The sequence below is a fragment of the Citrus sinensis genome, chromosome 1 (assembly GCF_022201045.2).
Source record: "Citrus sinensis cultivar Valencia sweet orange chromosome 1, DVS_A1.0, whole genome shotgun sequence".
In the NCBI taxonomy this organism is placed as follows: Eukaryota; Viridiplantae; Streptophyta; class Magnoliopsida; order Sapindales; family Rutaceae; genus Citrus; species Citrus sinensis.
The window spans coordinates 8,655,140-8,799,318 of record NC_068556.1 but is presented as its reverse complement, the minus strand read 5'-3'; the positions used below and the strand labels follow the sequence as shown (position 1 = coordinate 8,799,318).

Sequence of the window (144,179 nt, the reverse complement as noted above, 5' to 3'; positions counted from 1 at the left end):
CTTCATATGCTGGAGCATGATATGACTCCAGTATATGGGGAATCTCTCCTTCTGCAGCACATCTTCATATTACTTGGTCTGGGCACAGCTTACATAAATGTGGGTCATCCTATTGGTAGCTTCTAACATTATGAAGAAATTTCTTTTTCTCTTGAAACTTGAGCTCGGGTGGTAACAATCCACTTACTAAATAGTTAGCAAAATATGCATACCATGGAGATTCTGACTGCTGTAGCATCTGTGCTTGCTGTACCACCAATAGCTGTTCATCAGGAAAAGTTTCAGTGATGTCTTTCCTTGTCAATGTGCTTGTGTCTGCTTCCAACCTTAATAGGTGATCTGCTACTTGATTCTCAGTCCCCTTTCTATCTTTAATTTCCAGATCAAATTCTTGTAGCAATAAGATCCATATGATTAATCTTGGCTTGGCATCTTTATTTGAAATTAAGTATTTGATGGCTGTATGATCTGTATATACAGTCACTCTAGTGCCCACCAAGTAGGCTCTAAATTTTTCAAAAGCAAATACTACTGCTAGCAATTCTTGCTCTGTAGTGGTGTAATTGATTTGAGTTTAAGTAAGAGTTTTGCTTGCATAGTATATGGAGTGAAAAACCTTATCCCCTTTTTGCCCTAATACTGCTCCCACAGAATGGTCACTAGCATCACACATCAATTCAAATGGTAAAGTCCAGTATGGAGATATGATTACTGGAGCAGTGATCAAAGCTTTCTTTAATGCTCCAAATGCTTGATGACACTCTTTGTCAAAGTAAAAGGGTTTATCATATTCCAGCAATGAGCATAATGGTTTAGCCACCTTAAAAAAATCCTTAATGAATCTTCTATAAAATCCAGCATGACCCAAAAAACTCCTAATACCCTTTACTGAAGTTGGAGGTGGCAGTTTAATTATTACCTCTATCTTGGCTTTGTCTACCTCAATGCCATCCGTGGATACCTTGTGGCCCAATACTATTCCTTCTTGCATCATGAAATGACATTTTTCCCAATTGAGTACTAAATTGGTCATCTCACATCTTTTAAGAACTTCTTTCAGGTTGTGCAAACCATCATTGTATGTTTCTCCAAAAACTGAGAAGTCATCCATGAAAACTTCTAAAATCTGCTCTACCATGTCAGAAAATATAGACATCATGCATCTCTGAAAAGTTGCTGGAGCATTGCATAACCCAAAGGGCATTCTTCTGAAGGCAAATGTTCCATAAGGACAAGTAAATGTTGTCTTCTCCTGATCTTCTGGAGCTATAGCAATCTGGTTGTAGCCTGAATACCCATCTGGTTGTAGCCTGAATACCCATCTGGTTGTAGCCTGAATACCCATCTGGTTGTAGCCTGAATACCCATCTAAGAAACAATAGTATTGTTTTCCAGCAAGTCTGTCCAACATCTGATCTATGAATGGAAGTGGAAAATGGTCTTTCCTTGTGGCTTTGTTGAGCTTCTTATAATCCATACATACTCTCCATTAGTTATTATCCTTGTAGGAATAAGTTTATTCTTCTCATTAGCTATTACTGTTATCCCTCCCTTCTTTGGAACACATTGCACTGGGCTCACCCATGAACTGTCTGATATTGGGTATATGATTCCAGCATCCAACCATTTGATGATTTCCTTTTTCACCATTTCTTTCATGATTGGGTTCAACTTTCTTTGGTGCTCAACTGAATTGCTGGAGCAATCTTCTAGCAGGATTTTATGCATGCAAATTGATCGGCTTATCCCCTTTATATCTGCCATGGTCCATCCAATTGTTCTTCTGTATTTTCCAAGCAAATCTACTAAACTCTGTTCTTGACCTGCATTCAAAGTAGAAGAGATGATTACAAGGAGTGTGTTATTTTGACCAAGATAAGCATATTCTAAATGTGAAGGTAACAGTTTTAATTCAGGAATAGGAGGTGATTCAATAGATGATAAAGTTGTTTTTATTTTCCTGTCTGAAAGATTTAAATGTTCAATAAACCTGGTATGTCTATCAGATTGCTTTTCTTCCATCCAATCTATCTGAATTGCTGCAAATCTTCCTCTTCTACATCATCAAAGGTATTGACTTTGTCAAATGCCTTACTGCAGCATCTATCCATTCTGTTCGCTACAACAAAATCCACTACACTCAGGAAATTGCAGTCTTCTACTTCATCAGGATTTCTCATAGCCTCTAGTACATTAAATGTGACTTGCTGATCATTCACTCTCATGGTGAGCTCTCCTTTCTGCACATTTATCAGAGTCTTTTCAGTTGCTAGAAAAGGTCTTCCAAGTATAATGGGTACTTCTTTATCAGCTTCAAAATCCAGTACAATGAAATCCACTGGAAAGATGAATTTATCAACCTTCACCAGTATATCCTCTATTTTTCCTTCAGGGTATACATGAGATCTGTCAGCCAATTGCAGAGTGACTGTTGTTGGTCTGCATTCCCCTACTTCAAGCTGCTTAAATACAGATAATGCCATCAAATTAATGGTAGCTCCCAAGTCACAGAGTGCTCTGCCAACATACCTAGTTCCTATAGAACATGGTATTATGAAACTCCTTAGATCTTTCACTTTTGCTGGAATCTTATTTTGGAGCATATAACTGTTTTCATGTGTTAAAGCAACAGTTTCAAACTCTCCCAGCCTTCTTTTTCTTGCCAAGATGTCCTTTAGAAATTTCACATAATTTGGCATTCGCTCCAAAGCTTCCACAAAAGGTATGTTTATATGTAATTGCTTCAGCACTTCCAGGAATTTGCTGAACTGCTTGTCCTGTTTTTGCTTCTGGAACCTTTGTGGCAAAGGTGGTGGATGTCTAAACTGCTAGTTAGATTCAGGAGGTACCAAACTTTATTTGTTTAGGTTGGTGCAGGTTGTGGCTACTGGTGTTGCAACTTCTTTTTCAGCATGTTCTGGTTGAATTTCTTCTGCAGTTGCTGTAGCTTGGCCCATGTAATTAGTGTCTTGATGGGGAGTTTGTTGTAACATGCTTCTTTTTTTAGTTGGTTTTTATGCTGAATTGCATTCTATCCCATTTTTGGTCACCTCGACTGGGATATCAACATTCTTTCCAAATCTCAAACTAATTACTTTGCAGTGTTCTTTGCTCTCTCTTCTAGGGTCTTCTGTGTTGCTAGGTAGGCTTCCTTGAGTTCTACTGCTCATTGTTGTGGCTAGTTGTCCCATTTGATTCTCCAGGTTTCTCAAGGATACAGCTTAACTCTGCACAATTGCTTCATTCTTTGCAATATATTCCTTAATCAGTGTTTCCAATGAAGTGATTGGATCCTGACTGATATGTTTTTGCCCTTGACTCTGCTGATGAAAACTAGGTGGCTGTGTGTTTCTATTCTGTCCATTTAATACTGGAGCATTTCGATTCTGACTGCTCCATGAGAAATTTGGGTGTTGTTTCCAGTCAGGGTTGTAAGTATTTGAATATGGGTTATTCTGAGGTTGTCGATTGAAATTTCTCATATAGTTTACTGAAGCTGGATTCCTAGGACAACTATCAAAGTCATGCTCTTCACCACAGTATACACAAGAAAGTTCAACAACTTACTTTACTGTTGCTGGAGCAGATGTCAAGGCATTTACCATGTTAGTCAATGAGGTTACTTGTGCTGATAAAGCTGTAATTGCATCAATGTTATGTACCCCTGCTGATCCTCTTGCTGCTGGTTGCCTGGCTGAAGGCCACTGGTAATTATTATTGGCAATTCTTTCCAGAATTTAATAAGCTTCAGTGTAAGATTTGGATAACAGAGCTCCATTTGCTGAAGCATCCACCATTAACCTAGTACTTGGATTCAACCTATTGTAGAAAGTTTCCAATTGTATGCAACAAGGAATACCATGATGAGGACACCTTCTAAGCAATTCCTTGAATCTTTCCTAAGTCTCGTACAAACTTTCATCTTCCAGTTGATAGAATGAAGTAATCTCATTCCGTAACTTTACATTTTTTGTAGGTGGGAAATATTTCATTAGGAATTTATCAGCCAATTCATTCCATGTAGTGATAGAATTAGATGGTAACGAATTTAACTATGCTCTTGCTCGATCTCTTAAGGAATAAGGAAAGAGCCTCAACCTTAAGGCATCTTGTGTTGCTCCAGCAATCTTGAAAGCATCACTTACTTCTAAGAACAATTTAAGATAGAGATAAGGATCTTCATTTGGCAATCCGTTGAATTGCCCAACTGTTTGCAACATTTGAAACATCACTGGCTTTAACTCAAAATTTGTAGCGTCTACTTCAGGTCTGATGATGCCAGGATGTACAACTTGAGGAGTTAGCACATCATAATCTCTTATGGCTCTGTCTTTGTCATCAGCCATATAAATAATATTGTTGTTATCTGGCTGTCTCCCGTTAGCATGTTTATTCTATTCTTCTTGAATGTTGACTGGTTGTAAGGGCCCGTGAGGGTTCAAATTTCCCTCATCCTGCAAATTATTCATGCCTGAAACAGTCTTTAAATTTCTTTGTTCTCTTCGCAATCTCCTGACAGTCCTTTCAATCTCAGGATCGAGTTGGAATACCACAGATCTGTCCTTGCACATTCACGTATCGATCTGCCAATCAATAGAATGAATCAAGTCAAATTTGGGGCTATCATGATTTATTTCACACTTCAAAAATAAACAATCAATCCCCGGCAACGGCGCCAAAAACTTGTTGGTAAATTTTATAAGCAATAACTATCAATGCCAATGTGCAAGTATACACAACAAGTAATAAAGTTATAAGTATTCAAGATCGTCTCCACATGGATTGATGTTATTCAGAATGCTATAACACTCACAATAACGCAACTCAACTTGAAACCAAAACAAACAATTGTCAAATAATTTCTATCGTAATCAATAATTGAAATAAGAATTAAATAAGACAATACTGTAATAAAATAAAATAGATTAACTGTGTTTAAGATTTAATGGAGAATATAGTAGTTGAATGATCAAACTCTCCTAATAGGGTGACTGTTGTTTACCAAATTAGCACCATTTGTTAGAATAAGTGTTGCAGCACCGGGCAGAATAAATCGGTATCCTCAACTATCGCATGTTGGAAGTCTCATACCTTTAAATCTACTAACAATGACCAGTTGCTCATATATTTATGGTACGACATTATAACATTTAATCCTTTTACCCTACAAAGTGAACACTTATATCTAGAGTGTAACAAATCTTAACTTCAAGTATTGCCTTTAAGGGATTCAGGATAACCTAATCTAGGAAACTCGACTTAAGAACAAGTAATACTCTAATAATGTCCGCTAAGACATGTCTTTTTGCTGCTCTATCTTAACTGAAACTATTAAATGGGTGGTCAATCGAAATAACAGTTATATTCATAAAAGCTATTAGAGTAAAATGCTACAACAATACCATAACAACATATAAGAACAGTTAAGAACCCATTGGATTATTTGTCACTCAATTACAAGTAAATTTAGTTCATAATCTAGGTGAGAAAAACAAACATAAACATATTGGTCTCGGAATACATCAAATCAATTAAAGGAAGAAGATAAATATAAGTTGAGCACTGTGAAAATCAAAGCCAAGTAATTCTGCATGATTCTCCAATGTTGCCGAAACAACACTCTTCAATTCTCATCTTCTTCTTCTTCGTTCCTTCTAATTATTCTAATGATAATTCCATTCGCCACCTTTCTTTGTGGTATTGCCTCCTTTTTATATTGCAAATTAGGGTAAACACAAGCCCATGAGCATGCATGCGATAAATTAGGAAACATGTGCTGACCCGCGCCTAAGTTTTCTCCCGCATTTATTTCCAGATTGCTAAAGCACGGGTTGCTTTAACATCCGTAACAGCATTGCTTTGCTCCCGATTGTGCTTTTCTTCTTTTATGGTCGTCTTCTTTCCTTCTCTTGCTCATCTAATGTCTCAACATCCCCTCATGAATTAAGACTTTCCAAGAACCTAGAATTATGCATCTGTTTTTAGCACAAATTACTATGATTCAAACAAAACTTATTAATACTCAACTAAAATGAATGTTTAAGTAAAATGTACTCAAAATGTAATAAAAACATCTTATTTGTTTTCTAAATGATCTTGATTCAAGTCTAGAATTGATATAATAACTCTCATTTCCTAGAGTTATTAGCGACTGATTTACTACATAACAAGCAGTTTTGGCTACTTCTACCCATAATGAATTAGGTAGACCTGCAATCCTCAACATAGCTCTTATTCTTTCTGTAAGAGTTCTGTTCATCCGCTCTGCCACTTCATTTTGTTGAGTATATGTCACCTTGAACTGTTTCTATATACCTTCTTACTTACAGAAAGTAAGAAACTTGTCGTTTGTATATTTTCCACTGTTATCTGTCTTTAAGCACTTGATTATTTTTTTGGATTCATGTTCAACCCGTACTTTGTATTGTTTGAATACTGGAAACACATCTGGCTTTTTCTTGATTGGATACGCCTAGCATCTCGTGGAATGATCATCAATGAAAGTCACTAAGTACTTTGCACCTCCCATGGACATATTCAGCGATTCCTAAATATCAGAATGAACCAAATCTAAAATACATTTACTTCTGGCATTAGATCTGCTGAACTTCAATCCACGCTGCTTATTTGTAACACAATGTTTGGAAAATGGTAAGTTTACCAGTTTGAGCCCCGGAAATAATTTTCGCTTAAAGAGAATCTTCAAACCTTGTTCTGACATGTGACTGAGTTTGATGTGCCACATCATCGTTGATTCTTCTCCATTTGACGCGACACACGCATTAACTTCCTGTAGTATTTCCCCCTTAAACATGAACAGATTAGCACCAATCTTTTCTGCCTTCATCAATACAAGCGCATCTCTAGTAATCTTCATGATCTTATTTTCAACATGAATTTTGCACCAATGACTATCTATTTGTCCCAAAGATAATAAATTTTTCTTTAGGCCATTGACATGTCATATCTCCCCAATTATGCGAATTGTACCATCAAACATTTTTATTTTGATATATACAGATCCTCTTGTGATAGGTTCATATGTGTGAAACCATTTTCTCTTAGAGGTTATGTGTCGAGTAGCTCCTGAGTCTATGAGCCAGATGTCAGATAGCCGTTTTTGGCCTTTTGAAATAGTTATTGCCTCGCTGTAGAGAATTTCGTCATCATCCGAGGTACTTGCTACACACCCTTGAGCATTTGATGACTCAGGTTATTTGCCCTCTATTCTCTTCTGGTTGTTCCAACAGTCTTTCTTGACGTGTCTTTTCTTGCCACAATTGTAGTATTTAACATTTTTCTTATTTCTGGATTTTGATCTATCACGATTGTGACTTCTACTGGGGCCACGTTCCGTTGATCTCCCTTTTGTCACCGATAGTGCTTCTGCCTGCTGCAAACTCGTTAGTCTATCTTTCTTATTTTTCTGTCTACTCTCCTCATTTAATACGGATGCAATAACATCGTCGAAAATTAGACTGTCCGCTGGATTGTTGTTTATCAGATTGATGATAAGTTGATCATACGAATTTGGTAGACTTTGAAGTAAAAACTATGCACGTTCATTTTCCTCTATTTTATTACCCAACGTTATGAGTTGTGAAAATAGAATCTTCAAGGTGTTGATATGGTCAGTCACCGATGTAGATTCCGCCATTCAAAGAGTATAGAGTTTCATTTTTAAGAAAATCTTGTTGTGTAGAAACTTGGTCTCGTACAATTTTGTGAGAGTATCTCATATTTCCTTTACTGTCGTTTTCTTCGCCACACTAAATAACACACCATCTGCAAGTGTCAAGTGTAGATCAGTAATGGCATTACTCGTCCATCTCATTCCACTTGTCATCATCAGTTATCTCTATAGGCCTTTCTCTAATTACTGCTAAGCAATTATTTTTTCTCAAAATTGCCAACATCTTCATTTTCCATAACGAGAAATTATTTCCGTTGAACTTCTAAATTTCATACTTTGCCGCCATTTTGTTGATAAATATCACACACAAACTAGTGTACCACCTTCAATAGTTGTGAGTATGTGTGAGAATGCACACCAGGAAAGTTCTCAGGAAAGATTGGATGGGTCACAACGGTCCTATTTAAAACCTAGACTCCTTAGACTCTTAGGACAGAACTTTCCTAGACATGTACAAAATTACACAGTTACTCCACTCACACCACTATTCCCTACTTTGCACCACAAAATTCTTGGATCGCTCCCACAGTTTCTTGTGAACAGTACCGTATATGTGAATAATTTTATATACGAGAACAATACTGTATATATGAACAGTACCCTTTACGTGAGCAGTACCCCGACTCCAAAAATACAACCAATAGCTCTAATACCACTGTTGGAAAATTGATGAGTGAAGCAGACACGCAATTAAAGTGAAATTGAGAAATAATGAGACACAAAATCACACAGGGACACAAAAAATTACATGGTTCGGTTTTTAGCCTATATCTACGGACGAAGACAGAAGGAAAATATTTTACTAGTAAAAAGGAATTAAAGGTATTGTAGTATTTTAACTCACTATCCAAAATCCCAATACACCCAAACTCTCAAATCACTAATCACTCAAGAGTTTTTTAAAACTCTTATCTCTCCATAAGGAAGAAGAAAATGAGCTGAAGAAATTGAATGCCGAAGGGGGAATGAAGCCTTCTATTTATGGGCTTCATTCCCCTTTCCTTTTTAATTAAAATAATAATTATTTTATAATTTTTATTTTTATAGTCAACACGGCACCATCAAAAGATGGCAAGCCGTGTTAAAAATGTTGATGGTTTGGCACCGCCCATCTAGAAGGGTTGTGCCAACTATGACTTTGACAACATCAAGTTAACTACTTGCGATACTAGTGGTGATTGTGGGTTAGTGTCGCTATGATATCCGAAGGCTGAGAGAATTCTTCTCTCTCTTCATCTCAGCTTAATAATAATTTTTTATTATTAAAAAATTAAAAAAATATAGCATTGTGGGGATAAACAAAAATTTAATCATTCAAGCATTTTAAGGACAAACAAAAGCAAGCAGTCCACATGCTTTCTATTTGTCTCACTCTTCTTTTTGTTTTTTTAATTAAAAATATAAAAAGGGAAGAATTATTATAACTTGCATCTCTTTCACCTTCCTCCATAACTCTCCACATTAAGGACCTCAGTCACTCGACTTTATCTGACTTTCTCTCCTCCGGTAACCAATAATTTTTACAACAATTTTCATACAATTAATATCCCAAACCAAAAATTCATTTTTATCATCAAATAATTACCACCAAAATTTAAAAAATTAATCCAAGAATGCACAAAAAAAAAAATTCATTTTCTTTCACTGATCATCTTTTGTATTTGGTAGTCGGAGAGTTTTGTATTTGGTAACCAGAGAGAGTGAAGAAGCGGTAAGGGGTAGCGATGATTCGAAGATGAGGATAAAGTCGAGGACGAGTAAAGAAGTGAGTGAGGTAGGATGAATTTGAGCTGTGCAATAGTCATAAGTGAGGGAGGATCGATATCTCTCTAGATCCACTCACACTGAGAGAGCACTAGCAGATGCAGTAGCGAGAGATAGGGATGGCAAAATAACTCGGACCCGGATGAACTCATATTATCCAGTGCGGGTTGAACCCAGTCCGAAGATAAAAATAATGCAAATCCGAAATTCATTTTATAAACCCAGACATATCCAGATCCGGATCCGGATTTACGTAAACCCGAATATTCAAAATCCGAACCCGGATATCTTTATTTTAAAATTTATTAAGTAATTAAATTTAAGTTATTAAATCTAAGTATAAAAGCAAAAAAGAAAAGAAAAGAAAAGAAACGCTAAAACAAAATGCAGCCGCAGCAGCCCCGTTTCTCCTCTTCTCTCTAATTAGCATATTTGTCACTTGTAAATGAATTGAAATGAATATGGAGCCTTCTAGATGTTGAGCACTCGTCCCTCCTAAGTAGGCTTGGGACCCAAGGCAACGCTTGGGTTCCATGACTTCATTGACTCATAATTTTGTGATATTGATTTTATAGGCAACTAACTCCATATTGTCCCCACAGACAGCGCCTGGTCTATTGATGCAAATTTTTTATCATAGTTCTTCACTCTATATTTGTTATAAATAATTTCCAAACTTGAGTATAAAATCAAAGTCCATTTAATTACAAGAAGCAAGCAATAGATCAAGTTTCACACACGAGGGTGCTAATTAGCCCTCTAATTAGCATATTTGTCACTTGTAAACTGAATTGACCACACCTATGCATTTCACTTTAAAGATTTGTTTTAATTTTACTCAAAGATAAGGACTTGATATTTGGAAAAAAAAAATTTAACAAAGTAACGATATTATTAAAATTTAAAAAATAAATTTTAATACATTAAAATTATATTTTTTTAATCTATTAATATATTAAAATTTATATATTTTGTTTATTAGAAGCATTCTCATTAATAAATAAGGATATCCTCGCTAGAGATGCATGCATACTCGTGTTCCATAGAGTGATGAACGTAATAATATATAAATCGTATTTATAAAAATAAATTTATTGTTTTCAACATCGGAAGGGAAATTTACTGCCCGTTAGTGGAAAAACAAAAAAAGGTCTCCTAATTCCCCTTTTATGATTGCAGGCCATCAGTAAAAAGAGAAGCAAAAACCTCCATTTGATGTTTCTCCAAAACAACACCAACTTCAATACCACCACTCCCATCTCCACTCTCCGCCAAAGAGATAGCTCCCGTTTTATCAATTGACACAATCTCCACCTTCTTCGGCTTTCCCCACCCGAAATCCGACCCGTAAACATCAAAACGGTTTGACCCGGCAACCGAAAGAATTCGTTGTTGCAGTCCTTCCCCTTTCATCATGCCCAAGAAGTTTACAAACTTATCCTCTGATCCTTCAATAACATCACCCTTTAGCTCTTTGATACAATCACTTAGCTTCTCTGCAACGAAAGCAACCCCATTTTCCCCCATCAAATAACTTGCTTTTTGAACTGTACCTTGTCCACCAACACAGTTACCAAAATAATTAACGGGAAGTGGAGGATCCAAACGGCTCCTACAATCCGCTGCAACCCCAAACATAACATTAGTATCAGTTTCTTCTCCATAAGCTTTTACTAAGCAAACGAATGAATGAGCACATGCAAGCACATGAGTCGATAAATGAAGTTGTTCAGCCGACTTTCCTGCTTGAAGAATATTTTCCTTAATCTTGTCCCTCAGTTTCGTTATATCTTCAGGTCTCATCTCAAATGTCATTCGAACCAAATCAGAGTTAACCTGTTTCATAGGGATGATCTTCAAGCTCCGTGTGTTGGCAAATTCCAACCAGTGGTTCGCGTACACAACGTCGAGCCCTTTCGGATCTTTGATGACACTCCGGTCAAAGCAGGGTGTTAGTTGAAGGGGTAACGACGAAAGGACGACGTCGTTTTTATCTTCTTGTAGTTGTAATTGTTTGCACAAGTAAGCCCAAGATTTCACAAACATTGTTGAACTTTTCCCGTCAAGTACAGCATGGTGAGATGAAATGCCAATTGAAAAACCTTGATTGGGAAACAGTGTTATCTGGATAGCTATGACCTCAGCTTTATCGTCGGATATCGACGGCTCGGGCACCAAAGGACGAAACTCAACAGCCCTGCGGATTCCGTTGCTAGAGAGATGATTGAAGTCGGCGTTGTTGGACTCGGCAACTGTGAAAGAAACGCCGTCGTTTGGGAAGAAATAAACAGCTGGCTTTGGGGCTTCTAGCGGCCACATGATGTGACCAGCGAGAGGGAGATAGTGATGGAGAGTGAGTGAAAGAGAGTGCTTCAGCTTTGGGAGGATCACCGAGCTGAATGAATCCCAAGTTAAGTCACAGATTTGGTAGAAGAAGAGGCGTTCAACTGGAGGAAACTTGAGCCAGAAGAAGTCGAAATAGGTTAGAGGAAGAGTGAACGACGTCGTTGAGTCGGAGGAGAACGGGGTGACTTTGATAGCCTCGTGTATTTTGACCGATGCAGCAGCCATGATAGAGAGAGAATTATAACCGGAGAGATTATTGAGATACAAAACTAATCGTTTAGACTCACTTTTTGTGGAACTCAATTGTATAGGATTTCCATTTCCCTTATCTGTGGTTTCCTAAAATGACCAAATAGCCCCTCATCATCGAGAGATGAATTGGTCCAACAAATATATTAGTGGGATATAATTTTTTTTTAAATCATCGTCACTTTAATCAAATAAAGATATTAATAAAAAATAAAAATAAAAATTTTAATATATATTTAAAATTATATTTTTTATTTATTATTGTATTAAAATTATATTATTTTATTTTTTATTAATATGAATGCAGTAAAGATATTTTCATTAAATAATGAATATATATATATATATATATATATTGAAAAAGGACAATAAGAAAGATCTCACGTACAAAAGAAAACAAAAAATTTTGTCTTGTTACATTTACCATTATCGAAACTCTTTGGACTGCAGCACATAAAGGAAAAAATTCGACAGTTTTCTCGAGGGTCATGTTGCGTATACCAGCTGGATTGCAATATAAAATGCACTTCTCATACAACAATATAATACCATAATGTAGCACCCAGAAGTTGAAGAGCCGTGTAATACAAAATAATTTGTTTACAACGACAAGAATTTGGCCCCAGCTTCGGAGGGCGGCACATATCAACAAGTGAGGTCATGAATGATAAGGGAAAATTGAACTGGGCCAGGCGCACGATTTTAGCTCATACATCCACTAAGAAATTGTTACTATTTGACAAATTTTGATAGGAATCCACAGTTTTTTAGTTTGAAACGATGTATGAATCCCAATATTTTATTTATCACCTAGATATTTTGAGGTGTGGGGCTGCGTGCCGCCCGCTCCCACACAAGTTCTTGTCATAAAAGTTCAATTTTTACTCCTAGGGCAATTTATTCTAGGGCCTTCATTGCACCTCTTCTCTGTATAGCCGACAAATTTAAGCTCCCCAATTCTACCAATAATAACTGTCGGCCATCATCAAAGTGAAAAGTGAAAATAAACCTCTGTTTCCTGCACGAGGTCGCTAGTAAAGGGACAACCGGACGAGTTTTGTCTAATCTATTGACAAACCACCACCCTCTTCACGCAGAGTAGATTAATTGGAAGGAGGATCGATCTTTACATGATTCACGGTCTTCTACTTTTATTAACTATTTATGGTAAATTTATAAAATGTTTTCATCAACATCTACTTTAATCAATATTCTTCCAAGAAGGAGGAGCTTGATTGTACATCTTAGATTGGTTTTTTTTTTTTTTTTAATGTAGTTATTGATGATGATGATGATAGTTTTCAGGACGGACGTCAATGGAAAAATAAATAAATGAATTCATATTTATATTATCCTCAAATGGAAATGTCGTTTTAATTTGGGTGTTTCAATCGTTTTTTATTTTTTATTTTGATCACCAAACCATTCACTGTCTAGCAATTAGAGATGGGCACTATTAAGTTTGGTTCAGTTCAGGCCTATAACTGAATCAAACTGAAACCAAATAGTTCATGAATTTATGAACCAAATTATAGAACCGAACTGAACCGAACCAAATTAATTCATTTCGGTTCGGTTCGGTTCAGTAATTTGACTTGGTTTGGTTTCATTTCAACCTATTCATTCATTATTTAATAAAAATGATATAATAGTAATACACTATTAATACAACAATAAATCAATAATCCTTAGTCTATAAATCCACAAATAATAAACAACATAAAAAATCTAACAATAGTAGATTAACATAATAAAATCCAACAATAATATAAATAATAAAATCTAACAATAGTAAATTAACATCATAAAATCCAATAATAATTTAAAAATCCACTACATATTACAAAAGAAACTTCAAACTTTCGTGGCCAACGAGCACTCTTCCTATCACCACTTCTTCATCCTTCCACATCCACAATGCCTATATTATCTCTCCAAGTCAAAATAAGTCATTAATCAAGCACCAATAATTAAATAGAATATGTTTAAAAAAAATTAAATAGAATAAATTAAAATATATGTTATGACATATATAAATATAATCATATGTATTAACTAGCAAATAAAAGTAATAACTTCATTACCTAATATTCTTCATTTTCCTACTAAACATATTCACTTTCGTTTTTTCTAATTTTAATTTTAATTACTTCACTGAACCGTTTGGTTCGGTAATTTGGTTTGGTTTAAAACCAAACCAATTAAAAACCAAATGGTTCAGAAATTTTGAACCATTTAGTTTTATAATGTGAACCAAACCGAATCAAATTACTATAATACAGTTCGGTTCGGTTTGGTTCGGACTGAACCAAACTAAATGCCCACCCATACTAGCAAAAATGAATTATTAAATTTGGATGGTTTATCAACAATTCTTTAGTTGGCTTAATTAACACTTCCTATATTTATAATTAAGTGGCTCTCAAAATTATGGGAGTACTATATAACCCTTGTCTCTTAAAATTGGTTTATGAATTTAGAAGAATATGCACGAGGGTTTATGATGAGCATAATTTATATACATATTTTACCCTTTATTATATAATTGCTAGTTAATTTTATTTATTATTTTTAATTAATTGAATTATTTTATTGAATAGAGAATTAATTGGAGATTATGGATGAAAAGTACATAAAGAATAGTAAATGGATAGCATTAAAGATCAAGTCAATTTGTGGGGGCAATTAAATAGATGTGTATGAAATTCAATCCGAAGAAGCTGAAGCCAATAAAGTGAATTCTCCATGCTAGTGCAAACAAAGAAGAAATTTAAAGCTAAAGTGGCCAGCACGTGGGAAGCAAATGCATGACATTCTAATATTTGGAAGCAATTTAAAGGGACCCACACTTGGCTTTCATAATTACAAAAGGAATCCTAAAGCAATTCTAAGAGTGATCACGTGTGAGAGCAAATCAAGTAAAAGGCCAAGCCTTTTGGCTTTAGGATTTAAGAGGTGGGGTCCATTTTAAATATTATAAAAGAGAGTTTTTGCTTTTGGAGGGAGTGGCTGGACGGAAAGAAGAAGAGAGAGCCGCCAGAAGGGAGAACTGCAGACGCAAGGATTCAAGACAGAGAAGAAAATCTGCAGCAATTCGGCTTTCCCATGGCTGAATTTATTTATTTTGTTGCTCCCAATTCAAGTATGTCTAGCTAATTTTCTTATACTGAGGTTAAGGATGAAACCCTATTCAATGAAATAATTATATCTTTTTATTTAATTAATTCCCTATATATGTTCTTTGATGATTATGGTTTTTATTTCACATGATTAATTGGATGTTAATAAAATCTTTTCATCAATTCTGTCATGCATTATTGATTGTTAGGATTAATATTCGATTAATTCTATGCTTGGATCTATAAAGTTTATACATGATTATCTTTGATTTTATGTCTTTCATTAAATTGTTTACATGGAGTGCTTAGAAAACTTTGACTCTTTATTATTCAATATGTTTACATGAGATTCTTAGATGTCATATTATTAAGCAGAAAAAGAACCTACATTAGATTTAATTACTTGGGCTTAATTGTTATATCCATGAGATGACATAGATTGATTTCGAGTTGTCACTCTAAAATTGGGGGTTAATTAATAATTAGATAATTACTAGTTGAATAGTAGTGGATTCTGAAACCTTGGTAATTCTTATCTTATTGAATTCTCCTTTATTTTAATTGCTTCTTTAGTTTAATTGGTTTAATTTTCTTAAAAACTCAATTTGCTCAACTAGGTTAGAATTAATATTAATTTTAGATTTAAATTAGACTTTTTAATTTATAACAATCCCTGTGGGATCGACCTCGTTACCACCATTCTATTTCTAGATTCGTGCGCTTGCGAGTATATTAAAATTTTCACAACAGTTTACGTCTGGATTAATTGCAATTTAAAATTGGGTCCATGTTTAGTTGCCAAATAAGAAGGATTAATTTATGTATAATATCTTTTTATTTCTTTTACATTATAATCATTGATTCAATACTCACAAAAAATTTATCTCTACACTTAATCTTTATGCATGGTGTATACCAGTCGACTGAGTGAATTTTCTTTTTTTTTTCTCCTTATTTCATGTAGCCATTGCTTCTCTCACTTTCAAAGAGGATAATTTCTTTCTCTGCTTTCAACGAGCTCAATTAAATCCAAATTTCTCTTCAATTCCGGTAAGCTTTTCTTTTTCTTTTTTTGATAAAAAGAGGGCTCTAAAAGAGAAGAGCTAGAGGGCACAAAATGGGGTTGTGCCACCCCATACATATCCGAATACAAAATAGGACTCAAACCTAAAGGGACAGAATTAAAAAAATGCACTCCAACAGGCAATCTCAAAGCATGCGTAGCAAGGAAATCAGCCGCCGAATTTGGTTCGCGGTAAATGTGATCAATTTGAATACTCCAATCCCTCCTCATGAGCTCCTTAATCATCTCGATTATAGTCGAAAGTTCATTGACATTAGCATTATTCTCCTTTAGAAGCTGCACCACACTACAGTTATCTATTCCAACTTGGATACGTCTATAGCCAAGGTCCCATACCATTCTTAACCCATGCAAAATGCCCCAAACTTCAGCCTTTATAACCGAACACACTCCCAGATTTACGCTGAATCCATGCATGAATCTACCATGATAGTCTCGTAACAGACCGCCTGCACCCGCATCTCCATTTCCTTTTCTTGCACCATTCGTATTTAAACACAAAAAAGGCCATGGTGGAGGAGCCCAACTAATCCATTTCTGAATCTTTGAATTTCTTTTATAGACTATGCTTGAGAGGGTAGAACAAATATTCTCAGCCCTTGCCTTAATATCTCGAACGATCAAATCACCATTCCATCTCTTATTGTTAAACATCACCTGATTCCTCCAAAACCAAATTCTCCAAGTAGCAACACCAAACATAACCTGCCAATATAAACTCCCCATATCACAGGACCTTCTCCTAAGATTCGTCATGAGCTATTGCTGAAGAGGATAACTAAAAACGTCATGTTGTCTAGGCACGAGAACAAGCTTCCTCTACACACTTTTCGAGTATGCACAGTCCCGGATTGCATGCAAAGAACTCTCAACTTCTGCATGGCACCTCTCACATAATGGATCAATGTCCAGATGCCTTCTAGCAAGCTCATATCCCGTCGTCAATCGATCATGGCATAATAACCATAAAAAAATTCTTACGCTTTGAGGCCCTTTCCATTGCCATAAATTCTGCCAGTCTTGACTGTCTTCAACGGGAGAAGGATTTGTAAGCACATGATAAGCTGATTGGACTGTAAAAATTCCCGTATTTGAAGCACCCCAATACACCCTATCATCACCTCTCATTGCCGACGGAGAAGCCATGGAAGCAATCCTTAAAACAACATGGTTATTCAACAAAGAACTGAATTTGTTCCACAACCAATTCCCATTTTGATCAACACATTCCGCCACCGACATATTTCGCATGCTATCAGGAATTGAAGCCACTGTATAGTTTATTAAGGTATCACCATTAGTAACCCAAATATCATCCCAAAACTTCACCCTTTGGCCATTTCCAATACTCCAACGCAAACCCTTTTGGAAATCTTTCCAAATCTTACCCATAGAACACCATAAATAGGAACCATTTTTAGTTGGAACATCAGTAATAAGCATATCATTAGTCGCAACATATTTAGATATTAAAACATGGGAGCATAGCTTGTTAGGATTTATGAATAAATCCCAAGCCACTTTCATTAATAAGGCTTTTTTCATAATTTCCATGTCCTTGAAGCCAAGCCCTCCATTACTTTTGGGTCTACAAATGTTGTTCTAGCTAACCAGGCTTAGCTTACGTTGAGGTCCAGCCCCACTCCATATGAATCTTCTACAAAGTTGATCAATTTTAACTCTGACACTAGACGGGAGATACGTGGTCTGCATAGCATAAATCGGAATCGCCTGAAGCACCGATTGAGCAAGAGTAATTCGCCCTGCCAAAGACAAGTGCTTGGTTGCCCATCCTGATAGCCTCTGATCAATTTTGTCAATGGTACTCTGATACGTTTTCTTAGAAACCCGATCACGTAAAAGAGGCATGCCAAGATATCTTTCCAAATTATTTGTAATCGAGAAGCCTAAAGCCTTGCCAATTCTACTAGCTAAAGTGACCGCGACATTTTTGGAGAAGAAAATTTGGGTTTTCTGTTTACTCACTTTAGTGCCAAGCTCCTGCAGAAATTCTCCAACACGCCATTCAACACTTCAACTTGGGCGTAATTTGCTTACAAGAAGAGAAGCAGGTCATCCGTAAAAAACAAATGACTTAGCGGGGTGCCAATTCTAGTCAGCCGAATGGGCTTCCATCTACCTTGATTAATCGCCTGAATAATACCATGGCTTAATCTTTCAATACAAAGCACAACAATATAAGGTGAAATAGGGTCTCCTTGTCTAATTCCTCTCCTTGTCCGAAAATCTTCAGTCATTGCTCTGTTCCACAAAACATTCATTTGGGCTGTGGACAAGCACTTCATTATGAGATGAATAAATCACTCCGGTAGCCCAACTTCCTTTAAAGTTTCCTGAATAAAGCACCAACTCAGCCTGTCATATGCCTTTTCCAAATCAACTTTAACCGCCATTATTCTTTTAACCCCCACTTTTTTTTTCATTGTATGAATCACTTCTTGAGCAATAACAATATTCTCTGTAATATGTCGACCCGATACAAAACTGGTTTGTTGGGGTCCAATGAGATATGGAAGAAGAGCCTGTAGCTTGTTTGCAATAATTTTCATCACCATCTTATACGAAATTGTGCAAAGGCTGATCGGCCGAAACATCTTAAGGCTTGTTGGATGATCAACTTTAGGGATAAGGACCAGTAAGGTTCTGTTGATCTCTGCAGTGATATGATTAGAATTAAAAATATTCTTAATGAAAGAGCACAACGATATACCAATTGTACTCCATTGCGCTAAGTAAAAACCAGCATGAAATCCATCAACTTCGGGGGCATTGAAGGGACTCATCCTGAAAATAGTTCGTCTAACTTCCTTATTTGTTACAGTAGACATCAAACTTAAGCAAATATCATCAGAGATCATAGGGAAACACCCCCTGACAGTATACGGGCTATTCACCCCTTGTTCAGGAGTGTATAATTTCGAAAAGAATCTTCCTGCAAGCTGCTTAATGATCTCGACGTCGTATATCCATTGACATGTCTCATTTTGAATCGCAATAATCTGATTCTGACGACGCCTGGTTAGAGTTTTTTTTATGGAAATAGGTAATGTTGCGGTCACCATACAAAGTCCAATCTCTCCTGGATTTCTGAAGCCACAGTAACTCTTTTTGAGTGAGAACCTCTTCGAGCTCCTTCTAAAGTTTAACTTCAAGTCTAATAAGGCTATGATTAGGCTTAGTTTCCAAAATTCATTGGATCCCACTTATTCTAGCCAACAAATTTTGCTTTCGATAGATAATATTTCCAAAAATTTCCTTGTTTCATCTCATTGTTTGTTTAGTAAAGTCAGCCACTGCATCGAGAAAATTAGCTCCCTTCTTCCAGCTGCCATTCAAAAAACTCCCAAACCTCTCATCCATCAGCCATGCAGCCAAAAACCGGAACAGCCTCGGGCCCCCATTCCTTGAATCCACGTTCTGGAATTTGACTAGAATAGGCCGATGATCGGAATTAATTTTTGGAAGATGCATGACACTACTATTTGCATGTTTGATTAGCCATTCATCATTACAAATCACTCTGTCTAGGCGTTTAGAAAGGTTTCCCCTAGACCAAGTGAAACGAGGGCCTGAAAATTTTAGATTAATCATCTTATAAGAATGAAACTAATGATTAAATAAATTACAAATGCCACTTGTTCGGTTAGAGCCCCATTTCTTCTCATGTGCGTATAAGATAACATTGAAATCTCAGCCCACCAACCACGGGTCCGTCATTTGAGAAGCAATGTTTGCAAGGTGATGCCATAATTCTCACCGGACTGTTGGAATATGGCTAGCATACACTGCAGTCACCCAACTCTCCAAACCATTGCTAGATATAATCTTAAAGTGAACAAACTGCTTATGATTTAAAACTATTTCTACTGTAATAAAGTCCCTCCATAGAATCCAAATTCCTCCAGAAAAACCCACCGCCTCGATCCTGTGGGATCTCTCAAAACCACAGCCCCGAATGAAATTGTCAGCTTTTTGGCCACTAATTCTTGGCTCAAGCATCACCACAATAGACGGGTTATAGCATTGAATAATTGCATCAAAAGAAAGTCTTAAATCTGAGGCCCCCGCCCCTTGAACATTCCAAAACATGACTGAAATCGACATAATCATAAGAAAATACAAAAGGGGTAGATCTTTCCTTACTGGCTGGATCCATGGATCGTATCCTCCTTATTCATTGGCGTATCCTCCACAAAATAGTCCTCACCATCCGTTGTATCTTCATCCTCTACATAAGTCGGATCAGCCTCCTTTTTAAGATCCGTATCACCACCGTGTAAATCTGGAGGATCTCCCGAATGAGGTAATGGTTGACCCTTGGTCCCCAGACTCGAATGATGTAGATTGGCACCATCCATCTCCTGGGTACCTATAGGCTTATTCCTTGGGTTATGGAAGACAATAGTCATATGCTTTAGGGGGTCAAGGGTTGTAGGTACATGATAAGGATTTATCATGGTGTTGGGTTGGGTTTCGAGTGGCATGGTTGACGTTGTAGCCACATTGGGATTCGCCACATGGTTTTGTGTGTCGAATTTAGGGTGCATGGTTATCTTATTGTTTCTGGTTTCTTTGGCTGCAGTAGAAGACTTGCCCTTGTTGGCAATCTTTGATAAGATTCTTGCGGAGTGTTTACGTTTGAATTTGGGTGCATGGGGTTGCAAGGCATAGTGTTTACGTGACTATTTTGGGTCTGCATGGCTGGTCTCTTTTTCTTGAGTTTCAGTAGCCACATGCTGGTGTTCATTGTCCCCTGAATCTTGCAATGCAAGCACGTCAAAGCGAGATTTACTTTGATGCACAATCGGCTGCTCCTCGACTGTGCCATGAGAAAAATTCTTGCCAGCATAATTTCTTGGTTTGCTTTTGCGTGATACAACCATCCAACGACCAAACTTCTTCGCTCCCATTTCAACTACTCTATTATTCTTCTCGTTGGCCACCACTGGTGCATTATTCTCCACTAGATTAACTGTACCAGTCTCCACCATATTCTTTTCCCCACAATCCTCTATAACATGTCTATATTTTCCACAGGAGAAACATATCATTGGAAGCCCCTCATACTCCACCAATTGGATTTACCCATTCACCTTAATTTACGAGACTAAAGGTTTCACAAGAGAAACCCTTACTGCTAGCCTTGCAAATTTCCCTCTTTTAGAGTCCTCTGTATTATAGTCAATTTTAATAACTTCTCCAATTTTGTTGCCAAGTCGTCGCAAGCTACGTTTTTCATAATATTGGATCGTCATGCCTAGCAATCGTACCCATACCACAGTCGAAGTAAGTTCATTAGAGAAGCAATCAAAATTCGGCGTCCAAGGTTGAACAAAAAGGTTTCTACCCATAACAGTCCATGGTCCTTCGGTTAGGGCACGTTCAGCATCAACTGTAGTTTGGAACTTGACCAAAAAGTAATTATTTTCTAGATCAATGATGGAGAAACCAGCTACCATCGACCGCCATAGGACCTCTGACCTATTGCATAAAACCCGATAGCCAATCTGTCGTCCCAACAATTTAACTATTACAGAGTAACGCCATGGCTGTTGCAGTTTCTCTTGCACCCTTTTGGAGAAGTATATTGCAGGGATACCCTCCTCTATTCTCTCAACCACATCTTCATCTTCAATATCCCAATCTTCCTCTACACTCTCCGTCTGACTTGCCATCACCATGACTGCCTTAATCTCCTTATCTCTCCAAGAGGGTTTATAAGGATTATCAGCATCGGTTCCTTCAGCCCTAAAACCGGGCCTTCTTAGTTGTCTTGTCCTCTTGCAACGTTGGCAGATTAGAATTCTCAAACCCTAGACCTAGGTTTTCGTCACTTCCAAAGTTTTTGGAGCTCATGTTTTAATCCAAGAGTCAACACTCTACAGCTCTTGCACTATCGGTAAGGTAAGCTTTTCTTTCAAAACATGCAACTCATATAAAATAGAGAGATTGCTAGATTTTCTCCTCATCACTTATTTCCCCACTGTTATCATAATATTTAATAACCTCCTAACACTAAAAATTTAAAAGAAAAGAGGGGTAAATGAATTATCTACTTGATATTTGATATGGAAATACAAAATATATATTAGTTATAAAAAGATTTAAAAATAACATAAGTACAAGAAAAATAATATTATTAATATTTTATTCATACAAAAACCTATATTTCTTATTTTTATTATTTAAAATTTTTTATTTTAACTAGGATTTATAATATTTATTTAATTTATAATAAATCTAAATAAAAATATAATAAAAAAGGTAATACTATAAAATTATGGTGCGAAAAAGGTTTTGCATATTTTGAAAACAGTAAGGGATCAGTAGTATATATCAATTTTAGTGGGAGAAAATAACAATCTTCTTATTAAATATCATCATATTCATGTAATTTTTTTAACTAATTAAACAAATAATTTCGAGGGTTTTACTCTTAATGGAAAAGAAAATTCATATATCTCCTTCTATCTCTCACTATACGGTGAGTTATACGGTGAGTACTTAGTTTAATTCTCATACAACTTTCATTCAATTTTTATTTTGTATTATTTTTAGTATAGAGATATGGAGGTTTAAAATTACTTTATGCCAGTTTTGTAATGATATAACTTTTAAAAATAATTGATGTTAGCTATGGAATAAAAAATAATCTGCTACGAAGAGAATCATTTAACCATTTAGTAAATTTTATTTTTAAAAGTGTTGTAAGTTTTAAAAGCAATCATATAAGTTTAGTAAATTTTATTGTTAAGCTACTGTAAGAACTAACAAACTAAATTAGACATAATGTTAAATAAAGTTTATTCTCATATCTATAAACATATATATATATATAATAAATATTTTATGTTATTAATTTTATTTTTTATTTTGTTATCTTATATAATTGATAGTAATAATTTCTTTAAAGTTAAAGATTTTATTTCCAAATTAATAAGAATAATTTTAGATTTTTATAATCTATATAGGTATATTTATGGAATAGTATTAAGAATAAAACTGATTTCAAAATCAGATTTTGAAAAGTTACCCTACTTTTTAAAATCTATTTTAGGATGGAGTAATTTTTTCTAAAGTGATTTCTAAGAAAATTTACCAAGTACTAAAATTAATTTTTAACTTTTTAAAATCACTTTTGAGCTTGTTAAAAACAATCCCAAATAGGCCCTTAGGGTTGCAAGTGTTGTTCGAATTTCTCTTAATTTACTTTTTAATGCGATCACTTGTTAGACAAATTAGTTACTTTACTAATAAGCTGAATTTTATTATTTGTAACTTCTTGATATTTTGCTTCTTCGTATGACTGAGAACATAAATTAACACAGGAAGTAATTCAAGCAAACTATAAGAGATGACGATTAACAACGAAAATGGATATGAATTTTGGAGAGTGGCTTGACCTCGAAGTTTTCATATTTTTCACAAAGAAAAAAAGGTACCATATCAAGATTACATTGCCAATTATTGGCCATTTATATAGGCGTAGCTTCACCGTTAACGTGCATTTTGACTCATATGTGCATGCTACATGTCTTGTAAAGGGGCATGGAGATCAAAATTTTCAGGAAATTTTTTAAGTTATTGTTAAAATAAGTTTTTTTATTAGTATTACTCTTTCTTTGTATTTTAAAATTTATAGGGAAAAGAATACCTACACTCCCAAGATTCGAAAAAATAATTAAAAAGATTCCCAAGTTTTTAATAAGGGACACCATGACCTTCTTTTGACCATAATATCATTTAACTCTATAAATCCAAAATAATTAATCTCAAAATTTTATAATAAGTAGAAATATGACATTAAAATAAATGTAATAATATCTACATTTTAAAATAATTTTAATATTTAAAAAATATTTTTATATTTTACAATCTATTAGACCTATTTTATTATAATTAAAGTAATTTCTAATAATAAATAGAAACATAATATTACAATAAATAAATTAAAATTAAAATTATTTTGAATATTATGTAAAAATAATAATTTTAATATTATTAATAGGGATATATTTTGTTAATTGTAAAATCTATTTAACCTAAAAAAATTTTAAAAAATCTTTATAATAGAAACAAATATATTATTAAAAAATGCAATAATTTATATTTTAGTATTATTTTAAATGCTAAAATGATTTAATATTATTAGTCTACTACATAGATTATATTATTTATATTAAACTTGTAAGATTATATTATTTATATTAAACTTGTAAGATTATATTATTTATATTAAACTTGTATTAATTAAAAAATTTTAAAGTCAAATTTCTAATTACTAAATCAAAGGATATTATAGTTAAAATGGGATCTTAGTGTTCCTTTTTGAAAACTAATGCGTCTTTGTGACCATTTTCCCAAATGTTGGAAGTGTAGGACTCTGTAGGCATCCTTTTGCCAAATTATCATCGAGAACATTTTGGTATATCTCTTATGCTTATTCTAATCTATTCAATATATGAAATTGAAATATTGTTTCTATATTATATTTTGTGTGAGAGTGTCAATTTAATGTCTTATAAATTAAAAATATGATCTAATGAGTACCAATGTCTACCATATGGGAGTATGTACTTGGACATAAGGTAGAATTTTGTGGCTTCCTTTAAATAATGTCAAAAGTGTAGATTAATTAGACATCATCACGTGATATTGTCGCTGACCATAAGGTGAGCACTATTGCCTATGAGATCATTACTCTATAAATTATTATCTTTACACAATTGTGTTGTATTGTTTAATGGGTACTAATGTACAAATAATCTAATAATCTTAAAAGTAGTAATGCTCACCGGATGATATGCTTTTATTAAATTTTTCTATTTCTACGGGATGAAATGCTTCATCGGAAAAAATGAAAATGACCATTTTGGTTGTTGTACTTGGAACATAACTCTTTAGTATTCATATGTTATCTATTTGTTTTAAAATATGGGAAGGAGGAGAAAAATTTTCTTATACATGTAACAAAAGTAAATAATTAATGTGTTTAATTATTCATGACGTTATATGTCACATATGTGAAAAAAAAAGGGCAGTTACAGAAAAAAAATAAATAAATAAAAGGTTTGGAGCACAAAGAGAGAGAAGAAGTTGTCAAATCGACCCAAAAACTCAACCCGAACCCGCCAAATTGACCCGGCCATATCTCCGATTTCCGGCCACCTCATCGGCCATGCAAGGTAACAAATGAAAGCTCTTAAGCCGGCCATCACTCCCTGCCGTCACTGTCACAAAAAATTGACCGGAACGCTGCCGTTTCCAGCACTAAAAGTCGCGGCCAAAACACATCATCATTGCTGCTGATTTCATTGGAATTAGGCCACTCCACCAGCCGGGTTTTACTCCTCACATCACCACCTTTCATTTCCAACCATCCACAATCACCGGTTTGCCACCGTTCAGCTGTTGAAGTTTCACGGCTATCGAGATTGATGCTGGCACCGTCGCCGCATGTGGGAGCTCACATTGTTACCATTAAACTTAGCTCGGTCAAAAGTGTCTAACCCGAGCTTCCCGGTCATTGTTGGTTGAATTCGAGTCACCGTTGATCGGTAAGGCAATTCGATAATTTCACATTTTGAGGGCAATTTTGTAATTTACAATTCTGTCGAGATTTTAGTAATTTCTGAAATTGAGGATTGGTTGTAATTACGATTCCGACGGTAATTTAGTGATTTAGATTTCGAAGTATTTTAATGATTTATGGATGCAAGTGTATTTTGATAATTTTATCGATGTGGGAGTTATAAATTGTGGATAGATGTTCATTTCAAGTTTATTGCATAAATTTAGTCCTAAATCATATTTACGGAAAATAATTATGTCATTTTCTTGATTTAGGAGGATCCACGAGCGAAAACCAGTCGCGAGCGTGGATGATTGCCGAGTCTAAAGTATCGTCACTGTCAGTGGAATCTACAAAATCTATTTTCATAATATATTATGATTTTACGATATAGTACATCATGTTTGATAAAGAAGTATTTAATGCTCCGATTTAATGATTTTCTAGAAAATAGATTTTTATCTACGTGTTGATACTTATATTAAAAGTGTGTATGATTAATGATTTTATTATCGGTTTTGAGTAAATGCATGACAATAGTTTTTTTTTTTTAATGAAGTGGATTTAAAGTATGTAAATGGAAAAGGAAATGAGATTTAAAGTGTGAATATACGTTTATGTATATGTGTATAAAATGTTATTTGCATAATCATTGGACAATACCCTTCCCTGGTTACAGTGATACAGATATGATGAGGTATTTGGGGCCCGTCTAAACACAAATAAAGGCTTTGGGCCAGTGTTTGGGCGCTTCTACCTTTTGGGGGCATATGTATATGATATGATGATAATAGTGATATAGATATAGATGATATAGATGAGATACAAGCCTTTGGGGCCCGTCTGAGTACACACCAGACATGTAGTGACAGATATGATGAGATATATGACGAGATATGAGAGGGCACTTCCCTGTCTATCTGTGTAGCTCCGGGACATGATGGTACCTAGATAGTACGTCATTGCTCGTCCGTTGAGATCCGGATACAACGAGATTATTCCCATGCGTACTTATTTAGTAATGATTTCAGATTTGTGTATTTTATATGACATTGTGATATGATTTCCATGGTTATTACGTACAATATTATTCATGCTCTTCAAGGTTAGTAATCTTATTCGAATGTTAATGATTTATTAATATTTTCTCATTTATGGTTTGATGAAATCATGTTTAGTGACATGACTCAAAAGTGTTATTACTCTCAAGTATAAGAGTGTCTAGTTTTAATATAACCCGGTGAGTCCGGGGTCGAACCATAGAGAATTTAAAATCTAATATTCAATTTGTTAAATAAAGAAAATTAATTGTGGGAAAAGAAATTACTAAGAATCAATTTAAAATTATGTTAAGGTTATGGGATCCACTCTCAGTATTTAAACTATAATTTTAATACTCTCTCACTTTTTATATTTTGCCTAAATTTTACCAGTTAATTATTATATCATTTAATTATTGACTAACTATGTGTGTGGATAAATATATAATAAAGTACCTAATGTGCCACGACTGTATTAATGTGTCGACATTATGTCAAAATACCATACAGATCTAAGAAAATTTATAAATTAACATGATATAAAAATAACCAGAAAAAAATAAAGCAAACTTAAAACTCACTTGAGAAAATAATAAATTTAATAATTTGAAACCGTGAGCTTCACCCTTAACCTCAGCTTAGTAAAATTAGCCACTCATATTGAAAGAAAATAAAACACTCTTTTTATTTGATAAACTTTTAAAATATATTATAAGGAAATTGATTACACAACAAAACAAAAAAAAAGAAGAAAAAGAAACAATTCATCAACTTCTCGCTCTCATTTTCCCTCTTGGCTCTTTCTCTCTTTTCGCTTGCATCCCCTTGACTTTTATAGGCAAGGGATGCATAGTCTCTTTTACTTTATTATTATTATTTTATTTTATATTATTTTTATAATAAATATATACATTGAGAGGTGTGATGGTCAGGAGGCAAGGTGTTTGACCATCCCGAGCATGGTTGCTCACCCTTTTTTTTTCATTTTTATTTTATTAATTACATCTCCTCAATTGTGCTCCAGCAGTTCTTCTTTGTTCCCGCTTTTAATTCCAATTCCATCTTTATTCTTGAAAAAATATTTACAAGATAAAAAATTAACATATTGCCAATTAATTTAACATAAAACTATATTTAGGGAGTGTTAAGATAATTTAAGAATAATGAGCGCATTAATCAATACTTTAAGTGAAAAACTAATAATTTTATCCTTATTACATGTACACTTTTAAGTGTTAATCACCCCCCCCCCCAACCGGTTTATTGCTAGATCCTAGCAATTTAAGCAATAAAAATTTAGTGAAATTTCAAATCCAAATTGAAAAAATCTTCTTCTTTTTTTGTTTGAAGATTGTGTTTACTTCTTTCATCGGATCAATGACAACAATCAAATAAAAGTATAAGCATCATTTTCATCCTAAAAAAGTACACTCACACAAATCAATTAAGTAAAATCATGTGAAATGATCAATTATCAGAGCTACATTAATCAATCAACTTTCAAGAATGATACGTCAAACCCTAAATCCTCACGGTTAAGAGTGACTCTCTCAAAAGAAAATATAACATAGAAAAACTGTCAATCTAAGAAGTGGTAAATTGAGAGAATAGTAAAATAATATCACACACTCTCACCAAGATGAAAGAACAATACCCACAGCTTAGAAATAAAATGATCTCAACTCATGGGAATTATTAGCCAAACTAATTTATTTCTGTTTTTATACATCACCACATCTTTTAGTCAATATTACCAACTTTTATTTCATACTATAATTTCCTGAAATTAAGAAGGACTTTCATTAAGACGTAACGTATGCTAGGGTCATGGCTAACAAAGAAAGCGTGATAGGAAAATAAAAATATATATATTTGAAAAATAAACTTTTTGGAAATAACAAGGTGCTTTTCGCTTGGAATTTTTTTTCCTTTTTTGTTATTTTATTTTATTTATTTATTTATATATATACTTGTCGTTTTTTCCATAGCACTATTATTAGGATACATAATCATCCATATTTTCAAACATAATTAGGTGGTGGAAAACATAAAACATAAGGTGATACTCCACATTGGAGTGGGACAAGATGATAGGTTACCAAAGAAATGCAGTTTATATATGTGTGTGTGTGTGTGTGTGTGTGTGTAGGCTCAAGGGGGTTAACTATGAACATTTTATAATAAGGTTGGTTAGAAAGTCTCAAACGGATCAAATATGGCCTTCTGTCATCTTTTAGGGCTCTAAATAATCTTTCATATCCACTAGTTCAACGGAATTTCAAATGAGGCTGCAAATCTTTTTTTTTTTTTACTTTGAGGAAAATATAGAGATCTTGTACAATAAATTGTGAAGCTGTACATGCAAACAAGGTTACTCTTCAGGGATAATAGGTTCAAAAACTCACTTGGGCTTATTATGAAATGTACATTCCTCCAAATGCCTTAATCAGTTTCACTCATCAAATTTCTCAATTTACATTTTAACATACAAAAGGAAAAACATGGTGTAACATAACTTAAGGTCAAAGATAATACAAATACAAAAATTTAGAAATCGTCATGTTATCTAATGTTAAAAGATCACATAGAAAAAAACTCTTTTTTGTATTTTTGCTTTTTTCTATGTTAAAGAAAACAATAAAAAAAATTGAGACTGGTTGCAGAAGCTTAAAGGAGATAATTTAGAGAAAAAGAGAAAAAGAAAGGAAAAAAATTAGAAAGCAAAATATATTTTTTTAAGAAATAAAACTCTAAAATTAAGAAGATGCGTTTCTAGAGACACTATATTCTATATTCTATCATCTTCAACTCAAATATTTATCCAAAGTTAGTCTTTACAACAAAAATTAGTCAAAACATCATTAGAACTGAGACATTCCACAATTGTCAACTATTCCCTCCCCCAACCTAAATGAGCATTTGTTGAGTGTTAGAAAATATATATTTATAAAGGAGAAAATCGTCATTTTACCTTTCAACTCTTACTAACTTTCTTACTTTTATGTATTTAAGTCTCTTGTGATTTAATTATGTGTATTTTATTTTAATTAAGTATTTTATGTATTTTAGGGGCATCATGGTCATTTCACAATGAACGAGAGACCAGACAGAAAAACGGACATTACTTTTGAACTCAGGACAGTTGAAAACCTTAGGAGGAGCATAAAATGAAAAATGGTATTGTTCACATGTATGGTACTATTCACATTACGGTATTGTCTACGTTACTGTTTACGACACTATTCACATAGACGGATTGATGACGTGACATTGACCGATGATGTGGCATTGACTGATGAAGTATCACGATTCTATTGGACTAAAATTCTTATGTACTGTTGATCGGTGACGTGGCAGCATATTAATAGACCAAAAATTGTGCGTATGGTACATGCATATACACAGGATAACCGACAACCAAACCGTATCACTGTTCAAACCGCATCACTGTTCAAATCGTGTGGTCAAACTGCGTACTGTTGACTGATGACGTGGCATAATCCTGAGCGTCCAAAATATTTTTAATCCGATGGCTATGATTTACTCAATGTATCTATAAAAATGAGGCTCTATTCCCCTAATTTGGCATCGTTGAATCCATTTTTGGGCTCTATTTTTTGTAATTCTTTTTCCATCTTGTATTTTCTATGTATTTTAATAAATTCTCATTTTACCTTTAGTTCAAAATGAGTAGCTAATTTTCTTTGAAACTCGGGTTGGAGGTAAAGTCTTAACATGTGCCATGGGCTTTATTTGGTAAATTTAATTTCTCTTCTCTTTAATTTTTGTTGATGTTTTGACTTTTCGTTGACAAATAGTAATAATCTAGTCTAGATACCACCCTAGTTTCACCGGCTCCCTAATACAAGAATATTATTATTTAGCACGATAAGCCCTTAGCACCATATTGATTAGAGTGTGGTTCATAAAGAGTGGAAATCTCCCTCATGATTTAATTGGTATTAATAAGGAATATTTAGCCCATGGTGCATGTTGATACAAATCCAGATATCCAAGCGATTCAATTATAATAGTTTCCTCTTTAATTTAATTCTGTCATTCCAATTTAAATTCTAGGATAGTCTAAGTCATTTTCACCACAAATTCAACCATTCACTTAAAAAAATGAATTCTACACACAATTAAAATCCACATTCTCGTAGGATCGACACTCGTTACCATTGATCTATACTGCAATAGATTCGTGCACTTGCGAGTTCAATAAAATTTGCACAACAAGTTTTTGGCGCCGTTGCCGAGGAGGTAAGTTATTTTAATTTGTAGAATTAATTTTTGTAAATAATTTCTTTTAGTTATTTTTCTTGTATTTGTTTTAATTTAAAAAAAAAAGTGAATCTACATTTAGAGGTAAGAATTTCTTTTCTTTTTATGTTCTTTAAAATTCTGTAATTTAATTTTTAAATTATTTTTCTTTGTAATTTTTTTTGTTTATCTTATTAATTTATTTTTAGTTAATTTATTTCACGTATTTGTTTTAGTGTGTTTTTATAGAAATGTTGTAACAACGTGATAAGGTTAATACCGTAATTTCTCCTTATTGTTTATTTTTATTAATTTTGTTCTTATTTATTTTTGTGTTCTTTGCATGCATGGTCGAAGGTCATTATTACTTAATCTTAAACCTATAGACCTTGAACTTGAAAAAACATTTCGCACACACAAACACGTTGTAATTAAAGATAAAAGTGAAATAGATTTGCAACAACAACAAGCACCACATGAGAGGCCATTTAAGGACTACTTCAGTCCTTTAGCTAATTTAAGTACATTTTGCATAAGATACCCAAATGTAGCTGCTAAGAGTTTTGAACTAAAATCTAGTGTGTTAAATTGTCTCCTAACATTCTATGGCCTAGAAAATGATGACCCATATAATCATTTGAATGATTTTCATGCTGTTTGTCAAACATTTAAATATGAGAATTTTTCAGATGATGATGTTTAACTTAGACTATTCCCATTTTCTTTGAAGGAAAGAGCTCGTTCATGGCTCAATACATTGCCTGCTAATAACATTACATCATGGGAACAAATGGTAATAAAATTTTTGAATAAATATTCCCAATGCATAAAACTAATGCTATTCGCAAGAAAATCTCAGAGTTTACACAGAGAGATGACGAGCAGTTTTTCGAAACATGGGAGCGATTCAATAGGCTACTCTTGAATTGTCCACATCATGGGTACAAGAAATGGCACCAATGCCAATACTTTTTGGAGGGATTATTGTCTCATGTGCAAGAATGGTTAGTGGCAATAAGTGAAGGAGAGCTAATGTCAAAAAGTGCATCTGATATTTGGGAATTCTTTCAGCTACAAGCGGATAATGCCCAACAACGGAGTCGATCACTCAGGAATACTAGAAGAATTAAGGGAGTAAATGAGATTCACATTGGCGAGTCAAGTTCAGAAATTAAAGAAGTCAAAGCGATAATTGAAGGTCTCTCTCGACAAATAGCATCGTTATCGACTGCTAAATCAACAGAGCCACATGACCATGACTCATACTCAGATCAAGCCAATGTCATAGGTGTAATGAGAAAACCATCTAATTACAACCCATACTCCAACACATATAACCCTGGATGGAGAGACCACCCCAATTTTTCATGGTCTTAAGGATTCCAACAGAATAGACCAGTAGCTTCAGCTCCACCAATGCAACCAATTTCCCAAGTTCCTCAAGCCTCTCAGCCACCATTTAGACCATACAATCAACACCCGAATTACTCTCAAGCCAAACCATGGGAGGATTCATTCCAGAATCTCAAGAATCTTACTCACTCCACGATTGAGCAATAGAACCGCACCATTGATGAACTACGAAATGAGATGAGAGCAGGTTTCAACTCACAAGCCCAATCAATTTCAAGCCTCGAGAAGATGGTGGGACAGCTTGCTTCTTCAGTTCAGACCTTGGTAATGATTGTTGAGAAAGGTAAGTTTCCAAGTCAACCAGTGCCTAATCCTAAAGGAGTGCATGAAGTAAGTACCAGTTCACCTCAGCAGCACGGAGAGGTCAAATCTGTCATGACCTTGCGAAAATGAAAAGAAGTCGACAACAAAGTGGAGATGCCAGTGACAAAAATAAATCAAATTGTACCTATAAATACTGAGGATTCACCATCATAAGAAAACGAAGAAACCAACCCACGAGAATACATTCCCAAAGCTCCATTTCCTCAGAAGTTAGCTAAAGGAAAGAAGAGAAAATCCACAGGTGAGATTTTTGAAATCTTCAAATAGGTAAGTGTTAACATCCCTTTACTTGATACTATAAAATAAGTGTCATCTTATGCAAAGTTTCTTAAAGACCTTTGTACTAAAAAGAGAAACATCCACATTCAAAAGAATGCATTTTTAATAGAAAACGTTAGTTCTATACTCCAACACAAAATTCCTCTAAAATGCAAATACCCAGGTTCCCCCACTATCTTATGTAGTATAGGGAACCACACAATTGAGAATGTTTTGTTAGATTTAGGAGCTAATGTAAATCTGTTGCCTTATTCAGTATTTATAAAACTTGGACTGGGAGAATTACACCCAACTCTAGTGGTGTTACAGCTTACAGATCGATCCACAAAAATACCTCGTGGTATTGTGGAGGACGTGCTTATCCAGGTAGACAAGTTTTATTTTCCTGTTGATTTCATTGTAATTAACACTCAACCAATCCAGGATTCAAGAAAGCACATCCCCATTATCCTTGGCCGACCTTTCTTGGCAACTGCGGATGCTCACATTCAATGCAGGACTGGAAATATACAGTTGCCCTTAACAACATGACTATGGAGCTAAACATTTTCAACATTGCCAAACAACTTCATAATGCAGATGATGGAATTGTTGATGTGGATTTAATAGAAACAATAGTTGATAATACTTTTCTTTCAAACCTTAGTGATGATCATTTACAAACATGTTTAACTCACTTTAGTTTGGATTTTGATATTGACAAATCGATCGATGAGGTCAACACCCTGCTTAATTCAGCACCATCCATGGACACTAATAAATGGAAGTCAAGAGTTGAACAACTAGCACCATTAGAGAAAAAACTCATCACATCATCAGAATCACCACCGAACCTCGAGCTCAAAGAATTACCCAACACTCTGGAATATGCATTTTTGGGAAAAGAAAGTACTCTGCCGGTAATCATCTCATCATCCCTAAATAACAAACAAAAAGGTAGGTTGTTGGATGTTTTAAAAGAGCACAAATGAGCATTAGGATGGACCATAACAGACATAAAAGGTATAAACCCAGTAGACTGCATGCATTACATTCACCTTGATGAAAATGCTAAACCTACTAGGGAAATGCAACGTTGGTTAAATCCTAACATGAAAGAAGTTATTAGAACTGAAGTCCTTAACCTATTAGACGCATGTATCATTTATCTAATTTCTGATAGTTCATGGGTTAGTCATGTGCAAGTTGTCCCCAAAAAGTCAGGAGTCACAGTAGTTACCAATGCTAATAATGAATTGATACCCACTAGAGTGACTATAAGATGGCGTGTATACATTGGTTATAAAAAATTGAATTCTGTCACACGTAAAGACCATTTTCTTTTACCATTTATCGATCAAATGCTTGATAGATTGGCAGACCATGAATTTTACTACTTTCTAGATGGTTACTCAAGATATAATCAGATTCCCATAGCACCAAAAGATCAAGAGAAAACCACTTTCACTTGCCCTTTTGACACTTTTGCATATAGGAGAATGCCATTTGGATTATGTAATGCACCTGCTACATTTCAACGATGCATGTTGAGCATTTTTTCTAATATGGTTGAACGATTCATTGAAGTCTTTATGGATGACTTTTCTGTCTTTGGTGATTTATTTGATCAACGTTTACATCATCTAACACTAGTTCTGCAGAGATGTATCGAGAAGAACTTAGTCTTAAATTGGGAGAAGTGTCATTTTATGGTAAAATAAGGTATTGTTCTCTGTCACATTATTTCGAGCAAAGGTATTGAGGTTGACAAAGCAAATGTGGATCTCATTTCCAATCTTCCTCCACCTAAAACAGTTAGAGAAGTAAGATCTTTCCTTGGGCATGCTGGTTTTTATCGATGTTTCATTAAATATTTTAGCAAAGTTTCTAGATCCTTATGCAATCTACTTGCTAAAGATGTACCTTTTATCTTTGATGATTCATGTCTTGTGGCATTTGAAAAATTAAAGCAGTTGTTGACATCATCACTCATCATTCAGCCCCCAAACTGGACCTTAGCATTTGAGCTTATGTGTTGTGCATCTGATTATGCAGTAGAAGCAGTATTAGGACAAAAGGTTGATCGAATTCCCCATGTTATTTACTATGCTAGTATGACATTGAATGATGCACGGTTGAACTATTCAACTACTGAAAAAGAAATGCTAGCAGTAGTGTTTGCATTAGAACAATTTCGATCTTATCTCATTGGTTGTAAAATAATTGTATTCACATATCATGTTGCTCTTAAATATCTCCTCACAAAAAAAGATGCAAAAGCTAGACTAATTCATTGGGTGTTACTTTTGCAAGAATTCGACTTGGAATTTAAAGATAAGAAAGGTACAGAAAATGTTGTGGCTGACCATCTCTCTCGTCTCTATTTTGACACAATTACAGAACCATTAACATTGAATGAGTCATTTCCCGATGAACAATTAATTAGTGTGGAAGTATTACCGTGGTATGCTGATATCGTTAACTATCTTGTTACAGTTCAACTTCCAGAGCATTGGACCAAACAAGACAAGGTCAAATTTTTTACAGAAATAAAGAATTTCTTTTAGGATGACCCTTATTTGTTCAAGTATTGTGCAGATCAAATTGTTAGACGATGTCTCCCAGAAAGTGAAATTCAGAATATCCCTTCATTCTGCCATGAACAAGCTTGTGGAGACCATTTCAGTTCTAAGAATACAGCTACTAAAGTTTTACAATGTGGTTTCTATTAGCCAACTATATTTCGAGATGCTTACACTTTCTATTATTCATGTGATAGGTGTCAACGAATGGGGAGCATTACGCGAAGAAATATAATGCCACTAAATCCAATTTTAGTGGTTGAGATTTTTTAGGTATGGGGTATCGACTTCATGGGACCATTTCCCCCTTCTTTTGGCCATCAATACATATTGGTTGCTATTGACTACGTATCGAAATAGGTAGAAGCAATTTCATGTAAAACCAATTATCACAAGGTGGTGATAGGATTTTTGAAAAGCAATATTGTTTCACGCTTTGGATTCCTGCGAGCAATAATCAGTGATGGTGGTGCCCACATTTGTAACAAAGCATTCAAAACTCTTTTGACAAAGTATTTTATCACTCACAAAGTGGCGACCCCATATTGAAATATAAGTATGCAACCCAAGAGGGGGGGTGAATTGGGATTCTAAAAATTATTCAATTTATAAAGAAAAACTTAATGCAAATATAATCCAAATTCAAAGCAATAACAATTAAGTTGATCACAATATACAAAGATAAGGGAAGAGGGATTCAAACACAGAGATTTTTACGTGGTTCGGCCAACCTCGCCTACATCCATGCCTCCAAGCTTTCCGAGCTTGAGAATTCCACTAAGCAAGCCTCCAAGGCTTCAAATGCTTACACTTGACTTCCAAGGTGTCAATAAACCTTTACAACAAGAGATTATCCACAATCTCTTAACCCAAGTGTATCCCAAAACTTACAATCACTCAAAGTAAAAGATTACAAATTGTTTTGACTCTCACAATATATAAGATTACACAATGATGCTTAATATGTGAATAAATGAAGCAAGAATGTGTTCTAAGCTCTATGAAGATTGTATTCTCGAATATTAGCTCAATGGTCATGTTGTGATCAATCTTCTTTGAATTTGAATGAGCTTATTTATATTTGGAGCTGAAAAACTAGCCGTTACAAACTGTCGGCCCGCAAACGGTTCACCGTTAACTATTAACGATTAACCGTTTAGGCTGGTCAAAAGTTACTGTTAGGCCAAATTTGAAATAAACGGTTTGCCGTTTAGGATTAACCTTTCGCCGTTAAATTTCAGTGACCTGCAAGATGAACATCAGTTATCCATTTACATTAAACGGTTAAGGATTTGCATGAAGTGACTTCTCTGGATATTATCGGTTAACCGTTTGTAATAACGGTTCGCCGTTTGTCTCCAGTAACCTGCAAAACAATTCAGCCTTATCCGGTTTCGTTAAATAGTGCCAAAGGAAAAAACAACCTTCAATTCTAGATGATATCGGTTAACCGTTTAAATAAACGGTTCACCGTTAAGTTCCAGTAGCCTTCCCATCTTTTGTGTTTTCCGTTTTTCATAAACGGTTAGAGCTTTAGGCAATAAGTTGCTCTCTGGTATGAATCGGTTAACCGTTTAAAGGAAAACGGTTTACCGTTTAGTTCCAGAATTACATTTTAAACCAGATTTTGCAGAGAATCTTTTTCTAATTTGAAAGTCCATCTTTTATGAAAAATGAATGGAATGTTTATTAAGACTTTCGTTTATTAAGGAATAGTCCAACATTTTTATCAAAAATCATTTAAAGTTTGTTATCATCAACATCAATATTATTAACATATTCATGTTAACAATCTCCCCCTTTTTTATGATGACAAACTTCATTCAATATTTAGATCCCCCTTAATATGTGCTCCCCCTAAATGTATGGCCAGATTAAAAAATGTCTAATAAAAAAAATTGTTGCTCAAGAAAACATTTTTAAATTCATTCTAAATCTCCCCAATTATCTCCCCCTTCATCATCAAAAAGAAAAGAGAAAAGGAAAAAAAACGCAAATCCTTTAAAGAAGATATCCGGTTTTGGCGAGCGAAAATTTTGGCAGAGTTTCCCCTTAAAAATAAGCAAAACCACTAATACAAAATGAGATTAAAACACTTCCAAAATAGATTAACACCAACTTCATCTTTCAACAACCCAACAACTTCATGAACAAACAAACCAACACTTCAATATCCAATAAACCACAAATTTCATCAACCAATAACCAAGTCATCTAATCAGCAAGAACATCACAAACATATGTCATCAAAATCCAGAAAGAGCATATAGAGGAAACAATGTATATAAAAATATAAATGGCAACATGTAAACAACCAAAATATGAGATATATGTGCAAAAACAGAACCCAGAAACTATGGAGGCGGAAACGATGTGCTCCCCGGATCATAGCCGAAATTACGGAGAAGAGTACGTTGTCCAGCGACAAGCTCAAGCTGCTGGAAGGTCTGAAAGTCAAAACGTAGCTGCTGGTGGTCACGGGAAACAGAGTCCAACCAATCAAGAATCAGCTGCTGGCGCTCCGAAATCCGCTGAACATCAGTAATCAACTGTTGCACAACGTCTTAAGCAGGGGGCTGAACTGGAGCTGGAGGCGGCATAGAGGCAGATGGCTATTCGAGAACAGCAGATGGCTCAAGAGCAGGAGGCAGCTCGGAAGAGGAGAGAATGTCAGCATCCATCGCACGCTCCTCAGAGTCTGAGTCAGCTGGAGGCCAAGGGACAAAACGGTGACGCAGAGATGAGGAAGAGCTCCTAATCTAAAGTCAGGAAGCTGATCGGGAGGATAGATATCATTGAGCATCCGGTCGTCCTCTGGAGCAATCAAGGTATCCCAGTTTTTGGAGTTGCTTGTCTTTATCCACTGTCCATTCTTTCTAGAGAAACCGATACTAGTCATGGCCTCGAGACCAATCCATCTAGTCTCCATATGTCCAGTATCAAGAAGAGGCACCTCAAAGCGTCGCAGTATCTTAGTGATGATACTGCCATAAGGAAGCAAGCGGTGATTGACCGTGGGAGTACTCAACATGTGCCGCACAATAATATACCCGAGGTTAATGGGACGGTCTGTAAGTAGGCTATCTAGTAGGCCAACGTCCAACCTCGTAACCTCATCCGAGTGACCCTTCCTAGGTGTCACTATGTGCTGTAAAATAGTGTGAATAATACAAACTTGGAGAGGTAAAAGTTGAGACCGAAAAGGAAGCAAACAAATCTCATCCGATAAGTCTCAACGACGACATATATTACGGACGCCATCAGTATGAGAAAAACTGTCAAAGGAAAGGGTGTTCCTAGAGGTGTAAATATCAAGCCCCTCACAAGAGATACCAAGAAAGTCAGTTAGATCCGCATCATCAAACTCTATTGGCACACGGCCAACTTGAGTAACTATCCTATTTGGGTGAGTATTGGAAATTTCCATGTTCGAATAAAAGACTTGCATTAAATTTGGATAAACACGGTCATTAAAGTCAATGGCAGCCTCCCAAGGCTGAAGCATATCCCTAATACGTCTACCACATACAACTAAGTTGCTGAAATCATCAATATCAACAAAGAATGAGTCAAGTACCTTTCGACCGTTGAAGCGATCTTCGAACCGCTTGGCCAAGGAAGGTGTGGGGAAGTGAATGCGTGCAAATTCAGAGACTTCCCGTTGTGGTATAGGATTCCTTGGAGGCACAGATTTACGCCTGGGATTTCTCCGAGAGGGTTCAGCCATGGAGAAACATAATGAAGTGAGGAAAATGCAAGAGAGATGTGATGAGAAGAAAATGAATCGATGAATGGCTTATGAATGAATAGAGGATGTGAGTTGGATGTTCAATTTGATTGAAGAAGGGTAAGAATCAGATTAAAAAAGAAGAAACCCAACCCGCGGCAGTTAGGGTTTCAATTTGGGATTTTTGAATTTTGGACTTGATTTGAAGTTTTGAATCGGTGAAATTGTTCTAAAGGTGATAAGAAATGATGTTGAGGGTTTGATTTGACAAGAAAAGTAAAAAAAATGAGGGTTTGAGGGCAGAGAAACCTTCGGCTACGCAACAATGGCAAAAACTGTGAAAGGGTAACTGGAGAAGGAGAAGAAAAACCTTTGAACAGTTTTTATAATCGCGAAAACGATTAACCGTTTATTTTATCTGTAATTTTGCACATTTGATTTAATTTTTGGCCAGCAAATAATATATTCCAAGATCATTTAATTGATCTGAAAATATTTTATGAGGCATTTTAATGCATGATTCATGAACGTGTTTTCAACCAATTTAATTCATATAATCTAGAATTAATAAGGTAAATTCATCATTTGACTATCAAGCTCAAGCATTTCATAAATATTTGATCACAACTAAGTCAATCAATTCAGTACACTCAATAGCATGAATAGAGACATTAATGCGAAAATTTCATCATCCCAAGTTCATGCCGAATTTTTGAAAATTGTTCTTCGCAAAGTGGTTTTGTGAAAATATCGGCAAGTTGTTTTTCCGTAGAAATAAACTCTAATGCAATATCTCCCTTTTGAACATGATCTCTCAAGAAATGATGTCTAATTTCTATATGCTTGGTTCTAGAGTGTTGAATGGGATTCTTTGAGAGATTTATAACACTAGTATTATCACACTTAATAGGAATTTGTTCAAGATTAATGCCATAATCTCTAAGAGTTTGTTTCATCCAAAGAGCTTGTGCACAACAACTTCTGGCAGCTATATATTCAGCCTCAGTAGTTGAAAGTGCGACAGAATTTTGTTTCTTGTTAACCATGAAACAAGAGAGTGTCCTAGAATATAGCAAGTACCACTAGTGCTCTTCCTATCCACTTTATAACCGGCAAAGTCCGCATCCGAATAACATGTTAAATCTATATGAGTTCCCCTAGGATACCAAAGGCCAATATCTATGGTTCCACTCAAATAACGGAAAATTCTTTTAACAGCAAGCAAATAGGATTCCTTGGGACATGACTGAAATCTTGCACACAAACATACACTAAACATGATATCGGGTCTACTTGCAGTCAAATAAAGTAGGGATCCGATCATACCTTGATACATTTTGATATCCACTTCTTTGCCTTTTTCATCTTTGTCCAGCTTGGTTGTTGTGCTCATTGATTTATTTTTGGTCTTTGAGTCATCAATGCCGAATCGTTTGAGTAGATATTTTACATACTTGGCTTGATTTATGAAAATTCCTTCCTCGTTTTATTTGATTTGAAGTCCAAGGAAGTACTTCAACTCACCCATCATACTCATCTCAAATTCTTTGCTCATACACGATGAAAATTCTTTACACAACAATTCATTAGTAGAACCAAAAATAATATCATCAACATAAATTTGAACAATGAGTATATCTTGGTTCTTATGCTTAACAAATAGAGTAGTATCCGCTTTTCCCATTGAAAAATCATTTTCCAACAGTAAATTCTTAAGTCTATCATATCATGCTCTAGGTGCTTGTTTTAATCCATACAAGGCTTTAAGCAACTTATAAACGTGATTTGGAAATTTTTCATTTTCAAAACCAGGGGGTTGTTTTACATACACTTCTTCCATAATATACCCATTTAGAAAAGCACTTTTCACATCCATTTGAAATAAGATGAAATCTTTATGACATGCAAATGCCAACAACATTCTAATTGATTCTAGTCTAGCAACGGGTGCAAAAGTTTCATCAAAATCAATTTCTTCTTCTTGGTTGTAACCTTGAGCCACTAATCTAGCTTTATTCTTTACAACCACACCGGATTCATCCATCTTATTTCTAAAAATCCATTTAGTACCCATGACGGATTGATGTTCCGGTATAGGAACTAATTCCCACACATTGTTTCTTTCAAATTGATTTAATTCCTCTTGCATTGCCATAATCCAAGATTCATCATTTTCCGCATCCTCAAAGGATTTGGGTTCAATTTGAGAAATGAATGCATTATGCTCACAAGTATTCCTAAGTGATGATCTAGTTGTAACACCTCGTGAGGGATCTCCTAAAATTACATCTTTAGGGTGAGAAGAGACATATCTCCACTCCTTAGGGAGTGTTTGAGAGATACCATCTTGTTGCTCCAGCTCAATATTTGTTTGTTCTTCTTGTCTATCCTCTTGATTTTCTTGTGGTACATTCTCTTGATTCTCTTTTGATAATTCTTCTTATAACTCTCCATCTGCATCATCATTAGCAACTCCTTTCTCCACAGAGGAGGGGTTAGATTCATCAAACGTAACATGCATGGACTCCTCCACAACTAAAGTTCTTTTATTATAAACTCTATATGCTTTACTTAAGTTTGAATATCCAAGAAAGATGCCAACATCAGATTTTGGATCAAATTTACCAAGATTATCTTTTGTGTTTAAAATAAAACATTTGCATCCAAAAACTTTGAAATAGCCAATGTTGGGTTTTCTATCTTTCCAAAGCTCATAGGGAGTTTTATTGAGATGGGGTCTAATCAACACCCGATTTAAAACATAGCAAGCGGTGTTGACGGCTTCGGCCTAAAAATATTTAGGTAATGCATTTTCATTTAACATGGTCCTAGCCATTTCTTGAATAGACCTATTCTTTCTCTCAACAACTCCATTTTGTTGTGGAGTCCTAGGTGATAAAAATTGATGCTCAATGCCAAGATTATTGCAAAAGTTCTCAAATGCATGATTTTTAAATTCTCCTCCATGATCACTCCTAATGCATATAATATCATGCCCTTTTTCATTTTGTAATTTCTTATAAAGTACTTTAAAAGCATCAAGAGCATCATCCTTATTGGCTAAGAATAATACCCATGTATATCTAGAATAATCATCCATTATCACAAATGCATAATATTTGCCATTTAGACTAGCATATCTAGATGGTCCAAATAGATCTATGTGAAGAAGTTCAAGTGGTTTTGAAGTAGAGATGTGGTTTTTGTTTTTGAAAGAGGTTTTGATTTGTTTTCCAAATTGACAAGCTTCACAAATCTTATCCTTTTGAAAACCAATTTTCGAAAGACCTTTAACTAAATCATTTTTTGAAATTTTCGAAATCAAATCCATACTTGCATGTCCTAATCTTCCATGCCATAGCCAACTATCATCATGTAATGCGGAAAAACATTTATCAAGAGTAAATATACATTCTATGTCAATGATATAAACATTACCACATCTATTACCAACAAACAAGGTTTTTCCATCACGTGAGTTCTCAATAACACAACTAAATTTATCAAAGATAACTTTATAACCTTTGTCACATAATTGACTAATGCTAATTAAGTTGTGTTTCAAGTTCTCAACCAAACATACATTCTCAATTAGAGTTGAAGAGACTTTACCAACATTTCCAATTTCAAGAATTTTTCCTTTTGAGTTGTCTTCAAAAGATATGTCTCTACCATTTTCAATTTTGGTGAAGCTTGAGAACCATGAATAGTTTCCGGTCATGTGCCTTGAACAACCGCTGTCCAAGTACCATTTATTTTTCTTCTTCTTCAAGCCCTACAAGAAAAAATCTCAAGTTTTAGGTACCCAAAGCTTTTTGGGTCCTTGAGAGTTAGCAACGGTTCTTTTTGGAACCCAAATGCATTTGACACCATAATATGCATTCCTTTTCACGGGACATCTATATTTCATGTGACCATTTTGATTACAATAATGACATACAATCTTATGATCATTTGTGGAGGTAGCTTTAACAAAATAATTCTTATAATACTTTTGCTTCAAGTTAGGCTTATATCCAAGTCCTTCTTTATCAAAAACACATTTTTGTGAGTTAAGCATATTATCCAACATCTTTTGCCGATTTGTAAATTTCAAAACAATTTCATTTAATTCATTACTCTTTTTCTTGAGCATTTCATTCTCATTTTTCAACTCATCTATATGTGATTCTAAATGCTCATGTAAGATGCTAGGTTTCTCATTTGATAATGCAATTTCATCATGCAATGTTTTGTTCCCTACTTCTAGGCATACAATTCTTGCATTTAGAGATTCATTTTCATTTTTAAGCCTTGCCATTTCCTTTTTAAGACATACATTCTTTTTACCAATCTTCATCAACTCATTATGCAAATCTTTCAAAGCATCATACAATTCATCATAGGTGGGATCACTTACCTCATTGAGATCATCATCCCCTCCTATTGCCATGAGTGCTAGGTTTGATACTTCTTGCAATCCTTCTTCATCACTTGATTCTTCCTCACTATCATCCCAAGTTGCAACCATTGCTTTCTTCTTGAGTTTGTTGATAAGTGGGCACTCCGATCTTATATGTTCAGGCTTCTTGCTTTCATAGCATGTGATTGCCTCCTTCTTCTCCCTATGGTTCTTGAAGTTTTTGAAATTTCTTCTCTCTCCGATTTTCTTGAAGAATTTTCTGAACCTCCTTGCTAGCATGGCTAGCTCTTCATCATTTGGTTCACTTTCATATTTTGAAGCTTTGAGAGCAATGCTTTTCTTCTTCTCCTCATGTCCTTTTTCTGCAGCTAAATCCTCTTCATATGAAATGAGAGAACCAATTAAATCATCAAGAGGTAAAGTATTTAAATCTTTGGCCTCTTCAAAGGCAGTTCTTTTAGGTCTCCATTCTTTTGGAAGTGACCTAATGATTTTCTTAACTTTCTCACTATTTGAGAAGGTTTTCCCTAAGGCACCTAGGGTGTTCACTATGTCCGTGAATCTAGTATACATAGAATACACATTTTCATTTTGTTCCATTTGGAACAACTCATATTGACGAATGTATCTACTAATTTTAGACTCTTTTACTTGATTTGTCCCTTCATAGACAACTTCAAGTTTGTTCCATATCTCTTGTGAACTTTCACAACTAGATACTCTATGGAATTCTTTCTTATCAAGGGCACAAAACAAAGCATTCATAGCCTTAGAGTTTAGAGACATTTTTCTCTTTTCTAACTCACTCCATTGACTTGATGGTTTAGGAATATCATCTCCTACTTCATTTTTAAACATAGGCATGAATGGACCGTCACAAACAACTTCCTAAATTTCATAATCTAAGGCTTGCAAGTAGATTCTCATTCTAGTTTTTCTATAAGCATAGTCATTTCCATAAAAGAATAGTGGTCTAGTTGTAGATTGCCCTTCTCTAAAGGTTGAGTCATTTAGGGTTGCCATGGATCTTTTACTCTAGACGATTAAGTCTTAACAAGAGAACAAGGCTCTAATACCAATTGAAATACAAGTATGCAACCCAAGAGTGGGGTTAATTGGGATTCTAAAAATTATTCAATTTATAAAGAAAAACTTAATGCAAATATAATCCAAATTCAAAGCAATAAAAATTAAGTTGATCACAATATAAAAAGATAAGGGAAGAGGGATTCAAACACATAGATTTTTACGTGGTTCGGCCAACCTCGCCTACGTCCACGCCTCCAAGCTTTCCGGGCTTGAGGATTCCACTAGGCAAGCCTCCAAGGCTTCAAATGCTTACACTTGACTTCCAAGGTGTCAATAAACCTTTACAATAAGAGATTATCCCCAATATCTTAACCCAAGTGTATCCCAACACTTACAATCACTCAAAGTAAAAGATTACAAATTGTTTTGCCTCTCACAATATATAAGATTACACAATGATGCTTAATATGTGAATAGATGAAGCAAGAATGTGTTCTAAGCTCCATGAAGATTGTATTCTCGAATATTAACTCAATGGTCGTGTTGTGATCAATCTTCTTTGAATTTGAATGAGCTTATTTATATTTGGAGCTGAAAAACTAGCCGTTACAAACTGTCGGCCCGCAAACGGTTCGCCGTTAACTATTAACGGTTAACCATTTAGGCTGGTCAAAAGTTACCGTTAGGCCAAATTTCAAATAAACGGTTTGCCATTTAGGATTAACCTTTCACCGTTAAATTCCAGTGACCTACAAGATGAACATCAGTTATCTGTTTACATTAAACGGTTAAGGATTTGCATAAAGTGACTTCTATGGATATTATTGGTTAACCATTTGTAATAACGGTTCGCCGTTTGTCTCCAGTAACCTGCAAAATAATTCAGCCTTATCTGGTTTCGTTAAATAGTGCCAGAGGAAAAAACAACATTTAATTCTGGATTATATCGGTTAACCATTTAAATAAACGGTTCACCGTTAAGTTCCAGTAGCCTTCCCATCTTTTGTGTTTTCCGTTTTTCATAAACGGTTAGAGCTTTAGGCAATAAGTTGCTCTCTGGTATGAATCGGTTAACCGTTTAAAGGAAAACGATTTACCATTTATTTCCAGAATTACATTTTAAACCAGATTTTGTAGAGAATCTTTTTCTAATTTGAAAGTCCATCTTTTATGAAAAATGAATGGAATGTTTATTAAGGCTTTCGTTTATTAAGGAATAGTCCAACATTTTTATCAAAAATCATTTAAAGTTTGTTATCATCAAAATCAATATTATTAACATATTCATGTTAACACATATCATCCGCAAACCAATGGCTAAGTTGAGATCTCCAATCGAGAAATAAAACACATATTAGAAAAGACAATGAGGTCAGATAGAAAAAATTAGTCATTAAGACTTGATGATGGATTATGGTCATATAGAACAGCTTTCAAGACCCCGATTGAGATGTCACCCTACAGGTTAGTGTATGGAAAAGCTTGCCACCTACCTGTGGAACTCAAACATCGTGCGTACTGGGCCATCAAGAAATTCAACTTTGACTTGTAGCAAGCTAGCTCAGAAAGAAGATTACAACTGGCAGAACTTGAAGAAATTCACAATGATGCATACGAAAATGCCAAGATTTACAAGCAGCGAATGAAAGTCTTTCATGACAAGAAAATTATGAGAAAGTCTTTCACCCCAGGTCAGAAAGTGTTTTTATTCAATTCTCGCTTGTACCTATTCCTAAGTAAGTTACGTTCTCGATGGTCTAGCCCCTTTATTGTTGACACTGTTTTTCCACATGGGGCAATTAAAATTAAGGACCCAAAGAATGGTGTCACGTTTAAAGTTAATGGTCAAAGATTAAAACTATATCTAGAGTATCAACCACATGGAGAGGATATCGAAGTAAATTTGAGTGACCCACTAAATTTGAATTAAGATTTTTCTTACTTTTCAGTGATTTGATTTTTTTCTTTCTTTTTACTATTCTTTTGCTAATTGAAATTAATTTTGCATAAGTATGTTTGTTTAAACCATTAAGTTTTCTCTTATCATTGTTAATCATGAGTGTTATAGCTAAATAGTTCCTCCTGGACATTCTTAGACCACTTCAATGTGTAAAATCTCATCTCAAAAGACAGATTCGATTTTGTAAAACACATCATATTTGGGCTCTGCAACCACCAGAGTTAGTATCCTATGTTGAGGATTTAGAAAGCCAACTCAGAGACATTGAGAGAGGTGTCTACAACATCCAGTTGGAGCTTGAGGTAAACTCAATAAGAGGACGATTGTAATTTTCTTTGTGTGTTTTAGTTTGTTTTTCTGTTTGTGTGCTTTAGTTTGTTACCCCGGTGAAGTGGCGGATAACGGTACTCCATGACAATCTAGTCGGTTACTTCAGTTGCCCATAATAACTGATATTCTGATGCGAATATATGGACAGAAATGAGATTCTAGCAAAACTTCACAATCGATTCCCTTCAGTTTCTCAGAATACCCTCCTTACAATCTATAAAGCTCGGTCCAAATGCATGCGATTGCTCATGGGGAATAACATACCTGCTGACATCCGCTGGTTAATCAAGGCCAAAGTGCGATTGGCAGGTGAGTTGCCTCCAAAATTTATTACATACATGCCTGGTTGTGGTAAAAGAAACTATGCAAGAAAATAAAGAGTTCGAAGAATTTATGTTGCTTGTCATAAGTGTGCAAGAATGAGATGCGATAAAAAATCATGTTCTTTAGAAATGGTGTCTGATAACCGAGAAGATAAGATTCAATTCATTAGGGATGGCTTGAATAAGGAGTCATTGGATGATATCCTTTTGTCTCTTGAAACGCATCCCAGTAGAAATGTACAAGGAGCGATTCTCCAGTTATGACCATTATTCCAGAAAGAGCATGTACGATATAATCTTGGGAATATAAACGACCATGTTTGCCAGTTTATAAGAAAACTGGATGGGAAGCCTATCCTCGACCTATAGAGGGCATTCAAGCCGTTTCTGGACGTAAAACCAGAGGAAGATGTGAGCCACAGTCGCAACTACCTATAAATATCATTTTACTTCACTGTTATTTTATTTCACTATTGTTTTATCATTCGCATTATTGTCTTTAATAATTTTATTTTATCATTGTTTCTTTTTCTTTTTACTGTTTCCATTTTTACTCACGAGCCATGTGCTTTACGCGTTAATTGACACTGACATGCTACCTCATACATAGTTGTGACCCACTATAACCAAGATTCTTAAATATAACTTTTTGTTAAGCACTCACAAATTTTTTTTGAGAAGTATCCCAATGGCAGCTACTCTCAATAAACAATTCAAGAAAATTTGTATACTTTCTGGATTTAATTATCACAAACATAAAGAGTTCGTTGAGGCAGGCATAGATCTTGGTCAAAGTATAGCACAGAGAAAATGACACTTGGTGTATGGAGGAGGTAACCGAGGGTTATCAAAATTGGTCTCAGAAGCTACTTTTGTCATAGGACGCCAAGTGTTAGGCATCATCCCAAAAGCCCTAAAACCTTTGGGCAGTTTGTCTAACTCACCGACTGGAGAAGAGTTAGTCGTCTCAGATATGCAAGAAAGAATAACTGAAATGCTTAATCATGCTGATATTTTTATTTTCCTACCAGGAGATCTTGCAACTCTAGAGGCACTTATCACATTAGCATCTTGGGCCCATCTGCACATTCACCAGAAACCCATCGGTTTGTTAAATGTCAATAACTTTTATGATGGCTTCATCGCATTTCTTAACCATGCAATAAAAAAGTATTTCATTCCTTCCACAACGCAAAAACTTTTTATTTGTGCTTATACTGCAAATGAGCTACTTGATCTATTACAAGCTTATAGACCGGAGCCAGACCCCTGGACCTTTGTGTTGGAGCGTCCAAATAATGATGGTAACAGTAGCCGCAGTAAGAAGTACAAATTAGATTTAACTCTCCGCTTGTAAATATTTTCTTCTGTGTTACACCACCCAGATGATGCTTTCTAAACTCTACTTATTTCCTCTAAAACATTAAGGACAATGTTTCGTTCCGGTTGGGGGAAGGGAATAGTCGACAATTGTGAAATCTTGGTTAAGTTTTTACTAATTTTTTTTTGTAGAGACTAACCATGGCTAACTTTTTGTGTTGAAGATGGCTGAATATGGAGTGTAGTGACTCTACAAACGCATCTTCTTCGTTTAAAAAAAAACAAAAAAAAAATTCTAGACATTTTCTTTTTCTTTATTAAGTTTTGACAATCATTTTTCTTCTTCCTTTTAATTTCTCCTTTATAAATATACACTTTCAAATTTTTGAGTCGAAGATGGCTGAATATGGAGTGTAGTGCCTCTAAAAACGCATCTTCTTAGTTAAAAAAAAATCATTTTCTTTTTCTATCATTTTAAGTGTAACTTTTCTACATCATTTTTTACTTTTCTGCATGCATATTTTCTTTTCATGTTTAGAATAGGTTGGGGGGTAGACTGTCATTTAAAAAAATTGTGTATTTTTTTTTATATTGGATGACATGATGACTTTCAAATTTTAGTATTTGTATTATCTTTTATCTTAAGTGATGTTACGCTATGTTTGCTACTCTACATGTTGATGTCGGAGACAAATATGAGTTGCTTGAAGAAATGCACATGTCATAATAAGTATCAAGTGAATTTTTGAGCCTATCATTTTTCTTGGAGAGTAACCCATTTTGCCCATTCTTCATACAGCTTAGCAGTTTATTATTTTATATACGATCTCTAGATTTCTTTTGAGTCAACCCCTTAAAAAGAAAAAATTAAGATAAGAAAATAAAAAAAAAAGAAAGAAAAAATATATATTGCTACATCTTGAAGTCCATCTAACTAGTAGATATGGAAGATTATTTAAAGCCCTAAAAGATGATGGAAATGTCATCTTTGACCCGTTTGAGCCTTTCTAGCCATCTTTTTTGTGAAAAATCCATAGTTAACCCTTTTGAGCCTTTAAAAAAAATATATTTCTTTGTCAAACTTATCATCTTGACCCACTCTAATTTGGAGTATTACCTGATATCTTACAAGTTTCATCACCTATTTATGTTTGAGAAAAATGTACATAATTATTTTGTTTAGTGAAGTTGTGACAAACAAAAGAAAAAAAATAAAAAAAATTGTTGTTTTAAAAAAAAGAGAAAAAAACAATAATAGGTGAAATCCACCTTGTAATTTTCAAAAGATTTCTATTTTTTCTCAAACATATATTTATTTTTTCTTATTTTCCTTCATTTGTTAGCCATGTACTTAGCCTACGTTACATCCTAAAAAAAGTCCTTCCTGATTTTAGGGAGCTATAGTCTGAAGTAGAAGCCAGTTATATGGGCTAAAAAGATGTAGTGGTGCATAAAAAAATTAAAAAATAAATAAATAAGTTGGGTTGACTAGCATTTTTGTTTGACTTAAGATCGAATTATTTCTGAACTGTGGGCATATTTCTTTCATCTCGGTGAGAGTGTGTGATATCACTTCTTTATTATTTTCTCTCAAATTTAGTATTTATTAAAGTGACTATTTTTATTGGGTTTAATTTCCTTGTGAGAGTGTCACTACTTGCAGTGAGATTTTGGGGTTTGACATGTCATTCTTGAAAGTAGCTGTGATAAAATCTACTGGGCTGATTTATGTGGATGGTTGATGTGGGTGTGATGTTTCTGTGAACTGGAGATAATGTTTATACTTTTATTTGATTGTTATCATTAGTCTGATTAAATAAACACGAGTGTTTAAAAAAAATCATTTTGGGTTTGAATTTTATTTTTGCTTTATTTGCTAGGGACTAACAATAAGCTGGTTGGGGGGTGTGTTGAGTGTTAGAAAATGTATATTTATAAAGGAGAAAATTGTCATTTTATATTTCAACTCTTACTAACATTCCTACTTTTATGTATTTAAGTCTCTTGTGATTTAATTATGTGTATTTTATTTTAATTAAGTATTTTATGTATTTTAGGGGTATCATGGTCATTTCACAATGAACGAGAGATCAGACAGTAAAACGGACATCACTTTTGAACTCAGGACAGTCAAAAACCTTAGGAGAAGCATAAAAGGAAAAATGGTATGGTTCACATATACGGTACTATTCACTTTACGGTATTGTCTACGTTACTGTTTACGATACTATTCACATAGACGGATCGATGACGTGGCATTGACTGATAATGTGGCATTGACTGATGACATGTCACGATTCTATTGGACTAAAATTTTTATGTACTGTTGATCGGTGATGTGGCAGCATATCAGTGGACCAAAAATTGTGCGTACGGTACATGCATATACACAGGATAACTTACAATCAAATCGCGTACTGTTGACTGATGACGTGGCGCAATCCTAAGCATCCGAAATATTTTTTAATCCAATGGTCATGATTTACTCAATGTATCTATAAAAAGGGGGCTCTCCTCCCCTAATTTGGCATCGCTGAATCCATTTTTGGGCTCTATTTTCTGTAATTCCTTTTCCATCTTGTATTTTCTACGTATTTTAATAAATTCTCATTTTATCCTTAGTTCAAATATGAGTAGCTAATTTTCTTTCAAGCTTGAGTTGAAGGTGAAGTCTCAACATGTGTCATGGGCTTTATTTAGTAAATTTCATTTCTCTTCCCCTTTAATTTTGGTGAATGTTTTGATTTTTCGTTGACAAATAGTAATAATCTTGTCTAGATACCGCCCTAATTTCACCGGCTCCCGAGTACAAGATTATTATTATTTGGCAATAAGCCCTTAGCACCATATTGATTAGAGTGTGGTTCATGAGGAGTGGAAATCCCCCTCATGATTTAATTTGCATTAATAAGGAATATTTAGCTCATGGTGCATGTTGATGCAGATCCAGATACCCAAGCGCTTCAATTTAATTCCGTCATTCCAATTTAAATTCTAGGATAATCTAAGTCACTTTCACCACAAATCCAACCATTCACTTAGAAAAATTAATTCTACAAATAATTAAAATCCACCTTCTCGTGGGATCAACACTCGTCAGCATTGAACTATACTGCAATAGATTCGTGCACTTGCGAGTTCAATAAAATTTGCACAACAACATTGTCCTAAATGTCTTAGAAGAAAAGAGTAGAGTTTAAAAGACATAACCTAGTGACTATTAGAAAATATTTATAAACGGAGAGTTAAATCTAATTTATACTTTTTACGAGGGTAACTGACATCATCATCAGTTGCCCAATTCAACGCCAAAGTCATGTGATCTTACTCTGGTTTGTAAGCTTGCAAAAAATTAAGTAACTCATTAGCAGTAGAAGCATAAATAAAGAGTTTTTTCGCTGACGGTGGAATAAAATAATTTTTAATTGCATGATTAAGAAATGTTATTAAGCCATCATAAAAGTTATTAACATTTAACAAACTGATGAGTTTTTTATGGATATTCAAATGGACCCAAGAAGCAAATGTGATTAGCGCCTCTAATGTTGCAATCTCCTGGTAAGAAAATCAAAGTATCAGCACGATTTAACATTTCAAATATTCTTTCTTACTTACTTGAGACAACTAACTCTTCTTCAGTTGGTGGGTTGGGCAGACATCCTAAAATTTGTAAGGCTTTTGGAATCATGGCTAGCACTTCCCTTCCTCGAACGAAAACAGCTTCTGAGACAAGCTTTGATAACCCTCGGTCACCTCCTCCATATACAAGGTGTAGTTTTCTCTCTGCTATAACACAACCAGGACCTACGGTTGCTTGAATGAACTCATTATACTTTCCATAGCGAAATCCAGAAAACACACAAATGTTCTTAAGTTGTCTGCTTGAAAATGTTGTCATTAGAACAATTCTAAAAAGAAACAATTTGTGAGTGCTTGAAAATAAGCTCTTATTTAATGATCTAGGTAATGGACACAATGATATACATTTATAAATGGGGTGGTGTGTTTGTCAAATGACAGATGAAGCATTTGGCTCAATAATTCAAAAGTAAACAGAAAAATAAAATAGTAAAAAGAAAAAGCAAACAGTGATTAGACATAAAATCACAGAATAATAATAATAATAATAATAATACAAAAGATAAAAGTACAATAAAATAAAAAATATTTATTGGTAGTTGTGATTATGGCTCACATCTTCCTCTGATTTTACGTCCAGTAACGGCTTGAACGCCCTCTATGGGTCGAGGATAGGCTTCCCATCCAATTTTCTTATAAACTAGCAAACATGGTCTTTTAGAGTCAGATTTTCAAGACTAAACTGTGTACTTTCCTTTTGGAACAACTTCCATAAATTATAAATTTCACGTTGCACATATCCACTCGGATGCGTCTCAAGAGATCGTAAGATATCATCTAACAATTCTTTACTCATGTCATCCTTAATAAATTTGATTTTATCTTCACGATTTACACAAACTATTCCTAATGTTTTACAACGTGGTTTGTTGCAAGCAAGTCTTACACAGTGAGGACATTTAGAGCCAAGCCGCTTAGCTTTTTTTTTTTAACAAATGTTCTTTTACCAAAACCAAGCATGTAAGAAAAAAATAGATAAGAAAATCCACCTATCAGTCGGACCTTTACTTCAATTAACCAACGAATGTCAGCATGAATCTCATTAATTATTAACAAACGTAGTCGTTCACAACGAGCTTTGTAAATCTTCTTAAGAGCATTTTGAGGGAAAGAATGAAAACGCTTCTGTAATTTATGTTATATTTCTTCCATGCTTGACTTTAGGATTTCAGTTATTATAGGAAACTGAAAATACCGACTTAAAAAGTCATGGAGTATCGTTATCCGCCATTTATATGGGAAAGTGAATCAAAACAAATTAAAGAAACGAATCAAATCTACAAAATCAAATCAAAAGTGAAGAAGAACAACAAAATAAAAACACACAACGAATATAAACAAACATGTAACTCATCTTCGCCCTTTTATCGAATTTACCTTATGTTCCAATTGGAGTTCATAAATATCATCCTCTATTTCTTTGAGTGTCTTTCTAAATCTTTAACATGGGATACTAGCTTTGGTGGTTGTAGATCTCAAATAGGATGTGATTTACAAACTCGGAGCAAGTTTCTCAGGTGAAATTTTACACGTAAAAGTTCTCTAAGATGTTCGAAGAGGATTCTTCTCTTGGAGGTACACATAACAAACATAAAAAACGGTGAAATAAAACACGATCATCAAATAAACACAATTAAAAACAACATAATGCACTCCATTCAAGAAATAGAAAGGAAAAAGAAAAAAATTAACAAACGATAAAATAACAGTAAACAGAAATGATAAAAAAAATCAAACAAAAGGCTTAATTAAGATTTGGTGGGTCACTTAAATTGATTTCAATGTCTGCTTCACGTGGTTGGTATTCCATATATGGTTTCAATTTCTGACCATTAACTTTAAAAGTAACATTATCCTTTGGATTATCAATTTTTATTACTCTAAATGGATACACAATTTTTACAACAAATGGACCATTCTACTTTGACTTTAACTTCCCTGAAAGCAAATGAAGACGAGAATTATAAAGCAACATTTTTTGACCAATTTCAAATGCTTTCTGAAAAATTCTTTTGTCATGAAAAACTTTAGTTCTTGCCTTAATAATTCTGGAATTTTCATATGCATCATTCCTTAATTCCTCAAGTTTATTCAATTGCAATTTACGCATATTACCAGCATAATCAAGATTTGAATTAAAGTTTATCATAAACAAGCCGATAGGGTGACATTCCTAAAAATATTTTAAAAGCAGCACGATATACTCAAAGTACATTAGTTAGTCGAAGAGACCAATCTTTATAGTTTCGATTACCTGTCTTTATTAAAATTTATTTAATCTCCCTATTTGCTAATTCAACTTGACCACTTGTTTAAGAGTGATAAGGGGCAACAACTTTATGTGTAATTCCACATTTCTTCATTAAGGACTAAATGGTTTGTTAAAAAAATACTTACCTCTATCACTAATAATGGCTCGAGGTATTCCAAATCTGATCAAAAGATTTTTCTTTTAAAAAACGATCCCAGTCTTGTGATCATTGTGCCGACAAAGAATCATCTCAATCCATTTTGAAACATAATCAACAGCAACCAAAATATATACAAATCCAAATGATGATGGAAAATGGCCTATAAAATCAATTCCCTAACAATCAAATATTTCAATGACAAGGATGAGGTTTAAATGCATCAGGTTTTGCTTTGAAATAGATCCTATCATTTGATAATTTTTACACACTTTGCAAAATGCATGTGAATCTTTAAATAATGTAGGCCAATAAAATCCACACTGCAATATTTTTGCAGCTGTCTTTTTTGAAGAAAAATGGCCACTGCATGCTTCAGAATGACAGAATTAAATGACCCTACTTACCTCGTCATCTAGTATGCATCTTCGAAAAATTTGATTAGAACAGTACTTGAACAGGTATGGGTCATCCCAGTAAAAGTTTTTCACTTCTGTTAAGAATTTCTTCCTGTCTTAGGAACTCTAGTCACATGGCATTTCACTTATTGCAAGATAATTAATAATATTATCATGCCAAGGCATTTTGTTTATAGAAAACAAAAATTCATCAGGGAAAGAATTATTGATAGTTGTTGTTTCAATTGAAAACTCATTTGTAAGTCTTAAAATATGATCTGCAACAGCATAATCACTAGCATCACACATTAGCTTAAAAGGCAAAGACCAATCAGGAGGTTGCATTATTGGAGCTGATGTCAAAAGACTAATTATCTTTTGAAAAGCTTGTTGACAATCTTTAGTCCATTCAAATGGTGTGTCTTTTATTAAGAGTTTACAAAGTGGTCTAAATATGGCACTAAAGTCTTTTATAAACCTCTTATAAAATCATGCATGTCCTAAAAATGAACGGACTGCTCTAATTATCTTAGGTGAGGGTAATTTGGAGATGACTTCAACTTTGGTTTTATCAACTTCAATTCCTTTTAAAGACACGACATGACCCAAGACAATTCCAGAGGTGGTCATGAAATGACATTTTTTCCAATTTAAAACTAGCTTTTTTTCTTTGCACATTTCCAAAACTCTTTCCAGATTATCAAGACATGTATCAAAAGAATTACTAAATACAGTTAAATCATCCATAAAAACCTCTAGATAATTTTCAATCATGTCACTAAAAATGCTTAGCATACATCTTTAAAATATTGCATGAGTATTACAAAATCCAAAAGGCATTCTCTTAAATGCAAATGTTCCAAATGGGCATGTGAATGTGATCTTTTCCTGGTTTTCTAACGCTATAGGAATTTTATAATAGCTAAAGTAGTCATCAAGAAAGCAATAGTATGGGTGTCCAACTACTTTCTCAAGAATTTGGTCTAAAAATGGAAGGGAAAATGGTATTTTCTAGTGGCATCATTTAATTTTCTATAATCAATGCACATGAGCCAACTAGATGGAATTCGTGTTGGAACTGGTTCACCTTTTTTATTTTTTACAACGGTTATCTCAGATTTCTTGGGTACTATTTCTGTTGGACTTACCCATTTATTATCAGAGATATAATAGATAATTCCTACATCTATTAGTTTAAAAACTTTATTCTTTACCACTTCTTTCACATGAGGGTTTAGTCTTATTTGTGGTTGACACGTTGTTTTGGCATTTTCCTCTAAATGTATTCTGTACGTGCATATTAAAGGATTAATGTCTTCTATGTTTTTTAAGGTCCAACCAAATGCAATTTTATGTCTTTTTAGTACAGATGACAACTTACCTTTTTAATCATGTCTGAGTTTGGAAGAAATTACCACTGGATAAGTTTGTTGTTCCCTAAGATAGTCATACTTTAATTCTTCCGGTAAGGGCTTTAATTTGAGCTCTGGTGCTCCCTCTTCGTTTGGCTCTTCAGGTTGTGTCGTATCTTCAAAGTTCGATTAGTCATCATCACCTATAGGTACCTGCATAGAATCAAGTGTAAGGCATATGTTAGCAGTATCACAATCTAATTCTTTACTTTATTCAAAAAAATTAGCAAAATAAATTTCCAAAGAGTTTATAAAATTATTATCCTAAATATGTTCTTCAATGATTGGCTCGATGAGATCAATCTCCTCATTCTCATTATTATTATCTTCTTTGTCGTGAGGTTGTTTACACATGTTGAACACATTGAGTTCCAATATCATGTTGCCGAAAGATAAATTCATTACTTCATTCCTGTAATTAATCAAGGCATTAGCAGCAACGAGAAATGGTCGACCCAATATAACAAGAATTTGTTTGCATTCATTAGTAATTTGTTTCGTTTCCAAAACAATAAAATCCACAAGGTATATGAATTGATCGACTCGAACTAATACATCTTCAATTATTCCATTTGTAACCTTAATCAACCTATCAGCAAGTAAAAGAGTGGTAGATGTTGGTTTTAACTCACCGAGATTGAGTTGTTGGTACACTAAGTAAGGAAGCAAATTAACATTGGCACTAAGATCAAGTAGAGCATATCCAATTTTATGATCCCCAATAATGCAAAAAATAGTTGGACAACTAGGATCCTTATATTTCAAAGCGCTATTGGTTGAGAGAATAGAACTTACCTGCTCTGGCCGAAAAGCTTTCTTTTGCACCTTATGTTTCCTTTTCACAGTGCACTGATCTTTCAAAAATTTAATATAAAAAGGTACTTGTTTAATGACGTCCAGCAAATGAATGTTGACTTTCACTTGTTTAAAGATATCATAAATTTATGGACTGTGGTTTGAATTTTTGACTTGATCAATGCTTGAGGAAATGGGGGTACAGAAGAAGAGTTGGTTATTTCATCATGGGTTAAAGGTTCGACAGACTCTTCTCTATTTTCTAAAATTGAATCTTTACTAGTTTCACGAGGGTCCAGAATGTGTTTTCCAACAACTTTACCACCACAAAGGGTTATAACCTATTTGACTTGGCTCATATTTAGTTTCCTGAATTTCCTATTTGACGATATTGTTGACTTTTGGGGTTTGGTTCAGGTTAAGTAGGAAACTTTTCTTTTTCATGCATGGTGAGAGCAGATGTAAGTTTGGAGACAGTTTTTGTCAAATTGGTTAAGCTTTGCATCGTTTGGTTCTTGTTTTTCAATAAACGAATGCAATGTGTCTTCTAGAGTTTTTCTTGGTGGTGGGACATGTGGAGGGTAACTCTGAGATTTTTGAAAATTTTAACGTAGAGAAACTGGTTGTGAAGATTGTGCATGATTGTCATTTCTCCAACTGAAATTTGGGTAATTTCTCCAACCAGAGTTGTAAGTTTGGAAGTATAGATTGGGATTTGGTCTTTTGAAATTTTCAACGACATTTACTTGTTCGTGCAAACTTTTTCTCAGAGCTAGCAAGGTCGAATAGTCCTGCGTAGAATGGTCAGTAGAATCTCAAACATAACATGAAATATTTTGAACAAACTTTACATGATCATTCTTTTTTTTACCCTAATGCTCCGACTTTTCTAGCTAAGCATGCAAATTTGGCTTGAAGGTCATGGTCTTCCTTAAGGTTGTACATGCCACCACTAGATGGAGATGACTGAGTTTTACTCAATTACTCATAAGACCCAACTGTATCCCAGTGTTGTGCATTCTCTGCTATATAGTCAAGATAATCTAATGCTTCCTCAGGACTTTTGTCTCTAAATTTACCATTACATATCATTTCAAAGACTTGTCTACTTTGGGATGTTAGTCACTCACATAAATAAGACACTAACCTCCATGTTTCAAAACCGTGGTGTGGGCAAATGTTAAGTAGCTCTTTATACATATCACAACATTGGTAAAGGGTTTTTCCTAGTTTTTGAGGGAATGTGGTGATTTGTCTTTTGAAAGAATTTGTTCTGTGGGGTGGAAAGAATTTTTTCAAAAATTGTGCTTGCATTTCATCCCAAATTCTGATAAATCCTAATCTAAGATTTTGTAACCAAGTTTTAGTTTTATCCTTTAGTTAGAAAGGGAAAACCTTAAGCTTAATTATGTTCATACTACACTTTTGATCAGTACAGGTGTTACAAACTTCCTCAAATTTCGTTAAATACAAATATGGATTTTCAAACTCGAAACCATGAAAAGTAGGCAGAAGCTGAATGATACCAAGTTTGAAATTAAAACGTGATGCATCAGGAGGAAAAATTATGCATGATGGTGACCCTATTCTAATATTATGCATGAAATCTCTAAGTGTCCTAGGTTGTTCATGAAGACTTTGTAAGGCTTGGTTATCTTCATGCTCTGAAAAATTATCAACTCCAATGTCAGTCATATCTAAGGTTGGTGAAGGTGATCCCCTAATTAATCTACTACTATTTGTACGAGACCAACGTCGCATGCAATGTTAATGGTGTGTTCTAAACAAATTAGTTATGCATTAAACACTAAATGAAAATTGCAGAAATAAAATAAATTAAAAATTAAATAAGCAAAAAAATACGAAATAAAAATAAACAAAATGAAATATTAAAAAAAGCGGTTAAACTAGTCATAAAAATAAAGTAATTAAAAGAAACAATTTAAGCGGTATTTTAGAACCAACCTAAAACATGAAATAAAATTTACACAAATTAATGTACAAGAATAATTAAACTGAAATTAAAATGATAGGCGGTAGAACCAACCATATAAAAATTAAATTAACAAAATTTAAATAACAATTCAGGCGGTAGAACCGATCATTAAAAATAATGCAAAAAAAATTGTAGAAAAAAAATGTGGTTTTATTTTTATTTTTTAAAATTTACCAGCTAATTAAATTTCAATTATTAGGCCTTAATGGCTATTTTAAAAGTTCAAGTCCATGTTTGTTATGTCACCAAGTCCAAAAGTCTAACGAATAAGGCAAAGTCCAAAGATTCAAGTTCCAATTCGGTTTTAGGGATTGATTTGTAAAAGTTTCTAGACTAAAATGAAGTTTCTCACAAATTTTATGAATAATGTTACAATTTCAAGAGAAGAGGGGTGTAACTGAAGGTTTGCAAAAAGAGAATGAAATAAAATGACAAAGAAATAAACTAACTACAAAAAATAAAATAAAATAAAATAAAGATAAACTAACACTAAATTTAGAAAAAAAAATTGGAAGTGGGACCAAAAACTTGACACGAATCAAATGTATTATTACTACCAAGTATAAGAGTCTCTAGTTATAATATAACCCGATGCGTTTAGGGTCGAATCACAGGGAATTTAAAATCTAGTAGTTAATTTGTTAAATAAAAAAATTAATTGCGGAAAAAGAAATTATTAGAAATCAATTTAAAATTATGCTAAGGTTACGGGATCCACTCTCAGAATTCAAACTATAATTTTAATACTCTCTCATTGTTTATATTTTTCCTAACTTTTACTAGTTAATTATTATATCATTTAATCCTTAACTAACTATGTGTGTGGATAAATATGGAATAAAATACCTAATGTGCCACGACTGTATTAATGTGTCGACACTATGTCAAAATACTATACAGATTCAAGAAATTTATAAATTAACATGATATAAAAATAATTCAAAAAGAATAAAATAAACTTAAAACTCACTTGAGAAAGTGATGAGTTAAATATTTTAAAGTCTTGAGCTTCACCATTTACCTCAGCTTAGTAAAATTAGCCACTCATATTGAAAGAAAACAAAAAAAAACTCTTTTTATTTGATAAACTTTTAAAATATATTATAGGGAAATTGATTACACAACAAAACAAGAAAAAAAAAAGAAAAATAAACAATTCCTTAGCTTCGCTCTCTTGTCTCCCCTCTTGACTCTTTCTCTCTTTTCGCTTGCGTCCCTTTACCTTTTATAGGCAAGGGATGCATCGTCTCTTTTATTTTTTTATTATTATTTTTATAATATGTATAATAATAATAAAAACTCTTTTATTTGATAAAATTTTAAAATATATTATAGGGAAATTGATTACACAACAAAACAAGAAAAATAAAGAAAAATAAACAATTTCTCAGCTTCGCTCTCTTGTCTCCCCTCTCGACTCTTTCTCTCTTTTCGCTTGTGTCCATTTACCTTTTATAGGCAAGGGATGCATCGTCTCTTTTATTTTTTTATGATTATTTTTATAATATGTATATACATTGAGAGGGGTGATGGTCAGGTGGCAAGATGGCCACTTGACCATCACGAGCATGGTTGTTCACCATTTTTATTTATTTTTCTATTTTTTATTTTATTAATTGCATCTCCTCAATTGTGCTTTAGCAATTCTTCTTTGTTCCCACTTTCAATTCGAATTTCATCTTTATTCTTGAAAAATATTTATAAGATAAAAATGAACATATTGTGAATTAATTTAACATAAAAATATATTTTGGGAGTGTTAAGATAATTTAAGAATAATAAACGCATTAATCAATACTTTAAGTGAAAAATTAATAATTTTATCCTTATTACATGTACACTTTTAAGTATTAATCATTTAGAAATTATATGATTATTTTTTTAAAGTAAAAATTTAGTTTCAAAAACTACTATCTACTTACTGAGCCACTGAGTTTTATATTCATCCCCTTTTTTTATATTTTTTCCCCACAGGAGGTTGCAGGTACACCAAATCGACCCAGTGACAATAGATATATTTTTAATCTTGGCCACGTGATAGTGTTAGAAGTTATAGATGATTTTTGTTAGGGCGTCCTGAGTATCTCTTTTTTTTTTTAGGATTATATAATTTTGTTGTATTATTCTTTTGAGCTTAAGAGTAAACCATTGCATGTTAATATTAGTTATATATAATCTTTTAATACTCTGGAGATATTTTAGGTAAAACTCAGTATTTTGGCTGAGGATGTTGATGATTGGAGTTTGTTGTATATTGAATTATTTTGGGAGTGCTTGTTTTACATATTTGCATATTGGGAGTGTTATGTTTATAAAGGAGACTTTACCGAATTTTCGACTGAATCTTTACTAATTAGATTATTATCAATTTAGTTTTGATGAGACTAGATAAACTCGTCCTGAAGGTTTGGGACGAGTCGTTTCATTATATTTGTACATATATATGCTGAAGCTGATTTAATCATACGGTTGATCGTGTTACTTGAGTCTTCGTTCAATTGGAAGAGTAAATTGAAGGTATGATGACTATTAACGAGCAAGTTTATATATTTTTGCACATTTTAGCTATGTTACGTTAATCACATGGCAACTGATAAATAATACAATCCAATACGATTTATATGTCAAACACCACACTGTTGATAAAGAATACAATCCAACCTAATATATAAGGTGCGTTTGGAATTAAGGTTGGATAGCTGTAGTTTAAAAGTTACAGCACCAAAGTATTTGATAAACACTAACTGATGTAGCTTTGAAGTTACGTTGATATGATTTTTCACTTGTATGATGAAAATTTTATTATATTTTTAATAATTTTATCAAAATTATTATTTAAAATTTATATTTACTACATATTATTAACTTTTATTTCATAATTACATCTTTTTTTTACAATAACTATAACTTAAAAATTACAACACCTCAACTTCAAATACAATCATATTTCAATGCGATACAATAGTCTAGCGTGGTGCGTCAGAGGCATCCAAGCCATAACGAAAGAGAGAAGCAAAAGCCTCCATTTGTGGCTTCTCCAAAACAACACCAACCTCAACACCGCCGCAACCATCTCTACTCTCCGCCAAAGAGACAGCCCCTGAGACATCTATTGACATAATCTCCACCTTCTTGGGCCTGCCCCACCCGAAATCCGATCCGTAAACATCAAAATGGGTGGATCCGGCAACCGAAAGCAGCAGTGCTCCTTGCTTCAGCTTTGCCATTATTTGAGCAATCTGTTCTTTTGATCCTTCGAAGGCATCCGCATCAATCCCTTTGACCAAATCACTTAATTTCTCCACAGCAAAAGCAAATCCTTTTTCTAGCTGCATGAAGTCACTTGCTTTTGCAAACTCAGCTACTCTGCCAACGCAATTACCAAAATAATTAAGCGGAGCTGATGGATTCAAACGGCTCCTATAATCCACAGGGAACCCAAAAATAACATCTCTATTAGCTGCCGCTGCTGCTTCTTCTTCCCTTTTGGCATTAACGATGCAAACATATGCATAAGCTAATGTAAGCACATAAGTCGATAAATGAAGTTGTTTTTGTTTTGAATCATTTAGATCATTAATACTATCTCTGAGCTTCTTAATATCTTCACGGGTTAATACAAATGAGGCTCGAACCAATTTGTTAAAATCCACCGAGACTGGTGGCAAAACCTTCAAGCTTGGTTTGCTGCTGGGATCCGAAGAAAACCACATATTAAAGTACCTTATGTACAGACCTTTCGGATCTTTGATGAGAGTCCGATCAAAAACTGGAGTTAATAGCTCCGGTAACACATTTACATTGGAGGGTTCTTGTTCTAACTCCGCCAATTGTTTGCATAAATAAGCCCAAGATTTCACAAACATAGTTGTGCTTTTGCCATCAAGAATTGCATGGTGAGATGAAACCCCAATGGAAAAGCCCCGATCCGGAAACAGAGTTATTTGGGCAGCAACTATCTCAGCTTTGTCGTCGGATATCGACAACTGGGGCACCAGCGGATGGAATTCAACATCTCCACGGATCCCGTTGCCGGAGAGGTGACTGAAGTCATTGTTACAAGACACGGCTACCGTGACTGAAACACCATAATCATCGTCGTCAGGAGAGTAGTAGATGACTGGCTGTTGCTGCTGGTCTTGGGCTTGGGGCCGCCAGACGATGCTGCCGGCGAGGGGGAGGTAATGAAGGAGAGTGAGGGACAGAGAGTGCTTCAGCCTGGGGACTATTTCAGAGTTGAAGAAATCAGAGGCTAAGCCTGTGATTTCATAGAAGAAGATGCGCTCCACAGGTGGAAACTTTAACCATAAAATATCAAAATAGGTGAGAGGAAGAGTTAACTCCTGTGCTGAACTTGAGTGAGATCTCAAGGGGGTGACTTTGGTAACCTCTTGCTCCACTACTTTTGCTGCCATGAATATTCTAGCTATAGATAGATTGAAATAACAGGACAAAACACTGAACAAACAATTCAACAATAAATAATGTGAAACCACATGTTCGCCCTCAATGTACATGTACTGCATTTACTTATCGGCAACCTTTCGGATGACGTGGTCCACATTATACATGACATTCAATAATACTATATTACGGATTCTACTTTGATATGTTTAAATTTGTCTTTTCCCTCGCACAACATTGGCCACAAAATCAACAGCAGATTGCTGCCGGTTTCTGTGGCCCTACTAGTGCCCGTTTTGGGCAACTCTCGTTCTTGTAGAAGCTGCATATTTTATCATGTGTTGTTGCTTTCAGTTGATTTTACAGTGCTATATATTTTAAAATTTTATTTTAAATGATGTGATATTACTTGGTGATGTAAAAATATAATTTATTTATTTTAAAATTATAAAAAAAATCTACTAATGACAAATTACATGTGGCATCATTTTAGAATAAAATTTTGTTTTGTATATCATTACTCTATGATTATTCAGAATAATGAACACAGTGAATACGTGGTGCCTTTGATCTTGCAGCAATAATAATCAATTTAATGCATGACATCTGATGTGGTGGGATTTCTACTTTACTACATGTTCTATTTGTATTCGGTGAAGTCTGACCACAGTTTTCTTGGACAAGATTGGCCTGGGCAGGATAGGATTCAACTTGGGTCTGGCTGTACTGTGGCCTTCGTTTTCATCGAAAGATGAGTTCAAAGAGAAACGTCTAAAAGTTTTGGCTCAAAGATTTCTATGTTAAAACTTTGACCTACATTCTCTCGCCCTTCTAGATACCAAGCATTTTCTAAAAGGGCGAGAGATTTTGAGGGTGAAACGGCAGCATGTCTCTCGTGTTTCTCTCGCCCTTCTAGATACCAAGCATTTTTCAAAAGGAAAATGTGATCCGTCGTTCGCAGCGGTGTAAAAGCAGAGTGCACCAATAAATAATGGGGTACCGAAGGGCATGAGTATTACGACATTTTTACTACGGCTTGGGATAATGTTGGGCCATATAAGCAATACCCAATAAATTTAGGTGATGGTAAATCTGTAATAATGGCTTCTGAGAATATTAGGACTCCAGAAAGTGCGACTGGGATGTACAGGTTGCATATGTGACTTGTATGCAGACTTTCGACAGGAGTGTAAAGGACGCTTCTGGATTGAGATTAAAATGCCTGTATCAACCGCTTGTGTACGTAGCAGTAACTCTTCAAAACACTTTATTTCTTTCTCAACCTTTGGTGTTTATCTTTTTAGAAAATGCACTGATAAGTATTAACACCATGCGGTATTAAAGGAAAAAAAAATACAAACTAATCAAGACCTCACCGAAATATAGTTTATTTTATCAGTGTTCTGTCATCCTTTAATATCTTTTAGTATTTTCCTTTGAAGAACTATAGAGCCAATACATTTAATACTTTTAAAGCTGTTATGCTGCTAAATTTTTAAGTTGTTCTAATTCACTTAGATATAATCTATTTGTGTAGCTATTGCAACTGTTTGAAATGTTATTAAAGTTATCTTTTTTTCTTCTATAACTTGAATTTTTTTTTTAATTCTTTGAAATGTTTTGAAACGCTCTTTAGCTACTAATTTCTTTTTTTTTAATAAATTGCTAATATGTATTATAAAATTAGAAGTCTATTGATATTTACAACAAACATTTATTAAAATTTCTTACTTTAAATTACTTTTTAGCCAAAAGATCAAATTCTGTACTAATAAATCTATTAGCTGATTTTCTATACTACCATAAGTCTATTGACTGATTCAATGGCGATGACCTGATAAATCTTGGTTTGAGTTGTTTGGGTCTAACATGATGGGTGATATCAAGAGGGATTATTGTTTAATGCTTTCTGGCTTCTCTATATTGCAACTTAAAAAGGAACTATACTCATCTTTATTTATTTGATAGTGCGTTTACTTCATGGAATGGGAATGGGGTGGAATGGGATATGGGGTGGAATGTGAATAAGTTAAGAATGGGAATGAAGAATAGGAATGAGATTATAATATTTAATTGGCAAAAATAAATAGGAATGGGAATATGCTGGAATGTTATTGATGTGTTTACTTGGTAAAATAAATGAGAATGAGGAATGTGAATGAGAATCAATTTACCGAAATACCCATAGTATTAAATAATGTAATTTTCATTAACTAGATACATGTATAAATATTATTATAAAAATGATATTAATTAAAATAATAAATGTTAATAATGATAATATTAATAAAATAATAAATTTAATAAAAATAAAAATAACAATAATTAATAATAATAATAATAATAAATGTTAATAATGATAATATTAATAAAGTTAATAAAATTTAATAACAATAATTAATAATCATAATAATAATAATAATAAATGTTAATAATGATAATATTAATAATAATAATAACAATAATTAATAATAACTAAAATAATGAAGTTAATAAAAATAATAATAACAATAATTAATAATAACTAAAATATTAATAAAATAAAAATAATTATTAATAATAATAAATGTTAATAATGATAATATTAATATAAATAATAAATAATAACTAAAATAATAAAGTTAATAAAATTTATTAATAATAATAATGACATTTAAAATAATAAAATTAATTATGATTTGAACGAGAATAATTCAAGAAATATAAAAAAATTTGAGGGATGCAAAAGCAAACATTGATTTCATTCTCATTCCCAATCCCCCATGAGAATATGATTCACATTCCTTATTCCCAAAGGAACAAAATCCTCTCCTGATCTGAGCTATACTGATCTTTTAAAAATCTTATGTCATGTGTCTTTTAGTGGTAATGTATGGGTAAGATTAACTTCTTTTATTTTTTTATTTATTAACAATCAATCAAAAATTAATTGGTTTGCTCATACCATGATCAAATCAGAAGAGAATCATGATTCATTTCCAAATTGTGTGGGACCCATCCATTTTATTTCCATTCCCAAATTACATTTTGCCAAATAAACATGAGTTTCATTTCTATTCATTCATTCTCATTTCCTAAAACCTCAAGTAAACACACCATAAATTATTAGACTTGTTTAAAAGTAATTCAAAAAACACGTCGTAATTAAAAATACAAGGGAAGCGGCTCCTTTCCCCACTGCCTAAGATTAATTATTGACTAACTAGTATTTATATTTTTGTTTTTTAGTGATAGTGTATGGTTAAGATTTAACTTTTTTATTTTTTTATTTATTAACCAATCAACAATTAATTGGTTTGCTCATAACATGATCAGATCATGAGAGAATTCTGATCCATTCTCAAATTGTGTGGGACCCACATATTTTATTTTCATTCCTAAATTACATTTTATCAAATAAACATGAATTTTATTTCCATTACTTCATTCTCATTCCTTAAACCCTCCAGTAAACACATCATAAAATGATTAGACTTGTTTAAAAGTAATTCAAAAAACACTTGTAACTAAAAATATAAGGGAAACGGCTCCTTTCCCCACTGCCTAAGATCGATTATTGACTAACTAGTATTTATATTTTTGTCGGGATGCATTACAGAATAGAGGAACCGTGACTTCCTCTTGAGCCGTATGAGAAGCTGAAGGAAGAGGTATAATCTCTTAAAAAGAAATTGTTTGATTTAGTGTGAGATGTACACAAGTTAGTACTACTGGCTATTTTAATCATTTGAACAATTTGTTAAGAGTTTAATCTTGTACAATGCATGAGACAATTAGAATTCTACACATTGAACACTTGTTGCGCTTAAAAGTAGCACTCATCTCATGATACAAAATAACACGCCAATTCAACATAAAAACAAAATCAAGTTAAAATCTAAATTTTGACCCTTTTCCCAGTGGGGTGGAACGGGCGAATATCTCCAGTACATAAAAAATTAAACATAAATGAAAACTGTCTTCTTGATACTTATAAGAACTAAAATAAAACCATTCCAAGAACAAAGCATAACATCACTCGATTCCTCCTAAAGTTCACTTCCTAACGGGAACCTTCGTAGCCTGCCTGTTTCTCTTTTTGACACCAGATTTTGAGACCTTTAGGCTCCTGTTAACAGCACTAAGCCTTGCAAGGGCTGCCTTCTTCAAGTCTGGCCTGTAGTAGTTATCAGCAACCTGAAAAAATGGCAAAGGAAGCAATTAACAAAATGTCAATATCTTTGCAGAGTAGGATGCAGAATACACAAGACAAACTATACCAGAACATGCTCTTAGCGCAAAGAAGTAAAACAGTCAACAATTGAGCATATACTCGAAACAGAAAATAACAAAAGAATAAAACTCCAAAGTCCAGATTAAAAAAGCAAAGAAGCCAAACTTAACAAGAAAATTTCATTGAAGATCCACTACAAGAAAGGTATTTTTACATGTTATCATCTCGTCACGGCTTTAAAAAAAAAAGGTCAAAGGAGTACCAGGAAGGATCCCTAATGAGACAAGAAACCAAAAAACAAAGACAACTACAACATACATAATGCAGCGTCTATAACAATTCCAAACTACAACATAAATGATGCCTCATCTATAACAATTCCAAACAATTATCATCCAAGAACCAATGCATTTAGTTCGTTCATTTTTAGAATAAAGCTATGCAATCCAAGAATGAAAGCTCAGAAGCCAAGCGTAACAAGTAAATTTCATTGAAGACCCAATACAAGAGAGGTCTTCTTACATGTTAGCATCTCATCACAGCTTTAAAAGAAATAATAATAATTTCGCTCAAAGGAGCAGAAATCCTTAATAAGATAAGAACCACAGCATCCACAGCCATTTAGCTTATATGAGTCTAGAATAAAGCTCCACAGTCAAAAAGGAAAGCTCAGAAGCCAAGCGTAACAAATGAATTTCATTGAAGATCCAATACAAGAGAGGTCTTCTTACATGTTAGCATCTCGTCACAGCTAAAAAAACACAATTTTGATAAAAGGAGCATCCACCAAAAACAAAACATTGGCAATTACAGCTGCGACCGCAAATGAAGTGCAACAAGAAACTTTAATTGAAAATTGACTGCAACAGAGGTCTTGTTACATGTTGGCTTCTCATAACAGCTTAAGAAAAAAAAATTCAAATTTGACCAAAGGAGTACTACCAATTCAGCAACTCTTAGTACGAGGGAAAATTTTTTTTTTGCCAAGCTAAAGACCAACATTGCACACAAAATTACACAGAAAACACATCAAGAAAACAAATAATAAAATCAACCAAAGAATGACATGAAAAAAAAGGTACCTGATTGACAACAGCCTTAGCCATTCTTGGGAACTCCTTCCTCATGGTGGATTTGTGAAGCAAGCTGGCAGGCTTGTTCTGCTTCTTGGTCTTTGCAGTGGCCAACACCACAGACAGGTCCTTGCCTCCAGGCTGAATGGTCACAGTCTTCCGATTCGCCAAACCTAAACCACCATTTTATTTAAGAAAAAATAAAATAAAATAAAATAAATAATAACCTTCGAAGTCAGATTTGTTAATACCGGAGTGTTTGAAGGAGTTAAGGTTGTAGAGGTTGTTGGGTTCCTTGCTGAACTCGACGCTGGCGTTGCCTCTGCCGAATTGTTTAACCAAGAAGCAGTTGTTCTTCTTCACGATCTCCCAAATCAACTGTCCTGGAACCGTCGCCATTTCTTTCTGCCTTTTTTTCACTCCGACTCACTGCCAAACACAGCCTAAACAAATCAGTGCTGCTACATAGAAAATTGATGATGTATGAAATCAAACCTTACAGCAGTGGGGGGGAGTGAAGAGAGAGAGACCAGGACCTTCGAATGCTAAGAGCAACAGGGTTTAGGGCTGCCAAGGTCGTGAAATAAGCTGAGGCGGTATTTATATATATATGTACTCGTTCAAAACCCTAATCACTCTGTTTCTGTTTGGCCGATTTAAGGCCTGCAGTTAGTTGTCCCTGCCTCGATAAAAATAAAAATTAGCTCCACCGACGTATCGTGGGCGTTTGGTCTAGTGGTATGATTCTCGCTTTGGGTGCGAGAGGTCCCGAGTTCGATTCTCGGAACGCCCCCATTCAAAATCATTTTTTCCACAAGTGTGCCTGAAATTATTATTTTCATTTTTCTATTAAAAAACTCGGAGCAATATTTGATATGATTAAACACTCAATTCGTACACAAATCAAACTTGTAATTAATCTTTCATAAGAAAATATCATTCTCAGGTCAAAGTATTAGACAAAGATTAAAACACAAAAAAAAAAGCCTAACACGGCAGAGTGAGAAGGGTGTCATAGTGGATACATAATAGATTAGTAATACTTCATCCAATGAAAGAGGAAAATGCTTGAATTATGCCAGAGCGAGAATTAAGTTGATGAGCGTTGAACGATGAAATCAAATAGTTGGTGCTAATGAGTTTAGTTGGTAAAATTTTGTGTGGAAAAAAAAAATCTGAAATTCGAATCCAGCACATATTATTGTGAAAAAAATTGAGTTGCAATTAATTTATTTAAAAAAAAAACATGCAGACAAGTATGAAGATTACTCACACGTCCTGAAAAAGGCAACTTGAGAATGAGTTCATTTAAAATAGGAAAAAGCTATTTGCACCGAATTAAACCCCGAATCAAACCTCGACTTCAACGCACCGTTTTACTTAAGCTAAAAACGCACCGTTTGTAGAGTTATTTCTTTTTCGTTATTGATTTGAGGTCACACCAGCCACAACCGAAGTCGTCCCAAAGTACCCCAGCTGCCGCCACTGTCCTTCTCAACTGGGTTGTTGTCTTTTGTTTTTTTTTTTTCGGGAATTTGCCTTCTTTGATTATTTGGTTAACTTTTTCTTTTTTATTTATTTTTTATTGAATTAAAGCATCAAGTTCCTGTTTTGGCCATTTTCATCTGTTCTTTTATGGGTTTTTCATTTCTTAGTTGGAGTATGAATTTCAAATAAAGATCAAATTTTAAAATTGAGTTATAAGTTATTTCTTCCTATTTCAAGTTGCTTTAGTTTTAGGATTTTGAAAGTGGGGGTAATCTGGAAATGTTTTGTGGGTTTAATCTATAAACAATCATTTGAAGCCGAGTTTGAGATTGAGAATGGCTGCTAGAGTGGAGATTGATGAAGACAGTGAAACTAACAAGGGCAGCTTGCGGGTCTTCGACTAGAAGCTTGATCAGCCCATGGATGAAGAAGCTGGCAGGCTTAGAAATATGTACAAAGAAATATGTAAGCTGGGTTATAGTGGTTTGATGAGTTGGTTCTATTTGAGTTGGTGGTACTCTGTTTCCTAAAATGTTGTTCATGGTTTTTTAGATTTATGCTTGGTAAATAAGAATTTTCAAAATTTAAAAGAAGCTTAATCGTTTGCCCAGAAGGAAGATAATAGTTGAGAGTGTGTTTGAGAAGAAAGAGGGAAGATAACAATTAAGAGAAAGTAGAAGTTATCCTTGGTGCAGCGCAAATAGAGCTTTCTATTGAAAAGAAAAAGAAAAACCTTAAAATGACGTCGTTTTTAGAATCTTCGGGGTTTGACCCGAGTTTTGACCCAGGGCAAATAGCAGCGCTGTTTAAAATAATGCAGAAGAGGAGAATAAAAGAAAATTTCAAATTCAAGTCCCACAAATATTACACCAAGTCATGGCATATTAAGAAGAGAGTCTTTGTTTGTGAGACTGTGGGAAGTAGAGAGGCAAAGCAAAGTGTTAAAGAAACTAAGGTTGTGTTTACTTTTTGAAGTCGGACTGAAAAGTATAGATTCATCTCACTCTAGTGTTTACTTTACCAATTTGAAGAATGATTGAGAATCTTACTCCGTGAGTCCCACTTATTTTTGGAGTGGGGAGTGGGATTCCCATGGGATCCACTCCCACCTCTCCCATTTCTATCCTTTTTTCTTATTTAATTTAATATTTTATATTTAATAAATAAAATAAATAACATTACATTTATTTGAATAATATTATTATATTTAACTAAATAATAATTTACATTGACTCTAAGTTAAAATTACTTTAAAATAATATTATTATATTAATAGGGAATTAATAAATATTACTATATATTATCTTCATTTGAAAATATAATATTATTATATTTATTTTAAAAATAATAGTACTATATTTATTTAATATTAATAATTAATAATAATAAATAGTTTATTCTAAGAAAATATTAATTTTGTACTAAATAATATTATATTATTATTTTATATAATAATAAATTTAATATAATTATATTAAATAAAATAAAATAATGTTTCATTTTATATTTACCCTTCTTTTATTAAATTTACTATAATTATATTTAAATAATATTATTATATTTAACTAAATAATAATTTGGTTTGATTCCAAGTTTAAATTACTTAAAAATAATATTATTATATTAATAGAGAATTAATAATATTACTATATACCATCTTTATTTGAAAATCTAATATTATTATATTATTTAAAAATAATAGTAATATAATTTATTTAATATTAATAATTAATACTAATAAATAGTTTATTCTAAGAAAATATTAATTTCGTACTATATTAATAGTAAAAATGTTTCATTTATATTGCCCTTATCAATCATTTTTAATTTATATAATTAAAATTAAAATTAATAAAAAATTGTGATGTACATAATTAAGAATATTAATAATTATTATAAATTTAAAAATATAATAAAATAAATTTTTATTCATTAAATATATATATTTATTTTCATTAAAAATATATATTTATTAACTTTGTAATTAAAAACTATAGTTCTTTAAATAAGGATAAAATTGTAATTTGAAACTATTTACTCCCAATTCAAGATAAAGTAAACGCATAAATTGGATTCTGATTTCCATTCTATATTTTCATTCCAGTGTAAGTAAACAACATACTCTCACTTTCACTCTACACTCCCAATCTTAGGATTCTCACTCCAATCTAAAAAGTAAACGCTACCTAAGTGCACAATCATAAACGAAGAAGAAGCATAAGCAACTATGATTATGAAGCCAAGTAGTGGGAGGATAACGTGAGTAATAAGAAAGAATACGAGGTTTTCTGAAATTGAAAGCAAATGCAGATGCAAATTTTGTTCCATTTTATGCGACAACTTCGACTAATATTTTTATAAGTAATGCTAGATATCACAACATCTAAGCCTTAATATGAATATCAACTAATATGACATTCATTTATTAGATGACGGATAAGTAATTTTACAAAATCCATCAAACAAATAAGTAACACATAGTATTAAAATTCAAGTTGGGACTCAAATGTTGAAATCCCTAATATTATTATATTTTTATTCGTCTTTGCTAAATCCTTATTATTTTAATAAAATTATCAGAATTAGAAAATTTAATAAACTCATAACGACCTCTAAAAGTATTTTACTTACTTCACAAGTCATTTAACGGCTTCAATTGAGGTCTCAGGCATGACTTCATATAGGTGATGGGAGATTACTTACACAAAAGATGATAGTGGATATTTCTCCTGTAGAATCCATGGAAGTTTCAAAGAAACCAAAAAAGGGAGTTAACGGTTTATAATTTATATGGATGTAAAAGTTTTACTTAATCCGTTATCTGTTTACTAATCTTTTAGGGTAACTTTATTTGAGGCCATTCAAGACACGAAAATACTCACAAGGAAACCCAATCTGCCACCCCATCAAATTTGCAAACATGCACATGAAACAAGTGCAATTTTCTATCGGAGATTTTGAAAGTTTTGAGTGCAAAAATGATACCATTTGGTTTACCATGACCTTCTACCACACAGATTTTTATTTTGGTCCATATAAATAAATGTATTATTTTGATCAACAATCCAAAGAGTATTTCGATTTTACAACATATACAACCAAATTAATATATATACAAAGAAAGACTAGTAAGAAACACCTGTTCATTCAGTTGCTGGTAGAAGATTATATGGTTTTGCAATCAACCCATCCACTTACTTACTTCGAGCATTTGAAGATTATCTTCGTTAACATAGTTTATTTGTATCTCCAGCCACCTGTAGGTCCACTCCTTGTTTAGACATATAGAAACCAATTAAATGGGTTTGCTGAACAATCTCTAATCCAATTATACTGAAACTCCTGAGCTGCAGATCCCCAAGAACCAAGGCAAAAAGATCTCTAAAAGACAAAGCTTCTTTTATTTTCTTCTCAGAAACTAGAGTTTGGCAAATTAAATGCCATCAGTGACCCAAGTGTCTTCTGTTCCTTCCTTCCACATTCCCCATCTCCATCTAACTCTCGGATGATCAACTGTGCAGCTAGAGATGAGGTTGCTAGCAGTGATTGAATCTTCCTCCCGGTGAATGAGCAAGGCCATGTCAGACAAGTTGCTGCATATATTCATGATCGCAAATATGAATGACCTTGTGACGCTGATATCATCTACCACCAAACGTGCAATGATTTCTTTCAGCACCTTCATCTCTGTCCTTATTTCCAGACGTCCTTTATCAAAGTTGGACTGCACTGCTGACCAAGCCCTAGGGCCCAAAGTCAGAGAACTCAAATTTGGAAATACATCAAACAATACCCCCAGGTTAAGGTTTTTCATTCCAATAGGCTCACCTGGTTTTAGCAATTCCACTTTTAGCTTCTTAATTGTTTTACCAAAAGGAAATGTGTTGATGAGGCTACTAAGACTTGAAGATTCAAGCTGTAAGTTCATCAAATTCCGGAACTCTTGAAACCTAATCTCATTTGCTACCTCAAGCGAAAGACAGAAATCATGCAGCAAAGGAGTTTGAAGCACAAGGGATTTTGGTTTAACACATCTCAGTTCGAGTTTTACTAGATTGGGTGCATATATAGCCAGAGAAAGCGGAGCATTTGACACAGTCCACAGACAGCTCTTAAGATGCAAAAGATGAATCTTTGGTTGTCTAAATCCCCCCACGCCTACTAAATTTAGAACTTGGAGACAAGGAAAGCAATCATTAACCTTGTCTAAGTCCTCATCTTCAAGCCTTATAAATTCCAATGTCAATTTGGTGAGCATACCTCTAGTTCAACAAGACTTTTGCCTAAAAGTAAATGCAAAACCGTGATTACATAAGAAATAATTCTACTGAATTAAAACAGAGGATTAATTAGTAGATTAAACTGAATTAAATTGAATTCAAATTTAAAAAAAAAAATTATTGAAACTCACAGCAGGAAGAAATGAAAGCTAAAACTTCGGACTTTCTCCAACAAGATTGAAACCAGCAGTCAGAAATTGACAGAAACTTCAACTCTTCACAAACCCAAGGTAACCAATTCTTAACAAATTCAACGTCGGTCAAGTACAGATCGTCGGACTCGTCCTCAGCGTCGTCGTACGAGATTCCTACCAACGACTTGTCTACGCCTATTGAAACTGACTCGAGGTGCCGCGAATTACGGACGAGGTTTTCGAGAATCGACTTGAACGGCGTGACTTGGGGCGCTGCGGTCACCTGTTGTGGTAAGCGAGACTGCACGTAGCGAGACAAGGTGCAAACGAGGTTGATGGATCGGACTTCTTTACAGAGGGAGTTCAAGGTTTTGGAGACGACTCGGCACCGTGCGAGATCGGCTGAATCGGTGAGTCGACTCAGGATCTCCAGAATCAGAGGTTGGGGTAGATGCTCCTCCATTCTTGGAGACACGAGTGCTATGCTTTTGCGTCAGAATCTCCAGCATCTAAAATGGTTTTTGAAGTCTGTCACAAAAAAGAAGAAAAAGGAGTGTTAGCCCTGCAAATTTTTTTAAAAAAGTATAAAATTCTTTAATGTCTTAAAAAGGACATATAATCTAATCCCCTTTTTATTAATTAAATCTGTTGTTTTAACTGTAAAAAAGATTATATTATATTTTTATAAAAAGTACAATTGTATTTAGGCCACCGTTGCAATACCCGCATTTATTAGGGTGTACACGGATTGGATTTTACGGATCGGATATTATTTCATATTCGATTTATGATTTTACGGATTTCAAATTTTCAATCTAATCTAATTAACGAATTAGTTAACTTCAATCCAAATTCAATTTATAAGTTTACGGATCAAATACGGATTTAACCCAATTCATATTCAATCCATCGTTTTACGAATTGTTTTGTGAATTAAATTTTTTTTATTTTGTCTTATCCACGAACTAATAAAATAGAAAAAAATCTAATATAAAAATAATTTTACTACCAATCAAATTTAAAATTAAATTAGATTTAAATAAATTAGTTATTTAAATAAAGTTAAAATAATACATTAAAAATTTAAAAATACAACACACTTCGAAACTAATTGTTCAAATAAATATAGAATAATACATTTAAAGTTTCAAAATATAGTTAATACATTTAAAGTTGTTCAAATAAAGTTACAATACATCAAAATTAATTGTTCAAATAAAATTATAATAATGCATTTAAAGTTGCAAATTATGATACTCTAAAAAGAAAAATGTCCGCTACCAATTTGTATTCCATACTTTAACCTTAACAAAATACATATAATTCAAATAAATAACAAATAAAAAACTTTTATTTAATAAAAAGTATAATAAATATTTACCCTTAACATCCCATCAAATATTGTCAAGCTCCATCAAATATATTCTTATCATCTCCCAAAATCTATGTACATGTAAGACAAAAGAAAAATGTCAATTAATAACAATATAAAGTCAAACAATAATCAACATACACAATTAAAGTTAAGTTACTTGTCTTTAGGGATGTTCGTGGATCGAATTTTATGGATTGGACATCAATCCATATCTAATCCATGATCTTACATATTATCATTTTTCAATCTAATCTAATCCACGGATTGATTAAATTCAATTCAAATCCAATCTACACATCTGCGGATCGGATACGGATTTAACTCAATCCATATCAAATCCATACGTCTGCGGATTGGATGCGGATTTAACTCAATTTATATTCAAATCCATCATTTTGCGCATTGATTTACGAATTAAAAATTTTAGTTCTCTCCAATCCATAAACTAATGAAATTTAAAAAAAATCTAATATAAAAATAATTTTACTACCAATTAAATTTAAAATTGAATAAAATTTAAACAAATTAATTGTTTGTTTTAATAATACATTCAAAATTTTAAAATATAACACATCGAGATTAATTGTTCAAATAAAGCTACAATAACATGTTCAAAGTTTTAAAATATAACACACCAAGATTAATTGTTCAAATAAAGTTACAATAATACATTAATATAACACCAAAATTAATTGTTCAAAATAAAGCCACAATAATACATTCAAAGTCTCAAAGTAAAACACGCCAAAAGGAAAAACGTCCACCTCCAATTTGTGTTTCGTACTTTAACCTAAACAAAATAAACATAATTAATATAAATAACAAGTAAAAAATTTTATTTAATAAAAAATTAATATATATTTACCCTTATATCCCATCAAATGCCATCAAGCTTCATCATATATGTTCTTATCAGCTCCCAAAATCTTTGCACGTGTAAGACAAGAAAAATGTCAATTTTTAAAATAGAATAACAATATAAGTCAAATAATAATCAATAAATAAAATTAAAGTTAAATTGTTACATTTTACCTGTCTCAATATGTTCAATCTCATCTATTACTTCATCAAGATTTATCGGAGTTGAACGTAACCAATTTTGCGTGCAAATTAATGCCTCCACCGTCCTTGCAAATAGTGAGCACCGATGTGGATCAAGAACACGCCCACCAGTGCTAAATGTTGACTCAGATGCCACAATGGAAACAAGCATGGCCAAAATATCTCGAGCAACATAAGTCAAAATTGGATATTTGGAAGAATTAATCTTCAACCAATCCAATACATCAAAACTCTCATTTTCTGGGTTCTCACATGATCTAATAAGTAAAGATTCACTTCTGTTTTGCACTCTACAAAAGTATTGTCTTTTAAAATCCTCATATAACCCGATCAAACACTTGCCTAGCATCAACCTCAGTATCAACCTCTAACTCTTTTTCATCATTTACAGCATCCATTACTTTCACATCATCACCATAAAGCAAATTGTATTCCTCATATAAACTATGTAATTATTCTGCACTTTAACAACCAACTCATTAGCTTTAAAATCACCAAACAACACTACAAAACAATATCTCAAAAAATCGTTCTTTATGTCGAGGATCAAGCAAAATAGAAACAAATAAATAAGGGTTGATTGTTTCATAATTTCCCCAATACTTATCATACTTCTTTTTCATATTTTCAACCATTATCTTAAAAAATAAATCCTTACTATCCCTCCAAGCTTGCAATTGTGTATGAATCAAACATAATTGGCGCAAAAAAGTATTGGATGTCTCATATAAAGAACCCGAAAATGTCAAAGTGGCATCATGAAAAACCTTCAAGAATTTAATGAAATAACAAGTATATCCCCAATCAATTGAAGAAGGACACGTTTTTTGCTCGCTCAAAGAAAACTCACGAATGTATTGTGCCTCATGAAGCTCTAACTGATCAAATACTTTTTCATACTTTTTAGCAGCCTCTAACATGAAAAAAGTGGAATTCCATCTAGTTACGACATCTAGACACAACAACTTATTTGAAGAAATTTTCTCTCGCTTTGCAGTTGCCTTAAACTTTTTTGTCCTAGAAGGTGAAGATCTAGCAAATCTTACAACGTTGCGAATTTTAGAAATCGACTAATGATACTCTTTTAACCCCTCTGCAACAATGAGATTTAATATATGTGCACTACACCTCAAATGCATATTTTGATCCCCTAAAATTGTACCATTCCAATTGTTTACAACTTTTGACAAATAAAAAACAGCACCATCATTAAAAGAAGCATTATCAATCGTTATTGTAAAAACTCTCTCAATGCCCCAATCTAATAGGGATGTTTCAATTTTCCTACCAATTGTTTCATCTTTATGGTCAACAACTTGACAAAAATTCAATATTTTTTTGTGCAATGTCCAATTATCATTAATAAAGTGAGCTGTAAGACACACATAACAAAGATTTTGAGCTGAAATTCATGTGTCTGTAGTGAGGCAAACTCTTTGATGACTACTCACAAAAAAAAATCATATATTTCTTTGTTTTTTTGTAAAGTTGCAAAATATCACAAGCAATAATAGTGCGAGATGGTACTTTAAATCTATTTTCAAAAACTCCCAACATTTCCCTAAACCCTTCATCCTCTACAACTCTAAATGACATATCATCTTTTATAATAAACTTAGCAATTGCTTCCTTACAAGCCTCAACACTATAGGTCGTTGATACAAGACTACATGGCTCTCCAATTTTCACTCATTGGTAAGACAAGGTTTTTTTTGTTTTTTGTCCACTCGAGCTTGACCATGATATTTTGGACATCTCTCTCTCATATGAGTCAATAGATTATATGTTCCTTTATTAAAACCATATTTATATTCTTTTCCACAATATCGACATTTGGATCTAGGATGCAGTGGATCAAAACTTAATTAGATAAAATGCTCCCAAGCTTCAGAAGTTGTGGATTTATTAGGTGTACCTTCAGCATTACTGGATGATTTAGAACTTGGAGGAGCTGAATCTACAGCTACGTGTTTTCCTGTATCAAGTTGAGAAGTCATGTACACTACCAATATGAAAAATCATTAAAATTAATTACGAAAAATGACAGGAACAAATTAAGTTTGAAAAGAAAGTAATAATTTAAGTTTAATTAACTCAATCAGTGAGGTCTTTGCACAAACACACAATTCTTATTTAATAACAAAAAAATACTAAACTTCATTATGAAAAATAACTGGAACAAATTAAGTGATAAGTATTGGAAGAAAAAAAAGCACAAAAAAGTTTAATTACCTCAATTGGTAAGGTTTTTGCACAAACACACGAAAACCCAAGAGAGCCGCAAGTGTTTGAGGAGCAAGAGTTGAAATGGCAAAGTTTTTGAAACCAACCAAGGTCTAATCCTTCTCCAGGGTTGTTATGCATGCGGGAAAGTGGTAATTACGAAATCGTCAACTATGGGAACTAGGAGAAGCCGTACGGGTAGTAATCTTGAAGGTTGTGATAGTGAAATTATTCTGCTGGAACTAGCGATTGTGAAGTGGCTCGATGGACTCGGGGAAGAAAATGACTTGCTCTCGTTGGAATCGCGTAGTTGACGTCTCACGATGGGAACTAGGAGAAGCCATACGGGTAACGATCTTGAAAGCTATGATAGTGAAATTATTTAGCTGGAAATGGCGATTGTGAAGTGGCTTGATAGACTTGGGGAAGAAGATGGCTTGCTCTCGTTGGAATCGCACAGCTGACGTAGTTCAAATCATCGTCGAGAGTGTATGGAGCTTGTATTAGGTGTTGCTAGTGTGTGTGACAGTGGGGAAACTTAGGGTTTTTTGTTTGGCAATGTTATTTTGCTTGGTGACTGGGCGTATGTTATTTTGTTGGTGACTTAGCGTATGTTATTTTGCTTTTGCCTTAAAATTTTTATTTTGTTTTACAATTTTTACAAGTTATATTTGTATATTTGATTATTTAATTATTTTTTATTTTATACTATTATTGGTTAATGGCTAAAATATGTTATGGTGCTTGTGTAACTATGTAATGTCAATTTATAATTTTTTTAATTAAATAAATATTTTTTTTGCGGATTTACTTAATTTTTTTTTGTGGATTTACATAAGTAAATCCATATATAATCCACCCGATTGTATATTTTTAAATTTTCAATCCAACCCAATCCACGGATCGGGCTTTTACGGTACAGATCGGACGGATTAAGCGGATTAGATTTGATTATGTATACCCCTAGCATTTATCACATACATGTGGGTAATAAAAAAATTAAAAAAATATGGCCATTGTTTGGCTGCCAAGTGGCAACCAAACATATAAAAAAAAAAATTTGAGCAACCAGTTGCTCCTTAAATGAATATTATATTATGAAATAATATAATAAATAAATAAATAAATAAAATAATAATTATTTTAATAATAAATGCAACATAATAATAATAAAATAGTTTTATAATAATTAAAAATTATTTTCAAGTTTAATGGTCACAGAATCAAGTTAACAGTAGATGTTTCATTTCTATTGGTCCATTAATTGCATGATTTCGGGGTTGCAAGTTAATGATCCTAAGTTCCATGCTCATTGCTTTAAGTTTCAAGTTCTTTTGGTTTCAAGTTTAATGGTCCTAGTTTTAAGTTAATGGTAGGTGTTTTATGTTTATTGGTCCATTAGTTGCATGATTTTCGGGGTTGCAATTTAATGATCCCAAGTTCTGTGTTCATTGCTCTTAGTTTCAAGTTTCTTTGGTTTCAAGTTAATGGTAGGTGTTTCGTGTTTATTGGTCCATTAATTACATAATTTTCGGGGTTGCAAGTAAACAATCCCAAGTTCCATGTTCATTGCCCTCAGTTTCAAGTTCATTTGGTTTCAAGTTTAATGGTCTCAGTTTCAAGTTAATGGTAGGTGTTTCATATTTATTGGTCCATTAACTGCATGATTTTCAAGGTTGCATGTAAATGATCCCAAGTTTCATGTTAATTTTCCTCAGTTTAAAGTTCATTTGATTTCAAGTTTATTAGTCCCAGTTTCAAGTTAATGGTAGGAGTTTCATGTTTATTGGTCCATTAATTGCATAATTTTCGGGGTTGCAAGTTAATGATCAAAAGTTCTATGTTTATTGCTCTAAGTTTAAAGTTCATTTGGTTTCTAGTTTAATAGTCACAATTTCAAGTTAACGGTAGGTGTTTTCATGTTTATTGGTCCATTAATCGGGGTTGCAAGTTAATAATCCCAAATTCCATGTTCATTACTCTAAGTTTCAAGTTCCTTTGGTTTTAAGTTTAATGATGCTAGTTTCAAGTTAACAGTATATGTTTCATGTTTACTGGTTTTTCAGGTTTCCATTTCTTTCATATTTAATAATAATAAAAAATCTCAACCATTCGATCTATTCCAATTTTATCCAATGGCTATTTTTTATACATGTATGAGATGCATGTACTGCAGTAGCGCCCTTGTATATATAGTAAATGACGTGTTAAATCATCACCCATCCCCAGCCCAGCCCTAGTCTCCATCACATGGTGCCACCTCCTCCTCATCCACCACCGTTTTCATGTACACACAATATGATAGTGCCTCTCAAACAACGTCGTAAGCAGCCACCAAAACTCTTTTACATTTTATCACACTTAAACCAAATGACAAATGGCTTTTACCAAACTACTTTCCGGGCAAACTCCCCTTACTCGGGAAGCCAACAGCTTTCCAAGCAACTTCGCTTTTCCCAACAGCTTTCCAAGCAAATTTCACTTGTCATCAATTTCAATCTTGGCTTCAACTCCTCTGTTTAGAACTTGGAGAAATTTTACCTACCCTCTCCTCTTGACTTGGAATTCTTAAATAAAAAAAGGTTATGAAAAACATCTAGAACCCGACCCAGATTCTGAGTCTGAACCTGAACAAAAGTAGAAAGATCCAAGTGTGATTTTTTTTCTAACCACACCAATAGCAAAAGGAAAAAGAAAGTCGTCTGTTCCCAAATAGTTACGGTACTGCCAATTGAGAAATCTAAGGCGCCAACATCGGAGCAATGCTACTATAGTCGTGCGGGGCTGTTGTAACAGTGATGATGCCGCGTGTAGCTTGCCTTCCTCCCCAAAATCACGGCTACTGTTACTCTGAAAATTAAGGTTAGGATTTAGGAATTTTACACATAATTTTTTTGTGATTTTTTTTAATGTACAATAATTTTCTTTTTACCGTGAGAAAGATAAATAAAATTAGGCATTTATTACCTTACATGATAAGGTAACAAACATAACAAAATGAGAACAGCTGGAAAGGAAAGGTAATGTATCAGGGGAATTGAAGGGAAGCGTGGGTAAGCAGGACAAATTGAGACTTGGAGGGTTTTTTTTTTTTTTCTTATTGTAATTTAATTTAGGGAAAATATCCACCGTCCATTTAATTTTGTCCATTTTTTTAAAAAGACACAAATCTTAATTTTTTTTGCTGTACTCCACCTAAAATAAGGTTTTCTTGCATCCATCCACTTCCGTTTGCACGCGGTTAAGAGAACTAACGGAAAATTGATCAAATGATTATTTTACCCTAAATATAAAATTATAATTTTACCCTAAATAAATGCAAAAAAAAAAAGTGGCTGGCCGAAACCTTATCCCAAACCTTATCTTCAGGCTCGAGCTGCTGGTGGCACGATCATCGATTGAGATCAAGCTATTGGTGGCAAAGAAACTGAAGGAGATTGGTGAGAGGTTGGGTACGTAGTGAAGAAAGAAAAAGGAAATATTGTTGGGCTAGGGAATCTGGGAAAATGGTGTTGCCTATTGAAGTTTCGATGGAGATTGCTACTGAAATGTTTATGGTGGAGTGAAAGCGGTGGATAATAATGGCTGCGGGGCTTGCTGTCAGAGTTTGAGGAGGGTGATTGGGAGGAGTTGCAAATGGTTTTGGGGATATTGCTCTTTCTTGGCATGGTAATGATGTGATGTAATGTGAAGAAAATGGCGATATCAATCTAATTGCAAATAAAGGTAAGAACATTGACTTTATTACACACAACAAAATAAAAGTGCAGGTCTCTTGGATGAGCCAACTAATCATCTGGATATTGAGATAATCGACTCGCTTGCTGAGGCATTGAATAAGTGGGATGGGGGTATGGTTCTCGTCAGCCATGATTTCAGGCTCATAAACCAAGTAGCCCATGAAATATGGGTGTGTGAAAATCAAGTTGTTACCCGGTGGGAGGGTGACACTATGGACTTCAAGCAGCACCTGAAGGCGATGGTCTTGGTTTTAACAAGACTATGCAAGCTAAGAAAACGCGTGATTTCTCTGGTGGCTGGAGAATGAGGATTGCATTGACGCGTGCACTCTTTATTAACCCAACCATTCTGTTACTCGTTGAGCCCACAAATCATCTAGATCTAGAAGCTTGCGTTTGGATGGAAGAGACCTTGAAGAAATTTGACCGCATCTTGGTGGTGATTTCACACTCCCAGGATTTTCTAAATGGAGTTTGCACAAACATCATTCACATGCAAAACAAGAAATTGAAGTTCTATACCGGTAATTTTGATCAGTATGTTCAGACTCGTTCTGAATTGGAAGAGAACCAGATGAAACAAAGAATTTAATTGTGCTGAAACAAAGCATTTTGAGAGGTAGGAAGAAGGGTCAAATGACAAATTTATCCCTATGACATCAACGAGATTTTAACAGCGTGAACACGGGAGTGGGTGAGTGTAAGAAAACCTTACTTTAGGTGGAGTGCAGCCAAAAAAATTAAGATTTGTGTATTTTTGAAAAAATGGACAAAATCAGATGGACGGTGGATATTTTCCCTTTAATTTATTTATCCCCAAATAATCCAATGCTTGCATGACCATGAAATTAGTTGTGGTCATAATGTAAATTTTAGTAAATTTACATAAAGATGTCAGGTTAATTAAATACGTATAATAATAAAAATGACATTAATAAATAATAATAACAATAATAATGATAATGATGATGAAAATAATAATAACATTGATAAATTTTAATAATAATAATACTAATAGTAGTAGTAGTAGTAATAATAATAATAATAATAATAATATCAACAACAGCAATAACAATAACAATATTAATAAAAATAATATTGAAAATGAAAATAATAAAACAAAGAAAATAATAATAAATAATAATAATTGAAATAATAAAATTAATAAAGTGTATAATAATTATAATAACAACATGGACAATAATAATGATGACGACGACATTGACGATGATGATAATTTATTAATTTTATTATTATTAAAAATATTGTTATATTACAATTTATTTTAAATTATTATTTAAATTAAGGATAAAATATGTATTAAGAAATTTAGTTGGAGGTAAAAAAGTATATTTGAGAATGGAGTTCTGATTCCCAACCTCCTAAGAATCAAAATTCTGATTCTTGAATTTAACAAGACCTTATATAATAAGGTAACAAACATAAGAGTCCAACAAGCATATCATCAAGATTTCGACACTTGTAGTTAGTACAAATATAAGTTTACCGGTTGAAGCTGATTGAAAAGATGGTCAAATCGTAAGGTAACAAACGCCTTTAGTTTTATAAATTTTAAAAGTGAAATCATAATTCCTTGTGTGTATCTCATTCACACCCATTCTTAAATACTAGACAATCATAAACCATCTAAGTAAAACACATCCATAATGGTTTTGGTTAATAAGAAAAATAAGAAAAGTGTTGCTGCCTTCCCTTGCCCATTCTATTCTTACCACCAATAAGCCTAATGTTGTGTTTACTAAATAGTAATGTGAATTGGAATGAAAGAATAAGAATCAATAAGTTGTTCACCTATAAAATGAAAGCTTAGAATTAGGGGTGGGCACGGTTCGGTTTGGTTCGAAATTAAGTAGAACCGATTTAAATCGGTTATTTTATAAAAAGAACCGAATAAGAACCGAACTCAAATGATTCTTTTCGGATTGGTTCGGTTTTTTCGGTTCTGGACCTATTTTGAATTTTTAATTTTTTAGCCCATTGGGCCTCATGAATGTAATAATTTTTTTCAACAATTAATTTATCCTAATTTTATTACAAATATTAACAATAAATACAAAGTATTCAAAACACATTTTATCCTGAATATCTTACTAACTATTAATAAGATACTCCCAAAATATGAAATATTAAAATTTCAAAATACATAACCAAACTCCAATACTCCATCTATATAAACATAATCATAATGTTATAAAGAGAAATAACACATGTTTGATTTGAATAAAATCATGTTTGATTTGAATAAAATTATTAACACATGTTTGATTTGAATAAAATCAAAAAATAATTCAGTTTTTCGGTTCAGTTTTTCAGTTCAGCTAAGTGAACCGAATACCGAACCGACATTTCGGTTTTTTTTACAAACGGTATATTCAGTTTTTTTAAAAAATAAAAACCGAACCGAATTAGAAAAAACCGTCGGTTCAGTTCGGTTTTTTTAACATTACGGTTTTTTTGCCCACCCCTACTTAGAATCGGAATGGGAGCAATGTGGACTCATAAATTTAGGAATCATTATTAGAGTTCTGATTTCCAGGGGTTAGAAATCAAAACTCTATTTCAAATAATGACTTTTTTATCCCCAACTAAAATTTTTAATACTAATTTTATCCTTAATTCAAATAATAATTAAAAATTAAAATTTAATAAATTAATAAAGAATAATAAAATTAATAATATTTTAATAAATAATAATGAAAATAATAATTATCATTATAATAGTATTTTAAATAATAATAATGAATTTAATAAATTATTACTTCTATTATTATTATCATTATTAAAATTTATTACTGTTATTATTATTATTTTTGTCATCATTATTATTGTTGTTATTATTATTTATTAATGTCATTATTATTATTACACATATTTAATTAATGACATTTTTACATAAATTTGCTAAGATTTACATTAGGACCATGACTAATTTTATGATCATGCGAGCATTGGATTATTTGAATAAATAAATTAAATAGAAAAGAAAACCTTCGAATTTGAATTTGTCCCGTTTTCCCAAGCTTCCCTACAATTCCTCTGATATATTACTTTTCCTTTCCAAATGTTTAATTATTAATGTCATTATTATTATTACACATATTTAATTAATGACATTTTTACATAAATTTGCTAAGATTTACATTAGGACCATGACTAATTTTATGATCATGCGAGCATTGGATTATTTGAATAAATAAATTAAATATAAAAGAAAACCTTCGAATTTGAATTTGTCCCGTTTTCCCAAGCTTCCCTACAATTCCTCTTATATATTACTTTTCCTTTCCAAATGTTGGATTTGAAACTTCAAATTCAACGCTTCTCATTTTGTTATGTTTGTTATCTTATCATGTAAGATAACAAACGCCATAAAATTATTAACGGAAAGGGAGTTATGTGTTTTTTTAAAATATTAGAGATTTTATATTTCTTTTCTCAAACCTAGAGAAACATGTCTTTTTCTAAAGAGCAGTGCGCGTGAGATCACGTGCCGTCACTTTTGAAAAAAAATTGCCAGGGCCCAAATACGAAGCCCAGCCCAAATATAAATTTTTAAAAGAACTCCATTACGGTGCACAAGCTAGGGTTTTCACTTTTGAGATCATTTAATTGAACCCCCGTCTCCTCTTTCATTCCCCCTCTCGAGTTTCTGCATTCCTTGAAACCCCTAAAGGTGTCTCTCCGAACTTTGATTTTGTATGAACTCTTTAGTTGCTTTAAGTTTCAATTGGTCTAATTAAATATGTGGGATTTTTTTTAAAGTAACTGGTGGGTGACTGAATGCAGGTGAAAGAGAGAGAAAATGGTGGAGAAGACCAAGGGACGAAAGGAGGAGGTGGTGACCAGAGAGTTCACCATCAACCTTCACAAGCGTCTACATGGCTGGTCAGTGACTGGTTTCTTGGCTTCTTATCCATGCCCATTTATCGAACATCATCGTTTTGTTATTCTATCTTCATTTAACCATATTTAAGTAGTCTTTTTGAGATTGTTCTCTAGTTATTTTTTCCTTCTTTTTATAGTTAAGTAAATGGGGTTGTGTTAGTCGAAATCTATTTGCATTTGCATTATTTAATTGAAAATTTGATGCTTTTGAGTAGTGATAGACCGTGGAGGATTGGAGGTGGATGATGGTGAGATGGTGGTTCTAGGATGGGTATTTAGGTCGTTTTAATGGTGAATTTGGCAATCAGTTGTATTTAGGATTCATATTTTCGCAACCTTTTCTCAACATGGACTTGCAGTTGGAATTTGGTGGCTTATGAGGCCAAGCTTGGTTCATTAGCCATTGCTTTTAGTTCTTAAGGGTGTTTGTAGGAGTGTTGTGGCAGAGGTGTACAATTTTCAGCGTCAGTGCCTCCCCAAATTTCGTATGGTTGAGGCACTTTTAACTTTAGAGTGTAAGTATATTATGAGAAACACTTAACTTTAGACTGTACAAAATTTATATCATATTAGGATCAGATGACACATGGAGCTTCTTAACCGAGCTCGTAGCAGAGAATGGAAGGGCTAGTGTTGTAGGTGTTAGCATTTTATGGCTTTTTCTGTTAATGAATAAACTTTTTACAATAAGCTGCCTTTGCAGCTTATTGTTGTCAGAATGAGAGAACTTTTAAGTGTGTCACTGCTCCCTTTGGTCTGTGTTGTGTTTCTTGCATCATGCGGGATTGCCTTTGCAATTTTTAGTATCATGGTAAAGAACTTGACTAATTTTTTGTGAACCGCCATTGTGGAAATAGTACATTCAAGAAGAAAGCTCCAAAAGCCATTAAGGAGATCAGGAAATTTGCAGAGAAAGCTATGGGCACTAAGGATGTTAGGGTTGATGTCAAATTGAACAAGCAAATCTGGAGCAGGGGCATCCGAAGTGTTCCAAGGAGGGTTAGGGTTCGCATTGCTCGCAGGAGGAACGATGATGAAGACGCTAAGGAAGAGCTGTACTCTCTTGTAACTGTTGCAGAAATCCCACCAGAAGGACTGAGGGGGCTTGGCACCAAGGTCATTGAAGATGAGGATTAAGTTTAACACTCTGTTCAAAGAAAACCGTTGGATAGGCAGGATAGGTTTACATGATAGTTTTGGCATGCTATTCAAGTGTTATGAGAAAGACTAGTGTTTTTTTCCATCTGTTTGAACTTTAATGTGTTGTTTTGGATGGAGTTGCTTTTTAGATTGTTACCAATGGCTTGTTAGAAAAGTCAAAAGTTACTTTCCAATTGAATTTCCCTTTTAGATAAATGCCATATTTATGGCTTCTGAGAAAGGTTAAAGGTCTCCAATTGAATTCAATGTTTTGCCTCCTAGGTACATGGTATTAATTGACTGGAATCTGGATGTGAAGTTTTTTCTCCAGAAGGTTTTGCAAATAGGGCATCCTTGCATCTGGTGATGTTTCAAGATCATTGCAGAAATGTTCTTTATGCAAAAATAGTAGTGCGCTGGAAACAATGCTGAATGTTCCACAATAATAGCATTTTGAAGTTAAGTCATGTGCCACAAGCAATAGGATTATTAGATATTTAAATTTCCAGGTTAGGGCTTAGACTGAGCAAGACTGATATTTTGTTTAGGGCATATACTTCATTATTAGCGAGATAAAAAATTGGGGGTTTCATCAGTGCAGACACATAAATAAATGACAATTCTTGAAACATTTCCATACAGCCTATACACAAAGATAAATGTGAACAAAGTGATGTGCATAAACAAATAATAATAATAATCATCACCATCATCATAGAGAAATCCTAATAATAATAATAATGATCACACATAGAGAAACAGAAAAGTTCAGTGGAATGCTGGCATTTGGAAACTTTAATTAATTGATTCCAGTTGCTTCTAGTTTGCATATTTTCATTCAATAAGGCACAGAATCCTACTTCATCTGTCATCTTGTCTGTGACAAGTAGTATCAAACAAGGTGAAGCAAAATAGAGCGAGAAATGTTTAGCTAGCTTTGTAAGCATACATATAGCTTCGAAGTTTTCTCACATCTTCTCTTGACTCGTTCAGTGCATGATCAACATAGAGGCAGATTCCAGCTCCACTGCAATTCAATCAAATAGATATAAATTTCTAAATGATCTTAATGGTAACAATCAAAAAGAGAGAAGTACAAATTAACTTTGAAAACACACCTAAGTGGTCCAAATGGAAGCCAGATGACATCCCACCGAAATTTTGGCAGTCTGGCACATTTATTAGCATCACATAAACAGAATCAAATACATTACAACATCCAGCAAATTAAAGTGCATGAAACATCTCATGGTCAGTGAAATAAACAAGGCCACAACAAACAGAGTTGAGACACACTCAAACAGAAAAGGGATGCAACTCCCAGGCAAATATAAAATGAAAAAATTCAAGTTTTTTAGAAAAAAAATGAGAAATTAGGAAAAACAGAAAGCAAAAAACTCAACAAGATCAGTGTCTGACACTTTCCAATTCTTCCTAACCCCCATTGCCTCTTTCTCTCCCTAGTGGAGATAAAACTTAATTGTGATTTACCTTTTTATTTTAATTTCATGACTTAGAATTGATGTTGATTATACAGAGTTCATATACTCAGCATCAATCATAAAGGCAAGAGTTTCATGTACCTCAGCATGTAATATAACCAGAAAACAGCAAGTGTCATGCCAGCAAAGCATGAGTACAAAATCCATTGCCTGCGGTTATGAAGAAGCCCTATGATGGTCATGGAGCATGCTAAAACAGCTATCCAATCTGTTCAATGCTTAAATTAGTGTACCAATCTAAAACACATGTAAACCATCTGAATGCAAGGTAATTGGAAATAGGAATAAATCACATATCAAGCATACATAACAGCCATGCAATCATCACTCATGCACAATTATTTGAGTGAATCACATTAATTTTATCAATTCATCAAGACTCAGTTCCATGCACTGATGATGCTGAACATTTAAATAAATTAAAATAAACTAAAATAAAATAACTATAATTACACTTCCTCTCTCCACGTTCAATATCAAACACATCTTTACAATTCTGGACACTGAGATTCCTCAAAGACAGATCTTAATTCTTCAAATCAAGCTTATCCACTAGCAATAGTAAATTGCAAGTATGACTAAGTATAAGCTGGTTTGATTCTTCGATTGGTAAAAAGAAACATGACTAGCTTTGTGACACTTATTTTAACTATCAGTTATATATCAACAGAGGTATAAGCTTGTCTACGAGGAAAAAAATGATGTCCAAAATTCAAATTTTAGAAAGAATTACTCGACATAATTGTGGGAATGAACAACAGAGATGTTGGACGTGGTAAATACCAGAATGAACGCAGGATGAAACAGCACAATACTTCAATCATGGTGAATTAAAGTGTATATACTTTCACCGAGTTCTGTATGAAGCAGCCATAGAGAAAATCAATGAAAAAAGAAAGAAGTAACTAGAAAATAGTTTTTGCAGATAATGGGTAGTGCTTTCATGAGTAGAGCCTGATATATCTACCAGAGGGGACCTTTGCCCAAAATCATCTTATAGAGAAAATGAAAACTGTTAAAATCAATAATGTTTTGGCAAGTGAGAAAACTAATGATTTATAATATCATCACAGTCTCATCTCTTTTATGTTCCCATGAAAACTCAATGCTAAAAAGCACATGTAAATATAAGTTCAAAGTTAAAATTTAAGGGATAAATTCGATTACAGAAAAAAAAAAAAAAAAAAAGGTTTACGGACTAACAATTCAAGTTAGTTTCCAATCCTAGCAATCAAATAGAAATTCACATGCATATGAAGAAATTAAGTAAAATTACAAAAGTTTTCACATGTTGTACATAGATAGAGGGCTAGTATGCTAATAACCAAATATTAGACAGGAGAAGTATTTTTGAAAAAAAAAATCTTATTTGAGGAAGAGAGAGAGAGAGAGAGATTTTCAAGATTATAAAGAAAAATAACCAAAGCCAAAGGATATGCAATTAATTAAGAAAGAGGTATAGTGGAAAATATGGACAACTGCAGTGACAGCTTTTTACAAGGTCTAATGGGTGCAAATAAATAAAATTATAATAAAACTATACAATAATTTAAAGGATAAGATGCAAATAAACTTACAAGGTCTAATGGATGGTTTAAAATTTTCCAAGGTGGTGTCCTTTTGGTTCCACAAATTTGGCATGACAACTATTTACATAAGAGCCCAACAATTCCCTCTTCATCCGGGGTGGCAACATTAATTACTTAATTGTCATGGACAAGGCACACCGTACATAATGAACCAAAACTGAGGAAGACAGAAACAGAAATCAACATTCTTAGAAGCTATATTTTTTATTTATCTTTTTAATAAATTTGATAAATGAAAAAACTGCAAATTTTAAACATAAGACTCAATCATCCTTACATGAACATAGGCCAAACAGGTATGTCTAATGAAAATGAAACAAAAAGAAGACAGCAGAATAGGATATTTAGTTGAATTGCTTTAACAATATCATAATGGATGATACAAAATACGCAAATATTAAGCAAATAATGAAAAGTGAAAATAGACAAGAACAAGCAAAGAATCAGACCTGCAACTATAATCATCCATGAGTTGATCTCCTCCATGAAGTAAGCATGATAACGCTACTTAAAAGAGCACAGAAAACACTTGCTCAGAAATGACAATATCATTCAGCAATAACAGAATGCAAATCATTGAAATCGCAATGCATATAGTTCCTCAAATCCGAGGTATCATCAAGATCATGTGGACCTCCTAGCATCAATTCTCATTAAACTACTACTAAAACTAAATCAATGTTTTCCACAAAATTCAATTTAGTAACTGAATTGCCGACCACTTGATAGCACTATGAAGAGTAAACACAACAACAATTTAGAAATTTTACTCTTAACATGTATACTATTCTGAGAACTATCACCTTAGCCTTTGTAAAAGTCCACAGCTTATGAGTTAGGAGGACACCCAAATTTTGATCAAACCATCGGGGCCAAATTAATTAGCAATTTGGATAAAACTCTTTGTTTCTGAAAACAAAGCATACCAAAATCTAAAAACATTTTTTTGGGTGTTTCCGGAAACACTTTTTGGAAAAAAATCTTAAAATCTAGTTTAAAATCTAACAATTGCTTTTGCTATTTCCTGTGAGGTTGTATCCAAGAAACTTCGAATTGTAACCTAAATTTTTACAAGTATTTACAGAAGACTATTTGAGTTTATTGCTTCCCATCCAGCAATTCAGAAAATTCGTAAATTAAGAAAAAACTAAAAACTAAAATAAAATTCGGTTAGCAATAGAGATTGTTATACCAGTTCCCATGGAGATGAAGCCTGCTGAAAGATAGAGTAAACAAGAAAGGCAGCGAAGCAAAAAAGAAATGCTGCGAATACACTCTATTAAAAAAAAAGAAAAAGAAAACAAAGAAATATAAATCAAGTTAATGTTTCAACAGAAAAAAATAAATTAATTAAAATAACAAATATTCTTCAATGGAAAATTATAATACCCGCCAAATTAAACTCTGCTGAGCTTGACTCCTTTCAAATAAGCGAACCAACTCCTCTTGTTCTGATGATTTAAAAAAATAATAATAAAACCAAAAATAAATTGCTTTAATATTTCATTAATTAAAAAAGAGCAACGAGAACAAAATGAAGTTAAATCTTATATGAGATGGATGGGAGACCTTGAGTGTCCATAGGACGAGCGTCGTCTAGAGTTGGGAGAGAGAACTTCTCGTCATCACGAGATTTTTGCCAATTTCTCGCCAAATGCTTTATCGTCGTCATCATTTCATCCTTATTAAGCAAATTCGGCTCGATGAAGTCTATTCAGATACTGGAAAATCCCCAATGGAAATGTTTAAAATGTTCAAAAGTTCAACTAAACAATAAACAGAACCAAACCCCCCAAAAAAATAAAAAATAAAAAAAGACTCAAAACGCAGCGTCTCGTGGCAACTTAACAAAACGCAAACCTTATGACCGTTTTCCCGCAAATATTATGGGAAAGAAATTTTAATATTTATTTGATAAAAATAAATAGGAATTAAAATGTACTGAAATGTTATTGATGTGTTTACTTGATAAAATAAATAAGAATAAGAAATAAAAATTAGTTTACCAAAATATCTATAGTATTAAATAATATAATTTTTATTAACTAAATACATGTATAAATATTATTATAAAAATGATATTAATTAAAAAAAATTAATAACAATAATAATAATGACATTTAAAATAATAAAATTAATTATAATTTGAACGAGAATAATTCAAAAAATATAAAAAAATTAAAGGACTACAAAAGTCAATTTAGGGAATGAGAAACCCCACTCCCAACCCCCTATGGAAATGAAATTCATATTCCTTATTCTCAAATTACATTTTGTTAAATAAACATGAATTTCATTCTCATTCCTTCATTTTTATTCACTAAACCTTTACGTAAACACAATATTAATCTTTCACAAGATTAAAACAATATATTACTTTAAATTTAAATCTTAATAAATTTGATATTCCACCAATACACTGCTATATTACAATCAAAATTCTATTAATATATTCTCTAATAATAAATCATAATTCCGCCGTAAACGCTTGCAGAAGACAAATCCAGAAAATATCTCTATCATTAAGAATATGGCAAACATAAATTTCAATGTTATGGTTTCCTGGTTTAACATTGTTTGGAATCAGCAAAAGATGTAATAACTAGTGATTTTTCAAAAAGGCATGTTTGCAAATTCAAGATTAGAGATCTGCTCTTCCGGGATATCTTGGGAAGGGGATAACATCTCTAATGTTGTCGATGCCTGTGGCAAAAAGAATCATCCGTTCAAAGCCTAAGCCAAACCCACTATGTTTCACTGTCCCAAAGCGCCGCAGGTCAAGGTACCACTCGTATGGTTCAAGAGGGAGTCCCATGTCCTCTATTCTGTAATTCAATGCATCCCACACAAAATATATTACAGTTAGTTGAAGCTTGCAAGTCAACAGTATCTTTAACTTTCCTAACACGTATCATTTATAATACCTGCTCTTGATTACATCATAACGCTCTTCCCTTTGGCTCCCACCAATTAACTCTCCTACCTATAACATAAGATAATCAATATAAATGTATCATCATTCCTGTAATAAAATCTGGGACATCAATTCTAGAAGAATATAAAATAGAGCAACCAATCCAGTGCTTGAAATTTTTTGAAGAAACAAGTCACCTTAGGTACAAGGACATCCATAGCTGCCACAGTCTTCAAGTCATCATTGAGCCTCATGTAAAATGCTTTGATTCCTTTTGGATAGTTGTACACAATGACAGGCTTCTGAAATTTGACCTCAGTTAAGTATCTGCAACAGTAGGCAAGCAAACCAAGGAATCAATACCCCACCGTCCCACACTTTAATGATGAAACAATTATATGCACATGAGCAGTCTGCATACCTTTCATGCTCAGATGCCAAATCAATCCCCCACTCCACTTTATTCTCAAAATGTTTCCCCTCCTTCACAGCAACCTCTAGTAGCTCTACTGCTTCAGTGTATGTTATGCGTTCAAAGGGAGTTGAAGCAACCATTCTTAGACGGTTAATGCAACTTTTATCATAATTTTTAGCCATAAACTCCATGTCGTCAAAGCAATGGTCAAGTAACCAGTCACACATAAATTTCACGTATGCCTCCGCACAGTTCATATCATCCTACAAATGTAAGAACCTTTAAGAATCGGCAGGTATATTGAGAACTTGGTGACACTAATGGTGAGCAGATCAACTTAGCACAGTTGCCACAAACATATGTCAAAGCATTATAAAAATAGCACCATGGCTAGATTGCCAACTAGATCAGGACTATGACTGGTCCAAAGAGGAAATCAGTCAAGCTTTACAACTGCTCAAACACCAAACAAACAGCATTTAACAGAACTTTAATCATGAAGTATTTTTAGGAACACTTTTAGACAAATTTAATCATTTAGGAGAATCAAGAGGATCATATTCCTTAAGAAACCGTAGATATAGAAAATAAAATATTAGGATTTAAGAATCAGTTAATAGACAAAGTTGTAAAGACGTTTAATGTTTTGGCTAAAAGATATTAAAAAACTAAGCTATAGAAGAAAGATAATTTCTAATCACAGTTCGAATAATAGTTGCAATAGCAAAAGAACTATACTAACTAACTGAATTAGAATAACAACTTGGAAATTTGGAAGGATAAAGCTATAAAACTATTAAATGTACTTGCTCTACAATTTTCTTAAAAGATAAATACCGAAGGTTTAAGAAAGAAATAAAGTACTTTGAAGAGCTACAACTACAATGAAGATAGAGAATTTAAACGTGTAGTTCATATAGCCTCTTTTTGCTCTCAGCAAGAATAGTGTATTTACGAGAACTCTGTAATATAATGTAAAACATATCCCTTTTCTGATTTACAAAGTTTGTTATTTGAATTAGATAATAGTAGAAATGTCATATGTTTTTTCATATACTGTAAAATAGAAATACTGCTAGTTTGCTACCAGATTAGGCCTAGGACTAGTCACAAAGAAATAAGTCAAACATCAGAGCTTCTCAAATACCAAACAGTGAGCAGTGTATGTCTAACGCACCTTAAGGTCTGAAAAAGCCATTTCAGGTTCCACCATCCAAAATTCTGCCAAATGCCGGGAAGTGTGGGAGTGCTCAGCTCGAAAAGTTGGCCCAAATGTATAGACATTACTAACAGCACATGCATAAGTTTCAACTTGAAGTTGACCAGAAACAGTCAAAAAGGCTTGACGGGCAAAGAAATCTTGTGTATAATCAATCTTTCCATCCTTTTGTGGGATTCCTGGCTTAAGCTTTGATCTTTCCTCGAGCTTTGCAAGATTCTCTTTCGCTTTTGTAAGTTCAGTAACACTAGCACTTATCGCCTCCCTGCCTGCTTTATCAGATTTTAGTTTTGCAACAGCTTCTCCTTTCTCCTTGATAACAAGCTTGGCAGCTTCTATGTCAGCTTCTGATGGAGGAGGATTCTTGATCAGTTCCTTCTCCAACTTGTCAGCATCACTTATTAGAGTTGTAACTTGAAACATCTCACCAGCACCCTCACAATCACTGGTGGTGATAATTGGAGTGTGAATGTAGAGAAACCCTTGCTTCTGAAGGAATGTATGAGTGGCATAAGCAAGTGCATTTCGAATTCGTGCAACCGCAGCTATCGTGTTTGTCCTGGGCCGAAAAGGAATACGATCCCTCAAAAACTCAAGAGTGAGCTTTGTCTTGGGGATAGGGTACTTAGCAGGGTCAACCATACCCACATCGACCACTTTCTGAACCCGAAGCTCAATCTTCTGTTTAGTCCCCTCAGGAGGGTTTTTAAGCATCCCCTCAACATAAACACAAGTGCCAGTTGGCACCAGCTGGCCTAAATCTGCTACATCCTTGTCCACAATAACCTGCAAATTAGCAGGGCATGACCCATCATTCACCTCCAGAAAAGCAAAAGAGCCTTTCCCTTGCTCACGACCTGTTTTCACCCATCCTCCAACTCGCACTTGCCGCCCAGCTAGCCCAGCGCCACCATCAGGTCGAGTCAAAATAGACTTGATCAGAACACGGTCTGAGAATTGGTGTCTTTGCACCGCATCATCATTTAAATCCATGGTTGCAACTTGGTCGACTGGCAGCTCGTTATCTGCCATTGGTGGGGAGACAGTGCACCTATAATTATTCAAATTAGGATGCATGAAACTTCAGAAAAACACAATGAAAAGCTGAACCTAACAAATTATTAATCAAGATTTACAGGTATAAGACAATAAAGTCTGTCCAAATGAAGAAAACATCAGAGAATTAAAGCACATAAAAAGGAATCCACACAGCTAACAGACTATGACATGATTGATACCAGTAATGGCCAAAACTTGATTGGTAGTATAACTGGCACAAAACGATCAAAAAAAGGAATCCACCCTGCTATTTCTTCATATTAAACTAAACTAAATTTCAATGGAACTCTGACATTAAAGAATAACACATGTGAGAGCACAGAAAACCATAATCATTCCATTGATCGACTTAATAAAAACTAAAGACAATAAGCGATTTGAAGACCAAAGTCTCAGCTTCACTAAAGCCCCCCAACACCCCCCACCCCGCCAAAAACAAAAAATGACACAACCCACCACCTCTAAATCAAATAACCAAATAAGAACACAATTTTATTATTTATACTAAAGAATAAAGAGTAAATCAGTAAATAAACCTGAGAGATATATCGTGAGCAATGGCAAGTTTGTGAGCAGCAGCAAGATTCTGAGTGGCTGCTGGTTCGCAGGGATTGAGGCCGTTGCTTTGGTGATGGTTTGGGTTGAGGCCGTTGCTTGGTATATAGGCTTTAGGTTTTTCAGAGTGGGTTAATTTCCCCCAACACCCAAATGTTTTGATGTATTTTACCACGCCCCCACAAGCCGTTTCGTATTGCCAACGCTAATGGAATTTTCTTCTTTTGGATGAGCTAAGCTACAGCTGTTAACGGATTTAAAATCTAAAAAAGTACACCAAATATAAAATAGAGTGGGACTATTAGCACCTTCGAAAATCCTTTGCCTTTGTTTTAATAATATTTTATTTAATGTCAAAAATATTATTTTTTTAAATAAACACTATTTTATTTATAAATCTTAGGACTCAACTTTATTGTATTGTAATTGTGATATTATATCACACTTTTTGTCTTTATCTCATATAATCATTAGATTGAAAAACAAGCGATCCAACGCGCAAGAGATGGCCACGTTTGTCTTAAAGCAAACCAGAGAAATCGGTTAAGACAGAGTCTGGTAATCAATGAACAACGATCCAAATTCAGAACCCCAATTATCCTCGTCGTCCCAATGGCTTCCAAAGCTTGATCGCTAATCAAACTACACCTCCCTACATCCAAATTCGTCAAACTTTGAGCTGATTTATTAACAATCGAAATAACCCCAACATTGCCAAATACTCTTTCTTAATGAACTTTACATAACTTTGGAAGCTATAGCACAAATACCATCATCACCGACATCATCAAAATCTTGACGTGTTTGTTTAAGATTAACATTAAAAATCTAGATTTTAGGAGATCGTCTGGCCACAATTTGCAGATGAGCATTGCTGAGAAACCTTGTTGATTTAAATGAGCGTAAATTTGGGAATTTGGGTAGAAATTTTTGGAGAGAATCGGGTTCGATAACCCGAATAGACAAACGGCTTAACCCTCAACTCTTAGCTATGGCGTGCAAACAAGAGAAAATGAGTTTCTGTCATTTCAATCGTTTATCCAAGTTAAGGATTAAAGTTAACTCACCATCACCTAGCGTTGAGATAACGATTTTTCCTTTTTTTTTGTATTGAAGTTGTTTGTTAGAATGATTATGGGAAAAAGCTGTATGGAGAAACCAGGGGACTGTGTGACTGCAAGTGTCAGGTGGGAAACACTTCTGTTTGAAGAAATGCTTGCTTGTGAGCTTGTTTGGACTTTGTGCTTAACGTTCTTCTACTTCTTGCTCCAAAGTCAGTTGTGGGAATAAATTAATCGCTTGAAATAAATCTGATTCGGATGATGGTGAGAAGAAATCTGATAGCAATAAGGATGAGACCAAGTCGGAGGAGGGGTCTTGAGAAAACGCTGATGGTCAGGAAGAGGAGAAGGAAGATCAAAATGGAAACAACGAGGTGGAGAAAACTCTGATGATAACCGGCTCCAACAGTTGACGGTCTACACCTCAATTATCTATTATGTAATTTCAACCATTAGATTCAATAGTTTTACATCCAACGGCATTTCACAATAAGGACAAAAAGAGTGGTATGGTATAACAGTTGTAACATAGTTGGACCCTTCCAATTTCTAATAACTTTCTCACTATTTTAATCTTAATAATTGTATTCCCCTCTTCAAACTTTCTTTATCATTTAATTTCTTAAAAAACATTAAAAGAAAAAATAAGACAAATCTTATAAAATATTAAATATTTTATGGGTCCAATATAATTTTATCGTACATATAAACTTTGGGTACAATAATTAATTTGAGAACCCTTAAAAAATTATTTGTAGTGAGATAAAATTTTATTTAATTTATTTTCTCACAATGTTGTATCCTAGTTTTGTTGCTACATATGTTACAAGAGTATTATTTTGGATTAAAAATTTACTTCTTAAATTTAGAATAATTTAATTATTAAAAAAATTATAGATTGCTTCCTAATTCAGATTATTCTAATGATTAAAAAAAATTATATTGTGCAAGCAAAATGAAATAGAAGAGAGAAAGAAAATATAAATGAGATTAATTTTATTTATATTTGTTCTTAAATGTAATTATAATATCACAGGGGTTTTATAAGATCAATGAAGGGATGTCAATAGTCCAACTCTATAAAATAATATGAATGAAGTTGCCTGTTTTTGTATTTTTATTTTTCACTTTCTATTTTACGTATTTATATATTTATTTATTTCCAAAATCGGCATGTTTTTCTGTATCTTAAAAAAACTTTAATTTCATACTAATCTGTCAAGTAATTCTAATTTCTTTAGGTTAAGATTTTTTCCATCAACCTATTGTAATGACTACACATACTTATATCTAAATAAATAAGAACATGAAACCTTATGTTAAACAAGAAGGAAAATAAAACTCAGCTGCATTGTAATATAAAGCTTGATATAATTAAACCTCCTGGAAAATTTTTTCAAGAATCTATGATCTATCTTCAATAATTTCTTATTTAAAGTAAAAATAAAAAGAAATACAAGATCTATATAGTACAAGAAATTAAAATGACCAACTATAACAAGTACCTTTGTGATAATTCTTGAGGTTAGCTCCTTATGTGCTAAAAATATGATAGACTCGTGATAAAAATTTTTTCAACCATAATAGTATGACATATTTGTAAAAGATTTTTTTTTTCTATAAAGAGTTAATGACTATTTTTGTGATAGAGATTTTGGTCGTTAAGCATTTTGTGAAAGAATTTTTATTTTGACTCTACTTTTGCGTTTGATTGAAAATTTTAAATGAATTTAAAAATAAAGAGATAAAGAAATGGCGCCGTCTAGATTAAAAGTAAATTGAAAAAAATAAAGTTATGGTAAAATAAAATAATATAAAATTATATGAATTGTTTTGGTGGTTTCATTACAACTGAGCTTTAATATGATGAAATTCATTTGCATAAGTAAAAATAATATCATGAATTATTTTTATTATGGATGCATTAAAAATTTTCAATTATTGTCACTCTATCACAAACCTATAATTTTATTTTGAAGATATTTTAATATAATAAAATTTTAATAATTGAAATAAAGAAGAAAAAGACTCTTAAATAGGATGTCTAACAAAATAAAAATATGTAAAATAACTAGAAAATAGGAAAATAATTTCAACTCAAAATTCCTTAAATACCCCTATGGCCTCAACAATGTTTTAATCATGTTAAGGTTTTAGTGATAAAATGATAACAATTGAAACATTAAGTGGCAAAGTATAGCTATTAGAAAATCTTGGTTGTGAATTGATATGTTAGGAAAATTTTGGTGGGTATTTGATATGAATAAAGAAAAATGCTTGCCCTTTGTGATAAAAGAACTTATCATATTATAGTAATATAATAAAAACCCTATAAATTAATAATATTGGGACCATACAAAACTTATTAATTCAAAAATGTATTAACTAATCGGTATATTAATAATTTATTAATTTATAGAGTGTATATACAATTCAATGAACATACATTTTAATCAACTAGAAATTTATTGTATTTACCAATCCAATCAATCAAAAATGAATTATCTATTAAATATAAATTAAATTAACAAAACATATTTAAATTCTTGCAATTTCAATTCAACTCCGGAACTTCTAGAAGCGATAAGAAAAATAGAGATGAGATCCAACTATATTTAAATTTCAAGAAAAAAAATAAGTAACAATAGAATCATATTTTATTTAACAAAATATTAAAATAATTGTATTTATAATTTCAGCAAATTAAAAATTTCTAATATGAATAGGACCACAAAGTTGTATAAAGATTTTTGAGAAAATGTATTATCTTATCAATTTTTGAAAATATTAATTTAACCCTTTGCCTAAATTGGAACCATGGAAATTATTGTAGAACAAAAGGTTATTAATTTATCTACTATTAAATATAGGTCTTACTATACACGAAGTTTCTTTGCTTGCCCACCAATAGTCCAAGATAATATGTTTCTATATTACTGAGGTTTTATTTGCCTTTTTTTTTTCTTTTTTTTTTAATTTAACTCGTATTGATTGTAAAACATACGCCTCGTCAATGAACCACAAATCAATTCCTCTAAGAGAAATAAAAGTTAGAATACTTTAATAATTACTTTAAAAGTTTGAATTAATATGAAGGCTACTCTAATATTTACCTAAATGTAGTTGACCGCTGCTTGAGGGCATGGCTGGAGTGAGTATCATTTACAAATAATTCAATAGCTTTTTATTGTTCAAGATAACTTTGTTAATGAATAAATTAAAGATACACCTAATAAGGGAAGACATCATGATCTTTATCCCTCAAAATATATGTTCTAAAGATCATTTACGATTATTTATATAATAATTTTACACTTCAAATGATGAACTCAAATAAGAATTTGATGATAGTTGAAGAGATGACATAACAAATTAATATAAAATTTTTATACAAATTTCAATAATGTTAATTTTGTAATCAAATAAGAAAAGTTTCTAACTTGGCCTGGTCCTCTCTAAGCTTCACCACAATACTGCTTCTAGGTTTGAAAAATTTCACAGCCTTGGATCCTAGAGGCGCAGAAGCACCTTTGACAAGTACCCTTGTCAAGACACACGATTATGTAGATATTGTCCCTAATTTTATTTTTATGAACTGCGAATATTATTCTTCATTGTTAGTTTATGAATGATAATCTAATGAGCACAGTACCTCAATCATATGGTAAGTATATGGAGATATAGTAAAATTTTGTGATTTCTTATGTATAGTATTGAAGTTATAGATTAATTAGACAGTTTCACTCGATGTGTTGCCCATTGTAAAGCAATCATCTTCCTCACTAAATCATCATTCCATAGTTTATCTAGTTTTTTACTTTTCTTTTCCTTCAAATCCACTTTGAAACAAAATATTTCCCAACCATGAAATAATCATGCTAGCAACATTGCTAATAGAATTGATTGATTTGGTGCTATGAAGTGTGTTGACTAATACAATTACCCTTATGATGATATTTAGAATCCGTTTAGGACAATTGTGTTGTCCACTCCTTTTATTTTAGTGGGCGGGCCTTATTCGAGGATGTAATTATTGTTATGAGCTAGTTAGTTGAGACATCAAAAGTGACTCTTCCCCCAGGCAACCTATGTGATTGCCTAGAGCCCCACAACATATGGATGCCCCAAAATTTTTCCAAAATTATAGCTATTAAATTATTAATTCATATATATTATAATTGTTTTCTAGTAATCTTTTGATGTAGGAAGCATATAGGATAGAATAAATTAGGAATTATAATATTTGAGTCAATTTAGTATTTAGTATTTTATTAGGATTTATCTTGTTTTATTAAGCATAAATGAGTCATATTTGTAATTCTAATATAATTAGAATGTTAGATAATTTAACTTGCTTGAGAAGGATTAAGACTAAGTTAGCTAGTAATACAAATAGGGATGTTATTCATATTTACTATAACACCTTTAAGCTTCTTATCAATAATATTCAGTATTTTTTCAATTGAGATATTTTCTTCTTTGTGAAAGCCCCCTTCTTAAGTTTTTAAGAACGTACGCTAGAATAACATCTAGTATCACCTTTGCCCTACATCAAGTGGTATTAAAGTCTCTTTCTATACTAAGCATAGCTTTCCTAACCACCAACCACCTTCCATACACAAATCATTCCTCCATCATCCATTAATTCCATAAAAAAAAAATCCTACAAAGCTTGAAACCACCATTACAGCTGTCGCACATGGCCGTAATCCATTGTTTTCTGTTGTCTTTCCCATCAATCCTCTCTACTATAAGAACCAGAATAAGCCCACCATCAAAACCCAACTTATCTCACCACCGAAGCCACCGATCGAACACACACCAAAACAACCGCACCAACCGCTGCTTAATTCGTGGCCCTTCACTGCCAATTTGCCAGCCACCACTACCTCCAATTTGTTCAGCATCATCAACCCCTTCTTTCAAACCGACACTCGCTGCCAACCGTTGCTCCGTTCACTGGAAACGAACAAAACTTCCAATCACTACTTCAATTCAATTTTTCTATCAATCCATCACGATTTGAGACAAACTGCCACCACCATCACACTCATCAACCTCAAATCTTCTAGATCTACCTATCCTTGACCAATTTCCAATCATCGTCGCCAGCGACACAAACTTTTGATTATTTATAATTTTTACCCATTACTTTCCCTTAATTATAATAATGCCCTTTAATTTTTATGTTCTTACACAAAAACCAAAAAAGGAAAATTAAAATAATTTGAATCCAATTCAAATTATTGAATCGGATGAAGATTTCGAATAAACTCGGATTTGGATCAATTTGGATTTTGAATTATATTTCGAATTCATATTACATTTTGGATTTGGCTTACATTTAAAATACAAACCCAAGAGATATATTTCACCAAATCTCCAACGGCCAAATAGCAGCTGACACATCAAAACCTTTAAAACTTGAAACTTTAAAACCTAAATTCCAGTATTGTGTCACGAGCCGCTCAATTTTGCCGAAAACAAAAGCTAAATTGGCGCGCACAGGTACGCTCAGTAAAAGTCCGCCTAACAGTAGGATGCACGCAGTATTAGGGTGCGCTCAGCAATGGGCTTCTTCGCACAACTAACCAATCATGGTGCGGTCAGCAAGTGAACAAGCCCCGCTTAAAATCTAGAATTCTTTACAATTGTAAATAGTCTAGAAGTTTCTACACTTTTGCACTTTAATCTGTAGGAGATATTTAGGCAAGTTGCACCCACTTGCTAGGAAGTTTTATGAGCTAGGCATTCAACTCTATAAATAAGGCCTAGCACCTGCCATTTTGCACAACACAGACAACCACACCAGCACACACACAGAGCACGCAAGCAACTCAAGCTCTTATAAAAAGCTCTATTATATTTTCTCTTTATAAGTAATAAAATTATATTTAGTCATATTACTATCTTCTCTCTATCCTTTCTGCAATTATCTTATTTGGCTAGCTTAAAAAGTTTTCTAAGTTTACTTAACGACTTTTGTGGGTTGCTGCGCAAAATACCCATCCAGTGACAACTGACTACCTAATTTCAAGTAATAAGGCAAAAGGGTGAGAAATGGAAACCCCAAAGAAAAAAAAAAAATTGAGCTCCACAAGTAGAGTAGTGTGGGTTTAACAATTCCCTAATTTGCATAACTAATGAACTTAACAAAAAAAAAAATTACTTCTTTTCTGCAAGGAGCTGAGCATAAATGTAAACAATAATATGATAATTAATTTCTCACGAAAGGGGTAGCAGTCAAGGTTTGTTCGCTTCGCTCTGCCTCCTCTTTCGCACTTTGATAAGTCCACGTGATGACTGGACGTCGTGGAAGATTCAGCTACGTTAGTTTGGTTTGTGTAGTCAGCGGCATTTGCAATGTCAGTGAGGTCGTGGGTCTGGTGGCCTCATTTTGGTTATGCTTATGGTTTCTCTAATTTTCGTAGTCTTGTGGTCGTGTGCTCGTGGTTGGTGCTGCTTTGTGGCTTCTCCAGTTTGTTGTGGAGTCATCGTTATGGCGACTACTGGTTTAGGATTAGGAAGATTTGAACGATTGTTGCTGCAGGCTACTTCTATATTTTCTTCTTTTTTTATTTTTTAATAACCGTACCGCAGATGTGAATCCAATCAAATTATTCGCATTCACCCAAATCCAATCCGATCCAAATCAAACCCAATCGGACAATACAAATTATATATCCAATCAAATTTGAAGGTAAATCCAAATACGATCCGAATTTGTACGGATCGGATTGAATCTATCCAAATCCAATTCGATGCCCAGCCTTGTAATATCACATAAATTTCTACGGCATATATCATCAACCCGCAAAATGAAACCTCACATAGCTAATGAGAGGGAATACCTTTGGATGAGACATCGGATGAGGAATTTCCAGTGAAAGACGCTTCAAAACAGTCTCTTTTACCAATTGAGAGACATTCCAACCCAAATATTCTTCAGTAATGAGCAATTAAGATTACATCATTTGGATGAGTTAGCACCTCTTTGTTGACGAAACAGATCATTGGTAACTTGCTTTGTTGACATGAACTTTAGCCTTCAGCGATTATTATTACAAAGTATACAATTAAACACCCCATTTATAGATTAAAAAAATTTGCAATTGCCTACTCTGCTCAACATATTTCTTAGCACAGGCAGAAGTTTATTCAATATATGGCAATGAACCAAATAAAGATCTTATCAGTTGGTTCTTTACCTCAAAAAAGCAAAAGTTATTCAACAAAAAGAATAAGATAATTGGAAATGAAAATATTAGAAAATTTCCCAAACAATAAAGTTGTTCAAATAGAATTTCAGTTCTTGTTCTCCATTTTTCACGTGAAAAGATCAGGCGGTTGGCAGACTGTTAAACCATACCATATGAAACCGGAGAATCCTTCCTCTTCAGAGACAAAGGACCAATTGAACAACTATCATACATAACTAAGAAAGAAAGGCAACCACACAACAAACAGCAAATTAAAGACATTTGAAAAGAAAATCACATAATCTCTACTAACAAAATGATGATCACAAGTTTAAGAGAGACAAAATCTCAAAACATAACATTAGTAACAGAATACCATAATAAGGTCTTTAAACACAACATAAGAGAAATTATCAAAAACACCAAGTGCTTTTTCACCTATCTAACCCTTCTTCATTCATCCTCTCAAGCATTTTTTTACTTCTCAGATGAGTTGGGTCCTCTTTTCTTTCCAAAACCAACCACTGCATCAAGCAAGAAAACAAGAACAAATTCGACAATCATAAAAAACGTGCACTAACAATTAATAGCCATTACTTAATAAACGCAGAACTAGCACATTTTTTTCTAATCTACACATATATTTATAGACTTATACATATATACAAGCTAAATTACAATTTTAAAAAACTCAGCTCTGTGTCATCAGCTTGTCTAATCCATACTTTAGCTAAGCATAGTATTTATACTGATAAATTCGTCTTCAAATGAAACTATCAACAGCACATATTAATAATAATTATAATAAAAAGACAGAAATTAAATCAGAACGACAGCTTAGATCTACAAAAACAAGCTAACAAGAGTAATCACCTGCGGTGACGAAGCGGCGGTTGTATTGCATGCGCTTGTGGGCGCGGCCCCGTGGCTTCTTCTTCTTATCCTGTTTAGCAACTTTAGGAGTTTGGCCTCTCACCTTACCGGCACGAGCCAAAGATCCGTGAACCTTACCTGAGAAATAATAACAAAGAGTTTAAGATTACTAAAAGAAACAATTAAAGCGAAAGCGAAAGCTAATACCAAAGCTTCTTTTTCAGAGAGTTTACCCATAGCTGATCGTTTGAGTAGTCTTGTTGGCCGCTGCTGCTGCTGCTGCTGCTGTGAGACTCTTTCTCGCCCAAATTGAGGCAGACAACACGAATCTAGGGTTAGGGTTTCTAGCGAATATATAAATACTCTATCGAGTGTGATTAGCTTGGGCCTGTTTTTAGCCCCATTCGAGAATTGGGCTGTTTGAATTTAGGGCTTTGTTTTTTTTTTTTTTTGTCATTTTCTTGTTGCTTTTCAAATTAGAAAATAAATTAATAAATAAATCTTAAGCAATTGATTGATGCTTGTAGGAAGAAAAAAAAATTGTCAAATTTTTTAACAAAATTAAAAAAAAAAGACTTTGATTTTAAGTGAAACAATTAGCATCAAACTTACTTGTTAATTTTATATAATTTTAATAAAGTCAAAATTTTGACCGAATAATTTTCAAACAGTTTTATTTGACTTGTCATTTAAATTTTAATTATGAAGAAGGTGGGGGTTAAAAAGATTGTGTTAGGCTTTGCCCACCAGACACTTATATACTCCTGAGAGGAAAAAAAAAAGAGAAAGTCAAACTTTTAAGCAGAATTGTAATTTCATATATTTTTAATATTGCGTTTATTTCTTTTTATTTTTGAGACATATGATACAAAGTCTCTTTTGTTTGCTTTTGTTTTTTCATGCATACGTACAGCATTCGTGTAGCGGTGTAGAATTAAGGGTGTGAACGGATCAAGTGGTATGGCGATTGAAAATTTATTAGTTCTAAGTCCAAGGGAATTGCGATGCACCATTCAATCAAAGGGAATTTGCAAAAGTTGTAAATTCACATGGCTGGACATATTTTAGGGTGTGTTTGGAATTAAAGTTGGACAATTGTAGTTTAAAAGGTACAACATTAAAGTATTTGATAAATACTAGCTGTTGTAACTTATAAGTTATGTTGATATGATTTTTCACTTGTATAATGAAAAATCTATTATATATTTAATAACTTATCAAAATTATTATTTAAAATTTATATTTACTATATATTATTAACTTTTGTTTGATAGTTATAGTTTTTTTTTCCACAACAGCTGTAACTTAAAAGTTATAGTACCTCAATCCCAAACAAGACCTTAATACATTGAAACCATGTAGTTCAAATATATTACCACCACACAAGAGATTATTGAACATAAATGATACTCTTTTTTTCTTTTTTTCAGAGAAATTTGAATTTAAAGACTATAATCCTATTTAATATTGTGATTAGATGACTATAGTTTAAAAGTTATAGTAGTGAAACATTTAATTAAATATCTACTGTTATGATTTATAAGATAAGTTACTTTTATAGCACACTAATATATTGAAAAAAAAACTATAATATGTTTACTATTTTGTTAGAAATCATATCACATACTATCATATGTTTATTTCACAACTAAAGTTTTCTCTCTAAAACAATTGTAATTTAAAAATTACAATATCTTCTTTTTACGTGATATATTTAGATAAGATCAGTCTCTTAACCATGATGCTTGGTATATGATAATATGAAAAACAAGGAAGACACACAAATGCATGCACATAATATTAGTCTCTCAATCAATGGTATGAGAGTCGTTTTAACCCCAAAACTTAATGTCAGCATCATTTTCCAACAGTAAATGTAACAGTAAATGCAAATTTCAATGAGCTTCTTTTCCAAGAAAGGACGAAGAAAGGACGATAACTCTCTGTGTCGATTAATATGTCCCACAAAGGCAGCTCAACCAATTTTGGGGCTTCAGGCGATTTATTTCAATTAGGCCTTTCAAAATAATTTATTATTAAAAATTTATTTATTTAAAATCAATTTTTCTAGCTTTATGAGATGCAAAATTATTAATCAAATTTTTATATTTCGCTAATATATTTTTCTCTATCGATAATATATTTTTCTCTATCAATAATATAGCTAATCAATTTAATCTTTCTTCCGACATGGTTGATCTTAAATAAGTTTTTATCAATTTTAATTTTGAAAAACTTCTTTCTGCTATTGATATTGTTAATAATATTCTATAAGCAATATATACATTTGGAAAAAAATTATTTTTTTTCAAATAATTAAGTACATCAAGTGGGATATTTTTTTCACTTTGAAATAATACAACTAATTAAGAAGAGAATTGAAAAAAAAATGGATATTTGAGAACTTTAACTTTAATGGATTGAAGCTTTATCAGTAATGATTAATGGAAATAGTTATTTTTTTACCTTAAGCGACAATTAAAGAAAGCAGTTTACATGCCTTAAAAAAATCCAAACAAGGGGATATCATGAGCCAATCATATCCAAATGAAAAAAATAAAAATAAATAAAAAATAATTAAATAGAGATTTTATAGGAATAAATAGGATAAAAACTATTAATTTTAAATGTTGTTCTGGCGTACGTTCTTGAAAACTCAAGAAGGCGGCTCTCACAAAAGAGAAAATATCTCAATTGAAAAAATATTGAATATTGTTGATGAGAGGCTGTTACAATAAACTATGAATAACAACCCTATTTATACTAGTAGTTAACTTAGTCCTAATCATTTTCAAATAAGATAAATTATCTAAAATTTTAATTAGATTATCAAATAACCTTAATAAAACAAGATAAATACTCATAAAATACTAAATGCTAAATTGACTCAAATATTATAATTTCTAATTTATTCTATCTTATATGCTTCCTACATCAGTCTCTTCCTCTTCGAAAAAAACTCGTCCTCGAGTTTTGCTGAAAATAAAAGACTATATAGAGGATAAAACTTAAAGTAGAGTAGCAATATATCTTAGAGCTCGAGCTCATAGTCTTTCTCATCAATCTTCCTTAAAACTCGAAAAGCTTCATACTTGATTTTCTTCTTGATCTTGTTAGTCACTCTACGAAAAGTCAAAATCTTGTACGAATAAATAACTTCTAGGCCTCTCAAGTCTTTTGCAAAATCTCACTCAATGTTCTCCCTAGTTAATTTATCTTGGTCGTTATATCTTCTTCAACAATAACTTTCTTCTCTTCAATGTGTATAGCCACAACCATATTGATTATCTCAAGGTCTTCAAGATCAATTTGCTTAGTTTCACAAATAATTGGAAAAACCATATCAACTTTATCATCGTCAAGAACAATTCGTGTCTCTTCAGGTTGAGTTTTTTTTTTTCACAATTTTAATCAAATCGCTAGATATAAAACTCAAATCAAGAATATATTGTACATCTTTAATGGAAACATCATGCTTTCTTGAAATCTCTTCAAAACAAACTTTTGTAATGTTATTTTCTTCAAATGATGAAACTAGTAAAGCTTGTTCTTCCATGCTAACATCTTCAACTTTAGAATCTTGGATAAACTCTTTCTTTTCATTTACTGCAATGGTTGAATCTTGAACAATCAATATATCTTGAGTAACATCAGAATCTTCAAGCACAATATCTTCTTCCATTGGTAAGTTATTATCTTTATTGGCATAAGAAGGTTGTTTTTCCAAGTTAGAATACTTTGGTGAGGAGAAGTCCATGATAGGATCATGTTTCGATAACAAATGCTCATGTTGTAATTTTAACAGAGTGAATCTATTGGACTCTTGATCTTTTTTTTACCTTGGCTCTTATATGCTCTTGCATTCGTTCAACTCTCTTCAATACTTGCTTCCTCTCTCTCTTGATTTGCAATTCAATTTCTAAAATAATTTTAACAACATCCCAATATTCATGAGTAGCATCAATTTGTAACAAAATTCGTTCCTTAATATCAACATATAATCTTTTTATAAATCTTGAAATTGTATCTGCATCATCTTTAGAAGTGAATATTCGTATGACAACAGTAATTTTGTAGTTGAGATTCATAGAATCGAACAAATTTTGTGCCTTATTAACACTTATCAAATTTACGACGGATAGCTTGAAAATATGCAAGAGAAATAAATTAAACTTTTATCTTTCTTTTCATGCTATGCCGAGTTCAAATCTTGTCTCTTCCATGTTAATTCATCTTGCTTGTAAGTTTGTCCACCATTGTGATGCATGTCCCATTAATTTTGAGGGCACATACTCAACATGTTTGCCCTCTGGAATATCTTCAAGAGTATCTTCAATTTTGAAGATCCAATCGAAAATATCTTCAGGATTAGTAAATCTATCATAATATAAAAGATCATCATCATCTTCTCTATATCTCATTGTACCTTTTTTTAAATTTTCATCTGATTCAAATTATTTTGAATTGGATTGAATCATATTTAAGATTCAGATTGAAATCATATGAGTTTTTCCCATTTTGAATTATTCAAAATCTGATTGGATTCATCCGAATCCGAAATTGCCAGCCCTATGTGACAATACGACGTCTATGGAGTAATATTGTATGCTTTAAAATTGCAACAATTGATTGTTGACATAATTATAGTGATGGACCAATTTAATCATAAATCAAAAGAGACGGCAGTAATTAATTGCTTTACCAATCTAATAAGATGGTATTACAATTCCTATCAGAAAAGAAGAATGATACTGCTTCTGACAGTGAACGATTGGGATCATTGAAACGGTAAAACATGTAAAGGAAACTAAATTATTCTCATCATTGGCGTCATATTCTGAGTGAAATGATTCATCATCTTCTACGATGTTATAGTAATTCATTTTTGATTCCCCTGCAGGTTACAAATATGGATTATAAATTAAGCAGTGATTTATAAATAACAAAATGAAGGACAAGGCATTGTTAATTAATTACCAGTCCCTGCGAGTTCCTACAATAGGAAATGACTGCTTTTAGATTCTCATCGCGATAATAAGAGTTCATAGCACTATAGCAGCTGTCATGAATCGGTGAAGATGTCACAGAGGTTGATGATTTGTCTCTGTCCTTGTCTTTGCCTTTGCCTTTAGGCTTTGATTTTTTCACACTGAAACATGTCATCCAACGCAGCCTCCAAGACCTTGCTTTGATTTTCTGCTCATCCTTTTTATTTTTGCAATTATCAACTGCTATATCATCAGATTCACGACAGGGTGATGAGAACGGTGCAATTGTTGATGATCTTTTATTTGGATTAGAAGATGAATTCAAGAGTTGAGGTTTGAAGAGTGACAACATATTTACTCTCTCTGTATTCTCTCTAGTTATTTGCTTTATGGATAATGATTTTATATATAAAGTATTGCAAGTGTAGAAATACGCTGGTTTTTAGGTTATGATCCTGTCCCCATTTACCAAAATAAGCGTTGTGTGGAAAGTCAAGAGAGCTAGAGAAAATTTCGTAAAAAATCAAAATACAATCACCGCTTTCTTTCCTTTGTAGCGTTGGCAACTGTATTTCCAATATGAGACTTAACATCCCTTCTGGGATGCTAATGCCATGTCAGCCCCGAGATACTGTCGGGGCCAATTTCCCCAAGTGAATTTTTTTTTTTCATTTTTTTTTCTATTTCAATCTAGTGGTGAAAACATAATCTATGATAACCACAATAATTATAGTGCACAACATAATAATAGTTCCTGAGGCATTTGAGCATCTCAATTGTTCTACTAATAAGGTTTGAGCCTAACTTAAGCTCACAGTTCATCATGAAGGCTTCTGCTCGCCAAAGTAGTTTTGGGTTGATTTTCGAGAAGGTACCTTGTAGCCAATGATGCATGAAGAACAGCCCCATATGGTAGTGCATCTTCATTTACCCTGAAGTAAGGTGAATGTCCTGTTTCAAACTTTCCTTTAGTCTCGTCATTCATACCAAGGTAGTAGAAGTATCCAGGAATTGCCTCTGCAAAAAATGAGAAGTCTTCTGTACCCATCAGTGGTCGATTCTCTTTGATATTTTGGATACCCAACATGTCTCCTGCAACCTTTTGGAAGTGCTCATGCAAATTTTTGTTGTTTACAGTCACTGGGTAGAATGACTTATCATCGAAGGTGACTGTAGCATTGCACCTCTGTACGCTAGCTTGTTTCATGACAACCTGCCACTTGCATTTAGAGAGTTCTAAAATCTATAACTGAATAACATGTCATAATAATTTGGAGACACTGATAATTTAGAATAGGGCATAGAATACTTCCAACGTTTTAATTTTCAGGAACCTTACAACCAAGAATAAAAGGCGTTTGAATTAGCAACAATTAACAAGTGTACCTCTTCTATTCTTTGCTTAAGTTGGATAATACTTTCTTTTGAAAATGCCCTGAATGTGCCACCAATTGTAACAGAATCTGGAATAATATTGAAGGCCCCACCCCCTTCAAATTTTGCGACAGTAAGTACCTGCAAAATTGTGTTTTACATTGGTAATACTAACAGAATCTGGAATAATATTTCAGAAACGTATTATTCAATTAGTATTTTCGGAAAAAATATAAATGGATACTAAAGGAGAAATAAGCAATCCTTTACCTAATCAAGTTGGTTCTTCTAACACCAACAGCAGACAACCATGAAAAAAACAAAGATGATGACATCAAACTTTTCAATTAAATATTACAAAGACTTTGTATAAGACAGATGCAGGATGTTAGACAATAGAAAATGGGGATAAATGACTTGATGAGTCTAAAACAAGTATGAGACATGCTCTGTGCAGTTTGACACTTTTAGATTTACTTCAATTATAACTGCACTCTCATTTTTTTTTCCTGTCTGTTTTGTGGGGTTCATAAAGTAAGTCTGACATGAGAGAGACTACTACCTGTGAATCCAAGGGATCAGCTTCACGTGAAACCAGATGTTGTAAACTAACAATCACATTAGAAGCTGCTACGATTGGGTCTATTGTATGCTGAGGGATGGCAGCATGACCGCCTTTTCCATTTATTACTGCCTCAAAGAAACCACCTGCAGCCAGAGTAGGGCCAGGCCTGGAGGCCACTGTACCAACTGGAAAAAGTGAACTAACATGTAGTCCAAAGATTGCTTCTACATTTTCCAGAGCTCCAGCATCTAACATTTTCTTTGCTCCTCCACCTCCTTCCTCAGCTGGTTGGAAAACAAGGACAATAGTTCCCTATCCAAATAAAAGAGTTGAAACAAAGTTTTCATCCACACAGTAAAAGATACCAAGTTTTCATCCACACAGTAAAAGATACCACGACAGCATTAGTATCAGCCTTAGTCAATCATGAAGGACATTTCCTTGTGCAATTTACATAGCGGCATAAAGGCAATAAGGGGCATAAAGGCAATACGGGAACATTAACATCCTCTTGTGCATGTGATGCTAGTCATTAATATCATACATGACCAACACAAAAAAAGACACACTTGAGGTATGTACTGAGAGTAGCAAATACAACATTGTTGCATCACCCACAACCATGATTGCTCCCTCTCACATTCTGATATTCTCCTTCATATGTGGGAAAAAGGAAAAAGAGAGGAGAACTAAGGAACAGATAGAGACCGCTCGATTTATAGCAAGTATAAGACTTTGTACGTACAAGCAGGTTGTGCGGCCACGCCTATCAGTAGATTGTAGGCCCTGTTTAGTATTGAGGTGTTATATCTTTTAAGCCACCGTTGTTGCCAAGAAAAAGTTGTAACTAAGAAATAAAAGTTGATAGTGTGTAGTAAATATGACTTTTAAAAAACAATTTTGACAAAAGTAGTGAAGATATTATAGGTTTCTCATCATATACGTGTGGGATCAAATCAACTTAACTTCTAAGCTTTTAGGTTAAAAGCTACCATTGCCTGTACTCAATACCAAACACGTCTTTACCCTCAGAAGTTTTGAGATAGCAGTTTCATTCATAAATATGCAGAATAAGCGACATTTTAAGACCTAAGAACACAATACATTCTAGTGGCATTTAACAATCTCCTACTTATTCTAATTATGGTATCGGAACATACTCATTGTTCCCTTATCACCATAGAAACTTTTCATTCTCTGTAGCTCATCATCAATATGTCCCCACCCTCCAGTTTTGCTTGCCTTATATCTCACATGGTGTTAATACCCAAAAATTGAAACTAGTATTCACACGGTCAAACAAATTCAATAATGCCAAAAAAAGAAAAAGAAAAGTAACCTTTATTTCATGGCGAAACACTTGGAGCATCTTTGCAGCACCAAGAAGCATGGCAACATGTGCATCGTGCCCACAAGCATGCATTTTACCAGGAACCTTGCTCTTATGCTCCCACTCTACACTTTCCTGTTTCAATTAAAAGTCAATGACACCAATAATCTTATGCATGCCTTCAACAATTCCATTTGTCACAACAAATTGAATTCACATAATAACACAGGATTTGTAAATGTTTCAACGCCAAAATAATAATATGTCCATTTCAATAATCACAAAAATATTACACAAGTTAGCAATAGCTATTTAAGTCAAAAAGATATTATAAATAATAATCAAACCTCCATGGCCAGAGCATCCATATCTGCTCTTAAAGCAACAAAAGGAGGCTGGCCAGTTCCAATATAACCAACAACACCAGTAACAGCAACTGGGAATTTATAAGGGATGCCCATTTGATCAAGTTCAGCTCTGATAAGTTTACTGGTCTCGAATTCCTGAAAACCAAGTTCTGGATTCTCATGTATTTTCCTTCTAATATTCACCATCCAATAAAAAATCTCAGGTTTCTTCGCAAAATCAAGAAACTTGACTGGAATTTGAGTCAGCTCCTCTGGGCTCAAAGAAACATCAGAGGAGATGGATGTTGGCGCTAATAAATAGAGAGTGACAAGCAAAGACAAAAGCTTGGATGAACCCATGAGTTGTGCTTGGATTGGAGATTATCTTGGGGAATTATAGGTGAAAGGGGAACACAAAAAATCTGACTGAATTCTCAAGAACAGAACTACTTAGTGCAGACAATCCAACTAATCCAAGACAGGTGATATCACCACGTGGCAACTTGAAAGCGAACTCAAGTTGGTACCACTAAATATTCTATTGTAAATATATTCGTAGAATCCTAATCATGATATATTAATAATAATAATAAAAAAGAAAAACTTTCACCTAAAATGAGAGCGGTAATTGTACTATAAATATTTCAAGAAATCAAAATAAATACATATAAATGTGTTAGGCTCTTTATATGTTGACATGGATATAATGGGAAGCTTTAAAAAAGTTTTTTTTTAAAAAAATTAAATATATTTACTATACTTCTCGTTTTATTGTTCAACTTATTATTAAAATGTAATACTTTTTCAGTCTATTTTAACTCACTCGACTTATTATTTGACTTTGTCATAAAAATCGAAAATTCTCAACTTAATTAAATTAATTTTTGTCTTGGACATGTTGGTCTTTGTCAAATTTCTTAAATATATTCATGTAACATAGTTGGTAGTACATTGTTTGTATTTTCAAAGATTATATGTACTTAGATAATTAATCTCTACTAACGGATAGGCCGATGGGGTCTGATTATTACTAAGGCAGTAAGGCTGGTGTAAGGGTGAGATCACAGATCAGCTTCTTCAGTGAACTACATAAACTCCATTAGCTTGCTTTACAACCACCAAATGTGAACAGCCTTTCATATTCTAATTTTAATAAAAAATTTAAAAAATGAAGAATTTCAAAACGCAGCGTTTTTGTAGTCGGAGGAAGATTGTAAGACATCCCGTCCATGTAACTTACTAAACGCGCAACGAGCCAATCAAGTGGGTGCCACGTGTAAAGTCAACGTCGTGAAGAAAAGGCAAAGCAGCATCCCCTCTCCGTCTCAAACACAACACGCTTAAGATAATCGCAGACCGAGCCACGCTCTCTCCCTCTCATATAATTCACAGATCTCTACCGATTGTATCTTTTAATAAAGTCAGAATCCCTTTTTTTTTTTCCCTCATTTTTATAATTACAGAGGTACGTTTACAGATCTTAATTACATAAGAAAAAATTAATTTTACACGTCTATTTTATATATTTCTTTTTCAATTATCTACGATCGTTCATCGAACGAAATTGATGCTATTACGATTGGACGTCGTCATTTTGGGGGGATCGGTTTGCGTAATCATTGAATTAGGGTTTGAATGAGCTAATCGTATTTGTTTTAATTGTGACAGGTAAAATCGAGGGTTTTTGATTAATCGCGGAGAATCAAACATGTTTACTCGGCTTTTTGGAAAACCTAAACAGGAAACCAATGCCTTAACCACGCTCGATAAGCTAAATGAAGTATGAAGACGTATAATGTTTGATTTAATTTCTTCTTTATTTATTAGTTTCCTTTTGTTGTTAATTCTGTTTCTGGTTTAATTATTTCTTCCACTTGTTGGATTGTATTTGATTTGGCTGTGAAATGGAATAAGGGGAATTTGATGGCGTAAAAGATTATAAAAAAGGAAAAAAAATTGAAATTTCTATTTTCTGATTGTGTGGTGCTATGGAACTTTTCAAATAGTTACTTTACATTATTATCTAAAGGTATTGTTATATTATGAACAAAGGAAATAAATTTGAAATTTGTATTTTCTGATGGTGTGGTGTTATGAAAATTTTCAAATAGTTACTTTACATTATTATCTAAAGATATTGTTATATTATGAACAGGTTTCTGAAGCAAAAGCAATTGGGTTAAAGAATGAAATTTTGATGGATAATTGTTTTTTTGTTACTAAATACATAATATTAGGTTTGTTCTGATTTTTGGAATTTCATTGAAAAATATGTCTTTGTTTGTTTAATGACTTTTCTACCTTGGATTGAGGGAAGGTAATGAGTTTGATATACAATTCCTTGTTTCTTGTTGCATGTATTGGTGTAATTTCTTGTTTCATTGTTATGTTTGGTATAAGTGTTTGTTTATCTCCAAAGAACTGATATCTTGATGATATTTAAGACCCTTTTGAATTATTGGAGGCTAGTGATGATTCTTGGTCTGGATTATCTTTTTTTAAAATTAGCCCCGGAATTCATACATCTTATGTGCTTTTATATATTGTCACTTGTTCAATTATGTATTCACTGAGATGTACAAGATTGTGCTTGTTGTTGCTGTTGTTGTGTCTCTGTCTTTTGTCAATTTTCTTAATCCTAGTTCTATATTTGATGTGTTGTGTAGACTCTTGAAATGCTAGAGAAAAAGGAGAAAGTACTCCTGAAAAAGGCTTCTGTAGAGGTTGAAAAGGCCAAGGACTACTCCAAAGCAAAGAACAAAAGAGGTATGGTTGTCAATTGCTATTTAAATTTTAGGGCATCGAACACTTTTTCATCATAGCTATTAGTCTGAGCAATTAATTATGCATTCTCTGTGAGGAATATTTAATTCATTTTCTTTCTAAATTCGATTAGTTTTTAACTTGATGCCTCAACAGGATGGCTCAGTTTGTTTGGTCCTTGTAGTGGATGTAAGAGTTCAAGGGATCAATTACTCCTCACACCAACCATGGAGGGGGGATAATATTTAGTTTGTCTTGCTGCATGGGGAGGGTGGGGGTTAGGGTGATTGAAGTGCCAAAATTAAAATGAGGTTTTTGTTTTTGTTGTTTTGGTTTTTGGGGGGGGGGGGGGAGGGGAGGGGAAGGGGGGGGAGGTCATGTGGTGCATGTTGGATGTATTGACACAAAAGCTGCTTGAAATTCATTTATTTATTTTTTTACTGTTTGTTTGTCAAATCAGTTTTGTCTTCTCAATGCTATCATTTTCAATCTTCTTGATACTCTTAAAATGTTATAGTACTATCTATGGCCTTGGCCATAATTCTTATCTTATTTATGTTATAAGTTTATAATGTCTTTTTGTCTCGTATCATTTTTTTATCTCCAGTTTCAGTGTTTTACTGTTTAGTAGTTTACCTATTTCACTCGTGCAGCGGCCATACAATGTTTGAAGAGGAAGAGGCTATACGAACAGCAAATAGAGCAGCTTGGGAATTTCCAATTGCGCATTCATGATCAGGTGAGAATGGATCTTTATAACCACCACGAACATTTTTGCTGCAGTTTTTTATTCTAAAATTATTGGCATGGATATGTTGCAGATGATAATGCTAGAAGGTGCTAAAGCCACAACTGAGACTGTAGATGCATTGAGGACGGGAGCATCGACAATGAAGGCTATGCAGAAAGCAACGTATGTATTTGTTTATTTTGAATTGTTGTGATACTGACATCTTCATTTACAAATTGTTTTTATTGGATTTTATTGTCTTAATTTTCATGCTACTAGAATCAGTTATAAAAGTACCATGCTTTCTACTTTTGTTGTTCTCTACATATATTCTTTCCGCAACCTTTTTCTATCATGGTAATCTTTGGAATATAATTATGTGTGACGTCTGATTTGCTTTTACCATGTTAGAAGCAATTTTTATGGTTTACTTTGTTTGAAACATAAAGTATTACGTGTATCAAAGGGCATAAATATTTGCTTTATTCTGAATTTCGTGATCAAGTTTGCCCTTAAGCGATGTTTGATTTGGAGGCCTATTAGTTTGTTTCCTCTGCTAGAGAATTTTGGTTTTTTGGATCTGCAATGAACTTGTCTTCAATCTTGATTGTAAAATTAATCATAACACAGCACACATCTTCACAGTTTTTAGTTAAAAAGCACGGCTAATATATGTGAAAATGGTTGTTTGTTCAGGAACATAGATGATGTGGATAAGACCATGGATGAGATCAATGAGCAGACCGAGAACATGAAGCAGATTCAAGAAGCATTATCAACTCCTATTGGTGCTGCTGCTGATTTCGATGAGGTGAATATTCCCTTGACAATCCACCTATGACTTTCTTTCGCATTACAACTTACATTAAGCTTAGATAAACGTTGTAAAAAATTCTGATCATTGTTGGCATTGCAGGATGAATTGGAAGCAGAACTTGAAGAACTGGAAGGTGCTGAGTTGGAAGAGCAGCTTCTACAGCCAGCTACAACAGCTCCTGCTGCTCCGGTTCAGGTCCCTGCTGGCAGGCAACAAGCCCGTCCTGTTCCCCAAAAGCAGCGAACAGCTGAGGAAGATGAGCTTGCTGCTTTACAAGCTGAGATGGCTCTTTAAGCAGGTTCTTATTTTATTTCCAGCTCCCATTTTATTCGGTGCTTGCATAAGATAGTAGCAGTAAAACTTTAGTCATTTGGTATCAGCTTTTTAAAAATGAAATAATAGTTGAACCTTTTTTTTAATAGACAGGCTACTGCATGCAGCATTTAATTGACTTATTGTTTCAACTAATGCAGGTTTTACCGCCATAATGAAGATATTATTTAAATAGCTGGCCGTATAATGTGGAGATTTATGCCTACTTGGATTACCTTCAAGATTTCTGTGTGCATTCAATGAACAGACTGTATATAAAGTTTGCGTAAACTAGTCCTGTTTGAAATATGTATCCTGTATTCTGTCTTATAGACCTTTTAATTGAGTTCATCATCTTTGATGTGTTTTTTCCTTCTCCTGTGAAAATTTTATGTTCGTTGAGCTCTTGGTAGCAACTTCACATCTCATGAAGAAGTACTGCCAGGTTATGGTGTGAAACTCTTTAGGCATACTAATAAATGAACAAATTGTGAATCTGTCTTTTTACATGGTCGAATTACTACCAAGTTATAGTCATGGATGCATTCATTGAGAATCCTGGCTCTGTGATTACTAAAAATTAGGTTGAGCAAACCGTGACTCCATTGAAAGGAATGTGTGATATTAATATTAGATGTGCTGCGTTTTTTATCTTGCAGCTTGCTGCTTGGAAAAAAAATGAAACTAATCTTTGAGCTGAGGCATGAGGGAATACCGTAGTGTTATTTGTATTGTGACTAGTGAGTTGCTTCTTGCATCAATTCATCGAAAAGAGGCTAATGCTAAAGTTGTTTGTTGTTTTGACTCAGCAGAGAAGAAAACACAGGATGACAATTGGATAACAGATACTTGTCATGAGAAATATTTTGAAGTCATCTGGTTATGAAGTTGGTGACGATAGTGTCTTGTTACGATCTAAAATATAGTTTATGGGAATGGATCCTCTTAAGGCTGTGCTCAAGTGCTCAAGCTGTTATTCATTATATTTTGAGAAAAATAAAAAACAATGGTGGTTGGACTTTAAAATTAAAAATTAAAAAGACAGATAGATAATGGGTGTACAAAAATGTAGACAGAAATGGAAGAAAACAAAATTCCTTGATGAATGAAAGAATGGTGGTTGAACTATTAAATCATCTGCAGAAGAAGCAGCAAGAAACCAAAAATAAAAAGGCGCATAACATCAACAAGAAGCATTGATCATTTGGTTTACACCTCTTCATGACGCTTGCTGTCTCTGCGACTGCTGAAGAAGTGTCAGTGGATAATATAGGTAAGAACCAAAGCAACCAGCATTAGAACGCAAGCAATTCCCTGATCAATTGCTACCCCTGCAATCCGAACCAAATTTCAGTATCAGATTCATCAATGTCCATGTTACAACCTCACTTTGTAAGTAGCACTATTGATAACTGAGGGAGGGAGAGGGAGAGAGAGAGAGAGAGAACAAACCATCACTTGTAGGGGCAGGTGCAGGGGAAGGGCTTTGAGCACTGGTGAATGGTGTGAAGAAAAGAAGTGCAGCAATGGCCATACCAATGAACCGCATTAATCTACACATCTCCATTGTAGTAATTTTTGAGCTCGAGTATCGGCCCTGCTTGTTTTCTCTTATAAAGGAGGAAAGCCAATAAGCTCAGGCTGGACTCCAGAGTGCAAGACTGGAGAGAATCTTTATAAAAGAATAATAATATATATATATATATATATTTTATAAAAAAGAAGTGACCAATCTGGCCTACAACGCTGTATCATTGCCAGGGTTCTAATGCACTTCTTGGGCCGTTGATTGTGCCAGGTGTACGACAAAAAATGGCTGCACGTTCACACTTCAGGAACTGTTGAGTTGTGGATGGCAGTCGGAGCCCAATGAATGAGGGAACATCTTCTGTTTTCACATTGAATAAAATGATTGGATTGCACAATGCTTTGAGGTGGATTAGAATTGATTATTCAAAAAGTTTATTCAGTAATGGGTTTTCAAATTTTTGAATGAGGATTTGGCTGTCGGTGTTGGTCGGTGAAATCAGATGGAGATTTAGGGACCATGACTTGCTACCACGGTTTTGCTGCATATTCAACGCATCTAATCTGTCTGTTATATAAATAACTTTACAAACATTGATATTTGACATAAAAATATTGAGATATTATGCGAAAAGTTCACATTGTTCTTCTTTAAACGCTCAATTCTAGATTTGCTATAAATCCTCTACTGATTCAGCTACTTGCTTGCATCACAATAATATGGATATACTGCAAATACAGTATACTCTGCTTTGTGTTCGATCCACTGCATCAAAGACATTGACAAGCCATAATGAAATAACTAAATAAGGATAGAAACAGTAAGAAAATCCAACATTGTGATGCTTGCCAGGCGAGGACAAGGTCAACTCTTACAGATGCTTGATCCCTACCTTATGCTAAAAAGCAGTTTCGGATAAAACTGAGAACAATAGATTCTAAGAAAAAGCAATTGATAATGCTAGGGCAAAGTAAAGGCTATTAATGACCCTAGACGGAGCACTTACTAATATGTACACGTTTGATCAAGATATCTGTGCTGTACTAGAAAGAAAAATGACATTGCATATTCATAGAGGTAACAACGAATGTCCAACAGAACAACTGTGTTACGTATCCAAGGAAAGATAAGCCATACTACGGACAGCCTTCTACTGTCTGATCACCAACTGAGCTCAGTGGAACTGGTGATAACTCTAAATAGTCAAAATCTTCTGGTATACCAACCTGCATTTAGAATTAAAGAGTAGGATTTTACAACGATATGTGGAACCTATGAATCAAGGAGATGATTCTTTACACATGCACATGCTTGCACCTGATTTTAGCAAATACAGAACTTGATTTAGCTGTGCAGCTATGCCTAACTGTAAAGGGTATTCTGGAATTCTTATGACACACAGTGCATAGATGCACAGTTCAGAGGATGTCCGTAGGATTAGTAGTTATACTCCAGTGCACCCATGATTAAAAAAAAAAAAAGAAGAAAAAAGAAAAGAGAGTGAACAAGCACAAGGAGGATGCTTGGGCATATGCACATAAAGGAAAAATTAGGAAACATACATCCTTGTACATTTGTTCAAGCTCCTCTTTAGCCTGAGGGAAATTGTTTGAACACCACTGTTGCAGTGTGAAGATGTTGTCTGCAGATTTCCTTATGATGGTTAGAATCACAAGAAGGAGATTAGAGTTCAACTGAGAACAAAGTGAGAGGAGAGATAGTGAAAATATGTTAAAAAGGTAAAACCTGTCCATCTGTTTGCTGCTGCATGAGCAACTTCAATTGCATTTTCTGCAAATACAAATTTGGATTACTCAGTTGTGAAAACTAAAAAAATTTCCATAGAAATCAAATGGATGGATTAAAAGCATCACAGAACTCATTGCTTCAAAGGCAGCAGGATCGTTGTCTGCATATTGTCCCATCTCATCCTGAAAAATTATTATGCATGAAGTACTACAAGCTTGAGCAAAAAGTTTATTTTGCCTAATGCATGAACAAAAGCTGAGTATAATCCAACCTTCAACTCGATATGTTTCAGTTCAACAGCTTTCAGCTCCTCTAAGGCCTCCTCTCGTTCATCCTGGTGCAAACTCAAAGATTAGACATCAAAGAAGTAAAGTAGTTTATGCATACAAAGTACACTTTAAATTACCATGAAAATGGAAGCTTAATATACTTACAGATTCTTCCCGTCCCTTCTTTAATGCATTACATTGTTCAACAAGTTCTGTGTGCCGCTTTTTACTACTTTGCAGATCAGATTCAAGTTTTCGGTACACATTCCGCAACTATTACACGATTATATCAAATTCGAAATGAATTTATGTCAAATGACTGGATACAATTATACACAGACCAAAAATCAACTACCTATGATAAATTCATGCTAAAGAAAAAGGATTTTTGAGCACCACCTGATTTCCAGCACAGCTAGGTAGGCTCCAAAAGTATACCTAAATTTACAAATAATTAAGCACAATTATATGGCTAAGTGTATTAGTTATGCGAAAGCTGCTAAAGTTGCTTAAACAATTCATCCCTTCTACTGAAAAAAGAAACCAAAAAAAAAAAAAAATCATCTGCATTAAAAGACTTCCACACTTCACATGCTCATAACTACAAATACTCACAGAAGTTCCAATCTTGTCCTTTAAGACAAGATCATCATCCACTAAACTTTGGACGACATCTTTAACAGACTGGGTAATTACACCTTTCTTGGGGCCCAACTTCTCAAGCTCCTTAAGCTGAAATAGACAAAACATATGTAATAAATCAAATGTATTAACAGAAAAAGTGATTGACAGGGAATAAAGATTTCAGAGAGATATGAGGCTGTGGTAATTTAATGTACTACCTAAGCCAGTTTTTTAAAGCGGCAATGTTTAAAATTGCAACAAGTTGTGTTTGAACTTGCATTTGTTTTTAGGTTTGTGGTGGTTGTGTTTGCTCTGCTGGAGGAACTAGTGAATTTAACATAGTATACATCTTTGATTAGATATGATTTCATATGCTGGTGGGGTTCTTGTAGGTTGCAGTTAATAGTTTGAACTTTGAGGTTTTTTATCAACAAAATATGTACAGAAACAAGGAAACACAGTGACTGTTAAATATATTAAATAAAGAATCTACCAAAACTGTTAAAGAACGTACACTAATAAAAAATAATATGACAAAAAATATAATTATATGATCACATAATATCCAAGTATAATGACAGAAATAAATCATAAGAATACAAGATCATGAAAACATAGGCAAAGGCCATTTTGTTATCCAGTTGCAATAACTTATTCCAAACTACATTTTAGATATCCAAAATGCCAGAAATGAGTTCGATCACCGCCAATGCTAAAAAAAGAATCCTGGTACTTGCTAATGGGACCTTAGCTATTTATAGTTGCTTTTCCATAAATAGGAGGCTTTCAACAACGTGGCACAATCATCAGAGTAAACAGGCATAATTGTGCCAATCATATATATATATATATATATATAAATTCTTTAGTGTAATGAATCCAAGCAATAAAGGGGAATCATAATAAAAGAAAATATGCAAGCAATCATAAATTGCAACCATCCAGTACACTCACAAGGTAGAAGTCTTGTGACTCGTAAAATATTTCAAGAATCTTGCCACGCTTTTCTTCCAATGAAAGACCCCTTTTCTTAGACTGCACCAACAATTTAATAAAGCAAATTAAACCTCCTATTAACAAGACATTTCGGCAAACAATTAGTTAAAGAGTAATTTTATACATAAAATTGAGTGAATCTAGTACAACAAACAGTAATAAACTTGTGAATTTGATACCCAATTTTATTTCCAGTCACAACTAAATAGCTCCAGATTTTTCAGATTTTTTTTATGTAATCTTATTTTACAATATACGGATTTTAATGAAAAACTTAAAATTATATCTAATTTATGTAGCTAATCTTTTCTTCATACACCTAGAAGGCACTTCGCAAACAACTGTAATTAGAAACAATTCCACCATCAATGTGTTTGATTGCTGAGAAAATGAAGTAAACAGAAATAAATTACTCCTAATCAAATTCTAATATTACTTTTCTTCCTGCAAAAGAAATTTGTAATCTCAGATCCAGATTCCTAATTATATTAAATTTTCCTGCATTTCCTCAGTAGCCAAACGAGAATTGAATTTAAGAAGCGGAATTTCGAAGAACGTGAAATGATCGTACAATTTGATAGAGATGATTGTACGCAACAGGTTTACGTAATTAATTTTAATTTCAGAAAAGAGATGATTCAAGTACATATTTAGAGATATTAACTTACCATAGCAAGTGAAACGATTCCTGTCCCAAGCTACGGGCTTTCTCTATCTGTGTATTTTAAATTTAAAATCAGAAACGGAGCTGAGAATCGAGAAGTGAGAGAGAAGATTCCAGATAATGGTACCCTGCCTAAGGCGGGAAATGGATTTTCGCTTGATTACTTTGAAATTACTCAAACGCTGCGTTTGACATATTGCGGTGTATTATATTGTATTTTATTATTTTAATATAGGTGTATTATAATATATTTTATCACATTAATATTATATTATAATAATATTATATAACATTTGATGATACACTGTACTGTTTTAATTTTTTTAGTAATTATTTTAAATTATATATTTAAAAACTAATATTTATTAGTACTTAAAAAAATATTAAATATAAAAGTCTTTAATTTTACAATTTTTACATCATTTTTTTTGTTTAAATGAAAAAAATCATAATTCTTCATAAAACATATGTAAAACTAAAAAATTTTAAAATTTTCGACAGTATAACATTTATTTTTTCACCAATTCCTAAATATATAGCTTATGAAATAAAGATTGAAGTGAACAATTCAATCGAATAATCTTTAAAAACTATCACAATATAAATAAATAATTAAAACGTACAAGATTCATTCAAAATTAATACATACTACAACAAAGTCATAAAATAATAAAGTGATACAATAGTTGTAACATAATTACCAACAAAGTGGGTTGTGTTATATAATCCAAGTAATTCTCAAGCCAAAATACTAATGTAAAATATCATTGTTTAGTTAGAAATGCAAGCTCTCTAATCAAACTCCAGCTCTCCTTTCATGCTCACGCAAAAGCATCCTAACATATGCCAACTTATGATTATGATAATTTCATAATACCTTGAAAGCCTTATATGTGAAGGTCCCTCAACCATTAAACTTAAGGCATAATAAGCTCATTATTCACAAAAAGTTATCTTTGAAGCAAGCTCTTTAGTAATGTAATTGATATTCACTACTTCCAAATATATTTTGAGACATGTTAGCGATGGCTTGGTGAAATGCTAACACCAACTTGTCAATACCAATAGCAATATATTCATCTGATTTAGACTTCTTCATGTGCGATGATTAGGAACGCAATCGAGTAGTGTATTGAGAATTTGGAGGCATGGCAGTAGACATCGGAGAACTTTCATCATCAATCTCATTGTCCTCGTCATATGGATTTCTTCTTGAAGTGTTACGTTAGCCATATCAATTGGAGTTTCTTCTGACCTTCCAGTTGCACAGTCTTTTATGAATATATTTGCTAGCCTCTCATAACATGGAAATGACTTAATCCTCAAATTGCTTGCATCTTTCTGGGACTATAATCATAAAACAAGATAGCTAAATAAATTCTATTATATTCATAATAAACAATTAAGGATTATGTTTATTGTTGATTTTTGTGTATATTTAAAACAATTAATGGGAGTCCAAAAGTGTACATTTTGATCCTTGAATGCAAAAGCAGATCACAACAAAATTATGTCTTTGTAGAGACAAAGGATAATCTCATGGAATATCCTCATGCCACCATATGCATATGGTCGAAGAATAATTATAATAAAAGAAAATCCCCTCACATCACATTGCAAGAGTCCACTGCTTTTTTTCTCTCTCATTTTCACTATTTGTATTTTATAATAAGTTTGACGTACTTTTCATGTCTCTCACACACTGTTGTATTTTAGATACAATAGGTGTGTTTATATCAAAGCTAATAAAGTGATTAAAGTCAACCAAAAGATTTCGTAACTCTCAAAGTCCAATTAGGCTTATAGCGATCATATGGAACTCTATCTAAACGAAGCTTCTAGATGTTCTTTTTGTTGGGCCGATCCGGCCCATCATGGGGCCAATTCCAACATCTCCCACTCACATGTGATGGGATGATACCATATGTAGAGTAACGAAAGCAATTAAGCCCGAAGCCTTAAATGCAATATCATACAGGCAAATGCAACGTGTGACCCATGAACAATAAGTTGGAGCTTAAATAATAAGAAATCTCAATTGTAATATATACAAGAGATTAGATATATTTTCATCATGTATCGTAGATTTTATTTTGATTAATTTGGTCCAAGAATACTTAATCCCTTAATAAAAGATATGCTTGATTCTACGAGCTCTACGTATCTACAATTATAACTATCCCTATACAGATTATACAATTAGTCGATTGGTGAATAAGCAATTTAGATGTAGGAAAATAAATCTTCCCATCCTACTCATATTTGGAAGATTTTAGACTAACTAATTTCTTAGACACATTTTATAAGCCGCATAATGTCATAGCCATGGATAACATGCTAAAGTAGCAAACATTAATCTTTCACCTCAAAATATTGTTGACTGAGGATACCAACCGAGGTCTCATTCTACCTCGAAAGAATTTACACAATAAGGAACTAGGAATTCGTTCATTTTTTTTCCACTCATTTTCCTTATTGGTCACAAGAAGCATGCATGGTATAAATCACACATTACAATGAATTCTCCTTTAATAAAGAGCAAATGTCTAACTATTCATTGTACAAATCATAGTTCAGTCGCTATGAAAGCACTAACTTGAGTTTTAATAAGCTCATCTTCACAAAGCAGTAAACTTATACCTAGCTTAAATCATATTTCCATGATAGTGGAATATATCATAGTCGGTCCAATAACTTACTTAATGTGACCTCATCTTGACCTAGTCAAGGTGACACATTCTTTAGAATTACATGAGCTCCACTATAGTAGACCATATATCTAATTGTGTTGTAATTCTATGTGTCTCATCCCAACTTGCTACTACAGCAACTGAGACGACCTCTTGCGTAAAAAAACTAGTCTTAAATTGACAATATATTTTTTTTACAATATTGTATATGTAGTTATGCTAGCTCCACTCTTTAAGTATTGGACAAGTACTTTATTATTAACAATATGGTATTATAAGAAATATCCAATGATGACATTCTTAATCTATAACAACAAGTCTGCAAATCCCTAATAGATCAAGCTTGTGACAATTAAACATCTCTAGTCACATCTTTTTAATGATTTATACCATGTTTTATGTAGATACATATTGTAAAGTTAAAATATCTTGTTGTATCATTATGGCTTTACGTGTTTTGTATTTTGTAGTACAAAAATATCCTCTATACGTGAAATCCTTTTGTTTGGTTTATTATTTTCCATCATAGTCTCTAAGTACTTATGACAATCTTGAGATATTACAAATAACCAAACAAAAGAATTTTCACATAGCCACTGAAACATGCCTATAAATATAGCTCTCACCATGGACAAAGCTATACATGTTTATTATTGTAATATCCCATGTAATACCACTAATGTTATACAAAGATGTACTATCTTAAGGTTAATTTTCACTTGTTTAAATCACTACTTCTATTGGCACTCAAGCGCAAAGATATTCTTAGATACAAAAAGTAGTTCACAGTGCTATAGAGGTATGCTAAAAACCTTTTTAAGCAACTCATTGCTTTCTTCAGGGTTGGATTGGTACTTCTTACTAATCTCATAGTATATATCAAGTGTTGTTCATTCCAATGTACGTGAGACTTTTATTGGCATTAAGACGAAAAACATTAGCCTTTTTTTTTTTTGGTTAGAAGTCTGATAGGCACAGCAAGGCTAAGCATTTGTCATTCTCTATAAGAGTATCCAATTGGCTTTAGGTTGCCATTTTTAATCTTTTTAAGAATATTTCTAATATAAATATAACTCTTGTGATAGAGTTAGAAAATTCTTAAAGGATTCTATTTAGATTCAAGCTCCTAAAACATAGGCAACTTTTCCCATATTTCATTAGATGATCAATACCAATGATTTTGGACAAAATCTTCTTTATTTCTAGTCATCTAAAAATATTGTCCACATGCATAAATGCAATGACTATCTTAAATCACCTAAGACTTGTAATGAAATACAACTTAATGAAATTTAAGATTCCATTATTAAGAGAATGTTATAGATACATGTACAGACCTTTTAGAGCAAGCAAGCTATGTGCTTAAGGCCTTTAGCAAAAGCCTTTTGAGCATGCAGTCTATGTGCTTAAAACCTTTAGCAAAAATCTTTTGAGCATGCAAACCATGTGCTTAAAGACTTTGGCAACAACCTTGTACTTGTTCCATATGTATATTTCTTTTTCTAATTCTCCATTGAGATGCATTTATTACATCTATTTGATGTGACAACAAATGCATGTCTAGTGTTATCCATAAATAATTGCCTTAAAGAAACCTTTTATTCATGAGTTTCTTTCTAGTTAAACCCGTTGGGTATAACTTTAAACAATCAATCAAAACTTATGATTGTACTTGTGCCTTTTGCCTTATGCATGCACAACTCTATTATTTGCAATTGTTTGTTTGGCCATGGACTAACCATGTCCCAAATATAGCTATCATTTAATGGCTTTGTTTGTTAATTGTTGCTTTTATCCGTAGTTCATTAGCATTTAGAGTGAGAGTTTTATGCAAATATTATTTGTTCATTATTGCATTATGAAATAATTATGAAGAAATTATTTTCAATCTTTGAAAGACGATATAAGATTCCTTTTCAATTATTTCATTGAATATAGTTATTTGGTAGAGCCACCTTATTAGGTGCGTAAGCAACTCATCATTTAAGAAATTAATCAAGTATTTAAGCTGCAGTCAAATAAAGTATATTGAAACTACATATTGGAGAAGTTCATGCACTACTCTAAGTAATGCGTAATTTTAGGAATAATCAGTTATCTATCTATATATTTCTCATGTACAATTCCCAAAATTGCTTAGAAAGATATACATATTTTGATTTATCTTAATTTGATCTCTAACATTTCCAAGAATAATCTAAAGTAACCTAGTACAATTGATTTATAGATAGATATATGAGTGTAATTACTATAGGCTTCATTTCTTGGCCTTTACATTCATTTTACTACAAGTGTCAAAATGGACTACTCCCAATGAGCATTTGGCTCTAGTTTCTTTGCCAAGTGGTTTTCCAAGTTGTTCTTCTATGACTTTTACATGTGCACTTTATTATTACGGTGAGTAAGCCCAATGTGCTTTCTCTAGACAACTTAGCCATATGTCTTAGTCTAATATGCCAAATTTTGGCATGTATATCATCACAATAAGATGATGCATAGTGAAAAACTTTTCTTAAAATCTCTTTTCCAAAATGGTTAAACAAACACCTAAAAGTAAATATCCTAATCTTAGAAGGTAAATAATAAAAACATAGTTTTTAATGAACTTTCAATGTATATATATCATTAGAAAAATGAGGACCATGGAATACCAACTTGCAGGTGCTTATACTCTTGACTTCTACAATGAGGACATTCCTATATGTATATGTCTTTTCCTTTGACAATTATAATGAAAAAACATCAAAACTCTTTTGTGATTTCTAGTCACAAGATATGGCTACTTAGTATACTACTGCTCAATGCAATCACAAACGAAATAACCATAACTGTTAAGTAGCCATCCATGTATTGTCCTTTTATTTTCCAAGCTTGCTTGCCTCATCTGGCATTTGTTAGCATTGGTCACTTAGATTAAAATTGAGTCCTTAACTCCCACTAGGAGAGATTACTCCATCTTTTATGCTTAAAGTTTGAAGCTTTGTGCAAGTCAAACTCCTTAATGCTAGGTTAATTTTATAAGTATTAGTTGCTTTTAAGCACTTATCTTCTTAAATTAGAATCCATTATACGGAGTTTGCTAGATGCATTAGCCATATGTAGGCGCTCATCTTCTATAGTTGGACTTAGTAATATGGAGTTAATTAGAAGCATTAGCTTCCTCTAGGCGTTTATCTTTTAAATTCAAGCAACACATATTTGGTTAGAGGTTTTAGCAACTTGTTAGCACTAATCTACAAATTCCTAAGGTTACGTATTATATAAACTCCCATATTGTTCTAACTATTGGGGTTGGACATTGTTGCTTAGACCTAACATTGTTAATTACAATGTGTCTAACATATTTGAGCTCTCATAGATGAGCAACTTAATACTGGGACTAATTAATAAGGGCAAAATACATGTTACTCAGCAACAAGATGCGAGTATGTGAGGCTTTTGTAAAGCCCCTTTAAAATGCCCGTTATCTTCTAAAGCGAAGTGGTATGCTCAAGCTCAAAATTAGTGTTTGTTCATAGTCTGATGATTTAATTTGCACACAACTCATTGCAAAACACAAACTAAAATTAAATAAAGAGACAATTAATGCTAGCATACTATTCATTCAATTCATATATTTAATATATTTTACTGCAACCATAAACTGAATTAATGAAAGTTTAATATAAGGATTGGAATAAAAAAATCCATGAGGCTTCCAATCATCATCCTTTCCAAGTATTAAGTTAACATAATTCTATTCTATTGCACATAATATTTAGTTCACTTATTATTTATTCCCAGAGTTTTAAATATAAGGGAATTGAAGGAGCCTTCAGTCCTAAATGCATTTGTTCACGTGAATAATGCATTAGGAAAATTCCTAGAAAAGAGGTGGGACTAGATGGTCCCACTTAAATACCTTATTTACTTAGACTCTTATAATCTTTTGACATAATTTTTGCTAGACATGCATACACTCACATTACTACGTTAGGTTTTAATAATCTCAATACATTATAAAATCTTATTGTTTTTTCATTAAAATAATTACATGTGACATTCGAATGCAATTCACAAATCAATTCATCATGATTATCACATAGATTAATGAGAATAATCATGTTTATTTTCAAACAAATAGCACACATCATCTCATCAAATGTTAGATAATTCATCAATATGCATTATAAGGAGAGTACATTTAGTAACGTGTTGAAATAGCTCCCACAGAAGTGGAACACTGTCAAGCACATCTCAAAATCTTTAAAAAATATTTTTCCTAAATTTTATGTCTCTTTGAAATTATTTATTTTATTTAAAACATCTTAAAAATATTTTACTTAAAATTAAATAATTAATGTAAATAATTTTTTTTATAAATAATAAAATAAAAGAGGATAAAATTTTGAGTCAGTCGCCGCAAATGGCCTTAAAACTAAAGTTGAGAAGGCAATGAGTGTATCTCACTCTTCGGAGACAAGGGTGGGTCAAATGCCACCAATCAATGGCGCATTGACTAAGCTGGCGAGTGGCTCTAACATTTCAAATAGCTCGCGTAGCGTGAGCCAACTAGTTCTGTAGTTCCAGTCCTTCTACATGCGCACTCTTAGAGAGTGTAATGCACGTGCTTTGTTTCATCTATTTTCTAGCGACAATCCAACTACCTTTCAACTCAAAACTTTGTGTTGATTTTGCATCTGGAATCAGGTTTTTAATACACTGTAAGGATGTTATTCATGCACTGATATCGAGAGTGATGTTGCAGACATACCACTGTTCATCATCTCCTACATTATCAAAATTTCCAAATTCAAACGAGAAATTTGATTGGCTCAATCTCTCTCCATATAACTTAGAATTATGCATATGTATATATCATTGGAAAGCTCTCTAAATTATCTTTCAAATGATCTTAAAAAACGTAGAGAACTAATCAATGTACCAAGAGTTATGAGTAAAATAAACATACATGTTCATGGATTAGGGTTCTTGTTTTCTCATAACATAGACCATATAAATTAACATAAAATTTCAGATTTAATCCACATATATTCATGTTATTTTAAACAAAAAATCGAGGCTTAACAATGAGTTTTCTTCCATATCCTTATCTCAAATTCAATATGTGGATACGCCTTTAAATTGCTCCTTGGTAATAGTTTTTCTGATTCATTTTTAGTATACTTGTAACTTCCAAATTTAAAGGTACCATTATCAGTTTGACCACCATTTGCAACTATTGCATCTAAAATGTTCAATATAGCTTATTCTTCAGCTTTTTCCATGATATTTTTGAGCCTGTGTTATTTTTAGCAGCATATTTTGAACATCTACTCTCCATTCCTACAAAATAGATATTAGAACGGTTTTGACAGAAGTCAAATTCACATCAATAACGCTCGATAAATTTTTAATAACATTAAATATAAACAAAAGGTTATAGCCTTAGACGTTGTTGAGTGCTGGAAAAAATATATTTATAAAGGGTAAAATTGTCATTTTACAATCCAAGTCTCACTAAAATTTTTACTTTTATATGTTTAAGTCCTTTAAACTTTGATTGTATGTGTTTTGTTATAATCTGAGTGTTTTATGTATTTTAAGGGTATTTCAGTCATTTCATAATTAACAAGAAATCAGATAGCAAAATAGATAGTATTTTTAAGCTCAAAATAGCTAAAATCTTACGAAGGGCATAAAGGATAAAATTATAATTTTAGATTTTGGTGAGGCCTAGCTAACTTGGCATTAATCAGCTGACGCGGCATTGCCCAATGAAATGACATTGACAGATAATGTGGCAGCATCTTATTGGACCGAATCACAACCTTGATTTTGTTGCTCCAGCCAATTAGATCTTGCCACGTGGCATAATTTTGAGCGTTCGAATTGTTTTCATCCGATAGATCCTTAATTACCTATTGCATCTATAAATTGGTGGCTCCCTCCCTAATTTGATTGTTCTAAATCTAAATTTGAGCTCCATTTTGTCAAAATCTTACTGTACCTTGTATGTTTCTACATACCTTTATAAAATTACCATTTTCACCCTAGTTCAAGATTGGGTTGAAGGCGAAGTCTTAACATGATCTATGAGTTTAATTTAGTAAGTTTATTCACTCTCTGATTGATTATATTGTTTTGACTTATGGTTGGCAAACAGTAATAATTTTGTCTAGATTTTGCACGGTATAAAGTCTTCCTACTATAATATCATTACCGTTTGGCACAATGAGCACTTTACATTATAATTATTAGAGTAATAAAAAGAATTCCCTTCTAGTATTTGTGGGTCCTCTCAACTTAGTGTTGACAAAGACAACTTTTAAGTTATTTAGTGGACGATCTTGCCACATTGTCGATAGTAGGATTGTTATCACCTGGCACAACATGTATTTGACACCATATTTAGCAGAAGATTATTTTCCCCGGCATTACAAGTGCTTGATACTATATTTATCAAAATGAGTACTATGAAAAGTGGAAATATCCCATTATAAATTAATTGGAATAAAAAGAAATATTAAGCCCAGAGTGAAATATTGAGTATGAATTCAGAGACTTAAACGCTTCATTTGCATTGTTTTACCTTTAATTCATTCTTATCATTTTATTTTAAATCTTAAGATAAATAAATTACATCCAACTAACTCACATTTAAACTCTGAAAATTAACATTACACACGATTAAATCTTCCTCGTTGTAGGATTGACACTCATCACCATTAATCTATACTGCAATAGATTCGTGCGCTTGCGAGTACAATAAAATTTGTATAACAAGTTTTTGGAGCCGTTGCCGAGGAGGTAAGTCATTTTAATTGTAGAATTAATTTTCTTTGTAAATATTATGTAAAAAAAGCTTTGTATATAGATTTTGAGTGTGTTTTCATAGTAAGTGTGTAACAACATAAGAAAGTCAATATCATAACTTCTTATTTCTTTTTATTTTATTAGTTTTATTTTTATTTTACGTGTTCCTTGTATGCATGGTCGAAGGCCACAATCACATGATCTAGAACATATAGTTCTTGAACTAGAAAAGACACTTTGCATACAGAGGCGCATTGCATCAAAGGTTAAATTTGAAGATAAAATTGAAGTGGATGTGGAACAACAACCACAAGCACCACAAGAGAGACCATTTAAGGACTACTTCAGTCTATTAGCTAATTTGAGCACATCATGTATAAGATACCCAAATGTAGCTATTAAAAGTTTTGGGTTAAAAGCTAGTGTGCTAAATTGTCTCTAATCATTCTATGGCCTAAAAAATGAAGACTCGTACAATAAGTTAGATTCTTTCCCTGCAAATAGCATTGGTTTTATGTTTTATAAAATATTTATTTAAATACTTAGTGACCATTTATTCCCATTATGTGAAACTATTAGCAAGCAACGTATTGAACAAAAAATGAGCAATTTTTCAAAGCATCGAAGACATTCAGCGGGCTACTCTTGAAGTCTCCGCATCATGGGTACGATAAATGGCACCAATATCAATCTTTCTTGGAGAGACTATTGACACATGTGCAATAATGGCTAACGACGATAAGTGGAGGTGAATTAATGTCCAAAAGGACATAAGAAAATTAGGGTTTCTTCTAGCAACAAGCTTATAATTCCCAATAGTGAAGCCGATCATTAAAAAATGTGAGAAAAATAAAAGGAGTAAATAAAGTTCATATTGGCGAATCAGGAATGGACATCAAGGAAGTCAAAGTAATAGTCGAAGGACTTTCTCACCAAATAGCATCATTGATTGCTACTGAATTAATAGAGCCACATGCTTACAATTAATTTGACCATGATTCATACCCAAATCAAGCTAATGCAATTAATATGATAGAAAAATGTCGAACTACAACGCTTACTCCAATACTTATAATCTTGGATAGAGAGACCATCATAACTTTTCATCATCTCATGAATTCCAATGGAACAAAATTATAGCTCCAGCTCTACCAACACTAGTAAAATAGTTCACCAAGCTCGTTAAATCTCTTAGTCGCCATTTAAACAGTACAATTAGAATTAAAGTTACTCACAAATGAAACCTTAGGAAAAAGGCACTCCAAAATTTTAAAAATTTAACTCACTTTGCATTGGAACAAAAAAATTGCACCATTGATGAGCTGTGGAATGAGATGAGAGCTGGCAAAAATTCATAAGCCTAATCAATTTTGAACCTAAAAAAAAATGGTGGGTCAACTTGCCTTTTTAGTTCAAACTTTGGTGATGGCTGTTGAGAAAGACAAATTTTTAAGTTAGTCAGTGCTTAATCCTAAGGGAGTACACGAGGTTAATACTAGTTCATCCCAGTTGTATGAAGAGATCAAAGACGTCATAACCTTACGAAAAGGTAAAGAAGTCAACAATAAAGTGGAGATGTCGATAAAAAAATCAACAACTCAAATTCTACCTTTAGACTTTGAAGAATCATCACCAAAGGAAAAAGAAGAAAGTAGTCCACGAGAATATGTACTTAAAGCCCCATTCCCTCAGAGGTTGGTTAAAACAAAGAAGAGAAATTCTACAAGTGAGGTTATGGAGATCTTTAAAGAGGTATGTGTTAACATCCATTTCCTTAGCGCTATTAAACAAGTGTCCTCTTATGCCAAATTTCTTAAAAATTTTTGCATTAAAAAGAAAAATATTTATGTTCAAAAGAATGCATTTTTAATAAAGAACATTAGTTTTATAGTCCAATAGAAAATTCCTCCAAAATATAAAGACCCAAGCTCCCCCATTATCTTATGTAGTATTGGGAACTACATAATTAAGAGTTCTTTATTGGACGTAGGAGTTAGTGTAAACCTTTTGCTCTACTCAGTATTTGTGAAACTTGGATTGAGAAAATTTTATGCAATTTTAGTTTTCTTGCAACTTACAGATCAATCCATTAAAATATCTCGCGGTATTATGGAAGACGTACTTGTTCAGGTAGGCAGATTTTATTTTCCTATTGATTTTATTGTAATTGACACTCAACCAGTGTAGGATTCGAAAAAACGTATTCCCATTATTTTAGGTCTACCTTTATTGGTAATTGTCGATACACAATTTCAATACAAGGCTGAAAATATATAGTTGCCTTTTGGCAATATGATTATGGAGCTGAAAATATGTAGTTGCCTTTACAAATATGTTTAACTCACTTTGGTTTGAATTTTGATATTGATGGAATGGTTGATGAGGGAAAGAAACTCAGCCCATCATTAAAATCACCACCAAAGCTCGAATTTAGATCGTTATCCGACACTTTGAAGCATGTATTCTTGGGAGATGAAAACACTTTGCTAGTAATATTTTTATCTTTTATTAGCAAAAAGGCATTAGGATGGACCATAGCTAACATAAAAGGTATAAATTTAATAGATTGCATGTATTATATTCATCTTAATGAAAATGCTAAACCTACAACGTCGGTTAAATCATAACTTGAAAGAAGTTATTAGAGCTGAAGTTTTTAAAACTATCAGATGCAAGTATCATTTATCTCATTTATGATAGTTTATGGGTCAGTATTGTGCAAGTTATCCCAAAAAAGTCATGAACATCAATAATGAATTAAAGCTCATTAGAATGACTACAGGGCAGCATGTATGCATTGATTATATGAAATTGAATTCTATCACACGAAAAGCTCATTTTCCTTTACCATTTATCAACTAAATGCTTACTAGATTAACAGATCATGAATTTTAATATTTTCTAGATGACTACTCAGGACATAACTAAATTTTCATAGCACCGAAAGACCAAGTAAAACCACTTTCACTTGCCCTTTTGGTCTTTTTGCATATATGAGAATGTCATTTGGATTATGCAATGCACCTATCATATTTCAACGATACATGTTTAGTATTTTATCTTATATGATTAAATGTCTCCTTGAAGTCTTTATGGATGACTTTTGTTTTGGTGATTTATTTTATCAATGTTTGTATCATCTAACGCCAGTTTTGCAGAGATGTACAAAGAAGAATTTGGTTTTGAACTAGAAAAAATGTCATTTTATAGTAAAATAAGGTATTGTTTTGGATTACATCATTTCAAACAAAGGTATTGAGGTCGACAAAGCCAAAGTAGATCTAATTTTCATTTTTCCTCCATTTAAAACAATCAAAGAAGTAATATCTTTTCTTGAGCATGCTTGTTTTTATAGACGTTTTATTATAGATTTTACCAAGATTTCTAGGCCCTTATTTACTTGCTAAAGATGTACTTTTCATCTTTGATGACTTTCGTCTTGAAGCATTTAAAAAATTAAAGCAGCCGTTGACCTCATTACCCATCATTCAACCTCTAAATTGGGAGTTACCTTTGAGTTAATATGTGATGCATCTGATTATGCAATAGAAGCAGTATTGGGACAAAAAGTTTATTGTATAATTGAATTACTCAACTACTCAAAAAGAAATGCAAGCAGTAGTGTTTGCATTAGAAAAGTTTAGATCTTATCTCGTGGGATGTTAAATAATTATATTCATAGATCATGCTGCTCTTAAATATCTTCTTACAAAGAAAAATGCAAAGGCCAAACTAATTTAATAAGTGTTATTTTCTATTAACCCACTTTATTTCGAGATGCTTACACTTTTTTTTTTGTAATATTTGTCAATGTATAGAAAACATTACATGGAGGAACATGATGCCATTAAACTCTATTATGGTAATTGAGATTTTTATGTGTGGGGAATCAATTTCATCCTCCTTTGTTTGACCATCAATACATATTGGTTGTTGTTAACTATGTATCCAAATGGGTAGAAGAATCTCATGCAGAACCAATAATCACAAAGTGGTGATAAGATTTTTTAAGAGCAACATTGTTTCACAATTTGGATTTCTTTGGACGATAATCATTGATGGTAGTACTCATTTTTATAATAAATCATTCAAAGTTCTTTTTAAAAAGTACTGTATTACACATAAAATGGCTACCCAATATCATCCACAAACCAGTGGCTAAGTCAAGATCTCCAATCGAGAAATAAAGCACATATTAGAAAAGACAGTGAGACCAAACAAAAAAGACTGGTCATTGAGACTTGCTAATGCATTACAGGCATATTGAACGGCTTTTAAGACTCTTATTGAGATGCCACCATATAGGTTAGTGCATGGGAAAACTTGTCACCTACCTGTGGAACTTGAGCATCGTGCATATTGGGATATTAAGAAATTGAATTTTGACATGCAACAGGCTAGTACAGAAAGAAGACTATAGCTATCAAAACTTAAGGAAATTTATAATGATGCATATAGAAATGCCAAGATTTATAACTAGTGAATAAAAGTCTTTCATGACAAGCAAATTATGAGAAAACGCTTTTATTCAATTTTTGCTTGCATCTATTCCCAGGTAAATTATGCTCTCAATGGTCTGATCCATTTATTGTTCACATTATTTTTTGACATGGGGCCATTGAAATTAAAGATATAAAAAATGGTGTAACTTTTAAAGTTAATGGTTGAATATCACAACCATATCTAAAGTACCAACCATATAAAGAAGACATCGAAATAAATTTGAGTGACCCACCAAATTTAGACTAAGACTTTTCTTTCATTTATTTTTGGTGACTTAACTCTTTGTCATTTTCTTTTACTATTCCTTTGCTAATTGAAATTATTTCTTTCCTACTAAAGTGTTTTTGTTTAATAATTGTATTCTCTCTTCATTTTTACTATACGTCATGAGTACTTCAATGAGATAGATCCTCGTCAACCACCTTAATGAACTTCTATGTGTGAAGCCTTGCTTAAACGACCTGCTCCAATTTTGTAAATCATATCCTGTTTGGGATCTATGACCACCAACGTCAGTATCTATTTTGAATAATTAGAAAGACAACTCATGGAAATAAAAGGTGGTATCTATGATATCCAATTAGAACTTGAGATATACTCAATAAAGGAACGATGGTGAGTTAACATCCTACTTTTTACATTGTGTGCTTTTATTTTGTCTTTTTTTTGTCTTCATGTGTGTTTTGTTTTTACTAGAGTGATTCGTTTATTTGATGCATTGTCATTTGTTACTCTAGTTCAGTGGCAGATAACAATACTCCTTTATTATTAAACTCGGTTCTATCAATTTTCAACAATAACTAATATTCTCCAGCTTAGGTATGGATAAGAATACAACTCATGAAAAGCTTCACAAACAATTTCCTTCACCCCCTCAAAATGCTTTCCTTACAATCCATAAAGCTCAGTCTGAACGCTTACAATTACTTATGAAAAATAACATCATGTTGACATCTGTTGGTTAATTGAAGCCAAAGTTAACAGGGGAATTACCTCTCAAATTTGTTGTCTATATGCCTCGTTGCAAGAAAGAAAACTATTCAAAGTTAGATGGTTCCAAGTTTCTTATCATAAGTGTGCTCGAACAAATTGTAACAGACATTCTTGTAAATCTTTGGGAATAGTATCCGATAACAGGGAAGAAACGATTCAATTCATTGAGGATGACTTGAATAAAGAGTCATTTGATGACATCTTTTTGACTTTTGAAATTCTTCCTACTGGATACATACAATGTACAATTTCCTAGTTATGGCCATTATTTTAAAAAGAACACGCACGATATAGTCTCAGGAATTTGACTATAAATGACTTTATTTGCCGGTTTATAAGAAAATTGGATGGAAGCCTATCCTGGACCCATAAAGGGCGTTTAAGCCATTTGTGGATGTAAAATCAGAGAAGGATGTGAGTCATAGTTGCAACTACCAGTACATTTCCTTTTGTTTTACTATTCTTTTATCATTTCCATTATTACTTTTAATAGTGTGATTTTATCTTTACTTATTGTTTGTTTTCTTTGTTGTTTACTTTTAACTCTTGGGCCATGAACTTCCCACCTCATTTGACAAACATACCACCTTATTTATAGTTGTGTATCATTATGTCTGTCACCAAAATCTTTAAATATGAACTTATTTTGTTAAACACTCGTAAATTATTTTTTAGAATTGTCTCAATGGCAGCAACTTTGAATAGACAATTCAAGAATGTTTATGTGCTTTTTAGCTTTCGTTATGGAAAATACAAAGAGTTTGTTCAAGCATTTATAGATCTTAGTCGAGTACTAGCAGAAAGAAAAGTACAACTGGTATATAGAAGACGTGACTGAGGGTTGTCAAGACTTGTATAGTAAATTACTTACACTAGAGGAAGCCAAGAGCTCGATATCATTCTAAAAGCCCAAAAACCTCTGGGATGTCTACCTAGCTCACTAATTGGAAAAGAGCTAGTCGTCTCAAGTATATAAAAAATAATATATGAGATACTAAACTATGCAGACGCTTTCATTTTCTTGCTAAGAGATCTTACAACGTTAGAGGCACTGATTACATTCACATTTTGGGCCCATTTAAACATTCATAAAAAACTCATCGGTTTGTTAAATTTTAACAACTTTTATGATAGCTCGATAACATTTCTTAACCATGCAATTAAAAATCATTTCATTTCATTCACAACAAAATAGCTCTTATTTGTACTCTTACTGCTTGCGAGTTACTTGATCTTTTACAGGCTTATATATCGGAGCTACATCCCAGGACCTTTGCGTTAGATTGGTCAACTAATAATGGTAGCAGTAATAGTTGTAAGAAGTTCCAATTAGATTTAACCCTCCATTTGTAAATATTTTCTTATGTTGCATTATTCAAATGATATCCTCTAAATTCTACTTCTTTTCTTTCATATATTAAAGATAATGTCTCATTCTGGTTAAGGGGAGGGAATAATTGACAGTTGTGAAATAACTGATGGTTGTCTTACTTTTACTAACCTTTTAAAAATTTTTGAGTTGAAGACGGCCAATTATGAAGTTTAGTTACTCTAGAAATGTAGATTCCTAGTCTTGGAGTTTAGTTAATAAAAATAAAATTTAAGACATTTTGTGTGTTCTTTTGACATCAAATGACATGATAACTTCTGAATTTTAGAATTTGTATTATCTTTGGCTTTGAGTTATATTACACCGTGTTTGCCACTTTGCATTTAACGTTGGCGGCAAGTGTGAATTGAGAAATTTGATGAGTAAATTTGATTGAGTTATTTTAAGGAATATACATGCATAATAAGTTTCAAGTGAGTTTTTGAGCATATTATTTTTCTTAGAGAGCAATCTTTTTTCATAGCTTAGTAGTTTATTATTTTATACATGATCTCTATCTTTTTTCTTTTAAATCAACCAATATAAAAAAAAGTAATATTGTGTGTTGCTTCATCTAAAAGTCCATTGAACTTTAGATATAAAAGACTATTTAGAGCTCTAAAAATGACAGAAAGGTTATCATTGTGAAATATCCATAGTCACCCCTTTTGAACTTATTAAAAAAGAAACTTTTATTTGTTAACTTATTATTCTATCCTACTCTAATTTAGAGTAGTACTCTATATTTCATGTTTTCTATCACCTATTTATGTTTGAGAAAAAATGAAGATTTTTTCTTTTTCAGAGAAGTAGTGCACTATCTCTCTCTCTCTCTCTCTCTCTCTCTCTCTATATATATATAATGATAATTAAAAAAAGAGAAAAAGGAAAGAAAGAAAGAAAGAAATAAAAGCATCTTGCAATTTATAAAAAGATCTTTATTTTTCCTCAAACAAGTATTTTGTTTTTCCTTTTTTTTTTGTTAGCCATTTCCCTAGCCTATGTTGGGTCCTAGTAAAAGTCTTTCTTGATTTTGGAGAAATATAGTCTGAAGTAGAAACTATTAATATGGACTAAAAAGATGTGGTGATACATTAAAAAAATACAAATAATATTAGTTTGACTAGTAATTCGTTTGACTTGGGATCATATTCTTCTATGAGCTATGAACATTATTCCTTCATCTTAGTGAGAGTGTATGACACCGTTCATATATTATTTTCTCTCAATCTACACTTCCTTGGAGTGACTGTCTTTATTGAGTTTATTTTCTTTTGCGAATGTAATTCTTAGCCATGAAGTTTTAGGATTTGGCATGTCATTCTTGAAAGTGGCTTGATTAATGTAACTTTGTCAATTAATCATTTTGCATGAGTTTACATGATTGATTTGAGTGAATGGTTGATGTGGTAGCGACTTTTCAAAGTCGGATATAATGCTTATACTTTTATTTGATTGTCGTCATTAATCTAATTAAAGAAGCAACACAATTGGCCAATAAAAAAAAAAGATTTCAATTTGGGTTTTGCTGGATATTATCACTTAATTTGATAGAGACTAGAAATAAGTTGTTTAGGGGGTGTTGAGTGTTGGAGAATTCATATTTATAAAGGGTAAAATTGTTATTTTTTGCTTCAAGACTCACTAACATTTATACTTTTATGTATTTAAGTCTTTTAAATTTTGATTGTGTGTGTTTTGTTATAATTTGAGTATTTTATGTATTTTAAGGGTATTTAAGTCATTTTATAATTAACAAAAAATTGAACCAGATAACATTTTTTAGCTCAAAATAGCTAAAAACCTTAGGAAAGGTGTTGCACTTTTTCTTACATTATTGGTGTCAATGTGCAAGTATACACAATAAGGAATATAATGATAAG

General features: G+C 33.1%; 12 protein-coding genes, 1 long non-coding RNA gene and 6 other non-coding genes across 23 annotated transcripts; 4 read left to right on the top strand and 15 right to left on the bottom strand.

Moving 5' to 3' along the window:
* The first annotated feature begins 3,855 nt into the window (after positions 1 to 3,855).
* Positions 3,856 to 3,963, top strand: LOC112498038 (small nucleolar RNA R71). The gene has a single exon (XR_003065123.1). It is a non-coding gene; the product is annotated as a small nucleolar RNA R71 (small nucleolar RNA).
* A 6,542-nt stretch (positions 3,964 to 10,505) lies between these two features.
* Positions 10,506 to 12,137, bottom strand: LOC102613659 (malonyl-CoA:anthocyanidin 5-O-glucoside-6''-O-malonyltransferase-like). The gene has a single exon (XM_006475319.4). The coding sequence runs from the start codon at positions 12,026 to 12,028 to the stop codon at positions 10,625 to 10,627; it is 1,404 nt and encodes a 467-aa protein (XP_006475382.1). The 5' UTR covers positions 12,029 to 12,137; the 3' UTR covers positions 10,506 to 10,624.
* A 19,853-nt stretch (positions 12,138 to 31,990) lies between these two features.
* Positions 31,991 to 32,094, bottom strand: LOC112498057 (small nucleolar RNA R71). The gene has a single exon (XR_003065143.1). It is a non-coding gene; the product is annotated as a small nucleolar RNA R71 (small nucleolar RNA).
* A 30,338-nt stretch (positions 32,095 to 62,432) lies between these two features.
* On the bottom strand, positions 62,433 to 63,881 carry LOC102613368 (malonyl-CoA:anthocyanidin 5-O-glucoside-6''-O-malonyltransferase-like). Its single transcript, XM_025097703.2, has one exon. The coding sequence runs from the start codon at positions 63,879 to 63,881 to the stop codon at positions 62,433 to 62,435; it is 1,449 nt and encodes a 482-aa protein (XP_024953471.1).
* A 3,836-nt stretch (positions 63,882 to 67,717) lies between these two features.
* LOC102612866 (60S ribosomal protein L28-1) lies at positions 67,718 to 69,851 on the bottom strand. Of its 2 annotated transcripts, none has more exons than XM_006475316.3 (4): positions 69,693 to 69,851; positions 69,408 to 69,585; positions 69,166 to 69,329; positions 67,718 to 68,046 (listed from the first exon to the last, which is right to left on the bottom strand). In XM_006475316.3, exons 2-4 carry the CDS (start codon positions 69,553 to 69,555, stop codon positions 67,906 to 67,908), a joined length of 453 nt encoding a protein of 150 aa, XP_006475379.1. In that variant the 5' UTR covers positions 69,556 to 69,585; positions 69,693 to 69,851; the 3' UTR covers positions 67,718 to 67,905. The 2 variants fall into 2 exon arrangements, with proteins under 2 accessions (XP_006475379.1, XP_006475380.1); XM_006475317.4 differs by having other exon boundaries at positions 69,657 to 69,809.
* On the bottom strand, positions 68,231 to 68,321 carry LOC112498009 (small nucleolar RNA R24). The gene has a single exon (XR_003065093.1). It is a non-coding gene; the product is annotated as a small nucleolar RNA R24 (small nucleolar RNA).
* On the bottom strand, positions 68,539 to 68,629 carry LOC112498007 (small nucleolar RNA R24). The gene has a single exon (XR_003065091.1). It is a non-coding gene; the product is annotated as a small nucleolar RNA R24 (small nucleolar RNA).
* LOC112498008 (small nucleolar RNA R24) lies at positions 68,748 to 68,838 on the bottom strand. Its single transcript, XR_003065092.1, has one exon. It is a non-coding gene; the product is annotated as a small nucleolar RNA R24 (small nucleolar RNA).
* Positions 69,852 to 69,877: 26 nt separating the features above from the next.
* TRNAP-UGG (transfer RNA proline (anticodon UGG)) lies at positions 69,878 to 69,949 on the top strand. Its single transcript has one exon. It is a non-coding gene; the product is annotated as a tRNA-Pro (tRNA).
* Positions 69,950 to 73,662: 3,713 nt separating this feature from the next.
* On the bottom strand, positions 73,663 to 75,651 carry LOC102612563 (F-box/LRR-repeat protein At4g29420). The gene is given in 3 exon segments (XM_006475315.4): positions 73,663 to 74,901; positions 74,904 to 74,927; positions 75,056 to 75,651. Coding segments are annotated over 3 exon segments (1,314 nt in total). The 5' UTR covers positions 75,522 to 75,651; the 3' UTR covers positions 73,663 to 74,077.
* An 11,352-nt stretch (positions 75,652 to 87,003) lies between these two features.
* Positions 87,004 to 88,745, top strand: LOC102612054 (60S ribosomal protein L31). 2 transcript variants are annotated; one of them, XM_006475313.4, is made up of 3 exons: positions 87,004 to 87,152; positions 87,266 to 87,364; positions 88,222 to 88,745. In XM_006475313.4, the coding sequence occupies exons 2-3, from the start codon at positions 87,282 to 87,284 to the stop codon at positions 88,499 to 88,501; spliced, it is 363 nt and encodes a 120-aa protein (XP_006475376.1). In that variant the 5' UTR covers positions 87,004 to 87,152; positions 87,266 to 87,281; the 3' UTR covers positions 88,502 to 88,745. The 2 variants fall into 2 exon arrangements, with proteins under 2 accessions (XP_006475376.1, XP_006475377.1); XM_006475314.4 differs by having other exon boundaries at positions 87,058 to 87,175.
* Positions 88,746 to 89,271: 526 nt separating this feature from the next.
* On the bottom strand, positions 89,272 to 93,380 carry LOC102611767 (uncharacterized). The gene is made up of 7 exons (XM_006475312.4): positions 93,165 to 93,380; positions 92,985 to 93,046; positions 92,788 to 92,871; positions 92,045 to 92,099; positions 90,088 to 90,214; positions 89,623 to 89,673; positions 89,272 to 89,531 (listed from the first exon to the last, which is right to left on the bottom strand). The coding sequence occupies exons 1-7, from the start codon at positions 93,268 to 93,270 to the stop codon at positions 89,432 to 89,434; spliced, it is 585 nt and encodes a 194-aa protein (XP_006475375.1). The 5' UTR covers positions 93,271 to 93,380; the 3' UTR covers positions 89,272 to 89,431.
* A 715-nt stretch (positions 93,381 to 94,095) lies between these two features.
* On the bottom strand, positions 94,096 to 97,919 carry LOC102611476 (asparagine--tRNA ligase, cytoplasmic 1). Its single transcript, XM_006475311.4, has 6 exons — positions 97,739 to 97,919; positions 96,102 to 97,194; positions 94,931 to 95,187; positions 94,707 to 94,836; positions 94,520 to 94,578; positions 94,096 to 94,420 (listed from the first exon to the last, which is right to left on the bottom strand). The coding sequence occupies exons 2-6, from the start codon at positions 97,173 to 97,175 to the stop codon at positions 94,237 to 94,239; spliced, it is 1,704 nt and encodes a 567-aa protein (XP_006475374.1). The 5' UTR covers positions 97,176 to 97,194; positions 97,739 to 97,919; the 3' UTR covers positions 94,096 to 94,236.
* An 8,370-nt stretch (positions 97,920 to 106,289) lies between these two features.
* On the bottom strand, positions 106,290 to 107,291 carry LOC102611192 (40S ribosomal protein S30). Its single transcript, XM_006475310.4, has 3 exons — positions 107,124 to 107,291; positions 106,891 to 107,028; positions 106,290 to 106,541 (listed from the first exon to the last, which is right to left on the bottom strand). The coding sequence occupies exons 1-3, from the start codon at positions 107,125 to 107,127 to the stop codon at positions 106,495 to 106,497; spliced, it is 189 nt and encodes a 62-aa protein (XP_006475373.1). The 5' UTR covers positions 107,128 to 107,291; the 3' UTR covers positions 106,290 to 106,494.
* A 4,257-nt stretch (positions 107,292 to 111,548) lies between these two features.
* Positions 111,549 to 112,371, bottom strand: LOC102610886 (uncharacterized). Its single transcript, XM_006475309.4, has 2 exons — positions 111,868 to 112,371; positions 111,549 to 111,784 (listed from the first exon to the last, which is right to left on the bottom strand). Exons 1-2 carry the CDS (start codon positions 112,228 to 112,230, stop codon positions 111,770 to 111,772), a joined length of 378 nt encoding a protein of 125 aa, XP_006475372.1. The 5' UTR covers positions 112,231 to 112,371; the 3' UTR covers positions 111,549 to 111,769.
* A 136-nt stretch (positions 112,372 to 112,507) lies between these two features.
* On the bottom strand, positions 112,508 to 115,960 carry LOC102610577 (IAA-amino acid hydrolase ILR1-like 4). The gene is made up of 5 exons (XM_006475308.4): positions 115,495 to 115,960; positions 115,157 to 115,282; positions 113,815 to 114,129; positions 113,265 to 113,393; positions 112,508 to 113,091 (listed from the first exon to the last, which is right to left on the bottom strand). Exons 1-5 carry the CDS (start codon positions 115,852 to 115,854, stop codon positions 112,690 to 112,692), a joined length of 1,332 nt encoding a protein of 443 aa, XP_006475371.1. The 5' UTR covers positions 115,855 to 115,960; the 3' UTR covers positions 112,508 to 112,689.
* Positions 115,961 to 116,794: 834 nt separating this feature from the next.
* On the top strand, positions 116,795 to 120,613 carry LOC102610273 (vacuolar protein sorting-associated protein 32 homolog 2). The gene is made up of 8 exons (XM_006475307.3): positions 116,795 to 116,959; positions 117,163 to 117,274; positions 118,161 to 118,260; positions 118,911 to 118,996; positions 119,079 to 119,170; positions 119,684 to 119,798; positions 119,904 to 120,102; positions 120,278 to 120,613. The coding sequence occupies exons 2-7, from the start codon at positions 117,203 to 117,205 to the stop codon at positions 120,096 to 120,098; spliced, it is 660 nt and encodes a 219-aa protein (XP_006475370.1). The 5' UTR covers positions 116,795 to 116,959; positions 117,163 to 117,202; the 3' UTR covers positions 120,099 to 120,102; positions 120,278 to 120,613.
* Positions 120,614 to 121,068: 455 nt separating this feature from the next.
* On the bottom strand, positions 121,069 to 121,764 carry LOC127901474 (uncharacterized). Its single transcript, XR_008053628.1, has 2 exons — positions 121,569 to 121,764; positions 121,069 to 121,447 (listed from the first exon to the last, which is right to left on the bottom strand). It is a non-coding gene; the product is annotated as an uncharacterized LOC127901474 (long non-coding RNA).
* A 673-nt stretch (positions 121,765 to 122,437) lies between these two features.
* Positions 122,438 to 126,132, bottom strand: LOC102609963 (meiotic nuclear division protein 1 homolog). 3 transcript variants are annotated; one of them, XM_025097622.2, is made up of 10 exons: positions 125,951 to 126,132; positions 125,241 to 125,321; positions 124,278 to 124,394; positions 124,062 to 124,100; positions 123,828 to 123,935; positions 123,665 to 123,727; positions 123,524 to 123,575; positions 123,391 to 123,435; positions 123,207 to 123,297; positions 122,438 to 122,870 (listed from the first exon to the last, which is right to left on the bottom strand). In XM_025097622.2, the coding sequence occupies exons 1-10, from the start codon at positions 125,951 to 125,953 to the stop codon at positions 122,840 to 122,842; spliced, it is 630 nt and encodes a 209-aa protein (XP_024953390.1). In that variant the 5' UTR covers positions 125,954 to 126,132; the 3' UTR covers positions 122,438 to 122,839. The 3 variants fall into 3 exon arrangements, with proteins under 3 accessions (XP_024953390.1, XP_006475369.1, XP_015384940.1); XM_006475306.4 differs by having other exon boundaries at positions 123,207 to 123,286; positions 125,951 to 126,131; XM_015529454.3 differs by lacking the exon at positions 123,524 to 123,575 and having other exon boundaries at positions 123,207 to 123,286.
* Between the last annotated feature and the right edge of the window lie 18,047 nt (positions 126,133 to 144,179).

What these genes read in the sequence shown, in the direction of transcription:
- LOC102612866 (XM_006475316.3), bottom strand. Translation starts at nt 69,555, where the DNA reads ATGGCGACGGTTCCAGGACAGTTGATTTGGGAGATCGTGAAGAAGAAC. An exon ending in TAACTCCTTCAAACACTCCG is followed by an intron (nt 69,330 to 69,407) that starts GTATTAACAAAT and finishes ATGGTGGTTTAG; the next exon opens with GTTTGGCGAATCGGAAGACT. An exon ending in CTAAGGCTGTTGTCAATCAG is followed by an intron (nt 68,047 to 69,165) that starts GTACCTTTTTTT and finishes CCATTTTTTCAG; the next exon opens with GTTGCTGATAACTACTACAG.
- LOC102611767 (XM_006475312.4), bottom strand. Translation starts at nt 93,270, where the DNA reads ATGATGACGACGATAAAGCATTTGGCGAGAAATTGGCAAAAATCTCGT. An exon ending in TCGTCCTATGGACACTCAAG is followed by an intron (nt 93,047 to 93,164) that starts GTCTCCCATCCA and finishes TTAAATCATCAG; the next exon opens with AACAAGAGGAGTTGGTTCGC. An exon ending in ATGGATGATTATAGTTGCAG is followed by an intron (nt 90,215 to 92,044) that starts GTCTGATTCTTT and finishes AGCATTGAACAG; the next exon opens with ATTGGATAGCTGTTTTAGCA.
- LOC102611476 (XM_006475311.4), bottom strand. Translation starts at nt 97,175, where the DNA reads ATGGCAGATAACGAGCTGCCAGTCGACCAAGTTGCAACCATGGATTTA. An exon ending in TGGATGTCCTTGTACCTAAG is followed by an intron (nt 94,579 to 94,706) that starts GTGACTTGTTTC and finishes CTTATGTTATAG; the next exon opens with GTAGGAGAGTTAATTGGTGG. An exon ending in TATGATGTAATCAAGAGCAG is followed by an intron (nt 94,421 to 94,519) that starts GTATTATAAATG and finishes ATTGAATTACAG; the next exon opens with AATAGAGGACATGGGACTCC.
- LOC102611192 (XM_006475310.4), bottom strand. An exon ending in CCGCCGCTTCGTCACCGCAG is followed by an intron (nt 106,542 to 106,890) that starts GTGATTACTCTT and finishes TGCTTGATGCAG; the next exon opens with TGGTTGGTTTTGGAAAGAAA.
- LOC102613368 (XM_025097703.2), bottom strand. Translation starts at nt 63,881, where the DNA reads ATGGCAGCAAAAGTAGTGGAGCAAGAGGTTACCAAAGTCACCCCCTTG.
- LOC102609963 (XM_006475306.4), bottom strand. An exon ending in AGCAGCAAACAGATGGACAG is followed by an intron (nt 123,287 to 123,390) that starts GTTTTACCTTTT and finishes GGAAATCTGCAG; the next exon opens with ACAACATCTTCACACTGCAA. An exon ending in TTGAACAAATGTACAAGGAT is followed by an intron (nt 122,871 to 123,206) that starts GTATGTTTCCTA and finishes TTCTAAATGCAG; the next exon opens with GTTGGTATACCAGAAGATTT.
- LOC102610886 (XM_006475309.4), bottom strand. Translation starts at nt 112,230, where the DNA reads ATGTTGTCACTCTTCAAACCTCAACTCTTGAATTCATCTTCTAATCCA.
- LOC102610577 (XM_006475308.4), bottom strand. Translation starts at nt 115,854, where the DNA reads ATGGGTTCATCCAAGCTTTTGTCTTTGCTTGTCACTCTCTATTTATTA. An exon ending in TGGATGCTCTGGCCATGGAG is followed by an intron (nt 115,283 to 115,494) that starts GTTTGATTATTA and finishes TAATTGAAACAG; the next exon opens with GAAAGTGTAGAGTGGGAGCA. An exon ending in TTAAGCAAAGAATAGAAGAG is followed by an intron (nt 113,092 to 113,264) that starts GTACACTTGTTA and finishes TGCAAGTGGCAG; the next exon opens with GTTGTCATGAAACAAGCTAG.
- LOC102613659 (XM_006475319.4), bottom strand. Translation starts at nt 12,028, where the DNA reads ATGGCTGCTGCATCGGTCAAAATACACGAGGCTATCAAAGTCACCCCG.
- LOC102610273 (XM_006475307.3), top strand. Translation starts at nt 117,203, where the DNA reads ATGTTTACTCGGCTTTTTGGAAAACCTAAACAGGAAACCAATGCCTTA. An exon ending in AATTGCGCATTCATGATCAG is followed by an intron (nt 118,997 to 119,078) that starts GTGAGAATGGAT and finishes GATATGTTGCAG; the next exon opens with ATGATAATGCTAGAAGGTGC. An exon ending in AAGGCTATGCAGAAAGCAAC is followed by an intron (nt 119,171 to 119,683) that starts GTATGTATTTGT and finishes TTGTTTGTTCAG; the next exon opens with GAACATAGATGATGTGGATA.
- LOC102612054 (XM_006475313.4), top strand. Translation starts at nt 87,282, where the DNA reads ATGGTGGAGAAGACCAAGGGACGAAAGGAGGAGGTGGTGACCAGAGAG. An exon ending in CACAAGCGTCTACATGGCTG is followed by an intron (nt 87,365 to 88,221) that starts GTCAGTGACTGG and finishes TTGTGGAAATAG; the next exon opens with TACATTCAAGAAGAAAGCTC.